This window comes from Pelobates fuscus, chromosome 1, assembly GCF_036172605.1.
Source record: "Pelobates fuscus isolate aPelFus1 chromosome 1, aPelFus1.pri, whole genome shotgun sequence".
Taxonomy (NCBI): Eukaryota; Metazoa; Chordata; class Amphibia; order Anura; family Pelobatidae; genus Pelobates; species Pelobates fuscus.
This window is the reverse complement of record NC_086317.1, coordinates 489,274,830-489,419,008: the sequence shown is the minus strand read 5'-3', so window position 1 is coordinate 489,419,008 and position 144,179 is coordinate 489,274,830. Positions and strand designations below refer to the sequence as shown.

The 144,179-nt window shown below is 44.7% G+C and overlaps 1 protein-coding gene across 1 annotated transcript; it reads left to right on the top strand.

Moving 5' to 3' along the window:
• The first annotated feature begins 29,738 nt into the window (after positions 1-29,738).
• CHRNA10 (cholinergic receptor nicotinic alpha 10 subunit) lies at positions 29,739-113,773 on the top strand. The gene is made up of 5 exons (XM_063433050.1): positions 29,739-29,905; positions 89,254-89,399; positions 91,024-91,178; positions 110,927-111,459; positions 112,978-113,773. Exons 1-5 carry the CDS (start codon positions 29,860-29,862, stop codon positions 113,607-113,609), a joined length of 1,512 nt encoding a protein of 503 aa, XP_063289120.1. The 5' UTR covers positions 29,739-29,859; the 3' UTR covers positions 113,610-113,773.
• The last annotated feature ends 30,406 nt before the right edge of the window (positions 113,774-144,179 follow it).

Here is a 144,179-nt window from a genome sequence, read left to right as displayed (position 1 = left end):
ATTAGGGAGCAATCTACCAAAAGGCTGAAAGACCTAAATTGGTCTTTCAGACACATTTACTAATACAAAGTAAAGATTACTTGGTATTAGTAAATTCAGCCCCATCTCGCTATACCGCTAGTAGGGGTGTGTCTAGTAAACAGTAAGCAGCCAGTGGCTGTTATCTGTAGAAAAAAAAAAATCGCCCCCACCCCTGTGCGACGGGTGGGGGACCTAAATAAGAATGTGGAGGGGGGGGGGACCTACTGACCTCTCCAGCCCCCACCCCTGCCATAAATAAAAATGGGGGTGGGGGCCATAAATAAAAATGGGGGTGGAGGGGACCTAATGTCCTCCACCCGGCCATCACCCCTGTGCGGCGGTTGGGGGCCCTAAATAACAATGGGGGGGGGGGATCTAATGTCCTCCCTCCCCGGCCCCCACCCCTGCGCGGTGGGGGGACCTACTGTCCTCCCACCCCTGCGCGGCGGTTGGGGGCCCTAAATAACAATGGGGGGGGGGATCTAATGTCCTCCCTCCCCGGCCCCCACCCCTGCGCGGTGGGGGGACCTACTGTCCTCCCACCCCTGAACGGTGAGGGGGGACCTAATGTCCTCCCCATCGGCCCTCACCCCTGCGCGGCGGTTGGGGGCCCTAAATAACAATAAGGAGGGGGGACCTACTGTCCTCCCTCCCCGGCCCCCACCCCTGAGCGGCGAGTGGGGGCCCTAAATAAAAATACCCCCCAGGTGACTAGGGGTCTCCAAACCCCTAGTCACCACCCTCCCCCCAAAAAAATTACCCCTACCTACCTCCCCTCATCCTAAAAATAATGATGGGGGGGACCCTTGTCTAAATACCTGTTAAAAAAAAAATAGACTTACCATTTGATGTCTTCTTTCTTCTAAAATCTTATTTTTTTCAGCCCCAAAAAAGGCCAAAGAAAAATCCAGACTGAGCTCTGCAGGGCGGGGGACGACTTATAAAGCCTTGCCTTGCCCTGCAATTAGGCTCAGAGCACTCTGGTGGGTTTAAGCCATCCAATCAGAGTGCTCTGACAGGTAAATGAAGAGACTGACAGGTAAGTCTTTACATTTACCTGTGACAGCACTCTTATTGGTTGGCTTGAAATCCACCAGAGTGCTCTGTGTCATTTTACACAGCGTGGGAAAGTTCTTTAGAATTTTTAAAATGACACAGAGCACTCTGATTGTTGGATTAAGTAACCAATCAGAGGGATATGAGTCAAATTACACAGCCTGGGAAAATTTCCTACGCTGTGTAAAATGACACAGAGCACTCTGATTGGTTAGCTTGAAATCCAGCCAATCAGAGTGCTCTGTGTCATTTTACAAAGCGTGGGAAAGTTCTTTGGAATTTTCCCACGCTGTGTAATTTGACTCATAACACTCTGATTGGTGCATTAAGTAACCAATCAGAGTGCTGTCACAGGTAAATGTAAAGACTTACCTGTCAGTCTCTTCATTTACCTGTCAGAGCACTCTGATTGGATGGCTTAAACCCACCAATCAGAGTGCTCTGAGTCTAATTGCAGGGCGGGGCAAGGCTTCATAAGCCTTCACCCGCCCTGCAGAGCTCAGTCTGCGCGGAGCCCTCCATGGGTGAAGAAGGATTATTTTTTTTGGGCTTTTTTTTTTTTTTTTTTTTTTTTTTTTTAAAGTGTGTCGGTTATTCTGGATTTTTATTTGGCCTTTTTTGGGGCTGAAAAAATAAGATTTTAGAAGAAAGAAGACATCAAATGATAAGTCTATTTTTTTTTAACAGGTATTTAGACAAGGGTCCTTCCTCATTAGTTTTAGGATGAGGGGGGTAGGTAAGGGTACTTTTTTTGGGGGGAGGGGGTTGACTAGGGGTTTGGGGACCCCTAGTCACCTGGGGGGGGGAAATGTTTATTTATGGCCCCCATCCACCGCTCAGGGGTGGGGGCAGGGGGGAGGACAGTAGGTCCCCCCCTCCCTAGTTTTTATTTATGGCCCCCACCCACCGCTCAGGCGTGGGGAGGACAATAGGTCCCCCCTTATTATTTAGTGGCCCAACCCGCCGGGGTGGGGGAGTTTAAAAGCTCCCACTCGTGCGTTGTGGGTAGGGGCTCAGGAGGGGGGAATTATTTTTTTTTTTTTAATAGTGAGCAGCCACAGGCTACTCACTGTTTAATAGACATGCCCCTACTAGCTGGGTCACATGCTGCACTGGCCAATCACAGTGCCCCTACTAGCCTGGTCACATGCTGCACTGGCCAAATGCTTGTTGATTGGCTGCCCTGCAGCCTTTCAAAACGCGTCATTAAATCGCCGAACACCGAACTTCAACCCTAACATACAGTGATATGTCCGTGTCCGAGTCCGGGGTCCAAAAAACGTAATGCTCGGTACGAACCCAAACTTTTCAGTTCGGGTTAGCTCAACTCTAGTAGGCAACCTTTTAAGCAGCACTGTGTCTTAATAGGATTGTAATGTCCTGTAGTGTGCCGTATTGAGGTGTGTGTTGCCGTATTCTGCTCGTGTTATTTCTACTGCAGTTGCTTTGTATCATTGTATTTGTGCGTATATGAGCTATGAGACGGACCGTCCGCCAATCGATGCTCCTAGTGCTTACCAAGAACCATCAGCACCGCACCGGACACCATAGCCACCGCAGACTCCACGAACCGCCGTAGCTTGGTTGGGTCTCGCCGTCTCCTCCAGGAGAGTATAGCTGTGGGAAGGACCTGTTCTCCAGGAGAGTATAGCTGTGGGAAGGACCACTCCTCCATAAGAGTATAGCTGAAGAGAGCTCTTGCAAGAGCTAGCAGTGATATAGCAGTTATAGCTGTTCTCTACAACACTAGACGAGGCTGCGAGTTGAGGGTAAGAAAGTCTGGTTTATTGAGCACAAAGGCATTTCTTTTATACACATTTTCAGGCCAGAGGCACAACCCTTGGACCTGATGGAACACAGGGACAAAAGGGACACAAACCAATAGGATCAATAATTATCACAGTAACACTCCCACATACAGTCAGCAAGCCCTCCCCTCTGCCTGTGATACAATTAACAAAGACAATGGACTAACTCAATTAAATTTAGCAGAAAAAAACATAAATTTTTACAAAAAACCCTAAAAAGTACCCCAAAATACAACATATCCCCACAAAAGTTCCATACACTTGACGACAAAACACTGCTGAACAATTTAAGATGGCCACCGCCACATGTTTGAATCTGTTCCAGTTAAAAGTCCAAGGGGCAGAAACTTTTGAACATGGGTTATCACAGGGTCTATAGTCCCACGGTAGGAGGCTGGCAAGCAGGCCCTTCCAAAAACTCATGGCAAAGTCCCTTAACCCCCTAAGGACCAAACATGTCATGTGTCCTTAAGGGGTTAAAAAGGAGAGTTTGTAACAAGCTATTATATTGTATAAGTTCATGATAGTTTGTGGTATTGTGTATAAAACCTATGAAAGTGGGCTGTGTATGGAGGCTGCTTGTGGAATTGTGTGTGTGAATGGATATGTCACTGTTACGGTTACCCTTAGTCTTGCTGAGAGCTGGACCGTTTAGTAGTCTGGATTCCTGTTGCTGAAGAGGGGAGAAGCTGCTTTCCTTAGTATTCCATACGAGTCCTGAACATGTAGAATAATCCCACTAACTATAGCACAGCTAGGATACCCTTCTGCCCACAAAACGAGTCAAGGCTGCGATTTGAGGGTCAAACAAGAACTGAGGACTGGGATGCCCAGCCTGCTTTTTATTGTGGTTACATGCAAACAGGACACTCCCAGGGGGAGGCATAAAATCACCAATCACACATTTGGTGCAACCCACACATCCCCTCCCCTCAGATAAACAGTTAAACCAATTATACTGTACATATTTTCTACCAAGTTCTGGATGTACCCCAAAACCAGGGGGTACCCCTTTAAATCCTACACCGCTGGATAGATCTCGTTCAGGGGAGCAACATATCCGAAAACCAGCCCGTTCGGATGAACGGTTCGGGAGTTATGGGTTTCCAAAGTTTTGACCGACCACACAGACTTTCTAGCCGAAAATAGTTTCACACGTTTTGGCCTTGCGGTCGGTCTCTGTTCGTACGTAAAAACTCCACGAACCCGTTGCCATCCATGGTTATCCCGGGGGTCGCTGTACTCCCCATGCGAAGGGTAATCATCCTACTGAACGGTGGGCCGTTCGGTAGGTCCAGCACGAAGTTGCGTTATCCTGGAGGTCTCAGCGGTGTTCGCCTGTTTGCGTCTCCGTTTTCAGTTCCAGACGATTGCTGGCAAACAACGTAAGATGGCCGCGAACACGTGCAAAGTCCCGAAATGGCGGCCACCTATACGTTTACACAAAGGATTCGTGCTGAACCATACGAACGGCTGCAAATAGGTCTGAAAGGTGAAAATAGTACTTAAAGGTGCACAATAAAAAATAATGCTTCTGTAACAGTCACATTGTGTATTTGGTAGTGGCTGTATGTATGTGGCTGTTTGGGATCTTGCATGTGGGGTTGTGTGCATGTATGTGGATTGTCAGTGGTGAGTTTGTGTGGATTGTGTGTATGTTTGTGTGTGGGCTGTTCGTATTATTTGTATGAGGGGAGGGTTATTCTGCAGTTTTGTGTATATCTAGCAGTGTGGGTGGCTTCCCTGGGTTCCAGTGGGGACCAGGCTGGCCAGGTACCGGTCAAGGACAGGAGCTGCATCCACTACTGTGTGGATTCCCATTCACAAGTGCTGGGAAGATGTGATCTAAGTTCATTACCTCATGTGCTGCAATGCATAAATTGAGGATTGTCCTTCACCACCTTTTCGTATTAGCAGATATCTGAAGTTTCACTGTGACTCCTGATAGGCATGAGCCTGTTTCGCTCTGTTTGAGTGCCGTGCATGGCACACGTGCTATATTTTGCCTACCCCTGGTCTACACGCTGAAGCTGGTCTTGGTTTGACTCCCATTGCACCTTAAGCATTAAGGGACTACAGGTTCAATATATATATCGTAATGTTGCTTTAATCTATGTGATGTGCATTATACCAATAATTGATCTTCTCATTTTAGGTGGTTTATAGTTTTATCGTGAACATATCCTCAGTAGTGATGTCCCGAATGGTTCGCCGGGAACTGTTCGCCAGCGAACATAGCTTGTTCGTTGCGAACGCGGCAGGCGAACATATGCGCTGTTCGGTCCGCCCCCTATTCGTCATGGAGGTGGGAGGGTCTGGGAGGGAGGGTCTGCTGCTGATTGGCTGGAATGTGTCTGCTGACTGTGAGGTACAGGGTCAAAGTTTACTCAATGATGACGAATAGGGGGCGGACCGAACATCGCATATGTTCGCCCGCCGCGTTCGCCACGAACAAGCTATGTTCGCCAGCGAACAGTTCCTGGCGAACTGTTCGGGACATCTCTAATCCTCAGTAATTCATATTATCATCATCGGATATCTTCCATAGTAACCTGTACAATGATAGACAATACATCTGTCACTGTGCAAGAGCAATTTCAGGGTAGTCTGTCAGTGCTTTGAACATAAGAGATTTCTGTGTGATATCTATTGTGTGAAAACCGTGCACTTCAACAGTGCAGTAAACCAACACCAAAACCACTCAAAGTGGTTAGAACCCCTCTTATAACAGAGCTAACAGAGCTAAAAGAGCCGGAGTGTGGGCATTGTTATAGGTAGTGAAAAGATCTGAGGTTTCAAATGGCTAAACATTATGGCTCCTTCCTCAGATTGTTATATTCAAAAAATCAACAAAAAATTAAAGGATGTACACAAATAATTAATTAATATCCAAAATAATGTTTGAATTAAAGAGTAAATCCATGTACAATAATCAGACATAATATGTAGACTAAAAAGTGACACAACGCTGAAATACGAAAGTAAAAGCCCACCTGGGTGTTTATGCTATCCCTTGAGAGACACGTTCTCTGGTACAGAAGTGTTGGGGGGGTTTAGTTGGTCGTGTCTCCAGCTCTAGTGGGCTTTTTGTAACTTATAGGCAGTTGCTTTTCTTTTCAAGCTTTGTGTCACTTTTTAGACTACAAATTGTGGATTTATTATTTGTGCATTTACTCTAAGTAATAAAGATTATTTTGGATATGAACCAGCAATTATTGGTGTACATCCTTTAGTTTATTGTTATTGTGAGTTGTGAGTATATTTATGGGGTGACAAATATTTAGGATAACATTTTCATAAATATTAAATTAATTTAATAAGTTTTATTATATCAAAATTAATATCTTGGCACTGTGTAGTGGAGAGCTGATATTCCACAGCTATTCTCCACTTAAGATCCCAGTGAAGCTCAGGAACAAGTATTATAGATCCATAGAGTAGTAATTCCAGCAGGCAAAATAATCCAACAATATCCCAACAGCACTCCCAATAACTGGACGACACACAGCATCAGGAGCAGAACTGACGTTTATTCCCACAGCTTCCTTTTAAGACATTCTCCCATGCAAGGGAGGGATTTGAAATCATTAAGACATTAGCCAATACAGTAACAGTTAACTCCCACACATCTCCTCCCCTCAGAGTGACTCATAATCCCCTTAACTATACTGTACATTTACCCCAAACCTGGATGTACCCCTAAACCAGTGGATAGCATAAATCTTAGGGTACCGCCAGGTAGCCCTGATCTGGGTGAAGAATATATCCAAAATTCACCCAGATCGTACCAGGGGATCGGGAGTTAGATGGAGGGTGAAGTTTGACCGACCGCACACGAGGTAGTATCCGAAAAGGGTTCCATGTGTTTGGGCCCTGCAGTCGGTCTCCGTTCGGCAGTAAAAACACATAGCAATCCTTGCCATCCATACTTAAATTGACATGTATTAGAGTTCCCTTGTTCGGTACTCTGTTTCTACAGAACGGGAGGTCGTGTGGTCCCTCCGTTCGGTATTTACGGAACTCTGGAGGTCTCAGCGGTGTTCGGTTGTTTGAGTGTCCGATTTTAGTTCCAGACACTCGACGACCAAACACCGCTGGGATTTTTATGCGTAAGATGGCTGCCGCGCGTGGTTCGTCTACCGAACAGCGGCCACCCAGGCATGAACAGTTATACAATTAAGCTGCGGTTTGTGAGAAGTGTGAACGCTTAACGAGGCGCACACTTCTCACTGGGGTGGTCGGATGGTTCGGTAGTTTCATTCCCACTAGACTACCGAACCCACATACGAAATTGCACATTTATTACAGATATACACGAATACAATAAAACGAATGCAGTCTTATGTGAAGATTACAGGACAGGCTTAATACAATCCGCTACACTGCTCCCCCTTGCCCACAAGCCGGCATACACAGTCTGATCCAACATGGATCGGCTTGGGGATGTCCGGGGTGCTCACGGATCATTTCTCCAAATCAGTTTGTCTCGACAACCCGTCAGCGTTTCCATTTTGCTTACCCGGGCGGTACTGAATGTTAAAGTCAAAAGGCTGCAGCGCCAAACTCCAGCGCAACAGCCTGGCATTGTCCCCAGCCACCCGGTTCAGCCAGACCAACGGGTTGTGATCCGTGAGCAGGGAAAAAGCCTGTCCATATGAATACGGCTGCAACTTCTTCAAGGCCCACACCACAGCCAGGCATTCCTTCTCGATGGCGGCGTAGCTTACTTCCCTGGGTAACAACTTGCGACTGATGTAAGCCACGGGATGTTCTCCGCCATCGGCCCCGACTTGGCTCAGTACTGCCCCCAATCCAACCATATTAGCGTCTGTGTGTACAAGAAAACGTTTAGTTGGATCGGGAGCTGCCAAGACAGGGGCATTAACAAGTGCATTTTTCAGGTGTTGGAATGCCTGCTCACACTCCGGGATCCAGGTTACTTGGCAGGGAAGGTTTTTACGGGTCAGGTCAGTGAGGGGTTTGGCCAGGGTGCTATAGTTGGGGACAAACTTCCTATAGTACCCCGCTGTCCCTAGAAAAGCTAACACCTGGGTCTTAGTCTTAGGGGTAGGCCACTGGGCTACAGCCTCTATTTTGGCTGGTTCTGGTTTCTGTTTGCCACAGCCCACTCGATGGCCCAGTTGTTCCTGCCCCCCAGCAGCAGAGTGATATGCCGGGAAGGCAGTGTGAAGTGCAGGGAGAGGACAGCAGCGTCCTCCCTCCCCAGCGGCAGGCTGAGTTACAGGGGGCAGAGGTAGTTGTTCCTAGCTCCCAGCAGCAGAGTGATATGCTGGGAAGGCAGTGTGAAGTCCTCCCTCCCCAGCGGCAGGCTGAGTTACAGGGGGCAGAGGTAGTTGTTCCTGCCCCCCAGCAGCAGAGTGATATGCCGGGAAGGCAGTGTGAAGTGCAGGGAGAGGAGAGCAGCGCCCTCCCTCCCCAGCGGCAGGCTGAGTTACAGGGGGCAGAGGTAGTTGTTCCTGCCCCCCAGCAGCAGCGTGATTTTTTGGGAATTGGGAGCCCAGTCTCCATTCCCCAGCGGCTGAGTGATGTACAGGGCATAGAGAGCCCAGTCTCCATTCCTCAGCGGCAGAGTGTTCTATCGGGAGAGGAGCTTGTTACCCCCTCTCCCCAGCGACAGCTTAATGTACCAGGGGGAGACTGTAAGCCCCACACCTGTGCAGATGGGACCGTGGTCTCTGCACTTACCACACAGGGGGTAGGGACAGTCGGTCCTACCCCCCCACGACAGGGCTGTTTAGCCAAAGGGGAGACAGTCGGTCTCCCCCTCCGGCAGCAGAGCCGTGCACCTAAAGGGGAGACAGTCGGTCTCCCGCAACCAGGCTCCAACCAGACTACTCCCGTGGTAGTGCTGGCACCAGGACAGAGTGATATGCCAGCAGCAGAGTGATATGCTGGGAAGGCAGTGTGAAGTCCTCCCTCCCCAGCGGCAGGCTGAGTTACAGGGGGCAGAGGTAGTTGTTCCTGCCCCCCAGCAGCAGAGTGATATGCCGGGAAGGCAGTGTGAAGTGCAGGGAGAGGAGAGCAGCGCCCTCCCTCCCCAGCGGCAGGCTGAGTTACAGGGGGCAGAGGTAGTTGTTCCTGCCCCCCAGCAGCAGCGTGATTTTTTGGGAATTGGGAGCCCAGTCTCCATTCCCCAGTGGCTGAGTGATGTACAGGGCATAGAGAGCCCAGTCTCCATTCCCCAGCGGCAGAGTGTTCTATCGGGAGAGGAGCTTGTTACCCCCTCTCCCCAGCGACAGCTTAATGTACCAGGGGGAGACTGTAAGCCCCACACCTGTGCAGATGGGACCGTGGTCTCTGCACTTACCACACAGGGGGTAGGGACGGTCGGTTCTACCCCCCCACGACAGGGCTGTTTAGCCAAAGGGGAGACAGTCGGTCTCCCCCTCCGGCAGCAGAGCCGTGCACCTAAAGGGGAGACAGTCGGTCTCCCGCAACCAGGCTCCAACCAGACTACTCCCGTGGTAGTGCTGGCACCAGGACAGAGTACCACTGGTCTCTGCCCACTCAGCAACCCACCAAGGCAGCCTACCAGTCCCCCACACAGCCGTGGTGAGGCACCTGGACATGGACAAGATTCTCCCTTACCCAGGTGTAGTAACCATTTATTGTGGGTGGGCTGTACTGTTTTTTCTGTTTTGTGGGTGGGCTGCTGGACCAACAAGGGCACTGACCGGCAGGAGGTCAGGTACCCTGTTAGTCTGTTTGGAAAAGGGGAGAGATGTGACGAGAGCAATCTCGCCACATTGCATTGGAGAAGCCTGGTTGCCCGCCTACTGCCTTTGGACTATGGCCCTGGGAGATTGGGCCCTTTAAAAAACGTATTCGGCCCTAACAGAGTGCATGTCACTCATTCTGGCCCTTTAAATACAGTGGGGTCATTCGGTACTTGCCCTGTGTGAGCGGTGATACCCCAGATAGCTATGCCATGGAGCCCATTCATATAATGAAAGACTATGGGAAAGACTTTAGCTCCATGGCAATTGAACTGTATGTGTGTGGTCTGAGCGCCATTCAATAATATGCGCTCAGACCTAAGCTATCTGGGGATATGTTGCATGTCTTTATTTTATGTAGTAAATGTAACCTTGTGTATTTTATTGTATTTTATGTCTTTTTGCAACCATGTGCTCAATGGAGTCTGCCTCTATCCCTGGATATAATTGGATTATTTTCCCATTGTCTCCAGGAAAGAGGCCTCTGTAAAACCGGTCTGAGCCAGATAGCCATGTGCCAGCCAGGGCCCAAAAGATATTTTACTAACTTTTGAACCCCTGGTCTGATTCATGCCATTTTTTAATATGTTGTTCCCCTGAATGGATTGATTGTGAATATGATGTAGGGTTTTAGAGTTATGAAAGTTGGGTAAAAAGTATGTTTTAACTGTATGTATAATTGAGTTTCCTCTCAGGATAAGGGGAGGGAATATGTGGGATGTAACTGATGTGTGAGTGGTTGTTTTATACCTCCCTGTGGGCGGACCTGTATTTGTAACAACTGCAATAAAAACCAGGCTGGGTGTGTCAGCACCTCAGACCACTGCTTGACCCTCAACACGGAGCCTTGTCTCGTTATTGGGGGAATTCACTGTATGCTGTTGGAGACTGATTGCCAGGAGTGTAAGCTGATGTATGCTTTTCCTGTTCGTCTGCTAGCAGCTATTCGTGAGGTTCCAGTTTGGAGTGCTATTTTGTATCCAGTTCGGGAGTTTGGTGTTCTGCAGTAGCTGTGCCTGTCTCTCAGAAAGGGGCATATCGCCTAAACGGATTTTAACCCCTTGTCTGCTGAAACGGTCCGTAACAATGGGTTCCACTTTCACAAACTGACCTTCTTAGGCATTCATCTTGGCACTAATACAGAAGATGTCCACCTACAGAGAAGGTACAGCGCATCGGAGTCCTGGGAACCTTTCCTTCTGAAGAACAGGCGGGAGGGGGGGGAGAATGGATCTACAGTCCTACTGGGCACATTGAAGTTCGCCATGAGAATTATTCTGCACATTTATTTCCCGACTGCTGAGTTTTCTTCCCTCTCTTGAAACCCCCCCCCCCCCCCAAAAAAAAAACACTTTCCATTCCTTGTCAACATTTCTTTGGAATCTACCCCATAGTGGCCGCCTACAAAGCCTGGGGAGGTATGAGTGGATAGGGGAACATGTCAAGTGCTTCTCTGATAATAAAGCAACTGGCTATACCCACATTCCATGGCTTAATCCTGCACTAACTCGCCTCATGGCATTTGGCAGATTTCTGGATTGAACTGCCTCTCTGATTATACATCACAAGCATACAATAGAGATTTCACCTTTACAACAAGTTTACCACCGATTACCATAATACCGATATTCGTTCACTAGTCGCCATTGCGACACTCCTCTCCTTTTTGCCCACACAATTTAAAAAATCTCTCTTAACCCTACAAAACTTACCTGGCTGGAATACAACACCATATCTTTTTTTTTTTAAATTCTTTATTTTGTTCAGTCTGCACGTATATCATAGTTACAAGAAATAGGTATTGACATGTCAAGAAGTACAATGCAGATCACATTCAGATTGCGTCAGAGTAAAAGGCAGCAGACTGAGGTTTTTTTTTTTTGGTAGTTATGCAAACTTAAAAGAACAAACATTATATTGGTACGGGGCCTTCCAGGGCCAGAGCAAGGCAAATATGTGAGGGAGTTAATGCCCGTTGGAAGGCAAGTCCCCTGCAGTACAACAACATAGTATACAGACGTGTTAGTTAAGGGGTTAAGAATAACAAAAAAATAATCGAATAAGAGAAAATAAAATAAAATAAAAAATAAGTCATAACATAGGGATGGCGTTGCATATCAGCATATATTCAAAGCATGGTTTAGAGTGCGGTTACATATGTAGACCTAGGAAGTATAGGAACCTGCTAAGGTATACATTCTTGGGGGTGCATGCATGTAAAGGAATGGCTACATCAGGTGAATACTGGGAGACATTAAAGGTAAAGACCGCGAGAGGTTGTAGCACTGTCCCTTGCGTTAACTTTTTCACTATCTCATGGGGTGTTTCTGTGGTGTCTTGCATAATATTATCCATTCCTGGGGGGGGGGGGGGAGAATGGTGTTAACATGAGCCCGGCCATGTGAATCAAGGCTAGCCCTGAACCTTTAGTGCCTCAGCGGTTGTGAATACCCTGTCGGTCAGTTGAGAGAGGCACTTCCCTGTTAATAGGGAGATGGTGTCAGGAACTATCAATTGAGATGAACAGTATGAGAAAAGGTAACAAAACATAAAAAAATTAAATAAAATAACAATTAGCTAAACAAAATCAATAAGTCATTAGTTACGGTCGTTTGGTAGTGTTATACTACCCAGCTGTGGCCAGTCCCTTGCTAGGAAAGAAGGAATTTCCGTAGGCATTTAGGTAAGTCCACAACCTCCTCTGATTCTCAAGTTGGGTCCTGTGCAGCATTCGACCGTTGAGATTGGCGTGGGACGAATTCCGTTATCCTGGCAGGGTTTAGGTGGGAAAGTCCCGTGGTCGTGGTTGCAGCACAGTCGATGATGCCCAGTTTGAGCAGGAGGGCCTCCAGTTCCGGATAGCTGTGCGCCCTGCAGGCTGTCCCCTGATGGGTGAGTAAGACCGCCCTCGGTGTACCCCAGCGGTACTGAATGTTCTTGAGGCGTAGCTGTTGTAGGAGCGGCTGTAGGGATTTTCTCCAGGTGATGGTTGCGCGTGTGAGGTCTGGAAACAGTGACAGAGTCGACCCCTCAAAGATTATGGGGGTTTTCCCTCGAGCAGCGTTCTGTAGAAGGGTCTTTTCTTGCATAGCTTGAAATCTAATAATCACGTCTGCGGTAGCCGCTGGGGGTGCCGACTTCGGTTTCGGGAGGCGGAACATCCCGTCCAGCCGTAATGATTTCACCTGCTTAGGCGGCAGGAGGACTGCGGTCAGACGCCTGATATAGTGTGGGAGATCAGTAATGGTGACTGAATCTGGGATGCCACGAATTTTCATATTGTATTTTCTCCGCTGGTCCTCCATGTTGTCCAGCCTATCGGATGTGACCAATTGTTGCCTCTGCATGTCTTCGATCCGCTGTTCAACAGCGGTTAACCTGGCATCATGGGTGCTTGTTGAGGCTTCTAGGAGGGTGATCTTAGCTGTGGCACCTTCCATCGCATTCTTGAAAAACGCCATGTCCGCAGCGATGTCTTTACGCAGGTCTGCCAACATGCTCTTGAGCAGATCCGCTGTCACTGGTGCTCCCGCCGGTGCTGGAACGGGTAGGCGATCGGGTGGCAAGCCCGGTGCTGGGCCTTTGAGTGGTCCCTCACCGATGTCTGAAGGGGTGCCATCAGAGGAGTAGAAGGAGCTGTCCTCTCCCAGCGCCATCTTTTGCCATGCGGCTTGCTGTGCGGCCTGCTGTGTGGTGCGCAGCATTTCCCCAATATCTCGGGCGGTAGGGCTTTTCCCCGGTTTGGGCTTTTTGTTTTTCCTGCCCATAGTTCTCACCTACAAGGGTTGTATAAATTTGTCCGGTCTCTGGTGTAATTTTCGCCAAAAAGCAGCGTTTTTCGATCCGGTCAGTGAGGAGCTCCATAAAGTGCGACCGTTCAGCTTTGTGGCTAGCTCCGCCCCCCAACACCATATCTTAAGTGCCTATCCAAGTACCAAACAGTTCACATCCTCTTACCATATGTAATACGTAGGGACATAAGGATTATCCTACGGACAATAAGGTGCCGGTCAAAATGTCGGACCTTTACAGGTTATCACTCACTGGACCAAATCTCAATATGCCCCTATTTAACTGCAGGGCAAACCACTCACAACAGCTAAATTCATAATGTACCTCAGAACCCTCTTAACTAGGCGGGGACTCAACCCCAATGCCTTTTCGGGACATTCCTCCAGAATCAGGGCAGCATCAGCTGCTTCCAGACAAATGTCCCTGCTGACACCATAAACATTAGGATGCTGGAAATCCACAGTATATTACTAGATACATACCACAACCAGAGCTAGAGTTGAGTAGGACAAGCCTTTACGAATCTTGCAACGTAAAGATGTGTAATAAGGTATCTTATTCAACTTGTTGCCCTCTTTTATTACAGGCCTACCCGAAAGGTCGGTTTCGGCACACCACAACCAACTTGCTCATATATCTAACTTATCATGTATACGGCTTTTGTCCCCGACTACAAATTATTCTTATTCTTATTATAGCCAAATTTACCACCCTAACTCCTCCCACAGTTTTTACACTACATAGACAGTAAAATACCGAAATGTGCGGATTGTTCCCGATTGGATTGCTATTACTTTGTGGAACGTTTCGCCGAATGGTTCACGGAATATCGGAGCTGGCAAAAGCTGAAAAATTAGGACATGATTTCTAAACTGCCACCACTCCCTCATTTTCAGGCCCACCTACACAATCTTATATCAAAACGTTCAGCTATCCCTGCTGCCACTAAAAATGTCCTCGGCTAAGCCATAGTCCTGATAGTTTTCACAATATGACCATTTGTTTGCAACCCACGACGTCTATTGACATTCATTGAAACTCCATTCTAGCCAGCTCAAATTTGAAGGGACCTACTATGCATCAAAATGTAGGTCTGGGTCTTGTGATTCTCACAATGTAAAGCTCTTCGCTGTAGGATTTAAAGTTTTTAAAATACGACCGTTTGAAGATGGCAACCGCCAAAATACTCTGACCTGTGCCAGGCTGGAGCAGCACGTGATGTCATAGACAGGGCCTTTTGTACACCTGCTAATGTTTTTATAAATGTATGGTTTAATGTAACTGTGAAGCACTTTGGGCAACAACGTTGCAATTAAATGTGCTATATAAATAAATAATAACAGTTACTCCGCCCACTCCAGTTGTAGACTACTGGTGGAGGCAAGAACACTTCACACAATTTCCCAAGATATTGTAACTTTTCTAGTTTGTTATACTTATGTGAGTTTGGCATATTTAAGGATATCAAATTAGGGAGCTATCTAATAAACACATACACATGCGTGCATCCTCTTCCTTGTGGCCAGTGGTTGCTGCTTTTGCTGGAGCCTGGGACTCTTCATGCACAGGTCCCTCGTGCGCCCAGTAGTGATGCCGGGCATAGGCGTGCGCAGCCTATTGTATAAGGGTGTGCACCCTAAAGCACAAACACACGCCGTGTATATATATATATTGCTGTGTGTGTGTGTGTGTAGGCGCTGTGTGTGTGTGAAGGCGCTGTGTGTGTGGGGGCGATGTGTGTAAGGGTGCTGTGTGTGTAAGGGCGCTGTATGTGTGTGTAAGGGTGCTGTTAGTGTGTATATGTGAGGGTGATGTGTGTGTGTGTGTGTGAGGGCGCTGTGTATGTGAGGGCGCTGTATGTGTGTGTAAGGGTTCTGTATGTGTGTGTAAGGGTGCTGTTAGTGTGTATATGTGAGGGTGATGTGTGTGTGAGGGCGCTGTGTGTGTGAGGGCGCTGTGTGTGTAAGGGCGCTGTGATGTGTGTGTGAGAGGGTGCTGTTAGTGTGTATGTGTAAGGGTGCTGTATGTGTAGATGCTGTGTGTGGGGGGGGGGTGCTGTTTGTGTGCTGTATGTGGGTGCTGTGTGTGTGTGTGTGCTGTATGTTTGGGGGATTGTGTGGGGGCCGTTTAGTAAATATCCCCCCTCCCTTCTTACATTATGCCTGGGAGGGGGGGATCATTTCTGCTGCCATACTTCCCTGGTGGTCCAGTGGAGAGTGAACTCTAGCCTGCTGGTTGAGCTCCCCAGGTCCTCTCCTGCCTCCCTCACGGCCTGTGGGTCGGTGGGGAGGGAGGCTTAGAACGCCGGCTCTGCATGAGCCGACAGGGGAGATCCTGAGATCTCCCCTGCCGGTCTCACTCCATAGCGCGTGCCGCGGGGATTAGGATGTGCCCAGGCACACCCGGCACACCCCGTGCACACGCCTATGATGCCGGGATGACATCATAACCCGTTGGATGGCTCACTGCTGGGCAGCGAGGAAGCTGTGCAGGAGGAGCACAGAATGTAATGGGCTCAGGGGAGTACATAGGGTTTGGGCATCCGGAGCGGAGTTGGCACTCCCCCACGCCCCAATTTAAACAATAAAAAAACACCTGGTAATTTTTTTTTATGTTTTCTAATTTTTCTTAATTTTTAAAAACACTGCACCCCCCCTCTACAAAAAACCCTGCCCTTTCTACAAAACCCCTGCCCCCGACTTGGCCATCTCTTCATACGTTTTCCAAACATTATCGGTTGGACATACGGGCCTCTAAGGAAAAACGTCAGCAAGGCTTCCAGTTTGAAACACAAACTGAGGCTCTGCCTTCTCTACAAGTTAACCTTTTGAGGCATACCTCCCAAGTGACCCTATTTAGGAGGGGAAGTCCCTATTTTGGGCCCAAAACTCTGTCACTCTTTTCTCTCCCAAAGGCCCTCTTTTCGAGGAGCTCCATGTCGATGTGTCTGAGTGTAGGACAGAGCTACACAGCAATAATACTCCCAGTAATGTGTCTGAGTGTATAACAGCGCTCCCCAGCAATAATGCTCCCAGTAATGTGTCTAAGTGTATAACAGAGCTCCACAGCAATAATGCTACTAGGAATGTGTCTGAGTGTATAACAGAACTCCCCAGCAATAATACTCCCAGCAATGTGTCTGAGTGTATAACAGAGCTCCACAGCATTAATACTCCCAGTAATGTGACTGAGTGTGTAACAGAGCTTCACAACAATAATACTCCCTGTTACGAACGCACCCTACTTCAAGAGTGTGCGTAATGTAGTTGTGGTGGTGAAAGGGTTAAAGTTCACTATTTGTCTTCACTAGACCAGCAATAATGTAAACTCCCACTTAACACCACGTTGATTCTTTACCAGACAAAGGCAGAACTTAATAAATGAATATTTATAATGAGCAAAAAATAGTCACAGTGCATTCTAAAATATAGATGACAATCAAATGAGTTACACCAACAACAGATAAAAGCAAAAGGGATAAAATAACAGAAGTCCTAATCACTTACTCAGATTTTCAAAGTAAAACTTCTGCCCAGGGGATCTCTGGAAAGGAAGATGGAGACTCACTCAAAATCAGATTTTGGCCCCAAGCAAGCACAACACACATTTCAGAATCATTAGATATATACCCTGTGGATTACTAAGTCTTGCCCAGGGGTGGAGATAAGGCGTACCTATAGAAACAATAAGTAACCACTCCATTGTGTTACTTGCCACAGAAATAATAATTGCATCTATGAATTTGTTAGCATTTTCCATTCTATAGATATATTACACTCCTTACTTGTGACCCAATATAGCAGACCTCACAATCCCTTGTCATATGGTTAAGTTACGCAAATCATATTTAGGCTTGATTAGAAGACTGTGCTTGTCCCATTCTAAATATAATAAAAATGAGGGTTAATTATCATTCTGTGGGGAAATATTAAAGTTTATTTTGGATATTGTGACGAAGTGCCCCTCGCCACTTGTGCCTGGAGGGGACTACTGGCTAGCCTCCTGCCTTCCGACTATGGCCCCTGTGCTGATAGCTGTATTTTACCCTGCAATAAGGTTTATTTGGATATTTCTGCCTGGGTGTTCGGGACTTTCAGTATGTGAGTAGTGCTACCCCAGATAGCTATGCCATAGAGCCTATTCGTGTAACGAAAGACTATGGAAAAGACTTTGGCTCCATGGCGATTGAATTGTATGTATGTGATCTGAGCGCCATTCAATAATAATGTGCACTCAGATCCAAGCTATCTGGGGATATGTTGCATGTATATGTTTTATGTAGTAATTGTAACATTGTGTAATTTTATGTCTTTTTGTAACCATGTGGTTAATGGAGTCTTGCCTCTGTCCTGGGAGATAATTTGATTACTTCCCAATTATCTCCAGGATAGAGGAGGCGCAGATGGGACCGCCCGTCCAGTCCTACAGGGATGCTGGACGGGCGGTCCAGATCTCCAACTATCCCTGCAGGGATACCAGGAGGAGGAGGTAAGCAAGCCGTCCCCTCCACGACTACAACTCGACCGGGTCCTGGGGGCAGTGGATGAACCTGCAATACCCACTGACCGCCTCCCAGCAGAAGAGGGCACCTGAGCAGAGCGCCGCTAGCCTCTGCCATACCCTTGTACCTTGCCCAGAGCCTGACACCCTGCAGGCTATCCCAGCAGAAGAATGGCACCTGGGCCGAGCACCACTGGCCTCTGCCCCCCAAGTAGCCCCAGCTGGTTGCTTAGCCACACCAGGGAGACCGAGGATGCTGAACTGTCCCTCTACAACCTGGGACCTACAGGCCAGTACCATTTATTGTGGGGGGTTACTCTGCGTATTTTTCTTTGTGGGTGGGCTGCCCGACTAACCTAGGTACTGACCGGCAGAAGGTCAGGTACCTGTTTAGTCTTCCCCCCAAAGGGAAGATGTGTGACGAAGTGCCCTTCGCCACTTGTGCCTGGAGGAGACTACTGGCTAGCCTCCTGCCTTCCGACTATGGCCCCTGTGCTGATAGCTGTATTTTACCCTGCAATAAGGTTTATTTGGATATTTCTGCCGGGGTGTTCGGGACTTTCAGTATGTGAGTAGTGCTACCCCAGATAGCTATGCCATAGAGCCTATTCGTGTAACGAAAGACTATGGAAAAGACTTTGGCTCCATGGCGATTGAATTGTATGTATATGATCTGAGCGCCATTCAATAATAATGTGCACTCAGATCTAAGCTATCTGGGGATATGTTGCATGTATATGTTTTATGTAGTAATTGTAACATTGTGTAATTTTATGTCTTTTTGTAACCATGTGGTTAATGGAGTCTTGCCTCTGTCCTGTGAGATAATTTGATTACTTCCCAATTATCTCCAGGATAGAGAGGAAGGATTGTGATGTCACTGTGGGAGTGTTTTGTTTGTGTTGTCTTTGATTGATTGTACTGTGTCCCACCCTGTGGGATGTCCCCTTGCATGGGGACTTGCATAAAAGCCAGTATGTGGTCATTAAAATCAGTCTTGTTCCAGCATTAAGCTTTGGCTCATGTGTGGATTATTTGGCGATACCAGCGATTTATTACTCTGTGGATTACTTGGTGATTTTATTTTATGGGAAGAAGGGAATGCTTGACGGAGTAAAGGATTGTACCGTCACAGATATTATACTGGAACTCAGGGTTTTCTTGAAGGCTAATGATCATTAACATATGAAAGAAATGAACTCATCAATTAAGAGGTACAGGCCATATGGTTGAAGTCAGTTAGTTTATAATTGGAAGTAGACATCCAGGCATCACAAGTGTAGAATTTCACACCTTGCAGAGCCTTTGATTAATCAAAGGATCAATCTATGTTGTAAACCATCTGCCCCCTTTCACATTCCTATACAATTTACATTACCCCTTCTGTCATCTGACACAAATTACATTAAATATTCTATTGTGCAACAATGAATTATGCACCCTTGGCGTGACACTCTCAGTAATGTGTCTGAGTGTATAAAGGAGCTCCACAGCAATAATACTCCCAGTAATGTGTCTGAGTGTATAACAGAGCTCCACAGCAATAATACTCCCAGTAATGTGTCTGAGTGTATAACAGAGCTCCGCAGTAATAATACTCCCAGTAAACTACAATAAACTTGTTTAGAAATCAGTGTGTGTAAATAGGATACATTGTCTTGTTATAAATTACATTTTAGTTTATAAATTGTTATTGGTAAGTCACACCCCCACTCAAAACAGCCTTGCCTGTGGTCACACCTCCAATCTCTCTCAGAATAGCCCTGCCCCTAGTCACACCCCACTCATAGCATCCCCACCTGTACCCACACCCCCAATCACTCTCAGAACAGTTTAATCCATGGCCATTCCCCCATCTGTGGCCACATCCCTAATCACGCTCAGAACAGCCCCAGTCACACTGACTGAATAACTCTCAAAACAGCCCCACCCATGGCCACACCCCAATCACTCTCATAGCAGCCTCACTTATGGCCACACCCCAATCACTCTCAGAACAGCCACTGCCCCACTCACACCCCAAAAAATAAAATGTCTTTATTAGTCTGTTTGAAATGTTGGGGTTATAATAAGGCAATTGTCTAACTCTATATGTTAATACACACTTGTTAAACTGTTTGGCATTAAATGCATCACTATGGACAAATTTGGTTATAGCAGACTTCATTCCCTTGTGTTCGATTGTCCATACCCCATTTTTTGTCTCCTGAATGGATAGTGTGTGGTCCCCCTTTTATACCTCCCTGAACACTGAGTACCCCTGGCTTTTAACCACAAATTAAGTGATTAACTCAAGTGCTTTCCCTGGGTGACCGCCATTCGTATTACCGAACGTACGTGTTCCAGTGAATGGCGGCCATTTTGTCTCCAAGCGGTACATAGTCTTCGAACGCCTGGAATTATTTTCGGTCACGCAGTCTCCCCTAGACGAACGAAGTTCGGGAGATAGGAACTACCAACTGAGGGGATCATTCGCTCCCTAAATCCAGGGGGAGCGTTTGTTGGTGTTCGCGCATGAATATCCGAATGGAGACCGGCCATTGTCGTCATTTCTCTGGAACTGCCTCGTGGCCTGTTGGTTGGTCAAAACATTTGCCGGAATGGCCTCATTTACAAACAACAGGGTGCATAGAATACTATAGTACAAGGAAGGGTGGGGTCAGACAATAGCAAGGGCTGATGGGAGAGGGACAAAGCAGCTAGTTTAAATTGGTCTGGCAGGGTCCCTGGGACAAAGCCCTGCCGGGAAAACAACTGGACAGGAAATGGAGGGAAGGAGATTGGCACAGACAAGCAATACATTAAACATACCCTGCACTAATACTAGGCACAGGATGACAAAAACACAAGAGGAATCTGGGGACCTACATATAGTATCTATCTTTCATTCCCAGTGATGGTGACTACCGTCACATATCTTCCCCCCCAAAGGTAGACTAACCAGGTACCAGACTTCCAATCGGTCTGTGCCTGAGTTAGTCGAGTAACAAATGACAAAGAGTCAATCCATGCTAGCAGCCTCCTCGACAAAGTTCTACTTCCGGTTGGGAGCATTAAGCTCTCATAGCCAATCAGTCTGTGGAAGTCTGGTTTGGGCAGGCCAGACTAGGTTTCCCAGTCACCCTGTGCCCCTAGTAAGCACAGGGTGACTAAGACATAAGATGGAACTTGTAAGTGGAGAAAGGGATTTCCCAGTAAATCTTCCATGGCCCCCCTCCCCAACTCAAACCTATCCCTCTCAGGGGGCCACCGTGACACCCACACCCCCCGACAGCATAGAAACATAGAAACATAGAAACATAGAATGTGACGGCAGATAAGAACCATTCGGCCCATCTAGTCTGCCCAGTTTTCTAAATACTTTCATTAGTCCCTGGCCTTATCTTATAGTTAGGATAACGCATGCTTAAACTCCTTTACTGTGTTAACCTCTACCACTTCAGCTGGAAGGCTATTCCATGCATCCACTACCCTCTCAGTAAAGTAATACTTCCTGATATTATTTTTAAACCTTTGTCCCTCTAATTTAAGACTATGTCCTCTTGTTGTGGTAGTTTTTCTTCTTTTAAATATAGTCTCCTCCTTTACTGTGTTGATTCCCTTTATGTATTTAAATGTTTCTATCATATCCCCCCTGTCTCGTCTTTCCTCCAAGCTATACATGTTAAGATCCTTTAACCTTTCCTGGTAAGTTTTATCCTGCAATCCATGAACCAGTTTAGTAGCCCTTCTTTGAACTCTCTCTAAGGTATCAATATGTGTACAGTACTCCAAGTGAGGTCTCACCAGTGTTCTGTACAATGGCATGAGCACTTCCCTCTTTCTACTGCTAATACCTCTCCCTATACAACCAAGCATTCTGCTAGCATTTCCTGCTGCTCTATTACATTGTCTGCCTACCTTTAAGTCATCAGAAATAATCACCCCTAAATCCCTTTCCTCTGATGTTGAGGTTAGGACTCTATCAAATATTCTGTACTCTGCCCTTGGGTTTTTACGTCCAAGATGCATTATCTTGCACTTATCCACATTAAATGTCAGTTGCCACAACTCTGACCATTTTTCTAGTTTACTTAAATCATTAGCCATTTGGCTTATCCCTCCTGGAACATCAACCCTGTTACATATCTTAGTATCATCCGCAAAAAGACACACCTTACCATCAAGACCTTCTGCAATATCACTAATAAAAATATTAAAGAGAATGGGTCCAAGTACAGATCCCTGAGGTACCCCACTGGTGACAAGCCCAAGCTTCGAATATACTCCATTGACTACAACCCTCTGTTGCCTGTCACTCAGCCACTGCCTTACCCATTCAACAATATTGGAATCCAAACTCAAAGATTGTAGTTTATTGATAAGCCTTCTATGTGCAACAGTGTCAAAAGCCTTACTGAAATCTAGGTAAGCAATGTCTACTGCACCACCCTGATCTATAATTTTAGTTACCCAATCAAAAAAATCAATAAGATTAGTTTGGCATGATCTCCCTGAAGTAAACCCATGTTGTCTCTGATCTTGAAATCCATGTGTTTTTAGATGTTCAACAATCCTATCCTTTAACATAGTTTCCATCACTTTCCCCACTACTGAAGTAAGGCTTACTGGCCTATAGTTGCCCGACTCCTCCCTATTACCTTTCTTGTGAATGGGCACAACATTTGCTAACTTCCAATCTTCTGGGACTACTCCTGTTAGCAATGATTGGTTAAATAAATCTGTTAATGGTTTTGCTAGTACACCACTAAGCTCTTTTAATAGCTTTGGGTGTATTCCATCACGTTCCATTGACTTATTTGTCTTTACTTTTGACAGTTGAAATAGAACCTCTTCCTCTGTAAACTCACGTGTAATAAATGACTCATTTATCCTTTTTCTTAACTGAGGTCCCTCTCCTTCATTTTCATCTGTAAATACCGAACAAAAATATTCATTGAGGCAGTCAGCTAGACCTTTATCCTCATCTATATACCTCCCTTCTTTTGTTTTTAATCTAACTAATCCTTGTTTTACTTTTCTTTTCTCATTTATGTATCTAAAAAAAGTTTTGTCCCCCTTTTTTACTGACTGTGCTATTTTCTCTTCTGTGTGTGATTTGGAAGCTCTTATAACTTGCTTAGCCTCTTTCTGCCTAATCTTATAGGTAATTCTGTCTTCTTCACTCTGGTTTTTTTTATAGTTACTAAATGCTAACTTTTTGTTTTTTACTATTTTGGCTACATCTGTGGAGTACCACAGTGGTTTCTTGAATTTTTTGCTTTTACTGACAAGCCTAATGCAATTTTCTGTTGCCTTCAGTAGTGCAACTTTTAAATAATCCAATTTCTTTTGGACTCCATTTAAATTGCTCCAGTCTGATAATGACTCCTTTACACATATTCTAATTTTAGAAAAGTCTGTTTTTCTAAAGTCTAAAACTTTTGTTTTTGTGTGGTGTGACTCAGTCACTGTTCTTATATTAAACCACACTGACTGATGATCACTGGATCCTAAACTTTCACCTACAGTAATATCTGATACCAAATCTCCATTTGTTAACACTAAATCTAGTATGGGCTCTTTACGAGTTGGCTCCTCAACGACTTGTTTTAGAGACAATCCCAGTAGGGAGTTTAGAATATGTGTGCTCCTGGGACAAGTAGCTATTTTTGTTTTCCAATTCACATCAGGAAGATTAAAGTCACCCATGATGATAACTTCCCCCTTCATTGTCATTTTAGCTATTTATTCAACTAGTAGATTATCTAACTCTTCAATTTGTCCTGGGGGCCTATAAATCACACCTACACGAGTTACTGTGTGATTACCAAATTCTAACGTAACCCAAACGGACTCTATGTTCGCCAATCTGGAATCCTGTGTCCCCAGCCCAGGATAGTTCCCATCACATTTCTCTCCCTTCTGAAGGAGACCAATACAGGAGAAGACCTGAGACAGGCTGACTTGCAAGTACATTCAGCCCACCAAAGCCATCATCAAATCTGTACCCCGAAAAAATTGCCCATGCAAGACCAGCACTCACCCAGCCAACCTCTGTCTCTCCCAAAGCATATATCTTCCGAAAGCAAGTGTCCACTGCCCCTCCTCTCTGGAGTCCTCTCAGTGGCTGAAAAGAAGGCATTGTAGCTGGGGCCCCTCTGACACGTGGTTGGGGATCTGTGATCTAGGTGTGGAGACCATGGTCCCATCTACACCTCCCGGGCCAACATCCTCAGGTGTTTGTGGGCAGAGAACAGCAGTGCTCTGCCCGGATGCCAGCTCTTCCACTGGGGGAGTGGTGTTCTCCTCATGCTCCACCGCCAGTAGAAGGCTGTAGTCTCTGCTCTCAAGCCCCGGTGTTGTTGCAAATTGGGGGCAGAGGCCAGAGGTCCTCTGTCCCAATGACAGTTCTTCTGCTGGGGTTGCACTTTGCCGCTGGGGAGGAAGATAGACTGTCTCCTCTACCTGTAATGCACACTGCTGCTGGGGAGTAAGACCCACTGTCTCCACTCCCAATAACTCACACTGCCGCTGGAGAGTGAGACCAACTGTCTCCACTCCCAATAACCCACATGACCACTGGGGAGTAAGACTGGCTGTCTCCACTCCCTGTAACTCACTCGTCCACGGGTGAGTGAGACTGGCTGTCTCCACTTTCATTGACTCTGGCTGCTGTTGAGAAGGGCGACCGGCTGTTTCAATCCGCATAATTCCAGCTGCCACTGGAATGAGGATCTGGGCCGGCTGCCTAGCATCCCTGTGAATCAGGTGTGGAGAACACGGTTCTCTCCACATCTACCTGGTCAACATCCTCAGATGTAAAGTATATTAAATCCCCCATCTCTGGGACCTGCTGCTGTTGGGAGTCAGAAAATTGCTTGTACTCCAGTTCAAGCTCCCACTCCATGGTGGCCAGGTGGGTCAAATCGTGTTCCAGGTCAGTTGCTTCTGAGAGATCTAGTTGGTGTTCCCTATTTTACCGAACTTCTCAGGACTTCCAAATTCATATTTATCCTCAAAGGACAATAGGTCATCATCTGCTAGAAATAAGTACTGCAGGACTGCATACCACCTTAAAGCCTGGGACGAATCATCCAGACACAATTCTTTCTGGACCAGCTCCTCTAATTTGAACACACATTCCGCCAGGGGCGGCTCTCCCAAGAATTGCATCCACAAATCAACTTGATCCCAAAATCATTGCATTATGGTTGGGTGGGGCACTCTCCGGAGACAACATATCTCCTCAAGGACATTGTTCCAGCGTTCCCGCCTGATCGTGTCCTGCCGGTCAAGTTCACCCTCTGTCAAGAAAAAGCCATCATGCTGGGATAAAGCTGCTTGTAGCCTCTGCTGAAACTCCTCATAGGATAGGGGCGCTGCACTGGTGCTAGCTCTATCCATCTTAGCAAATTCAAGAGGGCATGCAGAGTTCCAGTTGTAGTTTGGAGGTCCCCTAATCGCTAGCCATCCCATCGCTGCCAACCAAATGTGGCAGACCGCCTGGTACCTCATAAATCTCTGTGCCTGGGAGATAATTGCGTTAAAGACCTGTAAGATAATTATCTCACAGGAACAGAGAGGCAAACATAAAAATATAAAACATTAAAATACCCCAAAACATCATAAAAATATATAATAACCCCACAAGCGCGCAGATCCATGCAGTGTAGGGGAAACGCCACCATGTTAAAGTTCTGACTGGTCGCACACGTGGTCCTATGCCCAAAACAGTTCCAGAGAGTTTGGTGCTTTGGCCAGTCAACTTTCAGGAGCTTCTGCATTCAAAATATAGGGTGCTCCGGCAACTTCCCTCCAAAAAGCGCTCTCCTGGTGGGTTGTTCAAAATCCCAGACCAAGTTGTCTGGCAGCTGCACGGTCACCTCATGCCGAAAACAGTTCCATAACATTCGCGGCTAAGTCCCGCTGAGGTGACCGGGAACCCACGAAATCCTCATGCCGAATTTAGTTTCATGATGATCGTGACTAAGTACCACTGAGGACAATTCTTGATTTTCTTCATGCGAAAGGCAGCCAGGGAGCTAGTGTTCGGTTTTGACTCAATTATCTCCCAGACACAGGGATTACTGGTAGGAGCTTTCTATATTTTGAATGGAGACTCCATGTTGGGGAGACTCTGCATAAAAGGCTGTGTTTGAGCTGAATAAATCAGTTGTACTCCCAAAACTATGTGTCGTCCAGTTATTGGGGAGGGATAAAGCTATTCACATTTCAGCGCCTTGTTCCAGAGTTTCTGTCTTCAAAGATCCAGTGGAGGAAGAATCCTTGTCAGGACTCACGCAGTAAGTATAGAGAGAGAGCCACCTCCATCTAAGCTCCCTGTCAATCATTGTTATAAGCTCCGCCCTTTACACCTGGCAGTCAGTATAGAGAGAGACACCTCCATCTTAGCTCCCTGTCAATCATTGTTATAAGCTCCGCCCTTTACACCTGGCAGTCAGTATAGAGAGCCACCTCCATCTTAGCTCCCTGTCAGTCATTGTTATAAACTTCGCCCATTACACCTGGCAGTCAGTATAGAGAGCCACCTCCATCTTAGCTCCCTGTCTGTCATTGTTATAAGCTCCACCCTTTACACCTGGCAGTCAGTATAGAGAGAGCCGCCTCCATCTCAGCTCCCTGTCAATCATTGTTATAAACTCCACCCTTTACACCTGGCAGTCAGTATAGAGAGCCACCTCCATCTTAGCTCCCTGTCAATCATTGTTATAAGCTCCACCCTTTACACCTGGCAGTCAGTATAGAGAGAGCCACCTCCATCTTAGCTCCCTGTCAATCATTGTTATAAGCTCTGCCCTTTACACCTGGCAGTCAGTATAGAGAGAGCCACCTCCATCTTAGCTCCTTGTCAATCATTGTTATAAGCTCCGCCCTTTACACCTGGCAGTCAGTATAGAGAGAGCCACCTCCATCTTAGCTTCCGGTCAGTTATTGTTATAAGCTCCGGCCTTTACACCTGGCCGTCAGTATAGAGAGAGCCACCTCCATCTTAGCTCCCTGTCAATCATTGTTATAAGCTCCGCCCTTTACACCTGGCAGTCAGTATAGAGAGAGCCACCTCCATCTTAGCTTCCGGTCAGTTATTGTTATAAGCTCCGGCCTTTACACCTGGCCGTCAGTATAGAGAGAGCCACCCCCATCTTAGCTCCCTGCCAATCATTGTTATAAGCTCCGCCCTTTACACCTGGCAGTCAGTATAGAGAGAGCCACCTCCATCTTAGCTCCCTGTCAATCATTGTTATAAGCTCCGCCCTTTACACCTGGCAGTCAGTATAGCGAGAGCCACCTCCATCTTAGCTCCCTGTCAATCATTGTTATAAACTCCAACCTTTACACCTGGCAGTCAGTATAGAGAGCCACCTCCATCTTAGCTCCCTGTCAATCATTGTTATAAGCTCCACCCTTTACACCTGGCAGTCAGTATAGAGAGAGCCACCTCCATCTTAGCTCCCTGTCAATCATTGTTATAAGCTCTGCCCTTTACACCTGGCAGTCAGTATAGAGAGAGCCACCTCCATCTTAGCTCCTTGTCAATCATTGTTATAAGCTCCGCCCTTTACACCTGGCAGTCAGTATAGAGAGAGCCACCTCCATCTTAGCTTCCGGTCAGTTATTGTTATAAGCTCCGGCCTTTACACCTGGCCGTCAGTATAGAGAGAGCCACCTCCATCTTAGCTCCCTGTCAATCATTGTTATAAGCTCCGCCCTTTACACCTGGCAGTCAGTATAGAGAGAGCCACCTCCATCTTAGCTTCCGGTCAGTTATTGTTATAAGCTCCGGCCTTTACACCTGGCCGTCAGTATAGAGAGAGCCACCCCCATCTTAGCTCCCTGCCAATCATTGTTATAAGCTCCGCCCTTTACACCTGGCAATCAGTATAGAGAGAGCCACCTCCATCTTAGCTCCCTGTCAATCATTGTTATAAGCTCCGCCCTTTACACCTGGCAGTCAGTATAGCGAGAGCCACCTCCATCTTAGCTCCCTGTCAATCATTGTTATAAACTCCAACCTTTACACCTGGCAGTCAGTATAGCGAGAGCCACCTCCATCTTAGCTCCCTGTCAATCATTGTTATAAACTCCAACCTTTACACCTGTCAGTCAGCATAGAGAGAGCCGTCTCCATCTCAGCTCCATGTCTGTCATTGTTATAAGCTCCGCCCTTTACACCTGGCAGTCAGTATAGAGAGCCACCTCCATCTTAGCTCCCTGTCAATCATTGTTATAAGCTCTGCCCTTTACACCTGGCAGTCAGTATAGAGAGAGCCACCTCCATCTTAGCTCCCTGTCTGTCATTGTGATAAGCTCCGCCCTTTACACCTGGCAGTCAGTATAGAGAGAACCACCTCCATCTTAGCTCCTTGTCAATCATTGTTATAAGCTCCGCCCTTTACACCTGGCAGTCAGTATAGAGAGAACCACCCCATCTTAGCTCCCTGTCAATCATTGTTATAAGCTCCGCCCTTTACACCTGGCAGTCAGTATAGAGAGAGCCACCTCCATCTTAGCTCCCTGTCAATCATTGTTATAAGCTCCTCCCTTTACACCTGGCAGTCAGTATAGAGAGAGCCATCTCCATCTAAGCTCCCTGTCAATCATTGTTATAAGCTCCGGCCTTTACACCTGGCGTCAGTATAGAGAGAGCCACCCCCATCTTAGCTCCCTGTCAGTCATTGTTATAAACTCCGCCTTTTACACCTGGCAGTCAGTATAGAGAGACCGACCTCCATCTTAGCTCCCTGTCAATCATTGTTATAGGCCCCGCCCTTTACACCTGTCAGTCAGTATAGAGAGAGCCACCTCCATCTTTTCTCCCTGTCAATCATTGTTATAAGCTCCACCCATTACACCTGGCAGTCAGTATAGAGAGAGACACCTCCATCTTAGCTCCCTGTCAATCATTGTTATAAGCTCCGCCCCTTACACCTGGCAGTCAGTATAGAGAGTGCGACCTCCATCTTAGCTCCCTGTCAATCATTGTTATAAGCTCCGCCCTTTACACCTGGCAGTCAGTATAGAGAGCCACCTTCATCTTAGCTCCCTGTCAATCATTGTTATAAGCTCCGCCCTTTACACCTGGCAGTCAGTATAGAGAGAGCCACCTCCATCTTAGCTCCCTGTCAATCATTGTTATAAGCTCCGCCCTTTACACCTGGCAGTCAGCATAGAGAGAGCCACCTCCATCTTAGCTCCCTGTCAGTCATTGTTATAAGCTCCGCCCTTTACACCTGGCAGTCAGTATAGAGAGAGCCACCTCCATCTTAGCTCCCTGTCAATCATTGTTATAAGCTCCGCCCTTTACACCTGGCAGTCAGTATAGAGAGCCACCTTCATCTTAGCTCCCTGTCAGTCAATGTTAGAAGCTCCGCCCTTTACACCTGGCACTCAGTACACCTGGGAGATGTATCAAAGTTTTCTGTTCTAAAAAATAAAAGGGTTGCGAAATGTAAGAGAGGGCACAGCAGTGTGTCTGGTCCCACTGGTTGCCATGGTGACTGCAACTTTAGAACATTTTTAGGACAGAACATTAATAATTCCTTTCTGTATCCTGAGTATGTGCCCGGCCCGTGCCAGTAAATAACTTGATTAATCTGTCATATCCGTTTAATAGAAAACGAAGCATCACATTAAATAAGTTAACACAAATGCTAGCAGATTTTCAATGTTTTATTGACGTGACAGATCTATTTAAACTGAAGCCAGCATGGATGACAGCAATGAGAGGAGGGATAGAGATTGGATGTAGAAACGGAGAGACTGGGAGAGGAGGGAGGGGGAGGAATGACAGAGAACAGTAAACGGAGACACAGGCTGAGGACGGGGCAGATGGACAATCTCACCGACTGTGGACAGGATGCTCGTGAGTGGAGTAAGGAGGGCTGGTGAGCTGGAACTCAATGAGTGACACTCGGGAATCTGGGTAATATTACTGCACTGCCAGAATGAAACTTACCCTCCTACTAACCTACTGCCTGTCCCTGCTGCCAGGTAAGTGTCTGCCTTCTCCCTCTGCACAGTAATTACCCCACACCTCCCGTACGCAGTAATTACCCCACACCTCCCGTACGCAGTAATTACCTCACACCTCCCGTACGCAGTAATTACCCCCACCTCCCGTACGCAGTAATTACCCCCACCTCCCGTACGCAGTAATTACCTCACACCTCCCATACGCAGTAATTACCCCCCACCCCCCGTACGCAGTAATTACCCCCCACCTCCCGTACGCAGTAATTACCCCCCACCCCCCGTACGCAGTAATTACCCCCCACCTCCCGTACGCAGTAATTACCCTCCACCTCCCGTACGCAGTAATTACCCCCACCTCCCGTACGCAGTAATTACCTCACACCTCCCGTACGCAGTAATTACCCCCCACCCCCCGTACGCAGTAATTACCCCCCACCTCCCGTACGCAGTAATTACCCCCCACCCCCCGTACGCAGTAATTACCCCCCACCTCCCGTACGCAGTAATTACCCTCCACCTCCCGTACGCAGTAATTACCCCCCACCTCCCGTACGCAGTAATTACCCCCCACCTCCCGTACGCAGTAATTACCCCACACCTCCTGTACGCAGTAATTACCCCATACCTCCTGTACGCAGTAATTACCCCACACCTCCCGTACGCAGTAATTACCCCACACCTCCTGTACGCAGTAATTACCCCATACCTCCTGTATGCAGTAATTACCCCACACCTCCCGTACGCAGTAATTACCCCACACCTCCTGTACGCAGTAATTACCCCATACCTCCTGTACGCAGTAATTATCCCATGCCTCCTGTACGCAGTAATTACCCCATACCTCCCGTATGCAGTAATTACCACATACCTCCTGTACGCAGTAATTACCCCACACCTCCCGTACGCAGTAATTACCCCATACCTCCTGTACGCAGTAATTACCCCATACCTCCTGTACGCAGTAATTACCCCCACCTCCTGTACGCAGTAATTACCCCATACCTCCTGTACGCAGTAATTACCCCATACATCCCGTACGCAGTAATTACCCCACACCTCCCGTACGCAGTAATTACCCCATACCTCCTGTACGCAGTAATTACCCCATACCTCCTGTACGCAGTAATTACCCCATACCTCCTGTACGCAGTAATTACCCCACACCTCCCATACGCAGTAATTACCCCATACCTCCTGTACGCAGTAATTACCCCATACCTCCTGTACGCAGTAATTACCCCATACCTCCTGTACGCAGTAATTACCCCATACCTACTGTTTGCAGTAATTACCCCATACCTCCTGTACGCAGTAATTACCCCATACCTCCTGTACGCAGTAATTACCCCATACCTCCTGTACGCAGTTATTACCCCATAACTCCTGTACGCAGTAATTACCTCACACCTCCTGTACGCAGTAATTACCACATACCTCCTGTACGCAGTAATTACCCCATAACTCCTGTACGCAGTAATTACCCCATACCTCCTGTACGCAGTAATTACCCCATACCTCCTGTACGCAGTAATTACCCCATACCTCCTGTACGCAGTAATTACCCCATAACTCCTGTACGCAGTAATTACCTCACACCTCCTGTACACAGAAATTACCACATACCTTCTGTACGCAGTAATTACCCCATACCTCCTGTACGCAGTAATTACCCCATACCTCCTGTACGCAGTAATTACCCCATAACTCCTGTACGCAGTAATTACCTCACACCTCCCGTACGCAGTAATTACCTCACACCTCCTGTACGCAGTAATTACCTCACACCTCCTGTACGCAGTAATTACCTCACACCTCCCGTACGCAGTAATTACCTCACACCTCCTGTACGCAGTAATTACCTCACACCTTCTGTGCGCAGTAATTACCACATACCTCCTGTATGCAGTAATTACCCCACACCTCCCGTACGCAGTAATTACCTCACACCTCCTGTACGCAGTAATTACCTCACACCTCCTGTACGCAGTAATTACCTCACACCTCCCGTACGCAGTAATTACCTCACACCTCCTGTACGCAGTAATTACCACATACCTCCTGTACGCAGTAATTACCCCATACCACTGTACACATTAATTACCCCTTATAATATGCACACAGCACTAATCCCGTACCCCAAGCCCTCCATACACACCTATTGACCACAAACCCTGCACACATTAATTACCCCATTTCTATCCTCTGCTCAATAATTACCCCATACCCATTACTGCACCTCTTGAACAATTGTAGCATGATGTGATATTGAGGAGCAGAACATTTTAAGTATTTCGTAATATTATATGTCCTGACTGGTATATAATATGGGCAAAGGTAGCAGGTATGTCTTAACTAAGATTTAATAGGAGAGATGGGGTAGGTACATGTGGATTGGTATTCAATAAGGGAGATGGGGCAGGTACATGTGGATTGGTATTTAATAAGGGAGATGGGGCAGGTACATGTGGATTGGTATTTAATAAGAGAGATGGGGTAGGTACATGTGGATTGGTATTTAATAAGGGAGATGGGGCAGGTACATGTGGATTGGTATTTAATAAGGGAGATGGGGCAGGTACATGTGGATTGGTATTTAATAAGGGAGATGGGGCAGGTACATGTTGTGGATTGGTATTTAATAAGAGAGATGGGGTAGGTACATGTTGATTGGTATTTAATAAGGGAGATGGGGCAGGTACATGTGGATTGGTATTTAATAAGAGAGATGGGGTAGGTACATGTGGATTGGTATTTAATAAAGGAGATGGGGCAGGTACATGTGGCTTGGTATTTAATAAGAGAGATGGGGCAGGTACATGTGGATTGGTATTTAATAAGGGAGATGGGGTAGGTACATGTGGATTGGTATTTAATAAGGGAGATGGGGCAGGTACATGTGGATTGGTATTTAATAAGGGAGATGGGGCAGGTACATGTGGATTGGTATTTAATAAGAGAGATGGGGTAGGTACATGTGGATTGGTATTTAATAAAGGAGATGGGGCAGGTACATGTTGTGGATTGGTATTTAATAAGAGAGATGGGGTAGGTACATGTGGATTGGTATTTAATAAAGGAGATGGGGCAGGTACATGTGGCTTGGTATTTAATAAGAGAGATGGGGCAGGTACATGTGGATTGGTATTTAATAAGAGAGATGGGGTAGGTACATGTGGATTGGTATTTAATAAGAGAGATGGGTAGGTACATGTGGATTGGTATTTAATAAGGGAGATGGGGCAGGTACATGTGGATTGGTATTTAATAAGGGAGGTGGGGCAGGTACATGTGGATTGGTATTTAATAAGGGAGATGGGGCAGGTACATGTGGATTGGTATTTAATAAAGGAGATGGGGCAGTTACATGTGGATTGGTATTTAATAAAGGAGATGGGGCAGGTACATGTGGATTGGTATTTAATAAGGGAGATGGGGCAGGTACATGTGGATTGGTATTTAATAAGGGAGATGGGGCAGGTACATGTTGTGGATTGGTATTTAATAAGGGAGATGGGGCAGGTACATGTGGATTGGTATTTAATAAAGGAGATGGGGCAGGTACATGTGGATTGGTATTTAATAAGGGAGGTGGGTCAGGTACATGTGGATTGGTATTTAATAAGGGAGATAGGGCAGGTACATGTGGATTGGTATTTAATAAGGGAGATAGGGCAGGTACATGTGGATTGGTATCTAATAAGGGAGGTGGGTCAGGTACATGTGGATTGGTATTTAATAAGAGAGATGGGGTAGGTACATGTGAATTGGTATTTAATAAGGGAGATGGGGCAGGTACATGTGGATTGGTATTTAATAAGGGAGATGGGGCAGGTACATGTGGATTGGTATTTAATAAGGGAGATGGGGCAGGTACATGTTGTGGATTGGTATTTAATAAGGGAGATGGGGCAGGTACATGTGGATTGGTATTTAATAAGGGAGATGGGGCAGGTACATGTGGATTGGTATTTAATAAGAGAGATGGGGCAGGTACATGTGGATTGGTATTTAATAAGGGAGGTGGGTCAGGTACATGTTGATTGGTATTTAATAAGGGAGATGGGGCAGGTACATGTGGATTGGTATTTAATAAGGGAGGTGGGTCAGGTACATGTGGATTGGTATTTAATAAGAGAGATGGGGTAGGTACATGTGGATTGGTATTTAATAAGGGAGATGGGGCAGGTACATGTGGATTGGTATTTAATAAGGGAGGTGGGTCAGGTACATGTGGATTGGTATTTAATAAGGGAGGTGGGGCAGGTACATGTGGATTGGTATTAAATAAGGGAGATGGGGCAGGTACATGTGGATTGGTATTTAATAAGGGAGGTGGGTCAGGTACATGTGGTTTGGTATTTAATAAGGGAGGTGGGGCAGGTACATGTGGATTGGTATTTAATAAGGGAGATGGGGCAGGTACATGTGGATTGGTATTTAATAAGGGAGATGGGGCAGGTACATGTGGATTGGTATTTAATAAGGGAGATGGGGCAGGTACATGTTGTGGATTGGTATTTAATAAGGGAGATGGGGCAGGTACATGTGGATTAGTATTTAATAAGGGAGATGGGGCAGGTACATGTGGATTGGTATTTAATAAAGGAGATAGGGCAGTAATCGTATTCCTGTTCTGGTTAAAGCCTGTGTTCCGGCATCGGTCCATACTAGATAAATAAGTCGGGATTTTCACAAACTGTAACATTTGGTCCTTAATTGATTAATTGGGTGTGGAGAAAAGATCTTTTTTGATTGGTATTTAATCAGGAATAGGGGGTGTTTTTTTCCGCAGTGATATTTAATTTGGCTGACTGGAGTGGGTATATTCTGATTGGTATTTAACTGGGTGGAGGGAGCAGGTTAAATTTTCCATCAGTTTCTCTCAGGGTGCTCCTTTCCCCGTTCTCCATCGGTCTCTCTCAGGGTGTACCTCTCAATATTCTCAATCGGTATCTCTCATGGTGTACGCCCGTTCTCCATCGCTCTCTCTCATGGTGTTCCTCTCAAAGTTCTCCATTGGTATCTCTCATGATGTACCTCTCCCCGATCTCCATTGATCTCTCTCAGGGTGCACCTCTCAAAGTTCTCAATCGGTCTCTCTCATGGTGCACAATCGGTCTCTCTAATGGTGCACCTCTCAGTGTTCTTCATTGGTTTTTCTCATGATGCGCCTCTCAATGTTCTCCATCGGTCTGTACCTCTCCCCATTCTCTTGTGGTGTACCTCTCCCCATTCTCCATTGGTCTCTCTCAGGGAGTACCTCTTCCCGTTCTCCATCGATCTCTCACAGGGTTTACTTCCAAATGTTCTTCATCAGTCTCTCAGGGTGTTCCTCTCCCCATTCTCGATGGGTCTCTTTTAGTGTGTACCTTTCCCCATTCTCCATGGTTCTCTCTCTGAATGTTCCTCTTCCTGTTCTCCATCGGTGTCTCTGTCTCTGTCACCCCTTTCTCCATATGTCTCTCTCAAGGTGTATCTCTCCCCATTCTCCATCGTCTCTCATGGTGTACATATTCCTCTCCCCATTCTCCATCAGTCTCTCTTATGCAGGGCCGGCCCGTCCATAGGACGGACTGGAGCCCATGCAGCACTTTTACAGGGGCTGCATTTTTCCGCCCCGTACCCGGCTTGCTCTTAGATATAGACTCCCTGGTGGTCTGCTGGTCTGCTGGTGAACTCCCTGGTGGTCCAGTGTGTTGTTAGAGCTGCTGTACCCCCTCGCGGTTTCCGGCGAGGGAGTGCAGCACAGAGCACAGGCACTGGGTTCCAGCCTGCACTCTGACTTCCTCGCAGAGCGCTGGAAACTGCGAGGGAGTGCGGCTGCTCTAACAACAGACTGGTCTCTCTCTGGGTGTAGCTCTCCCCGTTCTCTATTGGTCTATCTCTGGGTGTAGCTCTCCCTGTTCTCCCTCGGTCTCTTTCTGGGTGTACCTCTCCCCTTTCTCCATTGGTCTATCTCAACGTGTACCTCTCCCCGTTCTCTATTGGTCTATCTCTGGGTGTAGCTCTCCCTGTTCTCCCTCGGTCTCTTTCTGGGTGTACCTCTCCCCTTTCTCCATTGGTCTATCTCAACGTGTACCTCTCCCCTTTCTCCATTGGTCTATCTCAACGTGTAGCTCTCCCCGTTCTCTATTGGTCTATCTCTGGGTGTAGCTCTCCCCGTTCTCCCTAGGTCTCTTTCTGGGTGTACCTCTCCCCTTTCTCCATTGGTCTATCTCAACGTGTACCTCTCCCCGTTCTCTATTGGTCTCTCTCTGGGTGTAGCTCTCCCCGTTCTCTATTGGTCTATCTCTGGGTGTAGCTCTCCCTGTTCTCCCTCGGTCTCTTTCTGGGTGTACCTCTCCCCTTTCTCCATTGGTCTATCTCAACGTGTACCTCTCCCCATTCTCTATTGGTCTCTCTCTGGGTGTAGCTCTCCCCGTTCTCTATTGGTCTATCTCTGGGTGTAGCTCTCCCTGTTCTCCCTCGGTCTCTTTCTGGGTGTACCTCTCCCCTTTCTCCATTGGTCTATCTCAACGTGTACCTCTCCCCTTTCTCCATTGGTCTATCTCAACGTGTACCTCTCCCCTTTCTCTATTGGTCTATCTCTGGGTGTAGCTCTCCCTGTTCTCCCTCGGTCTCTTTCTGGGTGTAGCTCTCCCCGTTCTCTATTGGTCTATCTCTGGGTGTAGCTCTCCCTGTTCTCCCTCGGTCTCTTTCTGGGTGTACCTCTCCCTGTTCTCCTTTGGCCTATCTCATTGCTCTCTCAGACGTTTTGTTGCCGCACATTTTCTGAAGTCTTAGGATTTTCCTGTCATTTATTACAGCTTCCCAGATTTCCCACAACAACCTGCTGACAGTTCTCATTGCTTTCTCATGAATTCTTTATTATTTCATTCTATTTACCTTGTTAATGAAAGCGATGGATGTACTTTGATGAACTTTAGTTATATCAGGTATCAGAAACCTTTATTATATTACATACAGCAGGGGGAGCAGGAGAATATGCTCATATTATTATAAACACTGCACGTAGGAAGGAGACATTACGAGTGGGATCACTCTGATATCCAAATGGAATAGGTGCTCTCTGTAATGGCACCAGTGAGCAAAACATATTTAAGACTAACTGGCAAGCTGAGTTTTCTGAGATTTGGCTGTGCCCAGAGTTTTCATATTCTCTGGTTTTGCAAAGGTATAACTACCTGACCACCCCCCTCGACCATCCCCACACTGATAGCCATGTCACCATGTGGGGTCTTTGCAAAAATGCCAACACCTGAAAAGTAGCGGCACGGCTTTAACTCTGTATTAGATTGCAGACAACTGGCATGTGATCCTGCACCTATTAATCTGAACCACGGGAAATGAAGAAGGAAAGAACATTGTGCATCATAGAGCACTTTCCTCCTGCTTCCCCATAGACACCAGGGACAGCTCCCCTCCTACCTCCAGACACCTTCTTATCCCCATGGACCCCTTCTACTAGTCTCTCTTTTTGTGTGTGAAAGTGTGAGACTTTGTGTAAATAAGTATGAGGATCTGTGTAAATTATGTGTGCAATTTAATTTGTGTGTATGTGCAAATTTGTTTGTACATTAGTAAATTAGTGTGTGTATATATTATTGATAGTTTGTGTATTGTGCATGTCATTTAGCACACTAACGATCACCTTGTCGTTCGTATACTCTGATCGTTCGTATACTCCTGAAATGCTTGGGACTTAGTGATTGTAGCCCGTTCACATGCTGGTTCGTACTTTCCCAAAATCCAATCTGTTCGTAATTGTAAATCCAGCGGTTCGTCGGTCACATACCCAAACATCAGTCGAGACTTGATGAAGGGTACAACAGGAATGTTTTATTATTATTATTATTTAATTATTTATATAGCGCTACATCACATTCCATAGCGCTGTAAAATGGCCAGATGGCCCACTTTTATACACAGACCCCCAGTAGGGTGTCTCAAGCAAAAACATAGTAGCACACTCCCTCAACATGCCCCAGAGTCTCTGTGTCTGGGAGATAATATAGTGTACTTTGCTTAAATTAATTATCTCCCAGGCACTAGAGTTAAAAATCATAAAACATTAAATATTAAAATTACACATAATACAAAGAGGAACCCCCACAAATATTTTATCCCCAGATAGCCTAGATCTGAGCTCCCAAGTTGTTCAAATCGCGCTCAGATCCCACGAACACAGCCGAATCGCCACCGGGGTAAAGATTTTACCGACCGCACACATGGCGTCTGCCCAAATTAGTTCCATAGAATCAGTGGTAGCGGTCGTTCAATTTCGGGAGTTCCAAAACAAACAAAAAAGACGAACGGTTCCCCTGGCCCATAGGTAACGATTGGTCACTTTGTTCGTGCGAACAATCCTACCGAATAGCACTCTCCTGGCTTGTCGGGAAAAGAAGAAGGCGTTTGTAAGTTTTTGTCGTTGTTCGCAAGGTTGAGTGTCCGACTTAGGGTTCCAGACACTCAACGAACAAGTCCCGCTGCCAGATTTCGTGCGACAAGATGGCCACTGTTTTCTCCAGTACGTGTTCAGTTATACGAATGGCGGCCACACTGGAAGAGCACTTAAGTCTCTGGTTTGTTTGAAGTTAATGAGCCAAGGGGTGGTCGGTGTTCGGTAGATCCATCTACCGAACGTAGGGCAAGTAACTTGGAGAAAAAAAGTATATAGTTTTGTCGCAACCATGTACTGCATCCCTTACCAATCTATATTTTGGCCCCCGTCTGGGCCTTTGTTATCTCATACAATACAGTGAATTGTGTATTATGAGAAAATAACACCATTGAGTCTCTGGAGATATAATAACAAGGAGGATGGTCGAGCCTTCAGAACCTGAGGTGGCTTCACTGTTATATATCTTTTATATCACCTGCACCTGAAATGTTTAGGTTATGGTTAATGTTAAGGTAGAGGTTAATGGTTAGTGTTAGGGTAATGTGCAAGTTATTGTGTCATAGTGTAGTGTATGGGGTTAATTTATGGTGTAATTTTTATTGATTAATATTTAGTGTTAAAAGGGTTAATGTTTAGTGATCGTCTAGTGTAGGGATTAATTATTAATGACAGATTACTGTAGCGGTTAGTGATAGTGTAGTGTAGTGGGCTTGCAGTGGCAAGTAACTTTTAAGATCTGGCTTGTACCATATGACATGAAATTCTCAGCCCTAGTGTAATGCATACTTTACCTTAAAATGCATCACTCTATATGCGTGATGTAATTGTCAAAGTGTGTGTCCGTGTGCAATATGTAGATCGTATATGTACCACCTGTAAATGTCTGGTGTACGTGTCTGTATTTAATATGAAGACAACCCAGTGGTATACTTTAACTGACAGACCCCGCAATGCACAGTGACGTCTGGGGAAATGTTTTTTACTTTACAATATTGGATTTAAAACATATTTTGTTCCATCTGTCTATCTACCTATTGCGGCTATTCTTCTCGCTCCACGATCTTGACCTAAAATTTGCCATTCTCTTGTAAGTTTTCTTCCTTTCCAAATGTAATGAACGTGTCAGACGTGTTGAAGAATTTCCCAGCTCCGATATCTGACCTATATTTTGCTATTGAATTAGCCCAGTCACACTTTAAGGAATGAAAGTCACTATTTTTACGTCTCTGTTTGGTACGAGGAAGTTAAAGTCCCCCGGCCTCATGAAACAGATGCCTGCCTTGAAGAATCTCCAGTCTCAGATGTCCCTGGGCTCTTACAATCTTACATGGGCATAGTCACTGCATCTCTGAATTACTGGTAATCCAATCAGCTGTGACCTCCCTCCCCATTCACGGGTGCTGTCTCCACAACTGAAAATGTTGTCTTGATCTGTAAGTGAGTCTGAGATGTGAACAGGAATTGGAGTCACTTTATGAAACATTGATGATGGAGGGGGTAGCGATCATAAGGAGCATGGGCTGTATTCATCAGCTGAAAACAAACAAGCTACTACCTCCCCTTACACGAGTAATTAGTAATATGTTAACAGCTTCCCAACTGAATACTCACAGGTGGGTGTGGTAGGGATCTTACTCTACTATATCAGGGTTATTTTTGGTATATGATATCAGTAATTGGCCTTTTACCATTTTCTATTTTTTTTTTAGCAATAGGCTTTACCAGCCCCAGTGTGAGGCACACATTTCCAGATGTTGAGCTTGATCATATGTTCATATGTTCTAATAGACCATCTTTTTCTAATAGACATCTGAAAGGTCCAACTAGGTCATAGGTTCCTGGAGCTGAATATGGAACACAGATCTTTGAAGGTCGAGATGTTGTAGGTTCCAGAAGCTGAATGTGGAACACAACAGTTGCGATACTTTGTAAGTTCCAGGAATTGTGAATTTTATAACAAGACATGGAGGCTCATATTGCATAATCCTTTCTTTACTGTCCACGAATAGCAGCAAAGAATACAAAACAGTAAGAAAAATAGTATACATAGTAATGGGCCACTCCCATACCAAGTCCCTCTGTGCTTGCCCCTCCTTTTCCCTTGGAGGTGTCTCCTCCTTTTTTCATGCCTTCTATTTCTTAATAAATACATTTTCTCTGATTTTCCCTTCGGGGTGTGCAGCGGTCTCCCCAATAGCATGAGGGTTTTTTCACCACCATGAGAGATGTCGTTCCTCCCATGTAGTGAGAGGGAGGCTGTAGAGCAGAGCAGGAACAGCTCTTAGAAGAGCTAGTGATTATAATGCTCCAAAGAGCTATCCCAAGAGCAGGGATTATCGCTGGTATCGCTTTTCCCTAAAAACACGAGACGAGGCTCTGTGTTGAGGGTAAATCAGGAACTGAAGGTTTTACGTGGCACATTGGCCTTTTATACTGTTTCCCCATAAGGTTACCACCCAGGTGGACCTCGTGGGTCACAGGGACACAGGATTAACAAGCCAATAAAAACAGAGTTTTAATGTAACGGAGCTTCCTGTACCCCGGTTGGGTACCTCCGCCGACAGATGCTCCTAATGCTCACCGAGGACTCCAAGCGCTCCACCAGACACCATCAGCACCGCAGTCCCCACGTCCAGCGTTACAGCTTGGCTGGTAACTCACCGTCTCCTACCCACCCTGAACCTACGACAAGGCTCCAGGTTCCAGTGGGCGAACCTCTCTTCCTCCAGAGAGTCAAGCAGGAACAGTTTTTAAAAGAGCTTAGTGATTATAATGCCTGGGGAGTATAGTGATATAGCAATCCCCAGGGTAGATGCAGCCTTTTCCCCCACACATGAAACAAGACTATGTTGAGGGTAAAATGGAAACTCAAGGTTTAATGGTATAGTTCGGATTTTTATACAGTTTTTCAGGCCAGAGGCACACCCACTGGACCTGATGGAGGACAGGGACACAAGGGAAGTAAACCAATGAAAACAGTAATTAACAGTACGACATTCCCACATACAGTAAACAATCCCTCCCCTCTGCCTGTGAAATAATTAGATTTCCGTTTACTGGATCACCTGTGATGAAGGTAGACGTTGAGCACAATGATCCTTTGGCATACCTAAAATTATTTCTCACAGATGACGTCATTGAAAAGATTGTCACGGAGACAAATCGCTACAACGAGCAGCAATCAGCTACTCTGCATAGCAAGTTTTCCAGGAACAGAAAATGGAAACCGGTGACTAAAGAGGACATCTGGAAGTTTCTGGGGCTAATACTTCTTCAGGGGGTGGTGGGGAAACCCCAGCAGAAATGGTACTGGACTACCAATAAATGGCTGGCAACCCCATTTTTTGGCACCATCATGTCCGAGTACCGATTTTCCCTCATAATGAAGAATTTGCACTTCACCAACAACGAGGAATTTGACGAAGCCACACATCCAGCGCCAAAACTCAAGAAGATCTGGGAAGTATACCAAATGATCCTAAAAAATTTCCAGCAGGCCTATGTGCCAGATAGAGACATCAGCATTGATGAAAGTCTGATGGCTTACAAGGGACGCCTCAGCTGGATTCAATACATCGCATCCAAGAGAGCACGGTTTGGAATAAAATCCTATATGCTCTGCGAGTCTGCCACTGGCTATATATGGAATTCCGTCATATACACCGGTAAAGGAACACAATTCAACCCCAGGTACAGCGGCTATGGGATGGCAACGTCATCAGTCCTTACACTGCTTGAGCCATTGCTGAATCAGGGGTATTGTGTGACAACGGACAACTTTTACACATCGCCTGAGCTGTACGAGTTTCTGATAAAACACAAGACTGATGGATATGGAACCGTTAGGGCCAACCGACGTGACCTGCCATCTATGTTTGCCAAGAAAAAACTGAAAACAGGAGAAATGGTTGCCTGGCAGAAAGGAAAGATGATGGCAATGCGTTGGCGTGACAAAAAAGACGTATGCCTAATGAGTACAGTGCATAACACCTCCACTGCCATGGTCCACACAAGAGGTGGGAAAGATGTCATGAAGCCACAACTTGTGATTGACTACAACAACACCATGGGAGGAGTCGATAGAGCTGATCAGGCGATGACATTTTATCCGGCTATGCGGAAACAACAAAAAAAATATTAAAAAAAAATCTTCAGGCATCTACTGGAACAATGCCTCTGGAATGCCTATATACTGCACAGAGGAAAGAGTGACATGCCTCTTGTTCATTCTGACTTTATCTGGAAGGTGGCGGAGCGGATTTTTGTGAACTACCAAACGGCATCAGTGGCCGTGAACAGATCTGGACGTCGTGCTGTTGACGTTGTCAACCCAGAACGCCTGACTGGTCGTCACTTTATGGATTACATCCCGCCAACCGCAAAAAAGGCAGCACCTACAAGGATGTGCGTAGTTTGCTGTTCAAAGCGAGATAGCAATGGAAAAAAAATCCGAAAGGAAACCAGATTCCATTGCCCTGATTGTGATGTCGGTCTATGTGCAGTCCCATGTTTCAAAATGTACCACACCCAGGATGTTTACTGAATTTTCTTTGTTTGACAAATTTCATTATTTATTACATTATTGAATAAAATTATATTATTTATTAGATTATAATTCATGATTTTATGTTTCGAACTTTATCACATCTGAGAGTACTTTTGGTCAGGTTTAAGAAAGTAATTACTGGCCTACAATACATAACACCAAATTTCCATGCAAAAAATGGTACTGCTTTTGGTACAAAATTCCTGACATAATCATACCGCCAGGGAGGTTAATTACTGTATCAACTCAATTATCATCAAACGAAAAATACAAGTATTTTACACATTTTTAGAAATACCCCCAAAGCATAAGAAACCCCCACAAAACATACATTTCCTGATAGTCCCGATCTGGGGGAACAACATACTCAAAAATCACCGAAATTGGTTCAGGGGTTCAAAAGTTAGCTGGAGGTCACATTTCTGCCTGGCCGCCCATGAGGCTATTGCCCAGAATAGTTCCATAAGTTCAGCTGGGTCGGCCGGTCTAGGGAAGGGAAAAACATGAAAATAACGAAATTACTGTTTGTCTATCTGATTCTCCAGTGTCTCTTGTTCGTGTGCTTCAATGTACTGAACGCCGCTGCGTTCGTATGAAAAGGAAACAAATTGCTGGAAGTCCCAGCGGTGTTCGTGCGAGTGAGTGTCCGAAAGCAGTTCCATGCACTCGACGACAAAACACCGCTAGGCGTTCGACAGTTTAAGAAGGTCGCCACCGCGTGTTCGTGCATATGAATGACAACCATTCAGCCGTTCGTCAATTAAGCTGCGGTTAACCACAGCTTCTGGGAGATTAACGAGCAGCACACTCTAATTGCAGGGTGGTCGGTCGTTCTGTAATTAGTTTGGTTATTCGAACAAAATCATACTGTGCATAGGAGAAGTTAAATTCACGAACAAACCAACGAACACATAGTGAGAAATATAAAATCCAGGGACAGAGAGGTCTGTCACATTGTGCTTGGTTCTTTCCATTTTCTGTCTCCCCTACTTGCTATACCGGGTCCCGAGGCCGATTTGGCACCCTTATTGTGTTTTTTTTGCGCTTGTTTAGCACTTTGACTGGTTTTCTAGTGTCTGCCATTCGGACGTACGCATGAGAATTCACGTTCGCCTATTTTTTCATTTCAGTTTGGCCCACGAATGTTTGTTCGTTCCCGGGTTTTTTCGTTTGTTTTGCTGCTGTTTAAAACATAACTTTGACACAATATCTGTAACTTCAAAACCATATATCACATTCACATACAAATAACATATTCAGACTCAGCATACTTTAAACGTAAACACTTCCAAAATTCAGGCAAATCCCTCCAGTGGATCAAAAGTTACACGGAAGTCCTTTTATGACCGACCGCAAGCACATTTTCTTGCCCAAAACAGTTCCATAGATTTGGGCTGTGCAGTCGGTCAATTCCTGGCATAAAAAAGTCCCATTCGAAGTGTGCCTGTACTTCGACTTTGGTCGAAGTGTCGAAGTGGAGTTGATGTTAAGGGTCGGCGGTGTTCGAAGTTAAAATGGCCGCCGCCACGTGGTCCTTTGTCCGATACCGGCCACTTCGACGACTTCAACAACTTCGGTAACTTCGACGGCTACGACAGCTTCGACAGCTTCGACTGTGTCCGAAGTGCCATATACAAAAGTACCAATCTGTCCCCAAAGTATTTAAAGGGCTAGGGACAGTATTATACAATCCACATGCCCAAAAGTAGTTCTTAAAGGGTCAGTACATTATGGTAACAGTCCATAAGCCCCAATTCAGTCCCTTAAAGGGCAATATCTCCCAGGGACCATAATCACTGGGCAGGAGGCTAGCAACCAGGCTTCTCCAGTTCTCAGTGGCGAGGTTGGTTCCGCCACATTTCTCCCCTTTACCAAATAGACTAACAGGGTATCTGACCTCCTGCCGGTCAGTGCCCTGGTTAGTCCAACAACCCACCCACAAAACAGAAACAGCAGTACAGCCCACCCACAATAACTGGTTACTACACCTGAGTAGAGGAGAACTTTGTCCATGCCCTTTGGCTAAACAGCCCTGTCGTGGGGGGGCAGGACCGACCGTCCCTACCCCCTGTGCTGGAAGTGCAGAGACCACTGTCCCATCTGCACAGGTGTGGGGCTTACAGTCTCCCCCTGGTACATTAAGCTGCCGCTGGGGAGAGGTGGTAACCAGCTCCTCTCCCATTAGAACACTCTGCCGCTGGGGAATGGAGACTGGGCTCTCTATTCCCTGTACATTAATGATCCGCTGCTGGGGAGAGGTGGTAACAATCTCCTCTCCCATACATACTTCCCGTCTCTGCGGAGGGAGACCGACTGTCTCATCTCCCAGCACAGAGTCCTGCTGTTGGGGAAAGGGGGCTGGGCTCTCCATTCCCTGCTGGATACTCTGCCGCTGGGGAATGGAGACTGGGCTCCCAATTCCCAACAAATCACACTGCCGCTGGGGAGGGCGGACGGCCCCTTCAGCTCCCTGTAACTTGGGCGCAGAGACCACGGTCCCATCTGCGCTGGTGTGGGGCTTACTGTCTCCCCTTGGTGTGCTAAGCCCACTGGGGAGCAGGGCTGACCCTCTGTACTCCCTGTAGGCAGGGCGCAGAGACCACGGTCCCATCTGCGCTGGTGAGGGGCTTACTGTCTCCCCTTGGTGAGCTGTGCTGCCGCTGGGAAGAGGGAATAACAAACTCCTCTCCCTTACACACCTTCAGCCGCTGGGGAGAGGGAATAACAGGCTCCTCTCCCTGCACCGTAGACTGCCGCTGGGGAGCAAGAACGGTACCTTCAGCTCCCTGTAACGCACACTGCCGCTGGGGATCTGGGCCGACTGCCCAGCATCCCTGTAGGGCCGGTAGAGAGACCGCAGTCCCATCTCCACCTGCCATCTGTGGGTCTTCCCAGGACCAATCCGTGAGGCCCCTCAACATTTGTGAGTAAGGGCCACCTGCTTCCCCACCTGGCAACTCTGGCTGCTGCTGGGGATCTGGGCCGGCTGGCCAGCATCCCGGTGGGCCCGGTGGAGAGACCTTGGTCCCATCTCTACCTGCCTGTTGTGGTTCCTCACAGGACCAGTCTATGAGGACCCCCACTTCGGGTTCCTCCCGCCGCCTCAGGGAAAGACGGCTAACCTCCTCGGATGCAGCCTCTACTCGGCTGCTGTAACGCTCCTGCTGCTGAGCATACTTCCTCTCTTTCGCCAGCCGGAATTCTCAGTCCAGCCTTGTGTTTCGCTCGGCCATGACCTGGTTCCAGATCACCCGGCGTGTCTCCATGGGTATATCATCCCCATATTCGGCCACTCGCTGCCTCACCTCGGCCAGCCAATCATCTCCAGAGCCAGAACCTTCCATACTTGTCTGCTCCCAGGGGCGCTGCACGACTGCTAGCGTTGCCCTCAATTTGTAAATCCAAACAGTGTCTCTGAGCTGCTTTACCTCGCACTAGGACGCCATCCCACCGCTTGCCACCAATGTAACGGATCACCTGGCACCCCGACTTGGTACCTCCGTTAAAGGATGCTCCTAGCGCTTCCTGAGGCCTCCAAGCACTCTGGCCGACACCACAATCACCGAATCTGAGAAGCATATAAATCCTCTCAAGCCTCTGAATGCTATAGACAGTTGAATAGGAACCATACGAATAGGTTTTCAATCCTAGCAGTCAAACTGGAACAGCATACAATAAATCCTCCCCCAATAATGAGACGACACTTCACTTTGAGGGTTAAAACAGGAACTCTGGACTGGCTCATCCAGCCTGGCTTTTATTTCCATCTCACACATACAGGCCACACCCAGGGGGAGGCATAAAATAACCAATCCAAGATATGGTACAACCCACACATCCCCTCCCCTTAGCCTGAGAGATAATCCACTTATTATACAGTTTAAAACATAACTTTGACACAATATCTGTAACTTCAAAACCATACATCACATTCACATACAAATAACATATTCAGACTCAGCATACTTTAAACGTAAACACTTCCAAAATTCAGGCAAATCCCTCCAGTGGATCAAAAGTTACACGGAAGTCCTTTTATGACCGACCGCAAGCACATTTTCTTGCCCAAAACAGTTCCATAGATTTGGGCTGTGCGGTCGGTCAATTCCTGGCATAAAAACGGCTAAGTCCCATTCGAAGTGTGCCTGTACTTCGACTTTGGTCGAAGTGTCGAAGTGGAGTTGATGTTAAGGGTCGGCGGTGTTCGAAGTTAAAATGGCCGCCGCCACGTGGTCCTTTGTCCGATACCGGCCACTTCGACGACTTCGACGACTTCAACAACTTCGGTAACTTCGACGGCTTCGACAGCTTCGACAGCTTCGACTGTGTCCGAAGTGCCATATACAAAAGTACCAATCGGTCCCCAAAGTATTTAAAGGGCTAGGGACAGTATTATACAATCCACATGCCCAAAAGTAGTTCTTAAAGGGTCAGTACATTATGGTAGCAGTCCATAAGCCCCAATTCAGTCCCTTAAAGGGCAATATCTCCCAGGGACCATAATCACTAGCAACCAGGCTAGCAACCAGGCTTCTCCAGTTCTCAGTGGCGAGGTTGGTTCCGCCACACTGCCGTTTTCGCAACTTGTCTCTTAGACGCATTCGGCAAGTGAATGCACTTTGGTCTCGATACAAAATTCTCAGATTTTCAGTGTTTTTCCTTCTGGTTTCTGCATGTACACTCCTCCTTTTGCCTCGTGTCTTTAGCTGCTGGTCTGTGCCCTGGTGAGCTCCCTTCTGTCCCTTATGGTGTACTAGTTTGGGTGACTAACCCTCATTTTCCCCTGACAGCATTCCTATTAAGAAATCTATTTCTCTGTCAGTATTTTGTGGGTCTTAGCTAGTTTTGCCACGCCTAAGCCTATGGTGCCTGTATGCCCATCTACCCCTCGAGAGTTGGATACCCCACTAGTGTTGGGTGAGACCCCAGCTACGGTTGGCTCCCCTCCGCCCCCGTCAGGGGATCCCGACTGTATAAAGTCCATGCATAAAATACAAAGGACACTCACATATTCAAGAGCCCATCAAGTCGGCTCTGAACTCAGTAGTTATGATATTGCCACTCAGAATGGTGTTATGTAGAAGGTCCCAGCGTGGTAACTCTCCAGGATTAGAATTCAGGAACCAATAAGTAAATAAATATAATATTTTATTACATATAAAAACACAACAAACTTAGGGATAAAACTGGAAGCACAACACATTTCGACAGCTGACGGTCTGCCTCAGGTGCATGTCTTTACTGAGTTCAAAACATTCTCTTATATACCAAACATAATCAAACCTTCCAAACAGGTGATATAATTATGATGCCTAAATAAGATGTTTCCGGGGGATGATATCATCAAAAGAGGGTCAGGTGCTACTTCTTAACCAATCCCACCTCCCAAAATGAAGAGAGACCCACCAACAATACAACCATTCTTGCCCAACTTTCTCCATTCAGTTCTTCTCTTGCTCTGTATTCTTCAAAATGGCGCATGGACTGTTTCCGGTTACTCAGATGTCATCACGTTCACCTTTACCATTTGTGCGCTGTCATCTTACTTTTTGCCAATATCTCTCCATCTGCCTCCAGAAACAAAATGACTGGCATATCTCAAGACGCCCCTGAAAGTGTGTGAAATCCACGGAAAAGAGCCTTTCCGCGCCAGGCAGAACGGGTGCGACGCTGGAAATGTGCAAGAGCATAGAATGAGAGCGACTCTGACTCAGAAATCGGGTCTAGTGAGGAGGCTGGAATGGAGTTTTAGAGTGACTTGGAGAATGACAATGGGGACTTGGGTCTTGAACTCCTTACCTCCGCCGCATCGGGGATGACAGGAGGCGACCGTGGGGGTGATCCTCCCGCGGCTGTGGGGACTGCCCTTGTGGACCCGCTGGGCGAACCCTTGATCGATCCGGATGACCTTTATCACGTGGCCTGCTGAGTGGCTCCCAGCGGACCCTGTGGCCTGCTACCTAGAAACTTGGGTGCGGTGCCCCCTTAGCAAGGTGGCACCTAATAAGCTCAGAGCTGAGTGCCCTAGAACGGTCTGCGAGACTCTGGAAGTTGACCCCAAGATGACACAATTCCTGTCAAAGTTGGGCTGGAACCCAGCACTTAGGTCGTGCCAGGATAAACACCTGGATATTTGTGGGCCCCTGGCCAAGCTGTTTGATCTCTCTGAGGACGACAGGGCTGATAACAGGCAAGTTGACCAGGACAAAATCCGCACCATCTGTATTGCAGGCAGCCGCAATGCTTCAATATATATCTATCCTGTTTAAGATTGAGCCCAAACTGGCTAATCGTGCCCTCACTGAGGCAGGCAAAGATGCCCAAGGTCTCCTATTTGGTGACTCCTTTATTAAGGACCTTGGCTGTTTTCTTGGAGTTTATGGCCCTAGATAAGGCCCAGTCCTCCATGAGGATGGTGTTCCAGGGGCGGTCTCTACCAGGGCAGGCAGATCCAGGGGCCGTCTGGCCGGCCGCAGCTATTTTTCTTCCTGCAGGCTCGGGAAGAAGCCCCTTCAATCAGCGCCCCAACTACCAGGAGTCGAAGACCCGATCCCCATTCTTCCCATCCCATGGTCGACCATGGCGGTCAAGGGAATTCAGAGGAAGTTCCGGTGGCATGATTCTATCACATGTTTCTTCTCCTATTTGTGTAGGGGGCACTCTCCGTCTTTTTTCCCCAGCTTTGGCGTCTATCACATCAGACACATGGGTTCTAGACACAGTGAACGGGTTTCACATAGAGCTAGTTGGGACTACTCGTGGCATCCTTAACCTTCGACTGATCTGTTTCTCCCTTCGGGATCACCGGTTGATCGACGAGGAACTGTCTGCCTTACGTACCAAGGAGGCTATAGTGTGAAGAAACCAACCTCGCCACTGTGCACTGGAGAAGCCTGGTTGCTAGCCTCCTGCCCTGTGACTATGGCCCTGGGGTGCATTAACCCTTTAAGAACTGTATTTGGGCACAATGGATTTGTATAATGCTGTTCCTGGCCCTTTAATTACTTTGGAGCAGTGTTACAACTTTTAAACTGGCACTTCGGATGCAGTCGAAGTGCCGACGTCGTCGAAGTGCCGAAGTCGTCGAAGTGGCCGCCATTCGACAAACGAACACGTGGCAGCCATTTTTACTTATTCGAACGCGGTCAGCGGTGTGTGCAGCCAAATCTATGGAACTGTTTGCGGCTACCCAATTGCACGAACACCGCTGACCGGTACCTTCTTCGACACCGCGGCTGGAGACTAAGTCCCGTTCGAGATTAAAATGCTCGATCGAATGGGACTTCTCAGTGTAAAATAGCCTGACCGCACAGCCCAAATCCATGGAACTGTTTTGGGCATGAAAATGTGCTTGCGGTCGGTCAAAAGTGACTTATATCTATCTCCCGAATGGCTGAACAGATTCGAATGATTTTTGGGTATGTTTGTATTTGGAATGTGCTGATTAATAATATGTAATATTATATGTAATATATAATATGTAATATAATATGTAATATGTTATTAATATTGGATGTATGGTTTTAGAGTTATGAAAGTTGGGTAAAAAGTATGTTTTAACTGTACGGATAATTGGGTTACCTCTCAGGCTAAGGGGAGGGAATCTGTGGGATGTACCCATTGTGTGATTAAGTAATGGATAACTGTATGTGGGCGTCTCCCTTGCAGGGGAGAATTGCATAAAAGCAGAGTGTGTGTCATTAAACCTGAGTTCTACTTCACCCTCAATTTGGAGTGCCGTCTCTTATTGGGGGAATCTGCTACAAGGGATTGCTATGCTTGTCATACTCCCTTGCTAAATCACTGCTAAGCTCTTGTAAGAGCTTGTTCCTGTTTTGCTCTCTGGAGGAGTCTACGGTGGTTATGGTGTCTGCTGCAGTGCTTGGAGTCCTCAGGAAGCGCTAGGAGCATCCTTCAACGGAGGTACCCAGTCGGGGTGCCCGTCGATCCGTTACATATAGAGTTGGCTCCTTTAAGTCCATCAGGGGTTGTCAGCAATATCTTCCTGGTAGAGAAAAAAGGGTGGCCAAATGAGCCCAGTTATAAACCTGCACCCGATCAATTCCAGGGTACGCTACTGGCGTTTCATGATGGAGGGCATCCATCTTCTCAGGGACTTACTCCTACACGGGGATTGGCTGGTAAAGCTAGACCTGAAAGACGCATACCTGACACGTGGCTTCCAGGAACCTTCTACGCTCCCGCTGGAGGGAACACATGTGGCGCTTCACCTGTCTTCCATTTGGTCTCTCTTCAGCATCTTGGTGCTTCACCAAGCTGCTACGTCCAGCAATCGCCTGGCTCCGCAGGGTTTTCTCATCAACTGGGAGAAATCTTGTCTGATACCATCCAGATCCATGGAATTCTTGGACTCCTTGAGCCTGTCCGCGTCAAAAATTTGAATCTCACCCTACGTCACCTGGCGAGACTCTGCTGACTGTTAGCATCGTCAATCCAAGTGGTGTTTCCGGCTCCTCTTCACTATCGAGCACTCCAGCGGATTGCACATCTATGCAGACCTGATATCACTGGATGAGGAAACGAAGGACCAATTGCGCTGGTGGATTCGCAATCTCTGTGCATGGAATGGCAGGGCCATATTTGGATCTCACCCGGATATCACAATAGATTCTGACGCGAGCCTCCATGGATGGGGAACCCACTGCGAAGGGGTGTCCACAGGAGAGTGCTGGCTGGAGAGCGAATCCAGGATGCACAGAAGCTCTGGAGCTTCTGACGGGATCATTTGCGATTCGGAGTTTCGTGAAGGGGTCTGTCAATGCCTGCATTTGCCTATGGATGGACAACGTGGTGGTCCAGGCGGAGTACCTACTGGGCCTGCACAATGTTCAGGCAGATTGGAATTCTCGTTATCTCTCGGACAGCAGTGATTGGAGATTGGATGTAAAGGGGTTTTGCACTATCTTGTCCCTTTTCTATCTACCTATTTTCCACACGGCTCAATGCCCAGCTACCCCGTTTCTTCAGCTGGCATCCAGATCCGGCTGCAGAGGCAGTTGATGTTTTCCTGCAGGATTGGCACGGTCCTCTCCTCTATGCTTTCCCTCCATTTGCCATGCTTCCCAGGGTGCTGCTTTAAGTTCGCCGCCAATTGGTGGAGCTGGTTCTCTTAACCTCGTTCTGGGGGACTCAATCGTGGTTCTCTCAACTTCTGGAGATGGCAATAGTTGTTCCCAGGTTGTTGCCGATACGTCCGGACCTCCTTCTGGACTTCCTCCTGGAAGTCTCCATCCTGTTGATGGCTTGTCGGATTTCAGGGTACCCTGGCATCATATGGGTCATCTTGGAGATCTTGGGCTGGCTGATGCCTGGCTAGGGACATGGATAGTGTTTCTGCACCCGTAACGGCAATTCTCTTATTCCTCACGTCCCTGTTTGAAATTGGGCAAGCCTGACGGACGATAAATGTATATAGGTCTGCCATTTCTTCGGCCCATCAGGGTTTCGAGGGTTGTCCGGTGGGACAACCTCCTTTAGTATGCCAGCTTCTATGTGGCTCCCGCCTCTCCCACCTAGGCCACGTTACTCCGCTACGTGGGATGTCTTCTGGCCTTTTAATGCGGATCTTTCCTTACGCCAATTGGTCACGCTGTTTGCCTCTTATCCTGTAAGAGGGTTTCGGATGTTTGTGCCTTGGATCTTGACGCTCGTTCCTTCACTCCCGACGGGTTGACTTTGAATATATCCAGGCATACGAAGGCTTTGATTAGATCGGTTTCTAATCTGGCTTTCCCTTCGGTTCGCACTGGACCTCATCTTTTCCTGTCCTTGCGACCTCCTTTCTCCCGGTGACGAGTACTACAATTGCTCGTTGGTTGAAATGGGTATTGCATCAGGCGGGTGTTGACAATTCGGTGTTTGGAGCCCATTCTATCCGGGGTGCTTCGGCCTTGTCGATGATGACTTCGGGGCGTGGTTGGAGGACCTGATGAGGACAACGGACTGGTCTCGGGAATCTACTTTCCGAGACTCATGTTTTTTCTGCGGTTGTCAGTCAGCTTTAAACTTGCAATATGAGCCTCCGTGTCTTCTTAGAAAATGACCTGATTTTTTTTTATTACATGATGAAAAGTCATGATTTTATTAAAGACATGGAGGCGAGTATTGTCCCACCCTAGATACAATTCTGAATTGGTCTACATCTTCCCTCCCTGGTATGTTTATGCCTGGATAAGGTTGGTTTTAAGGTAAGTGGGGATGGGATTACACTAGGCTTGATGACCAGTATATATTTGAATTCTGTGATGTTCCTGGGTTTTCAAATTGTCTGATAAGATGGGTCTGTATATACCTTATACTCGCATTCAGTTGCAAGGACCGAAATAACCATGTGGCTCCTGTTTTTACAGCCTAATTTGGACTCATTTGATGAACTCTGATTGATTATCGTCGAATGGAATCCCCTAATATGACGGTTCTTGTTTCCTGTGTTGGAACTGTCCCAGTTCGTTGGATTGTTACCTGATTGGACTCTAACTGATTTTGCACGCAGTTGTTCTTGTGCGGTTGGACTGATTCCTTGGTTCCTGTTTAATGTTTGTTTTTTGTGGTCACATCTCCAAAGAAAGAGGAAGTATGAAGGGAGGTGCTGACTATAATACTGTGACTTGGTATGGGAGTGGCCTATTACTATGAATACCATTTTGTGTTACTGTTTTGCATTCTTTGCTGCTATTGGTGGACACTAAAGATAAGGATATGCAATACTATCCTCCGTGTCTTTAATAAAATCCTGAATTTTCATCATGTAATGGCAAAATCATGTCATTATCCAGGTTGAAGGTTCTAGGACAGGCGTGTGCTATCTTCGGCACTCCAGATGTTGTTGACATCTCCCATAAGGAGATGTAGTTGACAACAAATGGAGCTCCAAAGGTTTCCTACCTCTGCTCTAGGAGCCATATTTTCATTGGGTTCTTGAAATATACTTCACAGGAGCATTACAGAAGAATATTTTGGAAATCCATTGACCAATAGAGTACCACAATGATCCAATGCATTGTGTTAGAGATTTGATTTGCACATGATCTGCAATTTTAATTAAAAAAAATCTAGAATAATATTGTGATTATGGCTACCTCTGAGCCATGAACCTTAGCAGGATTAGCACTTTATAGTTATCTTTATATTTTGCATATATAGTGTGACGAACGCCCCTTTGCCAGGACATTCGCCACTGGCTCCTGGAGGACTGTGGAAGCTGGCCTCCTGCCCACAGACTATGGGCCAGGTCAGCGACTGTAAAGACCCATATTTTATTTCCCCTGGTTCGGCATTTTCCATTTGTGTGCACAGAACCGAATGCTAGCTCCCTGGCGGCCATTCGCATGGCCCAAAACCGTGAATAGACTTCAGGGGGACTTAGCTGCGATTGCCCTGGAACTATTTTCGGCATGAAGATTTTGCGGGTCCTGGTCGGTCCACAGCGGTACTTAGCCACGATTCTATGGAACTATTTTCAGCTAGGGGACCGTGCAATTACTGGTCGACTTGGTCCTGCGTTTTGGACCACCTTGAAAATGGCCAGAAGAGCGCTTTTTGGAGGGAAGTTACCTGAGACTACGGGAAACAAACACAGGAGTTCCTCCACTGGTGCCCCGGAAAGTTGACTGGCAAAAGAAACAAATGCTCTGGAACCGTTTTGGGCATAGGACTACATGTGCGGCCGGTCAGAACTTGAACACGGTGGCGATTCTCTTGTACTGCATGGATCTGAGTGTAATTTGCACAATTTGGGCGCTCAGGTCACGGGTGTTTGGGGATGTATAATGTGTGTGGTTATTATGTATTTTTATTATGCTTTTGGGGTGTTTTATGATTTTGTGTATATTTTCCTGTAACTGAGAGATAATCGAATTAAGGTCCTTTAGAGTCAATTATCTCCCAGCTACAGGAATTAAGGGAAGGAGTTTACGTATGAACCTGAAGGGAGACTGTGTATTGTGGGTGTGTTCTACATAATGGAATTATTGCTGTGCATTGTGTATAAAAAGAGGCCACTTGGATTAAACACATTCGTTTTACCCCTTCATAAAGTCTAGGCTCAGGTTTGGGAGATTGGAGAGCTCTAATCACTACTCTGCTGGAAACAGGAGAGCTCTAATCACTACTCTGCTGGAAACAGGAGAGCTCTAATCACTACTCTGCTGGAAGCAGGAGAGCTCTAATCACTACTCTGCTGGAAACAGGAGAGCTCTAATCACTACCCTGCTGGAAGCAGGAGAGCTCTAATCACTACTCTGCTGGAAACAGGAGAGCTCTAATCTGCTGGAAGCAGGAGAGCTCTAATCACTACTCTGCCGGAAACAGGAGAGCTCTAATCACTGCTCTGCTGGAAACAGGAGAGATCTAATCAATACTCTGCTAGAAACAGGAGAGCTCTGATCACTACTCTGCTGGAAACAGGAGAGATCTAATCACTACTCTGCTGGAAACAGGAGAGCTCTAATCACTACTCTGCTGGAAACAGGAGAGCTCTAATCACTGCTCTGCTGGAAACAAGAGAGATCTAATCACTACTCTGCTGGAAGCAGGAGAGCTCTAATCACTACTCTGCTGGAAGCAGGAGAGCTCTAATCACTGCTCTGCTGGAAACAAGAGAGATCTAATCACTACTCTGCTGGAAGCAGGAGAGCTCTAATCACTGCTCTGCTGGAAACACGAGAGATCGAATCACTACTCTGCTGGAAACAGGAGAGCTCTAATCACTACTCTTCTGGAAACAGGAGAGCTCTAATCACTACTCTGCTGGAAACAGGAGAGCTCTAATCACTACTCTTATGGAAACAGGAGAGCTCTAATCACTACTCTGCTGGAAACAGGAGAGCTCTAATCACTACTCTGCTGGAAACAGGAGAGATCTAATCACTACTCTGCTGGAAACAGGAGAGCTCTAATCCCTACTCTGCTGGAAACAGGAGAGCTCTAATCACTACTCTGCTGGAAACAGGAGAGCTCTAATCACTACTCTGCTGGAAACAGGAGAGCTCTAATCACTACTCTGCTGGAAACAGGAGAGCTCTAATCACTACTCTGCTGGAAACAGGAGAGCTCTAATCACTACTCTGCTGGAAACAGGAGAGCTCTAATCACTACTCTGCTGGAAACAGGAGAGCTCTAATCACTACTCTGCTGGAAACAGGAGAGCTCTAATCACTACTCTGCTGGAAACAGGAGAGCTCTAATCACTACTCTGCTGGAAACAAGAGAAATCTAATCACTACTCTGCTGGAAACAGGAGAGATCTAATCACTACTCTGCTGGAAACAGGAGAGCTCTAATCACTACTCTGCTGGAAACAGGAGAGCTCTAATCACTACTCTGCTGGAAACAGGAGAGCTCTAATCACAACTCTGCTGGAAACAGGAGAGCTCTAATCACTACTCTGCTGGAAACAGGAGAGCTCTAATCACTGCTCTGCTGGAAACAGGAGCGCTCTAATCACTACTCTGCTGGAAACAGGAGAGCTCTAATCACTGCTCTGCTGGAAACAGGAGAGCTCTAATCACTACTCTGCTGGAAATGGGAGAGCTCTAATCACTACTCTGCTGGAAACGGGAGAGCTCTAATCACTACTCTGCTGGAAACAGGAGAGCTCTAATCACTACTCTGCTGGAAACAGGAGAGCTCTAATCACTGCTCTGCTGGAAACAGGAGAGCTCTAATCACTACTCTGCTGGAAACAGGAGAGCTCTAATCACTGCTCTGCTGGAAACAGGAGAGCTCTAATCCCTACTCTGCTGGAAACAAGAGAAATCTAATCACTACTCTGCTGGAAACAGGAGAGCTCTAATCACTACTCTGCTGGAAACAGGAGAGCTCTAATCACTACTCTGCTGGAAACAGGAGAGCTCTAATCACTGCTCTGCTGGAAACAGGAGAGCTCTAATCACTACTCTGCTGGAAACAGGAGAGCTCTAATCACTACTCTGCTGGAAACAGGAGAGCTCTAATCACTACTCTGCTGGAAATGGGAGAGCTCTAATCACTACTCTGCTGGAAACGGGAGAGCTCTAATTACTACTCTGCTGGAAACAGGAGAGCTCTAATCACTACTCTGCTGGAAACAGGAGAGCTCTAATCACTGCTCTGCTGGAAACAGGAGAGCTCTAATCACTACTCTGCTGGAAACAGGAGAGCTCTAATCACTGCTCTGCTGGAAACAGGAGAGCTCTAATCCCTACTCTGCTGGAAACAAGAGAAATCTAATCACTACTCTGCTGGAAACAGGAGAGCTCTAATCACTGCTCTGCTGGAAACAGGAGAGCTCTAATCACTACTCTGCTGGAAACAGGAGAGCTCTAATCACTACTCTGCTGGAAACAAGAGAGATCTAATCACTACTCTGCTGGAAACAGGAGTGCTCTAATCACTACTCTGCTGGAAACAGGAGAGCTCTAATCACTACTCTGCTGGAAACAGGAGAGCTCTAATCACTACTCTGCTGGAAACAAGAGAAATCTAATCACTACTCTGCTGGAAACAGGAGAGCTCTAATCACTACTCTGCTGGAAACAGGAGAGCTCTAATCACTACTCTGCTGGAAACAGGAGAGCTCTAATCACTACTCTGCTGGAAACAGGAGAGCTCTAATCACTACTCTGCTGGAAACAAGATAAATCTAATCACTACTCTGCTGGAAACAGGAGAGATCTAATCACTACTCTGCTGGAAACAGGAGAGCTCTAATCACTACTCTGCTGGAAACAGGAGAGCTGTAATCACTACTCTGCTGGAAACAGGAGAGCTCTAATCACAACTCTGCTGGAAACAGGAGAGCTCTAATCACTACTCTGCTGGAAACAGGAGAGCTCTAATAACTGCTCTGCTGGAAACAGGAGCGCTCTAATCACTACTCTGCTGGAAACAGGAGAGCTCTAATCACTGCTCTGCTGGAAACAGGAGAGCTCTAATCACTACTCTGCTGGAAACAGGAGAGCTCTAATCACTACTCTGCTGGAAACAGGAGAGCTCTAATCACTACTCTGCTGGAAATGGGAGAGCTCTAATCACTACTCTGCTGGAAACGGGAGAGCTCTAATCACTACTCTGCTGGAAACAGGAGAGCTCTAATCACTACTCTGCTGGAAACAGGAGAGCTCTAATCACTGCTCTGCTGGAAACAGGAGAGCTCTAATCACTACTCTGCTGGAAACAGGAGAGCTCTAATCACTGCTCTGCTGGAAACAGGAGAGCTCTAATCCCTACTCTGCTGGAAACAAGAGAAATCTAATCACTGCTCTGCTGGAAACAGGAGAGCTCTAATCACTACTCTGCTGGAAACAGGAGAGCTCTAATCACTACTCTGCTGGAAACAGGAGAGCTCTAATCACTACTCTGCTGGAAACAGGAGAGCTCTAATCACTACTCTGCTGGAAACAGGAGAGCTCTAATCACTACTCTGCTGGAAATGGGAGAGCTCTAATCACTACTCTGCTGGAAACGGGAGAGCTCTAATTACTACTCTGCTGGAAACAGGAGAGCTCTAATCACTACTCTGCTGGAAATGGGAGAGCTCTAATCACTGCTCTGCTGGAAACAGGAGAGCTCTAATTACTACTCTGCTGGAAACAGGAGAGCTCTAATCACTGCTCTGCTGGAAACAGGAGAGCTCTAATCACTACTCTGCTGGAAACAGGAGAGCTCTAATCACTGCTCTGCTGGAAACAGGAGAGCTCTAATCACTGCTCTGCTGGAAACAGGAGAGCTCTAATCACTACTCTGCTGGAAACAAGAGAGATCTAATCACTACTCTGCTGGAAACAGGAGTGCTCTAATCACTACTCTGCTGGAAACAGGAGAGCTCTAATCACTACTCTGCTGGAAACAGGAGAGCTCTAATCACTGCTCTGCTGGAAACAGGAGTGCTCTAATCACTACTCTGCTGGAAACAGGAGAGCTCTAATCACTACTCTGCTGGAAACAGGAGAGCTCTAATCACTACTCTGCTGGAAACGGGAGAGCTCTAATTACTACTCTGCTGGAAACAGGAGAGCTCTAATCACTACTCTGCTGGAAACAGGAGAGCTCTAATCACTACTCTGCTGGAAACAGGAGAGCTCTAATCACTACTCTGCTGGAAACAGGAGAGCTCTAATCACTACTCTGCTGGAAACAGGAGAGCTCTAATCCCTACTCTGCTGGAAACAGGAGAGCTCTAATCACTACTCTGCTGGAAACAGGAGAGCTCTAATCACTACTCTGCTGGAAACAGGAGAGCTCTAATCACTACTCTGCTGGAAACAGGAGAGCTCTAATCACTACTCTGCTGGAAACAGGAGAGCTCTAATCCCTACTCTGCTGGAAACAGGAGAGCTCTAATCACTACTCTGCTGGAAACAGGAGAGCTCTAATCACTACTCTGCTGGAAACAGGAGAGCTCTAATTACTACTCTGCTGGAAACAGGAGAGCTCTAATCACTGCTCTGCTGGAAACAGGAGAGCTCTAATCACTACTCTGCTGGAAACAGGAGAGCTCTAATCACTGCTCTGCTGGAAACAGGAGAGCTCTAATCACTGCTCTGCTGGAAACAGGAGAGCTCTAATCACTGCTCTGCTGGAAACAAGAGAGATCTAATCACTACTCTGCTGGAAACAGGAGTGCTCTAATCACTACTCTGCTGGAAACAGGAGAGCTCTAATCACTACTCTGCTGGAAACAGGAGAGCTCTAATCACTGCTCTGCTGGAAACAGGAGTGCTCTAATCACTACTCTGCTGGAAACAGGAGAGCTCTAATCACTACTCTGCTGGAAACAGGAGAGCTCTAATCACTACTCTGCTGGAAACAGGAGAGCTCTAATCACTACTCTGCTGGAAACGGGAGAGCTCTAATTACTACTCTGCTGGAAACAGGAGAGCTCTAATCACTACTCTGCTGGAAACAGGAGAGCTCTAATCACTACTCTGCTGGAAACAGGAGAGCTCTAATCACTACTCTGCTGGAAACAGGAGAGCTCTAATCACTACTCTGCTGGAAACAGGAGAGCTCTAATCCCTACTCTGCTGGAAACAGGAGAGCTCTAATCACTACTCTGCTGGAAACAGGAGAGCTCTAATCACTACTCTGCTGGAAACAGGAGAGCTCTAATCACTACTCTGCTGGAAACAAGAGAAATCTAATCACTACTCTGCTGGAAACAGGAGAGATCTAATCACTACTCTGCTGGAAACAGGAGAGCTCTAATCACTACTCTGCTGGAAACAGGAGAGCTCTAATCACTACTCTGCTGGAAACAGGAGAGCTCTAATCACTACTCTGCTGGAAACAGGAGAGCTCTAATCCCTACTCTGCTGGAAACAGGAGAGCTCTAATCACTACTCTGCTGGAAACAGGAGAGCTCTAATCACTACTCTGCTGGAAACAGGAGAGCTCTAATCACTACTCTGCTGGAAACAGGAGAGCTCTAATCACTACTCTGCTGGAAACAGGAGAGCTCTAATCCCTACTCTGCTGGAAACAGGAGAGCTCTAATCACTACTCTGCTGGAAACAGGAGAGCTCTAATCCCTACTCTGCTGGAAACAGGAGAGCTCTAATTACTACTCTGCTGGAAACAGGAGAGCTCTAATCACTGCTCTGCTGGAAACAGGAGAGCTCTAATCACTACTCTGCTGGAAACAGGAGAGCTCTAATCACTACTCTGCTGGAAGCAGGAGAGCTCTAATCACTGCTCTGCTGGAAACAGGAGAGCTCTAATCACTGCTCTGCTGGAAACAGGAGAGCTCTAATCACTACTCTGCTGGAAACAAGAGAGATCTAATCACTGCTCTGCTGGAAACAGGAGTGCTCTAATCACTACTCTGCTGGAAACAGGAGAGCTCTAATCACTACTCTGCTGGAAACAGGAGAGCTCTAATCACTGCAGCACTTGGGATTCGGGAGACTACTAACAGATACTCTCAGCCGGAGTATAGGGGATCCGTTACATATAGTGTGTATATATCATTTTAAGACTCCCTGAGCTAAATTCCAATCCATTATTGGTATCCAACTGGTAACGTTTACTCCTCCACCATTGAGTCAGTGTTTTCAACAAGGATAAACCTTCCAAAAATGTATGTTTTATTTTATTTTTTGCTGGTAATAACAGCTAGAAATTGTTATTGAGTTAAATTGGCCCTAAATGACTTGAAGTGGTTATGGTACTTGGAGTCCATTTGGAATGGTTTTATAGTGCAGGGTGATGATAATAGCTGATATACTTCTTAATAACTATAAAGATGTTTTCCAATGGTTTATGCGATATGTCCTTCTGGTGTTGAATTTGGAAAATATCCGATGGTTTGGTTATTGTGTCAATTCTACAGAAGGATTGTGATCATCGTTTCTGTTTAATGGAAGGCTAAGGGCCTTATTTTCCCCTAACGATAATGGTAAAATGTTGATGAAAAGCATTGGAACAGTTGGATTGTGATTGCGACGAGGTTAATGCTGAAAGGGTTAATCTACTTCTCTTTAACTCCCTCTGTTCTCGAATCTCCGATCACCACATCAATTGACGGGAGTTCTTGTTTAGCAAATAACGACAGATACGAAAGAGTGCTCTAACAAGTTTGTGTATTTTCAGGGCTAGCATTTATACACAGCTTGTCACGCAAGCAGCGAGATTTATCACTTCCTTATAGTTAATAGTACATACTACCGTGGCAGTAGAAGATAAGCATTTGAATAGTCAGTAATTTGCTAGGAATTAGACAGTGATAGCTTCTAATGTATTCCAGAGACGTTTGTGTAATTCTGAGCAGTAAAGCACATAAAAATTGTCTATTGGTGGAACAGGTTGAACATTATGACCAATTATCAGATGAGAGGGTGCATGTTGGTGCAGTACATCCGGGTGTCAATCTGCAACTCCTGTGAATGCCCTTCACTTGCCCACTAGCTTGATAGCAGCATGCTTGGCTATAACCAGAACCCACCGTATATCCCTCACCAGCCCCTATATGACTACATTCATTTGTCATGCACCCCAATTTACATATTTCAAACCTATCACATACCGCTACCAAGCCATACACTGTCACCCAGTCACACACCCTGTCACAAACTGTTACCAAGCCTCTCACCCTGTCACATGCTGTTACCCAGCTACACACCGTGTCAAATACCATTACCCAGCCATACACAGTTGATACCGGAGAAACTGACGGAAGCCAAGCACAGAGAGATGGACACAGGTTTCTTCAGGAAGGAAGAGATTCTTTATTCGGTTCACTGATCGGGACTCAGAGGGACTAATGTCACCAAAATACAACAAGTTCTGAGCCCCGGACAATAGTGCAGGCTCCTTATATAGGCACATAACTCCTCCCATAATAAGCTCCACCCGCACATTCTCTTAACCAATCAAAACAAACAAGAACTAACTTCCTGCTTGACCGCATGGCTTGTCCAGCACAATGGAGGAGGGGAATACTATATCCGGTATTCTTGCACATGCTCCGTACACTACTGATCGTATCTTTACCACGTGCAACCAACCGACCGATACGCCAGTATATGCACGTACACATGCCACGTGGTAATCTCGGCCTACTAAATTCATTTTTTTACTAAGATTCCACCACATTCCCCCCTTTGATGCCTCTGATATTTCACAATTACTGAGGCATCACTTAACCTTGGTTTGCATATACCTCAGGTTGCTATGAACCAGACCAGACTTTTCGATGATGTGAATCCCTCAACATTCCTCTTCCTGTATTGGTTCTCCCAGATCTAGAGCCTCATATTTATACATGGCCATTATCTGCGCAGCAGCCTTTCTCTCTGCTATATTTTCTAAAACGCTCTGCCCAGACCTAACTACTAAAGGAATAAGACATGGCAGGAGTAGACACAACATTAAAATCAGCATGACTCCGCCTACCAATGCCTTAAGCCCTCCAAACTGCTCATACCAGTTACCAAACCAACTACTTGGATTATACCCTTTCCATACCTGAGTAGGCACATGCGCTAGTTTAACCATATGGCTAGTAAGCTCAGCTATTGCTTGCCCTTCGTCATCTATTTGAAGACAGCAATTGCTCAGGTTAAACTTCCCACATACACCTCCCTCTACTGCCAATAGGTAATCCAAGGCTAATCTATTTTGGTAAACTGCTGTCCTCATCCTGGTGTTATGCTTCGCTAGAAGATTGAGCGCTTGTGAGGTCTCATTAGTAATTATCTCAACCACCGCCTGTAACCTTATAATGCGGTTGAGCATGTATATTGGGGTTCTATATCCGAAAGTACCATCCTCTGCCCATGTGGCTGGCCCATAATAGTCTATAATACGCTGGGGAGGCCATTCATCATCTTCACAGGCACCTATCTCTATGGGTCCTCTTTTCTTCCTATGATTCACATCATACACTTTAACTCCCAAAGTCTCACCTGTTTCAATAGGCAACAAGAAGAAGGATGGTTTGAGCATACCTAACACACATGCCCCTTCCCAGTCCTGTGGTAACTCCGAGTAGGCCTTCTTACCACCGATCCAGTACAAATTTGCTGGGGCTCTCCAACTAGTTGTGATGGATAAGTCAAACCATACGTCCTTTAAATTGGTATATCTTGCAAACGGGTTGGGTGGTTCTGAGACATTTGAAGCCGACCACCAGGTTGTATTCTTTGTATTATCATCATAAGCTTTTTGCCCTAGACAAGTTAATTCTCCTACAGAAGTATTAAACATTATTCCTTTCCTTGCTATACAAACATAACCTATGATGGAGGTTTTTAATCTCCACTCAGATTTACCTCTAACACTCATCTGATAATCGGCTTGTGAAGATATTATTTGTTCAACTGCCTCAGAACCGGACATTACCTCCTTTGCTTCCCAAGGCCATTGGTCTCCCATGTTAGTACCTCCACACACATAGCAGTTGGTTACATTAAGACTACCAGCAATACTCTCAGCTAAATCTATAAACAGGTTTTTAGCATTATGGGGGATCTTATTATCTACGCTCATCTCTTCATAAAAAGAATGGAAAACCTGATGAGTTTGGGATGCTACAGTATCGGTCTCTATCCCTATAAACAATATTGTCCCAGGATCTAAACCCGTCCCATATATCTGAAACCCAAATAAGTTACCGAACCTGTCTAAGAATTGTTCAGGATTATTTATAAGTATATGGACTGGGTTACATTCCATAGACTTACAATATGGTTTGGTAGGCAACTTAGTAACAATCATATCCTTGTCTGCTGTCTGTCCCCAAGTTGCCCACCCCACACAAGACCAATATGGGCAATAATTATATTCCTTATCTGGGCATCTTGGACTTACGTACTTGCTTTTACTACTGGGACAAATATATTTATCGTTAGACCCATACGTTCTCTCCCATTTAAGATCCCCACATACATTCCACGGCTTTCTACCACTTGATATCGCTTTACATGCATCAAATAGCAGAACACCCGAAGAATGTACGGTTTCTAACACAGTTTTATTTATTAGGGTCCCCTGTGGATCTCCATTCCTGAGGGTCAACCAAATTGTATGGGGTTGATACTCCGGATTGAAGCACTTAGGTTCTCCTACTCCTAAATGGCATACACTATATTCTATACCTAGGTATCTACACCTAGACACATATCCCTTACACTCATATTGTGAATGCCAAATTAGGGTCTGGGAAATATGATTACCTGTTATAGTAGTCTTAATGCAAACCTCACAGCTAGGAGTGTCGGTACCTCTACCTTCCTGAATATAAAAAGACACATAAAAATAAACATTATCAATAACACTTCTTTCGTCGGCTGCATCCTCAGTCTTCGTCCGTGCGATGGCACCTCAGCTTCCAGGATGTAAGGGCTGCAGGGAATGGAGTTCTGCTCGTCTTCACAGGGGTCCCTTCGAGACACCCTGGCTTTTAATACGGTCAGGCGTTATTATGGCCGTCAAAACACTCACTTACCAATCTCTGTAAAAACAATAATTGTAATCCAAAATGTTTCCTCGTCACTCCGACTGAGTCGTGCGCTTTAACCGGATCTTGCAGGGATTCTCTGGATCTGGTGTAGCTTGCCAAGAATCTACTGCTGCTGGTTTAACCCTGGAGTGATGAATCCACGGAGTCACTTCAGCCACTTTTATTGCTGTAGGGGTAGACAAAAGAACAACATAAGGACCCCTCCACTTAGGCCCTAACGGTATATTATTCCACTCTTTAATCCACACTTGATCTCCTGGATGGTAACTATGAACAGGGGGATAAATATTCACAGGTAATCTATCTTGTACCCATTTCTGTACCTCCTCCATAGTTTTACCCAACTCTACAACCTGCTGCCGAGTAATTCCTTCTCCCAACTGACTCAAATCCCCCCTTAAGTTACCAAGTACGGGAGGTGGACGCCCATACATGATTTCAAAAAGGTGAGAGACCCATCATTCTGGTAGGTGTACTTCGAATACGTAACAGAGCTATAGGCAAAAGAACATTCCACTTAAGTTGGGTTTCCTGACACATCTTTGCCAACTGGTTCTTAATAGTTCTATTCATTCTTTCTACTTTACCAGAACTCTGAGGTCTATATGCTGTATGAAGCCTCCACTTAATACCAAGCATATGAGTCAGTTGTTGTAGGCACTGGTGAACAAAGGCTGGACCATTATCCGATCCTATAGAGCATGGTAGTCCATATCGGGGTATTATTTCTCGTAGCAGGAATCGCACAACTTCTCCTGCTTTCTCTGTACGAGTAGGACATGCTTCTACCCAGCCTGAATAGGTGCACACAACCACTAGTAGGTAGCGATGTCCACCGGATTTAGGCATAACTGTATAGTCAATTTGTAGATCGGACATAGGGAGACCCCCCATATACTGAACTCCTGGTGGCTTTACTGGTCCTTGCCTTGCATTATTTTTAGCACATATTACACATCTTCGTACAATGGCTTGAGTTAAGTTGGACAATCTTGGTATGTAGAAATGTTTTCTGAGAGATTCTTCCATACTATCTCTTCCAGAATGTGTCCCGTTGTGATAGTTCTGGACAATTTCTACCGCTAGTGATGCTGGAATAACTATTCTCCCATCTTCTAACTGATACCATTTGTTCTCCAGGTACTTTCCAGGTTCAGTCTTTAACCACTCTTCTTCTTGAGCTGTATAAACTGGAGTCCATTGAGACAGTGGAGTCGGTATAAGAGCAGCTATATGTTCCACATATTCCTGTCTTCCTGATTCAGCGGCACGTTTAGCTGCATTATCTGCCATCCGATTTCCTTTGGTTACATCACCATCTCCTCTCAGATGCGCTCGACAATGTATAATCCCAACTTCTTTCGGTTCCCATACTGCTTCCAATAGTTGTAGTATTTCAGCTGCGTACTTGATTTCTTTACCCTCTGAATTCAATAGTCCTCTTTCTTTATACAAAGCTCCGTGGGCATGAGTGGTTAAAAACGCATACTTGGAGTCAGTGTAGATGTTCACTCTTAAACCTTCAGCCAATTGTAATGCTCGTGTTAGTGCTATCAATTCTGCCTTCTGTGCCGATGTTCCTTTTGACAGTGGCCGAGCTTCTATCACCTTGTCTATCGTTGTTACTGCATATCCTGCATAGCGAATCCCTTCTTTCACATAACTACTGCCGTCCGTATAGTATTGGACGTCAGGGTTCTGGATGGGGAAATCACAAAGATCTGGTCTACTTGAAAATACTTCATCCATCACCTCCAAACAATCGTGTTGACTTTCAGTAGGTTGTGGCAAAAGGGTAGCTGGATTTAAGGTATTGACAGTCTCTAAATGCACTCTTGGGTTTTCACACAACATTGCTTGATACTTAGTCATGCGGCTGTTACTGAACCAATGATTGCCTTTGTAATCTAGCAACGTCTGTACTGCGTGCGGGACTCGCACATAAAGTTCTTGACCCAGAGTGAGTTTATCGGCTTCAGCTACCAGCAGGGCGGCTGCAGCTACGGCTCTTAGACAAGGTGGAAGACCACTGGCCACTGCATCCAGTTGTTTAGACATATAGGCAACAGGTCTTTGCCATGATCCCAAGTACTGTGTTAATACTCCCACAGCCATTCTTCTTTGCTCGTGTACATATAAGTAGAATGGTCGTGTGTGATCAGGTAGACCTAATGCTGGGGCACTCATCAAAGCCTTCTTCACATCTTCAAATGCCTTTTGCTGTTCTGGGGTCCATAGGAAGGGATCGTGTTCTGTACCCTTTATAGCTGCATACAGAGGTTTCGCCAATATCGCATAACTGGGAATCCATATCCTACAGAAGCCTGCTGCCCCCAAGAACTCTCGCACTTGTCTTCTATTCTTGGGTATTGGTATTTGGCATACAGCTTCTTTTCTCTCTGGCCCCATTATTCTTTGACCTTCAGAGATATGGAATCCCAGATATTTGACAGTCGGCTGACACAACTGAGCCTTCTTCCTGGACACCTTGTATCCTGCCTTCCAGAGAATGTGTAGTAGATCATGTGTTGCTTGCTGACATATTTCTCTTGTAACTGCGGCTATCAACAAATCATCTACATATTGTAATAATACACACTCTCCTGGGATGGACTTGAAATCCAGTAAGTCTTGACTTAAAGCTGAACCAAATAGGGTAGGTGAATTTTTAAACCCTTGAGGCAGTCTTGTCCAAGTCATCTGGCGTTTTGAGCCCGTTACAGCATTTTCCCATTGGAATGCAAAGATAAACTGGCTTTCTGCAGCAATTCGGAGGCAAAAGAAGGCATCTTTGAGATCTAAGACTGTAAAGTAGGTAGCCCCGCCCGGAATTAAAGCAAGCAGGTTATACGGATTGGGCACAACTGGGTGTATACTTACGACCGCATCATTGACTGCTCTGAAGTCCTGCACAGGGCGATACTCATCTGTACCGGGCTTTTGAACAGGCAGCAATGGGGTGTTCCAGGGGGAAGTACAGAATTTTAGGATACCATACCGTATGAACTTATCCAGATACGATTGGATATTCTTCTTAGCCTTCTGCGGGATATGATATTGCCGTAGGCTCACTGGATAAACCCCAAATTTTAGTTCAATTCAAATGGGTGGAATATTGCGAGCAAGTCCTGGTGGGTTGTTCTCTGCCCAAACTCCTGGTATATTGAATAAGGATTCATCACTCTTAGGGTTTTGGTTAGTCAACGCTGTATAAAGTCGCCACTCTTCTTCCTTTGGTACTGATAGTGTCATAATACCTGAAGGTCCATTAAACTTTAAAGATGTTGTTCCATTTGGTAGGAACGTTATCTGCGCTTGTAGTTTTGACAGCAAATCACGTCCCAGCAATTGGACTGGACATTCAGGCATATAAAGGAATTGATGTTTCACTATGTGGCCTCCCAATGTACAGAGTCGACTTTTAAGAACCGGTTTTGCAGCACTCCTTCCAGTTGCTCCTATTACGGTGATGGTTCTTCCAGATGGAGGAGCAACTAGGTCAGTCACCACCGAATGTTCAGCACCAGTATCAATCATGAATGCACTCCTTTTTCCCCCTATTGATACTTCGACCATAGGCTCCGCTCGGCCAAGGGGGATGGAGCCCGGTCGGTATCAATAGTCCTCCATGACCGTGTCAGCCAATCCTACAAAGTCCCTATCTTCTCTATCGCGGGATCTCTGCGCTGCGGGATAATATCTATCTTCCCTAACACTTCCTCTATTACCAATCCTCCCTCCGGGACCTCCTCTACCTCTCGCTCTGCCTCTATAGTTACCATATCCTGCCCTGGGTTGGTCTCTCTCATACTGTTCCCTTCGCTGTTCCCTTCGCGGACTCGCTTCTCCAATGCCCTTCTTCTCTACAGTATGCGCACTGATTCCTACTCAGGGGTTCCCTATTCCACTTACTATCGCCTCTATCCGGTCCCCATGTGTCTACGCCTGCGATCGCTACCGCTAGCATATCCGCCTTTTTACGCATCTTGCGCTCTTCCTCTTTCTTAGTCTCCGATTCCCTGTTCATATAAACTTTATTAGCTACCTCCATTAGTTGGGTTATGGACATCCCTACAAACCCTTCTAACTTTTGTAGCTTGCGCTTAATATCTCCGTAGGCTTGGCTGACAAAGGCAGAGTTAACCATTCGGGAATTCTCAGGGGCTTCCGGATTAAAGGGGGTATACAAGCGGTATGCCTCCAATAATCGGTCATAAAAGACACTGGGCGATTCATCACTTTTCTGTAACACCTCAGCCGTCTTAGACATATTTATAGCTTTCTTTCCTCCGGCTTTCATGCCAGCAATTATAGCGTCTCTATAGGCTTTTAAATGAATCATATCTGCGCCATTAATATTCCACTCGGGATCAGTGTTCGGATAATGGGCTGCGGCCCATGCTGCTGGATTAGCTTGATTTAATGTACGGGCTTCTTCTTCCAGCGCTTTAATGGCCGCTTGGTTTATCCTAGTCCTCTCCTCGTTATTAAATAATGTCATTAGTAATTGCTGGTAATCAGCCCAAGTAGGATTATGCGTCTGGACTATTGAGGTGAACAGGTCAGTCATGGCTTGAGGTTTGTCGGTGTACGAGGAATTATGGGTTTTCCAATTCAAGAGATCGGTAGTCGTAAAGGGGACGTATACAAAGACTGGGTCAGCATATATTAATTGGCCTTCATCATTAAGGTGTGCTGAGCCGGGAGCCAAACGAAGTGGCATTTGATAATGTCGGGGCTTGAGAGTACCGGTCAGTTGTCGGGTTAGTATGGGGCTTCGTTGAGGTGCGTCGGTTAGGGGTTCCAGTCGAGGGGTAGTAAGGCATGGGGATGGGGAAGCTTTATTATGGGGAAGATCGGTGAATAAAATATTCCGGGCCGCGCTAGGGGAAGCCTGACCGGAAGCTTGATATGGCGCCAAATCAGGATATGTGGGTTTAACGGGGGTTGGTACCGGAAGGGGAGGTTTAGTAATAAGGGGGATGGACTCTGAACTAGAGGAGGAAGTAGATGGGGACAACGGGGAAAGGGGTGTAGTGCTTCCTGTATCACCTCCCCTTCCTCTTCCTGTGGAGGAGGAGTAAGGGGGCGGCATAGGGATCTCGGACTCAGGGGGCGTGTCCAAAATGGGCGTAATCATGGCCCTAGTGGACAAACGAGTCCTGGCCACCATGAGGCGACATTGCTCCTCGTGGCATACTCGGATCCATCTTGGCGAGTCGTTTACGGCCTGCCTCCAACAGTCAATGTATGGAAACTGTCCGTAAAGTTCAGGCCTACCTGATACAGCCACGTGTACACGCTGTACCAGATTAGGATCTAAACTGCCACATGGCGGCCATGCGGCAACCAAAGTAGTCCATTCCCTAGTACATAATGCAATCAGGCGTGCTGGAGACATTTTCACCCCAAAATCACATTTCGTAAATCCCTTTTTAAAATTCTTTAACATACATCCTAAGGGATCCAAAATCGTCGACTCCGACGCACCCATACTTAGCAATGGAGCGTCGTTTCCAACTAATACTATACACACACTCTATCAACGGTCACACCCGTTCCCTCGGCAACAGCACCACGTGGTACAGTTACTAAGTGAAACGCACACGACAAAAACACTCAAGGAATTCCCGTACGCACACAGCTGTTACACCACTCACTAAATAATAGATACTATGCCCTTTGGCAAAACTATACAGTCACCCACGCTATAATTCCCTATATTTGAATTACCCGTCTATAACATACCCCAGTAACATCGTCTTTACAAACAGCAGTTACAGTACGGTTAGCATAGGTCAAAGTACAATTTAAGGTCACAGTACAATTAATAGTGGTTATGGTGTTAGACATGCAATATAGACAACAATTATTAGTACTTATATACAGTGTCAGTAATTATACAGGGTTATGGTACCGTGCGCTATCATACAGTTACACACTATTAACACTCTCGCTAGACGGCAGAGCTCACGCTATCTAACAAGATATACACGCTACTAAACAATCTTTAACACATATACAATTCCCAACTAATCTATTGGCCAGTACCTTGATGGACTACCTAAAACTATCTACATCCGTTTTGGTTAGCCACACTGCCCAAGCACCACATATAGCGAACTAGAGGGCGGAATTTACAACAGCACCCTTTTAGTCTAATTACTCTATCAAAAATCTAGTGGGTTCCAAATTTACACGCCTTCCCACTTAGCCAAGATAGGTTGAGATCTAGCGGACCGAATTTACACAGACGCCGCTTAGTCTCCCGGTCCCTCCGACCTAGCGAACAAAATGTACATCCTAGAACGCTAGTCTAGACAAGACACCGGTGTCCGGCTAGGGCTATTTACACAGAACCCCGCCTGACTCCATACCAAATTAAACGGTCTTACTAAAGAGCGTTCAATTGAGCGGTGCGCCTTCGCTCCTTCCCTCCACTGGAGGGGGCAGATTCCGTACACAAATAACCCCTTATGGGCCTACCGCACAATCGGTATAACCCCTAGTGGGTCCGGCGTCTAAAACAGCGGTCGTCTTACCTCCTCGTTCCTGAACCTGAGTTCACACTCATCGACGGGGACACCCCAGCACTTACTACGTAGAGGCCGATGATCTCCTGGACAACAGACCAGTGTCGCCGAGACGAAGGGAGGTCCACGCAGAAGTTCAGGGGTGCAGCCGTAGAGAACGTGGGCAAAGATAGACCGTCTCACGCCTCTGCTTCTCAGCTACCGTTGAACGATGAGCTTCCCGGCCAATGCACCAAATGATACCGGAGAAACTGACGGAAGCCAAGCACAGAGAGATGGACACAGGTTTCTTCAGGAAGGAAGAGACTCTTTATTCGGTTCACCGATCGGGACTCAGAGGGACTAATGTCACCAAAATACAACAAGTTCTGAGCCCCGGACAATAGTGCAGGCTCCTTATATAGGCACATAACTCCTCCCATAATAAGCTCCACCCGCACATTCTCTTAACCAATCAAAACAAACAAGAACTAACTTCCTGCTTGACCGCATGGCTTGTCCAGCACAATGGAGGAGGGGAATACTATATCCGGTATTCTTGCACATGCTCCGTACACTACTGATCGTATCTTTACCACGTGCAACCAACCGACCGATACGCCAGTATATGCACGTACACATGCCACGTGGTAATCTCGGCCTACTAAATTTATTTTTTTACCGAGATTCCACCACACTGTCACCCAGCCACACACCCTGTCTCATACCATTACCCAGCCACACACCCTGTCAGATACCGTTACCCAGTCACACACCCTGTCACATACCGTTACCCAGCCACACACCGTGTCAAATACCATTACCAAGCCATCCACTGTCACCAAGCCACACACCCTATCACATACCGTTACCCAGTCACACACCCTGTCACATACTGTTACCCAGCCACACACCGTGTCACATTACGGTACCCAGCCACACACCATGGCAAATACCATTACCCAGTCACACACCCTGTCACATACCGTTACCCAGCCACACACCATGTCACATTACGGTACCCAGCCACACACCGTGTCAAATACCATTACCCAGCCATACACTGTCACCCAGTCACACACCCTGTCAAATACCGTTACCCAGCCATACACTGTGTCAAATGCCATTACCCAGCCATACACTGTCACCCAGTCACACACCCTGTCACATAACGTTACCCAGCCACACACCGTGTCAAATACCATTACCCAGCCATACCGTCACCCAGTCACACAGCCTGTCACATAACGTTATCCAGCCACACACCGTGTCAAATACCATTACTCAGAAAAAATGGGAATTAAGGGCACACCCAGAACATGCATTTCAAAGCAGTGGTGCTGCTGTAAAGACCAAAGCATATACAAAACACCGTTACCCAGCCACACAACTTGTCAAATACCGTTACCCAGCCCCACAACCTGTCACATACTCTTACCCAGCCACAAGCTCTGTCACGCACTGTTACCAGCCAAAAACCCTGTCACATACTGTTACCTGTCACACATCATTACCTAGCCCCACACCCTGTCACACATCGTTACCCAGCCCCACACCCTGTCACATACCACAACCCAGCCACACACCTTTTTAAATACCATTACACAGCCACACACCTTGTCACACACCGTTACCCATCCCCACACCCTGTCACATACCGTTAACCAGCCACAAACCCTGTCACGCACTGTTACCAGCCACACGCCCTGTCACATGTTTTATATGTTTCTATCATATAAAGGTCTAAATACACACATTATACACAGTGCACATGCACTGCCAAATAATTTGGTTCTATATAAATAGAATTAAACACATATTAATAGTAATAAAACACATTTTATAGACAACGTACATACAGGTTATGCAAAGTGCGCATACACACATTATATACAGTGTGCATACACACTTTATACACATTGCACATATACACGTTATATACAGTGAGCATACACACATTATACACAGAATGCACACATATACATTATACACAGTGTGCATACACATATTATACACAGTGCGCATACACATATTATACACACTGAGCATACACACATTATACACAGCATGCACACATTATACACATTGCACTTACACACTTTATACACATTGCACATATACACGTTATATACAGTGAGCATACACACATTATACACAGAATGCACACATATACATTATACACAGTGTGCATACACATATTATACACAGTGCGCATACACATATTATACACACTGAGCATACACACATTATACACAGCATGCACACATTATACACATTGCACTTACACACTTTATACACATTGCGCATATATACGTTATATACAGTGAGCATACACACGTTATACACATTGCACTTACACACTTTATACACATTGCGCATATATACGTTATATACAGTGAGCATACACACGTTATACACATTGCACTTACACACTTTATACACATTGCGCATATATACGTTATATACAGTGAGCATACACATATTATACACATTGCACATACACACATTATGCATATTGTGCATACATACATTATACACAGTGCATATATACCTGTTCCATACAGTGAGCATACACACATTATAAACCGCATGCACACGTTATAAACAGCATACACAGCATGCACACATTGAACACAGCATGCACACATTGTACACAGTGCGCATACACACATTATACACAGCATGCACACATTACACACATTGCGCATACACACATTATACACAGTGCATACATACCTGTTATATACAGTGAGCATACACACATTATAAACAGCATGCACACATTATAAACAGCATGCACACATTGTACACAGCATGCACACATTATACACAGCATGCACACATTATACACATTGCGCATACACACATTATACACAGTGCATATATACCTGTTATATACAGTGAGCATACACACATTATAAACAGCATGCACACATTATACACAGCATGCACACATTATACACAACGAGCATACACAAATTAAATTTGTACTCACTCGTATTTGTAAAAATCTGCCCTTTATGTCTGGTTTAGAATTATGGGAGTGACAAATCTGCATTGTTATGGTTAAAAATACACTGATGGGTCAGCGCTTAATAACACAAAAGGTAAACGACAAAGGCAGCAATCCTAAAAGGGGATCTCTCTCAACCCTTTAGGATAATACAATGAAAATAGACAGGACAGGGCTGCGCCACATACAGTAAGGTAAAAATAAACTAATAATAAGAAATACTATGAGTCTTTTTCAGCTGTGCAAGCAGTCACATATGAAAGTGTCTCTTATTAAATGAGTAGGTTCGGCTGTAGTTCCTAGGTTCTTTACCCTTGAAGGCTGTGGGAGGTCTGGGTGCCTTTAGTCTCCGTATGTGGGCAAAGAAGAGACAGAGATAACCAGGGCCGGTGCAAGGATTTTTGACTACACAGGCGAAGATGCATTTTGCCACCCCCTCCCCGTCGAAAAAAAAATGTATCTTCACCTGTGTGTCTTTCACCCCCCTTTTGACTAACTTACCCCCTTTAGTGTTTTATATCCCATTTCTTTATGTCTTGCCCCCCCTTTTATCCTTTGTGTGTCCCCTTTGCTGTATTGTATATCTCCTGTGTCTCTTACAACCCTCCTTATGTATTTTTTTCTTCCCCCAGCCCCTTGCCTTTCTCTTTCTTACCCCCAGCCCCTTTGCCTTTCTTTCTTCCCCCCAGCCCTTTTGTGTGTCTTTCGTCCCCCTGCCCTTTTGTGTGGCTCTTTCTCCCCAACATATTTGTGCGTCTTTTTATCCCAGTACATTTGTGCATCTCTTTCTCCCCCTAGCCCCTTTGTGCTTCGTTCTCCCCCACAGACCCACTGTGCATCTTTCCCCATCCCCTCACCCTTCTGTGCAACTCTTTCTCCCCCCAGCCCCTTTGTGTTTGTCCCCCCTCAACCCTCTGTATGTTACTTTGTGCCCCCCAGCCTTCCTATGTCTTTTAATATTCTCCCGTACCTTTTATTGCCCCCCGTTCCTTTTATTGTCCCTCCTGTACCTTTTATTGTCCCCCCTGTACCTTTTATTGTCTCACCTCCCCCCTCCTGAACCTTTCATAGTTGACCTTTCCCTCCTGTGTCTTTCAATGCCCTCCTGTACCTTTTAATGCCCCCCTCCCATCCCATTTATTGCCCCCTTCCTCTTCTGTACCTTTCATTGCCCCCCCTCCTGTATCTTTCATAATCCCCCTATTGTTCCTTTTACTTTCTCCCCGCCTGAACCTTTCATAGTCCCCCCTCCCTACCTTTTCTTGTCCCCCATCCTGTACCTTTTATTGTACTCCTGTACCCTTTCCCCTCTCCTGTCCTGTATCTTTTATTGTCCCCCTCCCCTCTTATACCTTTTATTGTTGTCCCCTGTATCTTTTATTGTCCCCCACTCCCCTATTCTACCTTTTATTATTGATCCCCCTCCTGTACCTTTTATTGTCTTCCCTCTTGAACCTTTCATAGTCACCCCCCCTTCCTGTACCTTTTATTGTCCCCTTTTTGTCCAGTACCTTTTATTGTACCTTTTATTGTCCCCCCTCCTCTCATGTCTCTTTTATTGCCCCCCCTTCCTATACCTTTTATTGTCTCCTTCCTCTCCCCTCCTGTACCTTTTATTGTCTCCCCCTCCTGTCCTGTAACTTTTACTGTCCCCCTCCCCTCTTGTACCTTTTACTATTGTTCTCTGTGGCGAAACCAACCTCGTCACTGTGCACTGGAGGAGCCTGGTTGCTCGCCTGCTCCCTTTGGACTATCGCCCTGCAGGTTAAAGCTTTTATTTTCCCTGCAGAAAGGCTTGTTCGTGACTTTCTGCCGGGGTGTTCGGTAGATTCCAGCTATCGAACAAACTACCGTACGAGGGACCACCTAGGAGCTGGAGTGTGCCGTCAATTGACCGCCCAGAAGCTGCGGTTAACCGCAGCTTAATTGATGAACGCTGGGTGGCCTTTGTTCGTTTGCCGAACACGTGGCAGCGGCCATTTTAAGTCCCGAACGGCCAGCGGTGTTCAGTGCTCAAACTATGGAACTGAAAACGGACAGTTACTTGCGCGAACACCGCTAAGCCGTCCGCCCCCTGGTTCCTATTCGTGCCCTTGGTGTCGAACACCGGTTCAGTCGGTGCTTTGGGATATGTGAATATGTGAATATGTTAACCCAGATAGCTAAGCCATGGAGCCCATTGTGTAACGAAAGACTATGTGGAAGACTTTGGCTCCATGGCGATTGAACTGTATGTATGTGATCTGAGCGCCATTTGGTAGTAATGTGCGCTCAGATCTAAGCTATCTGGGGATATGTAGAATGTGTATGTTTCATGTACTAAATGCATCAATAGGTAGTTTTGTGTCTTTTACTGTCTTTTTGTCTGCCATGTGGGTAATGGAGTTTTGCCTCTGTCCTTGGAGATAATTAGATTACTTCTCCAATTATCTCCAGGCCAGGGAGGAGGGATTGTGATGCATTGTGGGATTGTTTAAAGGTGTATGTCTGTGATTGGTCAGTGTCCTATATGTTTCCCAGTTTCCCATCTGGTCCCCTAGGGGAGTGTCCACCAGGTGGGAGACCTGCATAAAAGCCGGGCAGGTAGCTCCAGTAAATGAGTTCCTGCTTAACCCTCAAAGTGAAGTGTCGTCTCATTCTTGGGGGGGAGTTGATTGTATGCCTATTGCCAGGAGTGTAAGCTGTTCGTATGGCTTTTCCTGTTCGGCTGCTTCCAGTGTTCGTGTGTCTCTTGTTCGGGAGTTGGTGAATTCGTGTAGTTTGCAGTTCGGGAGATCGGTGATTGCAGTACCTGCTGGTCTATCTGGAAGGGGATTATCGCCTAAACGGTTTTTAACCTCTGGTGAGCAAAACGGTCCGTTACATTCTCCCTTCTGTATCTTTTATTGTCCCCCTCCCCTCTTGTACCTTTTACTTTTATTGTCCCCCCTCCCAACTGTACCTATCCCCTCGTACCTTTCACTGAACCCTCCGCACCTCCATCCATGTATCTGAGCTGGAGGTCCGTGGCGAATGATCCGGTTTCCTGTTCTGGTCTGACAGGAAGCAATTTGTTGCATTTCATGTCAGACCGGGTAAGTAGCATTCCGCCAGCTCAGCCACACACCACGCAGTGACAGACAGGAAGGTAGCGATGCGAATGGTGCTCTCCTCCTTCTGGTCACCGGAGATCGCGCCCCCTAAACCTGTACGCCCAGGGTCGCCTTACGGTAGCGCCGGCCCTGTAGATAACTTAATAGTGCAATATGTCAAGACTTAGTAAGCCATATATAGGTAATAATGATATTGCACTCACATATACAGGAGCTTTGGCCAGCTCTAGTGTGGATTGCCTATTTTGGTATAATCCCCACTATTGGGATATTGTGAAGGTTGGTCTCAGCTGGTGGTGGCCCAGGTGCTCAGAGAAGAAATACAAAATAGCAACAGATAGTGCTCTCAGTAAAACAATAGTAGTTGCTTAAAATGTAAAATGTAAAACAATAGTAGTTGCTTAAAATGTAAAAAGATGGCAGGCTCACTGCTCTATGTTGACAGCGTTGGTGGTATTAGATGAAAAAAAAAAGTTAAATATATTACTACTTGTAATATTAAAAAGCCAGGAAGAAATATTGGAACAAAAGGGTAATGGTACTGTGGCGGAACCAACCTCGCCACTGGGCATTGGAGAAGCCTGTTTGCCCGCCTCTTGCCTGCTGACTTTGGCCCCTGGGAGATTTGACCCTTTAAATACAGGATTTGGGCATGTTGTATTGTATTATGCTGCTACTGGCCCTTTAAGAACCATCTGGGGACATACTGTGGAGTTACTGGGTGGCCACCATTTCATGTATCAGAGGCACATGGTGAGAACAATGGATGAAGCACATGGTGAGAACAATGGATGGTGGCCATTTTAACTCACAGACACTGTTGTGACTTTTCTACACGGTGCCATCTCACCGGTATTTGGTGCACAAAGACATCGTGCAGTAGTTTTAAACTATACAACAGGGGACACATTATACAGTAATTATTTTTTATATAATCTGTATATGTTCTGCAGAATCTGCATTAAGCTGTATCTTCCAAACTACTGAACGGATCTGGGTGAATTTTGGATATGTGGTTCACCCAGATCCTCCGGTTCCGAGGATATACTTATATATGGGGTTATTTCATGTTTTGGGGTCCCTGTGATATGTTTTATAAAACTGTATTTCTCTGTCTGTGATAATTATTTTTCCCATTGTGTTCAGTAATCATATCACAGGCAGAGGGGAGGATTTTGTGTGGGAGTGTCTGTGTGTATTGTACCGATTGATTGGTTGTTCTGTAAAACCCTGTGGGCTGTACTATGTTTGTGGATTGGGAATAAAAGAGACTGTATGTGCCAGTACAGTCAGTTCTGCTTGACCTCAAAACGAAGTGTTGTCTCGTTATTGGTGGAATTGGATTGTATGCTGATTGCCAGGAGTGTAAGCTGATTGTATGCTTTTCCTGTTCAGCTGTTTACAGCATTCATATGCTTGAGAGCATTCGTATGCTTCTCCGGTTCGGTGGTTGTGGTGTCTGCTGCAGTGCTTGGAGTCCTCAGAAAGCGCTAGGAGCATCCTTTAACGGAGGTACCCAGTCGGGGTGCCCGTCGATCCGTTACAGGTACAATAAAACTGTTGTAAAACCCAAAATCCTTTATTATATCAGATTAAAAACAAAGTAATTTCCATAACACGCTTCGTCATAACAGACTTTCTCAAATGGATTAGGGTGTGTATCCTGGCTAATAGGCTTATTACATCATTGTTAATCAAATGCCGTGAGTCACATGACCACCTTCCTCTCAACCAAAAAGCACTCTATTACCCTCGTTTTTCACTCAAGTTATTATTAAACGTATCCCAGACTCATGCTTTTGATTACCACTGATGTATTTATCTATTATTATTAATGTTATTAATGTACAATTGTAATTGGTGCACACATATTTGGTGCCATTTGTAAATGCTTTTACCCCTATTTAAAGCCTATTAGCCAGGATACATACCCTCATCCATTTGAGAAAGTTTATGACGAAACACGTTATGGATATTACTTTTTTTTTATCTGATATAATAAAAGATTTTTGATTTAACAACAGTTTTATTGTACCATTACCCTTTTATTCCAATATTTCTTCCTGGCTTTTTCATATTACAAGTACTGTAGTAATATATTTTACTTTTTTATTTCATCTAATACCACCAACGCTGTCAACATAGAGCAGTGAGCCTGCTCTACACTTGTGAGTACCATCTTTTTACAATTTACGCAACTAGTATTGCTTTACTGAGAGCACTATCTGTGGCTATTTTTTATTTCTTCTCTGAGCACCTAGGCCAGCTGAGACCAACCTTCACAATATCCCAATAGTGGGGATTATACCACTATAGGCGATCCACACTAGAGCTGGCCAAAGCTCCCGTATATGTGAGTGCAATATCATTATTACCTATATATGGCTTACTAAGTCTTGACATACTGCACTATAAGGTTATCTCTGTCTCTTCTTTTCCCACATACGGAGACTAAAGGCACCCAGACCCCCCACACCCTCCAAGCGTAAAGGACCTAGAAACTACGGACGAACCTACTTTTTTAATAGGAGACACTTTCATATGTGACTGTTTGCACAGCTGAAAAAGACTCATAGTATATTTTTTATTCTTATTTTATTTTTACTTCAATTTATTTTATCTCACTGTATGTGGCGCAGCCCTTTCCGGTCTATTTTCATTGTTATGGTTAAGAATCATTACTTGTGACCACATTTCCCGGTATTTACCTGTGTTTCCATGTTGGACTTTACCTCGACCGGGATATGGTACATACAAGTATAAAGGGAGAGGTGTGAGATTTGGAAAGGGATGAATAATATAGCTACTTCCAAACACAGCACCGAAACAAGGGGATCAGTGATCATTGGCTCATTCTTGGTTACCACTGCATGAGCACAGGTGAGGACCTTTCAACCCTGATTCTAGGTCACCTCTTTGCATCCACCAAACACGGTGTACTGTATTATCCCTCAGAGTACAATCCTCTATGTGTTAGTGTATGAGGGAGATGTTTGTGAAAATCCCACCACTATGGACCTTGCAATGGTTCTAAAGGTCAGAGTGGTGCATCCAGGTCCTCTTACGTGATTTTAACTCTTTCATAGCTAGGTTTCCTGGGTCAGCACATGGTGTGTAAATCTGAATCCCAGGGTGCACTGTGTCTACGACTCCTTCTCACGCATCTGCTAGCTGGACCCACATCAAACACTCTGGCCTGGCAGGAGAAATAGGATTTTGCACAGAAACCCTTCCAGTTGAGCGGCTTCTGGCATTACATTTCATCCGGATTAAAGACATTCAGGAAACAGATTATTGGCTTTTGTAAATATTTTGTTTACTGGGGCCAGGTTTAAAAAAACTGCAATATTAAAATGTATAGTATTTTCTATACTGTGTGTAGATCACATGGAGATAGATCTGTGTATACGGTTATATGGAGATAGATCTGTGTATAAGGTTATAGGGAGATAGATCTGTGTATAAGGTTATAGGGAGATAGATCTGTGTATAAGGTTATAGGGAGATAGATCTGTGTATAAGGTTATAGGGAGATGATAGATCTGTGTATAAGGTTATATGGATATAGATCTGTGTATAAGGTTATATGGATATAGATCTGTGTATAAGGTTATAGGGAGATAGATCTGTGTATAAGGTGATTGGGAGATAGATCTGTGTATAAGGTTACATGGAGATAGACCTGTGTATAGGGAGATAGATCTGTGTATAAGGTTATAGTGCAATAGATCTGTGTATAAGGTTATAGAGAAATAGACCTGTGTATAAGGTTATATGGAGATAGATCTGTGTATAAGGTTATAGTGAGATAGATCTGTGTATAAGGTTATAGGGAGATGATAGATATGTGTATAAGGTTATATGGATATAGATCTGTGTATAAGGTTATATGGATATAGATCTGTGTATAAGGTTATAGGGAGATAGATCTGTGTATAAGGTTATAGGGAGATAGATCTGTGTATACGGTTATATGGAGATAGATCTGTGTATAAGGTTATAGGGAGATAGATCTGTGTATAAGGTTATAGGGAGATAGATCTGTGTATAAGGTTATAGGGAGATGATAGATCTGTGTATAAGGTTATAGTGAGATAGATCTGTGTATAAGGTTATAGGGAGATGATAGATATGTGTATAAGGTTATATGGAGATAGATCTGTGTATAAGGTTATAGGGAGATAGATCTGTGTATACGGTTATATGGAGATAGATCTGTGTATAAGGTTATAGGGAGATAGATCTGTGTATAAGGTTATAGGGAGATAGATCTGTGTATAAGGTTATAGGGAGATAGATCTGTGTATAAGGTTATAGGGAGATGATAGATCTGTGTATAAGGTTATAGGGAGATAGACCTGTGTATAGGGAGATAGATCTGTGTATAAGGTGATTGGGAGATAGATCTGTGTATAAGGTTATAGGGAGATAGACCTGTGTATAGGGAGATAGATCTGTGTATAAGGTTATAGTGCAATAGATCTGTGTATAAGGTTATAGAGAAATAGACCTGTGTATAAGGTTATATGGAGATAGATCTGTGTATAAGGTTATAGTGAGATAGATCTGTGTATAAGGTTATATTGAGATAGATCTGTGTATACTGTTATATGGAGATAGATCTGTGTATAAGGTTACATGGAGATAGATCTGTGTATAAGGTTACAGGGAGATAGATATGTGTATAAGGTTATAGTGCAATAGATTTCTGTATAAGGTTATAGGGAGATAGATCTGTGTATACGGTTATATGGAGATAGATCTGTGTATAAGGTTATAGTGAGATAGATCTGTGTATAAGGTTATAGTGAGATAGATCTGTGTATAAGGTTATATTGAGATAGATCTATGTATACTGTTATATGGAGATAGATCTGTAGCGGAATGCAGTAAGCCTGTCCTGTAATTTACCTGTGTAACTATATCCGTGCTGTGTATTCATGTCTTTATGTATAATTTCATATGTGGGTTCGGTAGTTCCATGAGAATGAAACTACCGAACCATTAGACCACCCCAGTGAGAAGTGTGCGCCTCGTTAGGCGTTCACACTTCTCACAGAAACCGCAGCTTAGATCTTTATTGCTGATGCCTGGGTGGCCGCTGTTCGGTATACGAACCACGTGCGGCGGCCATCTTACGCATAAAAATCTCAGCGGTGTTTGGTCGTCGAGTGTCTGGAACTCAAATCGGACACTCAAACAACCGAACACCGCTGAGACCTCCAGAGCTCCGTAACTACCGAACGGAGGGACCTAACAAACCCCCATTCGGCAGAAACCAAGTACCGAACGAGGGAAATGTAATGCAGGGGGATTTAAGTGTGGATGGCCAAGAATATTGTGTATTTCATCTGCCAAACGGAGACAGATAGATCTGTGTATACGGTTATAGTGGGATATATCTGTTTATAAGGTTACATGGAGATAGATCTGTGTATACGGTTATAGTGAGATAGATCTGTGTATAAGGTTATAGTGGGATATATCTGTTTATAAGGTTACATGGAGATGTCTCTGTTTATTATGACTATTTTGTTCTGTTTTCATATCGATATCTTTGTATAGATTTGCTCCCTCCTCTGACGTGGTTATACATTACTGCGATTAAAGGACAGTATGGCTAGGCACCCGGTCCATTCATGATAAACCAGGGATAATTTGTCTTGCTGCTCGCTGAGTCGGCTACACACACTCCCTGAGCTAATCTTTTATTCAAAACGATCTCGTAATGAGACGCAATGACCCCATTACAGGCTCCTCTCTCATTGGATCACAGGAACAGCTTTCCAGAATCAGTATCACATTTCGAACATCCATACCTTGAACCTGCGCCAAACATCAGTGTGCGATCTGCCTCAGCCCCCAGCCACCATCCTCCAGGGCTTTGAGACAGATCACCCAGAATGTGGCATGACAGCTGATTAGATGACTACTGAGCTATTTAACAAATCTCAGATTTCTATGTTCTGGGAGAATCATTTGGAGCAATTCAGGGGTCAAATACACTCATTTACAAATACACAAATTTACTACGATCCGTATTGAGAGACATAAACTGACCCAAAAATAGCCCCCAGAACAAGTCCTTCATCGTGCTCCTGTATTGGGACTAATTGTTCTTATTTATCCCTACGACTAGCCTAGATAGCTGTTAAGTTGCTCAGGAACAATATTCTGACTTATCCTCAATATGAAGACATAAATATGCCCAATAGTGGTGTCGCGAACATGAAATTTTCCGTTGGCAAACGCGAACTTCCGCAAATGTTCGTGAACGGGCGAACCAGGCGAACCGCCATAGACTTCAATAGGCAGGCGAATTTTTTTTTTTTTTTTTTATTCTTTATTTTTATTGTGCAATAGGGGTTACAAACATGCCTGTTATGCCACGACAGCAGTCACAGGATTATAAACGTAAACATTGTCATGACAGGATTAAGCTGCACAGTTTTATAAGTAGACATGAGGACTAATAGGTGAATACATGCGATCAACGTTAAAGGTATGCATGTTGCTCAAAAATTAGGCAAAGAAAAAAAAATAAAATAAATAAAATAATAGATAACATGACATAGAAAAACAATGATGAAAGCTGTGCAATGCCTATGATTGATAATAAAACAAGGTTTGTTATAGCGATTACGTCTTAGGCACTTACATTGAATGCCACTGTTATTAACAAGTTTAGACGAGTATATGTTAGTATACTAAAGTAATGTGTAGTGTAACATGCTAAACTAGATATACGCATAGCCAGACTAGTTTTCAGCGTTAATTTTTACGCGCTCAAGTTGCCCCATTTGTGAGGGCTAACTAATAAAATAATGCATGAGTCTAGTTGTGGTTCTCGCTATCTCTGCGACAGAGTATATCTCAGTATGGCATTAAGACATGTATAGATCACGATTGCTCTAAGCTGTATGTTATAGCCACTATGCTTGCGAAGACATAGCTAGGTTACATACTGTAACATGCGTAATCGTAAATAGTGGGCTACAAGCTTTATGTTGTTAGGTGACATCTATAATATAAGGTTTTATTCACAGCTTGTGTATTGACAATAGGGTATGGACTTCCCTCTCGCACGCCCTAGGTGACTTTGAAGTATGGAGTGAAGGGAATAAGATGTACCATAGCACGCCTATGGGTGGGGGTGCAGTTCACGGCTAGCACACAATTTCTGCAGGGAGTCAAGTTGGCAAATGTACAAATATTAAATCAGGATCTCCAGATCTGTATGTATAAATCCTAATAAAATGTTGCAACCTTAATCTCAGTGGATATAGTGTTTGGATAAGGAGGAACAATGTTAACTACTAAACAAACTGGCAAAATATTTGACCTGGTTCTCCAAAGAACAGACAGAAGGCAATTGTGCAACTGCAACACATAAACAATAAAAAATAACAAGTGGGTAGATGCAGGATAGCGTTCATTCCTGTATAGTTACGTGCCAAGTCCCTTGGATATAGTGGGCGGCCATGGGGTCATCGCAGTGGTGTCAGTTTAACCAATACCCATCTGATGGTGCCCAGAGTTCCGTGGCCATGTAGTATACTGCAGCTTGTGGTGGGTCGGCAGGTGGGAGTTTTCTCTGGGGTTCTCCTTAATACTTTCGATATGTCCTGCAGGCTTAGCTCCTTGGTGAGTGAGTGAGGCTGTGCTGCGTCCGAGCGCCACCTGATGTCTGCTGACAGGTCTGCCTTCTTGTGGGGTTGTGGAGGTCGGAGCCAGAAGTGGTACTTTGTGGTCTTGGCTTGGCCCACTTCTTGGTCTGCGGGCCGGAGCAGGTCCCCTGTGGCTTCTTTGAGCCTGTGAGAGGCGTCGTGATGTGTGACTCTGCTGCCCAGGTGCTTTGGGTAAGTGGGGTCGGACCCTACCGGGTCGTCGTCCGGTGCAGCTGGGGCGGGCCTGTATGTGTTGTTTCTCTGCTTGGATGGTCTGGGGTGCTGGGTGGTGGTGCGTACACCGGGGTGCTTGAGGGGATTTGCTGGGCAGTGGATGCTTCGAGGGAGTAGGGGGCGAGAGTAGGGCAGGTCGGCTCAGCTTGCTCTCCAGCTTCCTCCAGAATTCCTCAAAGTGATTGTTGAGTCGCATGAGGATATCTGGCGTGGTGTCTGTTGAGTCGTCGGCACATGTCTTGTCCGCCATTTTAGGTGGATCTCTGCTTGGTTTTGTGGCCGATTTGCCGCTTCTCAGCCTGTCCGAGGTAGTCCTCCCTGAGTGGACCGGGATCACCCCCGCCGGTCCATGGGGGGGGGTAGCAGGGCTGGCTTATGTAGCTTGTAGCTCCACGGTGCCCCCAGCTCAGGTGAGCGGCCGCCTGCCCCTCCCGGCGGGCACTAGGCCGCAACGCCGTTTTCAGTTCCGTCTGGTCCCGGTCAGGTAACGGAACGTTTCGTTGTGAGCCCCTCGTAGTGGGTGGCCAGTGGGTGTTCGGAACTGACTTCTGTGTTGCTTTTTTGGGCTGTGTTTTGCTTGTTTTGTCGAGATTGTGCTGGAGCTCGAGGAGAGTACGTCTCTCCGCCATGATGGTCAGGCCCCGCCCCCCCAGGCAGGCGAATTTTAAAACCCACAGGGACTCTTTCTGGCCACAATAGTGATGGAAAAGTTGTTTCAAGGGGACTAACACCTGGACTGTGGCATGCCGGAGAGGGATCCATGGCAAAACTCCCATGGAAAATTACATAGTTGATGCAGAATCTGGTTTTAATCCATAAAGGGCATAAATCACCTAACATTCCTAAATTGTTTGGAATAACGTGCTTTAAAACATCAGGTATGATGTTGTATCGATCAGGTAGTGTAAGGGTTACGCCCGCTTTACAGTGACAGACCAAACTCCCCGTTTAACGCACCGCAAACAACCGCAAACAGTCCATTTGCACAACCGCAAACTCCCCATTTGCACAAGGTTGGATACCAAGCTAGCCATGTCCCGTTCCTTGTCCTCACTGATGTCATTGAAGGTCTCTTCCTCCACCCAGCCACGTACAACACCAAGGGTCCCCGAAAGGTGACAACAAGCTCCCTGTATTTTTTTTTTAAATGTACACTACTGTTACACCAGATATGAGTTGCACTGGTGTGACACTGTGCCCTGGCAGGCCCTGAAACGCACACGTGTGAAGGAAACTGACTGCTATTATATTACAGTCAAAAAAGTTTTAGTTTTTTTAAATGCAAGCTATTGTGACACCAGATATGAGTGGTGGCACTGGGACCACCTTAAAAATATTGGATATCGCTAAAAATCATGATCACTATATACTAGACATGTGCAATTCGTTTCGGTCCGAATTTAAATTCGGCCGAATTTCTGATAATTCGGACATTCGGGTGCTTCCGAATGTCCGAATAGTTGAATTGCCGAAGTGCCGAAGTGCCGAAGTTTCGAAGTTGCCGAAGTTCCGAGGTGTCAAAGTGCCGAAGTTCCGAAGCACAGTATTACCTAAGTACGAATATACTTACCCAGTGAAAGAAGAAGAATGTTACACTGTATACAATTTAAGATAAAAAGTATACAAACATAGACAAGATTCAGCTGTAAGCATTTGCAACATTTACAACAATCAAGTAACACACATTCATATAAAATGTAAGTTACTAAGCCAGTCAGTGTAATGACAGGAATTAATAAGTAGATAACTCCCTAATTCCCACGGTATTAGGGAGCTATCTACTAAAAGGCTGAAAGACCTAAATTGGTCTTTCAGCCAAATTTACTAATACTAAGTAAAAATTACTTAGTATTAGTAAATGATGCCCCTACTCGCTATACCGCAAGTAGGGGCATGTCTATTAAACAGTGAGCAGTCTGTGGCTGCTCACTGTTAAAAAAAAAAAAAAAAAAAAAAGGGGTCCCCCCTCCCTGAGCGGGTGGGGGCCCTAAAGTAAAAAAAAGGGGGGAGGACCTATTGTCCTCCCCACCAGCCCCACCCCTGAGCGGCGGGTGGGGGCCCTGGCCCAGGTTACTGGCTATGGAGGATAATGTATAATAAACAAAAAAAAAAAAAAAAAAAAAGAAATCCAGCTTCAGAATTAATCTAAATTGTATGCTGTCTAGGAGGTGGGAGTGTCTGGGAGGGAGGGTCTGCTGCTGATTGGCTGGAATGTGTCTCCTGACTGTGAGGTACAGGGTCAAAGTTTACTCAATGATGACGAATAGGGGCGGACCGAACATCGCATATGTTCGCCATCCGTGGCGAACGCGAACACGCTATGTTCGCCAGGAACTATTCGCCAGCGAACCGTTCGGGACATCACTAATGCCCAATGATTGTGGGAAGTCCATTTATTTAAAATAAATACAAATTCAATTATACCCAGCTGCCCTTAACATTTCTAAATAGCCAGAAGGAACCGCGATTATAATCTGTTCCGTATTCTCTGTTACTTTACGAGGTGACAAGTTATAATAGGAATAGGGACCCTTGTACTCCTTCTAATCAAACCCCAATTCTTGCACCCAATGTGGGGGTTCTGCTTCTTTCTACACCCTGTGCTGTGGGGTCAATAAATATTTACCAAATTCTGGGCCGCCATTCAATGTTTCCATTAACTTCATCTTCTGTCCAATGTAAATCAAACCTTGAAAACATCTCTAAAATAATTAACAAAAATCAAGTACAACAATACCCAACCACGTAAGAGCTTTCATGGACAGGGAAAACCCAGCTGTAAAGTGGAAGATTTACACCCTCTGCTTCATGGCTGAGGACAATGTGATTGGCTAGGAAATGAAGGAGCCATAAATACTCCCTTACCCCAGTCAGTAGGGATCCTGTAGGCAGAGAAGGATTAAGGTCCCAAAGGGCCCTATGCAGGATACTAGTTTGCCCCCCTTTTTTATTCTTCACATAATGTGAGGTTAATGGAGTTTAGCAAATTCACGGTTCTGGGGCCCTAGGGGGTTAGATCCCGTTATTATTTTATTTTTCCCATGTATGTGATAGTGCATCACATCGGGTGGGTGGTTTGAGGAGTATGATGGTGTTTACCATCAGGTGGGGTAGGTGATAATGGGTTGTGAGATAGTGACTGCCTTCAGGTGGGGTATGTGATAATGGGTTGTCAGATAGTGCCTGCCGTCAGGTGGGGTAGGTGACAATGGGTTGTCAAATAGTGCTTGCCATCAGGTGGGGTATGTGATAATGGGTTGTCAGATAATGGCTGCCATCAGGTGGGGTAGGTGACAATGGGTTGTGAGATAGTGCCTTCCGCCAGGTGGGGTAGGTGACAATGGGTTGTGAGATAGTGCCTGCCGCCAGGTGGGTTAGGTGACAATGGGTTGTGAGATAGTTCCTTCTGCCAGGTGGGGTAGGTGACAATGGGTTGTAAGATAGTGCCTGCCGCCAGGTGGGGTAGGTGACAATGTGTTGTGAGATAGTACCTGCCGTCAGGTGGGGTAAGTGACAATGGGTTTTGCGTTGGAGCCTGCCGCCAGGTGGGGTAGGTGACAATGGGTTGTGAGATGGTGCCTGCCGTCAGGTGGAGTAGGTAGTATTTGGTTGTGCGATAGTTCCACGCAACTTTACTGATAAAGGATGGAGCCGCATATTAACAAACAAATTAAGAGAATGCACAGTAATTAAATGGTAAATAGTTTGTTAGGAACATCTTTTTAGCTCAAAAACTGTTCCAATAAGCAGCACAATAAGCTATGGTGACTATGCTGCTCGAAGTGTCCCTCCTGTTACCTCTCACACAATCCTCTCTCTAAGTCTCTCTGTCATCCATTTTGCTTCTTTCTCTGTCCATGTATACATTGCCTCAACTGTCTTAATATCAGAACTTCATAAACAGCTACCCTTCTTCCAATTCATTGTGTTCATTGTGTTTCAGCTGTCCAAGGAGCACAGGGAAAATTTGCCTACAAACTTATGAACGACTTGTTTGCCAATTATTCTAACGCTCTTCGTCCGGTGGAAGATATGGACAAAGCCATGAATGTCACTCTACAGGTCACCCTGTCCCAAATCATTGACATGGTACTGGTATTATTAAGCATTGGTATGAATACACCATGTGGGCATTGGGGGGAGAGTTGAGAGATACATCTACATGTCTGAAGATCATCCGTGACCAGTTGAAACAACATTTGACATACCAAATATTCCACTAAAAGATATTATTATTATTATTATTATTATTATGATATTTATAGAGCGCCATCAAATTCCGCAGCGCTTTACAATAGGTGGACGAACAGACATGTAGTTGTAACCAGACAACAGTTGGACACACAGGAACAGAGGGGTTGAGGGCCCTGCTCAATGAGCTTACATGCTGGAGGGAGTGGGGTAAAATGACACAAAAAGGTAAGGATAGTATTAGACTAGTGACAGTTGCAGAAGAGGAATCAGTCAGGACCTATTAACAGTTTAATTGATACGCTTTTATGAAGAAGTGGGTTTTTAATGAATTTTTGAAGGAGTGGAGACTCGGAACGGTGCAGCCCTTGAGAAATCTTGAAGGCGAGCATCAGAGGTCTAGTCTTCAGCAGATTGTAAGGGCCAAGACAGGACATACTTGTGTATAAGGGAGGATAGATAGGTGGGAGCAGCATTATGTAGAGATTTGAAAGCATCTACTTATAAGTCCCCAGTCTAGCTTGGATGCCTTCAAATTGGTTGTTTTCAAAGGACAAGTCCAAGCACCATAACCACTACAGAATGCTATACTGGTTAAAATGCCAGGAGTACATTGGCGCCACCCCAATGTAAGTGGTCAGACTGTTTTCCAATGGTTCTTAGATTGGTCTGCTGGGCGCAGTCTCACTCTCCTCACAGTTAGAAGCTGCCAGCCGTTAGCTAATTAATAAGAATGATTCGCTGACACTCTCAGCCAATAACCTGGCCTCTAGGAGAGCTATTGGAAGTTCCTAATCGGATTTTCAGGCTCTCACTTCTGGCTGTTAGAAGGTGGGGAGCAGCACCTGGCGTATCCCATGTAAGAAGTCAAACTGTTTGAAAACGGGGCACTTTAGTGGTTACGTTTCTTGTAGAGGTCCTTTAATCTTGTTCCCATGTCTGCACTGAGTTTTATTTATTATTATTAGAGTCATCATAGATAAAACTAATCTTTCAAACTGTGTGTTAAATTCACAGTAAATTGATTTACAATATTAAGTTCACATTGTATGAGCTAAAATAATATGAGTGAGACAAACAAATGCAAATGTCATCCCACTGCTTAGCTTTGTGATGTGAAGAATATATACAGCATATAAACTGTATGTATGGGGTGGTAGAACAGAATGCCCCATCTGAACGTTTACAGACAAATTTCGACCATACTTCCATCTGCCCCCAATGTGCCAGGCAGCCCGAGCCCCCAAGTAAGTTTTTTTTGGGTATCACACATTGAGCACGGGTAGGAAAATGATTAACTCATCTGTGCTGAAAGAGAGGTATGCTGAAAATCTTGAAATCTTTTTGGAGCTCAGGGGCTGGTCCTGCCACCACTTAATGCCCGGTCACTCTACATTCCCGAGGGGTGTAAGCTTTCTCACCATTAAATCTTGCAATAGTTACAGTAAGTGTCATATTGAATATGTAGGATCATTATATGATGGATTGGTAACCAATTTCTCCTCATAATGTACTTTTCTAGGATGAGAGGAACCAGATTCTGATGGCTTATTTGTGGATCCGACAGGTGTGGTTTGACGCCTACCTGCGCTGGAACAAGGACGATTATGATGGGCTTGATACCATCCGTATACCTAGCAGTTATGTATGGAGACCTGATATTGTCCTATATAACAAGTAGGTCGGATGGGTGTTGAGAGCCATCAGTTCGATTCCTATCACTTTTCCAGCCTGGGTTCAGGCAAAGACCTTTACTTCTTCCGTTTCACCTCCATCATAAACTACCATGTCTTGATCACATAACTCCATAGAGAGCTCCTGACCTTGTTAACGGGATCCACATGGTTTACGATAGTGACAGGTTATAGAATTCTTTTTAATCTAAGGAAAGTCACTAAAAGTCCTCGCTATCTGAAACGCCAAGGTTAAACAGGTCTGAGTAGTCCTGCTTCACTAAATACTCTAATCAGGTAAGTAGGTTAAAAACATATTAATCCATTTAAGAAAAGGCGGACTTCAAGTGGATTGTCGATAAATACTCTTCTAGAGATAGACGAATAATAGAATTTGATAATGGGTTGATAACAAGAGGATAGGGAGGGAGGTGTAAATACTTCCCATCACTTCACATGAACAAAGAGAGGAACTTTAGTTTTGGGGGTGTGAGAGGAGGTGTGGACAGGGACGGAGCTGATCTGAGTGTGAGTGGAGGTGTGGACAAGTTCTGAGTGTGAGTGGAGGTGTGAATCGGTGCAGAGCCGATCTGAGATATTTTAGATGACTTAATAATAGCAAATTCGAGGACTTATTTACACAGACTGACTGCCTTTGCCATGGGGGATATAGTGGGTTAGGGGCGGCCCTGAAACACCTAACCTGGACATCTTTTAAACTCTCTGCCATCTCAAGGAGGAGCTCCAGGCCCCTGTCTCAGGCCGGGTGCTAGGTGTCTACCTATGCAGACTTATGGCTAATCCAGCTCTGTGTACCAAAAATTGCATATATTTTTAATGTATATAATTAATTATTGCAAAAAAAAAAATGCATTTACTAAAATTTGCACAAGAACTTCTTAAACACTAAAAATGAACCTTTCATTAGCTACGGAACTGGCAGCTAATGGAACCCCCCTTCCAGTCCAGCACTTACTTTCTTGTTGGTACAAAACATTGTCCAATCAATGCCTGAAGCACGGAGGATAATTCTTCAATCCAAGTTTGTCAAAGAGACGGGTGGTTTTATTGGAATGTGAAAATTTATAGAAAGTAGCTGAAGGAAGGGCTGAATAGCGTGCGGAGATGTCGTCTGCGTAATAACCCCCCACTACCTCCTGTACCACCGGCTGCCTTCAGTTACAGCAGAAGAAGGGAGCAACTGGGAGAGGGTGCAGAGGAGTACAATAAAGGGAGTAAGCAGTGGATGGGATAAATAGGAGAACAATTGTGTGAGGAATAATGAATAGGGTACACGTGAGGGAAGGGGAAACAAGAAGTGGGGATGAGGAAAAGAAGGGGAAAAAGTGAGGAACAGAGGAAAGAATAGGGGAACAGGGGAAAGAATATGGGAATAGGGGAACAGGGAAAAAAATAGAGGAACAAGTGAAAGAAGATGGGAAAAGGGGAAAGAATAGGGGAACAAGTGAAGGAAGATGGGAATGACTAGAGGGGAACAACTGGAGAACGAGAGGGTTAGGGGGATATGGACATTATCTGGGAGAGAGAGAGAGGAACACATGTGATGGAGAAAGATGCAGAGGGGCAGATGGGAATTGGAAACACAGTGCACAAACACACCAACACTTGCACACTAAATACCCCGACATGCACACTAAGTACCCCCACATATACACTAAATACCCCACATACACGAAGTACCCTCACATAAACACTAAATACCTCACATACACTAAGTACCCTCACATTTACACTAAATACCCCACATACACTAAGTACCCTCACATATACACTAAATACCCCACATATACATTAAATACCCCCACATATACACTAAATACCCCCACATATACACTAAATACCCTCACATATACACTAAATACCCTCACGTGCACACTAAATACCCCCACATATACACTAAATACCCCACATACACTAAGTACCCTCACATAAACACTAAATACCTCACATACACTAAGTACCCTCACATATACACTAAATACCCCACATACACTAAGTACCCGCACATATACACTAAATACCTCACATACACTAAGTACCCTCACATATACACTAAATACCCCACATATACATTAAATACCCCCACATATACATTAAATACCCCACATATACATTAAATACCCCCACATATACACTAAATACCCCACATATACATTAAATACCCCCACGTATACATTAAATACCCCCACATATACATTAAATACCCCCGCATATACATTAAATACCCCCACATATACACTAAATACCCTCATGTGCACACTAAATACCCCCACATCTACATTAAATACCCCCACATATACACTAAATACCCCCACATATACACTAAATACCCCCACATCTACACTAAATAACCCCACATCTACACTAAATACCCCACATATACATTAAATACCCCCACATATACACTAAATACCCTACATATACATGACATACCCCCACATCTACACTAAATACCCCACATATACACTAAATACCCCACATATACATGAAATACCCCCACATATACATTAAATACCCTACATATACATTAAATACCCCCACATCTACACTAAATATCCCACATATACATTAAATACCCCCACATATACACTAAATACCCCCACATATACACTAAATACCCTCATGTGCACACTAAATACCCCCACATATACATTAAATACCCCCACATCTACACTAAATACCCTACATATACATTAAATACCCCCACATCTACACTAAATACCCCACATATACACTAAATACCCCCACATATACACTAAATACCCTACATATACATTAAATACCCCCACATATACACTAAATACCCCCACATATACACTAAATACCCCCACATATACACTAAATACCCCACATATACACTAAATACCCTACATATACACTAAATACCCTCACATCTACAATAAATACCCCCACATATACAATAAATACCCCCACATATACAATAAATACCCTACATATACATTAAATACCCCCACATATACAATAAATACCCCCACATATACAATAAATACCCTACATATACATTAAATACCCCCACATATACATTAAATACCCCCACATATACACTAAATACCCCCACATATACACTAAATACCCCCACATATACACTAAATACCCTACATATACACTAAATACCCTACATATACATTAAATACCCCCACATATACAATAAATACCCCCACATATACAATAAATACCCCCACATATACACTAAATACCCCCACATATACAATAAATACCCTACATATACATTAAATACCCCCACATATACATTAAATACCCCCACATATACACTAAATACCCCCACATATACACTAAACACCCCCACATCTACAATAAATACCTCGAGGTGCACACTAAATCACTAAATACCCCCACATCTACAATAAATACCTCGAGGTGCACACTAAATCACTAAATACCCCCACATCTACAATAAATACCTCGAGGTGCACACTAAATCACTAAATACCCCCTACATGCACACTAATTACCCCCATGCAATCTGTGTTGAATATCCATTTACTTCCAGATTGCCGTCGTTATATGGCAGTGCTGTAATCGCTGTCTAGATATTGGCCTTCACTTGATAAAAATAATATTGTTAAATATCAAAGATGTGTTTATGCGGTATCTGTTGGGTAAGCAGAATACATTCTGATGGGTGACCCTCCAAAGAAGAGAGCAATGCCAGTCTTGGGTGAGATTTCCGTACTCTATTGATTCAATCCCACTCTGATTTCTTAGGCCATTTCCCTCATAACCCACGAAGTGGGACACCAGGGAAAAAAACCCGGCAGGACAGGACTGTCCTTCGTGTTCTGTGTCTGTTGGGAGGTATCTAATCCCCTGCTCTGTGTCTGTTCGGAGGTATGTAATCCCCTGTTCTGTGTCTGTTGGGAGGTATGTAATCCCCTGTTCTGTGTCTGTTGGGAGGTATATAATCCCCTGTTCTGTGTCTGTTGGGAGGTATGTAATCCCCTGTTCTGTGTCTGTTGGGAGGTATGTAATCCCCTGTTCTGTGTCTGTTGGGAGGTATGTAATCCCCTGTTCTGTGTCTGTTGGGAGGTATATAATCCCCTGTTCTGTGTCTGTTGGGAGGTATGTAATCCCCTGTTCTGTGTCTGTTGGGAGGTATATAATCCCCTGTTCTGTGTCTGTTGGGAGGTATGTAATCCCCTATTCTGTGTCTGTTGGGAGGTATGTAATCCCCTGTTCTGTGTCTGTTGAGAGGTATGTAATCCCCTGTTCTGTGTCTGTTGGGAGGTATGTAATCCCCTGTTCTGTGTCTGTTGGGAGGTATGTAATCCCCTGTTCTGTGTCTGTTCGGAGGTATGTAATCCCCTGTTCTGTGTCTGTTGGGAGGTATATAATCCCCTGTTCTGTGTCTGTTGGGAGGTATATAATCCCCTGTTCTGTGTCTGTTGGGAGGTATATAATCCCCTATTCTGTGTCTGTTGGGAGGTATATAATCCCCTGTTCTGTGTCTGTTGGGAGGTATATAATCCCTTGTTCTGTGTCTGTTAGTAGGTATATAATCCCCTGTTCTGTGTCTGGTAGGAGGTATATTATCTCCTGTTCTGTGTCTGTTGGGAGGTATATAATCCCCTGTTCTGTGTCTGTTGGGAGGTATATAATCCCTTGTTCTGTGTCTGTTAGTAGATATATAATCCCCTGTTCTGTGTCTGGTAGGAGGTATATTATCTCCTGTTCTGTGTCTGTTGGGAGGTATATAATCCTCTGTTCTGTGTCTGTTAGTAGGTATGTAATCCCCTGTTCTGTGTCTGGTAGGAGGTATATTATCTCCTGTTCTGTGTCTGTTGGGAGGTATATAATCCTCTGTTCTGTGTCTGTTAGTAGGTATGTAATCCCCTGTTCTGTGTCTGTTAGGAGGTATATTATCTCCTGTTCTGTGTCTGTTGGGAGGTATATAATCCCCTGTTCTGTGTCTGTTGGGAGGTATATAATCCCTTGTTCTGTGTCTGTTAGTAGGTATATAATCCCCTGTTCTGTGTCTGGTAGGAGGTATATTATCTCCTGTTCTGTGTCTGTTGGGAGGTATATAATCCTCTGTTCTGTGTCTGTTAGTAGGTATGTAATCCCCTGTTCTGTGTCTGGTAGGAGGTATATTATCTCCTGTTCTGTGTCTGTTGGGAGGTATATAATCCTCTGTTCTGTGTCTGTTAGTAGGTATATAATCCCTTGTTCTGTGTCTGGTAGGAGGTATATTATCTCCTGTTCTGTGTCTGTTGGGAGGTATATAATCCTCTGTTCTGTGTCTGTTAGTAGGTATGTAATCCCCTGTTCTGTGTCTGGTAGGAGGTATATTATCTCCTGTTCTGTGTCTGTTGGGAGGTATATAATCCTCTGTTCTGTGTCTGTTAGTAGGTATATAATCCCTTGTTCTGTGTCTGGTAGGAGGTATATTATCTCCTGTTCTGTGTCTGTTGGGAGGTATATAATCCCCTGTTCTGTGTCTGTTGGGAGGTATATAATCCCCTGTTCTGTGTCTGTTGGGAGGTATATAATCCCTTGTTCTGTGTCTGTTAGTAGGTATATAATCCTCTGTTCTGTGTCTGTTAGTAGGTATGTAATCCCCTGTTCTGTGTCTGGTAGGAGGTATATTATCTCCTGTTCTGTGTCTGTTGGGAGGTATATGATCCCCTGAGTTCTGTTGCATCACTTCGCAACCCACCACCAATAGGTATCATGTGCCATTGAAGGACAGGAGATTCTAGCCGTTTTCTGTGCTGTACTAAGTAAGTCATTTTATAATATCATTTAGTATGCACGGCCAGGCTTTATTAACTGAACTGGCGATTGTGGAAAGCTAACCATCTATTTTACCAGCTTGGCTGTTTTCGTGTAACATTTGGAAAGTCAGTTCCTGAATCAGGGAATAAAATCCCCAGTATGTTTTATGATAATGAAATGGCAGGTGAGATTTATATATTACTGGTATTTATAAAGTGCCAACATATTACGCAGCGTTGTACAAATAGGAGAGAAGGTACAATATACATTAACAAATATAAAAGGTATAAATAAGAAGACAGGCCATGTTACCTGCGCAGGTTTTCACTGACGTTTGGAGCGGATATCTTTTGCTGGATGTTCGAGCCCCAGTCCCTGGCAGAAGGTGTAACCCAATCTGAAGGTGCATCTGCTGGGTGAGGAGGCTCAGGTTCTTCTGGAACCTTCCGACCCCCGTTAGCAAATTACCATTCAGCATTTATTGCAGTCACATTTAATGGGGAATTCCTGGTTTCCAGAGTATTGCATTATTCAGAATAAGCAGGAAATTAGAGATTCTAGAAAAAATTGAATCAACTTTTAACCATTTCAAACCATGCCACCTCTGGCACCCAGAGAGTTCTCTTTATCCAGATTCACAGTAAATAAAGGTGAGATCAGAGATATTTTCAGGTATCTAATGGTGACACAGACAGATGGGATACTGTGACGGATCGCTGGCACTCCGACCGTGTACCTTTATGTAAGTGTCCACCAGGTGGACACTCCCCTAGGGGACCTGATGGAACAATGGGACACATATTGGATATTAGCCAATCACAGACAATACAACCAAAACACTCCCACTGTGACATCACAATCCCTCCTCTCTATCCTGGAGATAATTGGGAAGTAATCAAATTATCTCCGAGGACAGAGGCAAGACTCCATTAACCACATGGTTGCAAAAAGACATAAAATTACACAGTTACAATTACTACATAAAACATATACATGCAACATATCCCCAGATAGCTTAGATCTGAGCGCACATTATTACCAAATGGCGCTCAGATCACCTACATACAGTTCAATCGCCATGGAGCCAAAGTCTTTTCCATAGTCTTTTGTTACACAAATAGGCTCCATGGCATAGCTATCTGGGGTATCACTACTCACATACTGAAAGTCCCGAACGCCCCAGCAGAAATACACAAATAAACATTTCTGCAGGGTAAAATACAGCTATCAGCACAGGGGCCATAGTCGGAAGGCAGGAGGCTAGCCAGTAGTCCCCTCCAGGCACAAATGGCGAAGGGCACTTCGTCACAGATATTATTATTTCCCGGTTAACTTTTTACCATCCAGAGGGTTAAACACGGCATTGTATTGCTTGTTGTCATGGTGTGGTTAGGGTTAAAGGATCAGGAACACAAACATGTAACCCTGGGCCCCTCATGCCTCCATAACTATAGTAACAATCTTACTGTATTCAAGCCAGAATTCTGTATTCTTACTGTATTCAAGCCAGAAGCTGTAGATCAGCATGCTGTTTGCCTCAAAAAAAAAACAAAAAACAAGCAGTCTGCTGACATCATCAGAAGTGGTGGCCTTATCCAATCACAATGCTTGCCAATCAGCATCTCCTCATAGAGATGAATTGAATCAATGAATCTCTATGAGGAAAGTTCAGTGTCTGCATGCAGAGGGAGGAGACACTGAATGTTTGGATGCATTTTAGGCAGCCATGACCCAGGAAGGATCTCGAACAGCCATCTGAGGAGTGGCCAGTGAAGTTATCACTAGGCTGTAATGTAAACACTGCATTTTCTCTGAAAATTCAGTGTTTACAGCAAAAAGCCTGAAGGTAATGATTCTAGTCACCAGAACCAATTCAATAAGCTGTAGTTGTTCTGGTGACTATAGTGTCACTTTAATACATCCTGCTTATAGAGATGCATGCAGCAAGTATCTCTTTGGTTCTGAGCAGCCCTGTAATGTGTATTGTTTAGAATGGATGTTACTGTAATGGTACGTATTTTTTAAATACTGACTGCTACAGTATGTCTATGTTTTATACGTTCTGCTGTGTGAACAGGTACTATATAGCACCATTGACCTGCATTATGTAGAGCATCACTCCATGAATCTCACACATAGAGATACAGACAGGTGATTCCAGTTAAATATGCAGAAAGATAAAAAACTGCACCACAATCTATATTCCGCTTTCATTCTGGACTCTGTATCTTGAGCCACCGTATTGTGCACCATAGCTGGGGCCCTGTGTGAAAGCAGACATGGCCCAGTGTTAGATATCAGTGATGGTCGGACTCCCAGGGAACATACTCTGCTGTCGTCCGCCGAGTAACAGTCAGTGAGATACAACACGCTAGCTATCCATTAAATGAAGGCGATTGTTATGCGGCAGGTCCATGCCTGAGTCATTATTACATGGTTATCACAGATCACTTGGTGGCCTACTGCTTGGGTTACCCAGTGTAACAAATGCTGGTATTTCAGATACCCGTTCGTCCATTTCCTCCTGAACTTCTAGAGGCTGAGTGAGTATAGGTTGCAGTTCGGGTGTTGATTCGAACGTTGTCCAGATGAAATACAGCATCCAAGTAAATTCACCAAGCAAATCAGATGGATACCCAAACATCAGCCTAGACTAGATGAAGGGTACAACAGGAATGAATTTATTCAGGCCAACTGGCCGGATTGTATGCAGTTACAAATGTACAGGGTTTACGTTAACATATTACAGAGGCATTCCCCACTGGACCTGAGAGGGGACAAGGACAAAATACATTCTGCAGTTACATTGGCTATCAGGTCCAGGACACTCCTATATAAAATAATATAATCCGTCCCCTGTGCCTGGGAGATAATTGAGTCAAGCACTATACTAGACTCAATTATCTCCAAACAAAAAACACACATTTTCGCAAAACCCTGAAAGTACCCCAAACCCCATGGAAACCCCTACAAAAGGCATATCCCCTAATAGAGAAGAGGTGTTCCCGCTGGGAACCAAAGTTTTGGAGTGACACTTAAGTATAGAACTGAAGCATACTGAGGTAAAATAAGTCCCAAAATGTAATAATAGTGCAGAAAAAGTGTAAAAATAAATTACAAAATTAGACTATACCTACGCATACCAATGCTTGGATACTGTAGATTACCTTTATTAATGCTTGGGATACAATGCGTGGTATGTATACTAAATACAAAAAAAATTTGGGGGGGTATTTAGTAGACATACCACGCATTGTATCCCAAGCATTCAACATATTTTACCTCAGTATGTTTCAGTTCTATACTTAAGTGTCACTCCAAAACTTTGGTTCCCAGCGGGAACACCTCTTCACTGCTGCATATATAGGGTCAGGCCCTTTATTTTGGAGGACATACCATAAGGGACCTTACCTTATCTATAATCTGTATATCCCCTAATAGCCCTAATCTGGGGGACCAACATATTAAAAAATCACCCAGATCGGTTCAGGGATTCGTGAGTTCCATGGAAGTCTTAATTTGACTGACCGTGCACATGGTCCTATGCCCAAAACCTACCAAATAGCGCTCTCCTGGCTGGTAGGTGAAAAGAAGCAGGCGTTCGCGAAATTGACCGACGTTCGGGAAGTTGAGTGTCTGATTTTAGTTCCAGACACTCTCTACGACCAAGTCCCGCTGCCCCTTTTTGTGCAACAAGATGACAGTAGACAAGTCTACTGTCTTCTTTGTAGTTCATGAGCCAGGGGGTTGTCGGTGTTTGGTAGTTTTATCTACCGAAGGAAGAAAAATCTAAATTATCGAACACAAAGAGTTTCTTTACACCCAGCTATAACTAATGATATCACAGATCACATGGCCTACTGCTGGGGTTACTCAGCTATAACTAATGATAGGCACAGAAAAAACACACGAACCAGAGACCACCCGTGTGCTTGTTAAGTCCAATTGACACCTTATAACGAGTTCCACCGCAGTGTTCTAATTCTTTGCCTGGGTGGCCGCAATTCGTATGAAAGACCAAGAGGTGGTGGCCATTTGGTTCGCATGAATGCAGGCAGAGGTGTTTGGTTTTCGAGTTCATGGAACTGAAATCGGACACTGAAACTCCCAGACACTGCTGGACTTCCATAAGAACCTGCGTTCGGTTCTATACAATTTAGAAGGGCACTGTTCGGTGGATTCATTCCCACGAACAAGGTGAACAAGCTACACATGTTAATTATGGATTCCGTTTGGTATTTTATGCACTTTTATACTCCCAAAAGAGACTGACCGTTAGCACTGATTTCATGAAACTGTTTTGGGCATAGAACCATGTGTGCGGTCGGTCAAATAATTTACTTCCAAGGAAAAAACGAACCACTAAACAGATCTGGGTTATTTTTGGATATGTTGGTCACCCAGATTGGGGCTATCCGAGAATTTAACTTTTGTGGGGTTTCTATGGATTTTGGGGGTACTTTTGGGATGTTTATAAATTGTATGTTTTTTGTGCCTGATGGATAATTTAATTATATGTTTGCTTCTCAAATATTTATCTCTCAGGCACAAAGGATCATGGGAGGGATTCCCCTGCATTCTTGTATTGGAAACCACTTGCAGGGGCTTTTGCATAAAAGGTCATGTGTGGCCTCTAATACACACATGACTCCCAGCATTAAGCCTTGGCTCATGTGTGGGGGAAGCAGCTATACTGCTATATCACTTGCTCTTTTACTGGCTATACAGCGATACTCCCTTGGAGTAGAGGTCTTCCCACTGGGAGCTGGATCCACGTGTTTGGTCCAGGGTGGGAAGGGATGGTGAAACGCCAGCTAAGGCAACTAAGGCAACGGCAACTAAGGGGGCTACAGTGGTTATGGTGTGCGGTGCTTTTGGTACTTGGTGAGCACTAGGAAGCGTGATTGGCGGAGGTACCCAGTGGTTGGCGGTCCGCCACACCCAGCTATAACTAATGATATCACAGATCACGTGGCCTACTGCTGGGGTTACTCAGCTATACCTAATGATATCACAGATCATGTGGCCTGCTGCTGGGATTACCCAGCTGTGGCAGACCGACTGGCACCCCGACTGGGTGCCTCAGTCAATCGATGCTTCCTAGTGCTCACCGAGTACTACAAGCACTCCACCATACACCATAACCACCGTAAATCCCTCAGCCAGCATTACAGCTTGGTTGGAGTCTCACTGTCCTCCACCCACCCTGGACTCAAGATCAGGATCCAGCTTCCAGTGGGTAGACCTCTCCCAATCCAGAGAGTAAAGCAGGAAAGCTCTTACAAGAGCTAGTTATTATAATCCAAGGGAGTATAATGAGTATAGCAATCCCCAGAGTGAATATAGCTGTGCTCTCCACACATGAGACGAGGCTCTATGTTGAGGGTGAAGAGGAACTGTTTAATGGCAGCTGTAACTGGCCTTATATGCAGGTCCCCATGCAAGGGGTTTCCTAATACATATTTCAGGGGCATTCCCCACTGGACCTGAGAGGGGACTATGAAAAAGTACACACTGTAATGACATTGGCTCTCCAATCCCTCCCCTGTGCCTGAGAGATAATTGAGTCAGGAACTGTACTAAACTCAATTATCTACAGGCACAGAAAACATACATTGTACAATATCCCAAAAGTACCCACAAAACACATAGAAACCCCACAAAAGTCACATCCCCTGATAGCCCCGATCTGGGGGACAAACATATCCATAAATCACCCAGATCGGTTCAGGGGTAGTCATAGTTTTGACCAACCGTGCACATGGTCCTATGACAAAAACAGTTTCAGGGAATTAGGGCTAACGGTCGGTCTCTGTTTCTGGAGTACAAAAGTACATAAATCACATATGTTTTTAAAGGGCCCATAGTCTTTTGGCAAGAGGCTTGCCAGCAGGCCGCTCCAAGAGCCCGTGGCGAGTTTACTTTCGCCACACCAGCTATAACTAATGATATCACAGATCCCATGTCCTGCTCCTGGGGTTACTCAGCTATAACTGATGATATCACAGATCACATGGTGGCCTACTGCTGGGGTCATCCTGCTATAAGTAGTGATACCTCTCTGTACCTTGACATTTGCTGTAATTATCCTCCTGCATCTTCCCTTCTCTGAGAGATCGACATGGACTCCGGCTGAACAGAACACTCCCAGTCTATTTATGGCTCAGCACTATTTCACCCGCAGTAAATTGAAATCTGATCTCTTCAAAATATGTATTCACAGTTTATATAGAGTTGGCAAGCTATGGCAAGGAAGGGTATTGTGAGGGTAACCCAGACAGTTAAGATGTTCTACAGTTAGGACAGTTATGGTTAAGGCTTTGGTTAGAATTTGGTTTAGGTTTCGAGAGAGACTAAATGAGTTTCATGACATTCAGGTTGCGTGTTGGGTTAGGCTTAGTGAAACATGTTAGATTAGGGTTAGAATCAGATTTGGGGTTAGTCTAGAATTTTATTCCATGACAGGAGGAGAATATTTTCCAGTTCTCTCTTTACTGAACTCCAATAGCAGCAGAGATCATAACACAAACTACTAACCAATCAAAACCAAGCATGAGGAGGCTATATAAGCTCTGACTAAAACACACACCCTCTTTCTTTGCAGCTACTTGCCAAGTGCTCAGGTCAAAATATTAACATATACATTTTCTTTTGATATTATAAGTTGTCTCCATATTATTTTTATTATTGTCTTGTATTATTGTCTTTTATTAGTTTGTGTCCCTTCCCCTGGGAGGGAAACATGTAAAGCATGTACATTGTAATGCACAATTGTGACAAATGCCCAAGGACTATTGGCCACATACAAAGACCCTGTTCGGGAGTTAAATCTCCCCAGCCTCCATTAGCAGCTTTCCCTAGGTGCCCCTGGTTCGGCACTTTCCCTTCATTCGAATGGAACTGAACACTAGCTCCCTGGCGGGCGTTCGCATGAAGAAACTCACGAATTGTCCTCAGTACTTAGCCGCGATCGTTATGGAACTAAATTCGGCATGAGGACTTTGTGGGTTCCCAGTCACCTCAGCGGGTGCGAATGTTATGTTAGCCACGAATGTTATGGAACTGTTTTTGGCATGAGGTGACGTCTCCTGGTGTCCGGGGTTTTGAATGACTTTGAAATCCGCCAAGAGAGCGCTTTTTGGAGGAAAGGTGCCTGAAACTAAGGGGAACAAATGCTACCTAAGAGCCAGGCAGAGCACCCCATATTGTGGCCACAGGAGCTGACGAAAGTTAACCGGCAAAAGCACCAAATGCCCTGGAACTGTTTTGGGCATAGGATCACGTGTGCTGCCGACCAGAACTTTGACACTTTGGCGTTTACCCTACACTACATGGATCTGAGCGCTATTTGGACAAATTGGGCGCTCAGATTCAAGCTATCTGGGGGTATACCATTTGTGGGGGTCCCTATATGATTATTATGTATTCTTAGTCATGCTGACACTATAAATTGTAGCCATTTTGTGGGAGTGTTCTGGGCGTGTTCTCCAGCCTCCTGATTTTGTATATAAGTGGGCCAGTTAGCCAGATTAAACAGATTCGTTTTACCCTTTATCAAGTCTAGGCTGATGCTTGGGGAACTTGGGCTATAATCACTACTGCGCTTGGGACTCGGGATATTTATAACGGATATACTCAGTCGGAGTATAGGGGATCCGTTACAGCAATTTTCAATGTAATGAGTGCTTTGCTTACCATCCACATGTGTTTTTGGACATGCTGGTCAGTGGAGCCACCAGCTGCTTTTGTACAACCAGTCGCAGGGCAAGCCCTCCATCAGCCTTCTTCTTCCCAGGAACTGCTACATGGACTACCTCCTTCCAGATAAATTTAATAGAGCCAGAGGCTCCCAAGGCAGAGGGCATGTACATTTCTCCACCTCTCATTAATGCATTCTTCTTAGGCATTGATGGTCGGTAGGCTGCCTGTATTCTTTAAGGAATGTGTGGAGATATCCTCAGACGTATGTGTCCTACAAACCGCGCAGGGCTTTATTGTCAAATTTTATGCCAACCCGTACCAAAGCTCCACACCTCTACCACATCGACCATCAGAGAAACACAGGTCCCTCATAGACTAGGAAATCTGGACACTATTTTCCAAAGGAGCCATCCAGTTTGCCAAGGACACGGATGGTTTATTCAGGAAAGTGTTCTTTGTGGACAATAAAGGCAGAGAATTCCGACTGATAATACATCCACCCTTATCTTTGATCTCAGACACTAATTTTCGAGAATCGTTGGGTACCGTGGTCAACAGAGAAAAGTCAGCTTTGACGAACACTCATGTAGTTCAGTTTCTAGGTTTCAAAATTAACTCCAGGAACTGCGTTCTTCATCTACCTCAATCAAAAATCGTCACTGTCCAAAAAGAAATACATTGCCTTCTTCAAATAGATCAGATCCCTCTCTGCCTTCTGACACTCGTAGTGGGTTTTCTTTCAGAATCCATACAGGCTGTCTACCCAGAACCCCTTCACTACAGGGCCATGCAATGGCTGAAAGCCTCAGTACTAGGCATTCATATGATCACATGATACCTCTTAGTCTGGATGTTCCCTTGGAACTTCAATGGTAGCATCTCCACATGCACTCCTGGAATGCAAAGCAATTTTTTTTTCGAGGGCTGGGGTCTCTGGGGCTGGAGAACTCACTGTACCAGGTCTTCCATGGTAGACCTTGGTCAGATAGAGAAGTCTGGCTTCATATCAACTTCCTCAAATTGATTGTGTGTTACATGATCCACAGCCTGGGCAGGGATCTCATTGACTGTTGTATATTACATCAGATGGACAATATCTCCGCTGTCCAGTCCATTAATTGTTTAGGAGGAGCATGATTTAAGACACCATCAGACATGACGAAGGACAGCTATCAAATTTTTCTTTGACCACAACATCACTCTCAAGGCAGAATTCCTTCTGACAGTGGATTGGTTCTCCAAACACTGGTGGGACAGCAGCAATTGAAAGCTGACGGACAACTCCTCTTCCAGATGCCAGGTCCTTTCATGCTGGACCTCTTTGCCTCCATGACCAACACCAGCTACTGACATCCTACAGCTGCCTCATGGATCGGAAGGCGCTGCTGTGGACTCTAGTGGAGGACGTGACGTAAGCTCAGCATAACAGGACTCCACAGAAATACGGCCGCAGGATGAGGCTGAGTAATACATTTCTCATCATACCCCGGAAGAGGTTTGCGACGCGTCATTTCCAGGCAACGTACGTGACCTTGAAAATCAGGAAGTCGAACAGCACACCGGATTCCACTAATGGAGCATAGACTGCCTATATAAACTGGGACATTCTCCAGAGTACCCACACTTCTTAAGAAGCCCAACCTGGGTAAAACACATCAAGTGGAACTGGGGCACTTTGTTTTTTTGTTTTTTAATACTTTACCTTATATTATATATATATATATATATATATATATATATATATATATATATATATATATATATATACAGGGAGTGCAGAATTATTAGGCAAATGAGTATTTTGACCACATCATCCTCTTTATGCATGTTGTCTTACTCCAAGCTGTATAGGCTCAAAAGCCTACTACCAATTAAGCATATTAGGTGATGTGCATCTCTGTAATGAGAAGGGGTGTGGTCTAATGACATCAACACCCTATATCAGGTGTGCATAATTATTAGGCAACTTCCTTTCCTTTGGCAAAATGGGTCAAAAGAAGGACTTGACAGGCTCAGAAAAGTCAAAAATAGTGAGATATCTTGCAGAGGGATGCAGCACTCTTAAAATTGCAAAGCTTCGGAAGCGTGATCATCGAACAATCAAGCGCTTGCAAAGGCTATATTGGTCACTGATTTGTTTTTGTTTCGTTTTTGAATGCCAGAAATGTATATTTGTGAATGTTGAGATGTTATATTGGTTTCACTGGTAAAAATAAATAATTGAAATGGGTATATATTTGTTTTTTGTTAAGTTGCCTAATAATTATGCACAGTAATAGTCACCTGCACACACAGATATCCCCCTAAAATAGCTAAAACTAAAAACAAACTAAAAACTACTTCCAAAAATATTCAGCTTTGATATTGAGTTTTTTGGGTTCATTGAGAAAATGGTTGTTGTTCAATAATAAAATTAATCCTCAAAACTTGCCACAACTTGCCTAATAATTCTGCACTCCCTGTATATATGTATATATATATATATATATATATAAATTTACTTTTAACTTTTTATCTATATGGTCCCTATTTTTTATTTTTACTTTGCTGCTGTTTTACTATCCTGCAAATCCCAGGTGGGAATTATATCACCAGAGCCGCACACTACAAGAGCAAGTTATTGCTCTGGAAACCTCTTCTTTTTCAATTTCTTAACATTTTACACAGATATACTGTGCCATTAGAGTATTTCTCTGCTTTTCTCTACATGCTAAATGAACGTTTGGAAGCCCATTGCATTGCATACCCACACATTCTAGACGGGGATTATACCGTCCAAGCGCTACACAGCAGAGCTCTTAGCAGCTCTAGAAAGTGTGAGTTAGTCTTCTCTTGGTTAAAATCTTTTAAATTGATGACATATTGCACTATTATTTACTTCTTTCTGTTTTCTTCTGAGGTTTTTAAAGACAGAAATTATTGATCTTTAACATTGTATGGATATATTTTACTTAACACGTTGTTGCACATAAGTTTCACATAAACTTCTATTTTTTTGCGTGGTCAACCACATCTTTTTTTACGTATTGAAGCCCAATGTTACACAATGTTTCGACCTGCATGGTCTTTGTCAAGCATGTAGGTCGAAACGTTGTGTTACATTGGGCTTCAATAAATTGCTCTTTCTGAACCTTGGAGTGCCTAAACCTTTTTGTACTTTATGTATACTGTTATTGGGACCTGGTGCTTCATCCTGGTTTGGTTGCTCCCTGGCTCAGAGTGGTGGGACAGAGGGCAGTTCCTTATTGTTTCTTGAAATAGACGTTACATGTTAAGATCTGCCAACAAGATACATGTTATATTCTTCTTCCCAATTTTCAATATTAGATGCCTTTCGCATATCTTCTCTTGTGTTTCAGAGTAACTTCAGCTGGAGCATCTACCCTAAGTTTCTTGACTTTCTTCTCACAGTGGAGTCCTCATCGTACTGTTTCCTTACGCTGAATTGTTTGATTTTGACTGACTTTCTGTATGCTTGTTTATTGTTATTACTATTGTTCACAGCAAAGAAAGAGGAGCTTTTTGCAGTCAGAGTGCATATAGCCTCCTCATACTTGTTTTTGATTGGTTAATAGTTTGTGTTATGCTCTGTGCTGCTATTGGAGTTCAGTAAAGAGAGAATTCCTAAATATTCACCTCCTGTCATTCAAAATTCAGATTATAGGACACTAAAGATAGCATAATCTCTAATTATCACTCACACTAATTCTAACCCATTTGTGATTATTCACTACAGTATGAACTGTCAGGGATTTAAAGTGAATTAAAGGCGATTTCACATCTGAGGCCAAAATAGGGCATTCTCCTAGTTAGCTATGTTCCTAGATTAGCTCTTCTAGCCTTTCATTTGAAATTCACTTCAAATTCATTTGAGAATTCCTGACAATTCTCTCTTTAGTAAATAACCCTATAAATCCTGACTTTCAGTGATGTAACACAGCCAGTTTAGTTCTAACTTTTGTTTACTAGAGGTGAATATGCAGTCATGAAAAAAAGAAAGTACACCCTCTTTGAATTCTATGGTTTTACATATCTGGACTCAATGACAATCATCAGTTCCTTAGCAGGTCTTAAAATTAGGTAAATTCAATCTCAGATGAACAACAATACATGACATATTATACAGTGTTATGATTTATTTAAAAAAGATATGTATCCAAACGAGGGAGCCATGCGTGAAACACCAAGTACACCCTTAAGGTTTCCATAGGAAGATAAAGACATAAAGTAGCAGACAGGTCCTTGATTAATTGATCATCAGCAAGTGTGACCATCTCTATAAAAGACAATGTTATAGCAGTTTGCTGATCTGGGGCATCCAGGTAAGTGTTAAAATAATGCTAAGGAGGAATTAAATCAGCTGCCCATCAAACTGGGAATTGTTTAAAGGTCATTTCCAAAAGTCCATCATTCTGCAGCGAGAAAGATTATTCCAAAAAGGAAAACATTCAAGACAGTTGCCAATCTTCCAAGGAGTGGACATCCCAGCAAATTCACCACGAGGTCAGACCATGCAATGCTCAGAGAGATGGCAAAGTAAACAAAAGTTATATCTCAGACTCTAAAGGCCTCAGTTAGTATGTTAAATGTTAAAGTTCATGGCAGTACAATTAGAGAAAGAATGAACACGTATGGTTTATTTGGAAGTGTTACTTGTAGAAAGACTCTTCTCTCTAAAAACATGTCGGTATAGCTAAGGTTTGTAAATTTGGTAGCTAAGGTTTGCATCTGAACAAACCACAAGTCTTCTGGAACAATGTCGTTTGGACAGACGAGACCAAAGTGGAGATGTTTTGCCATAATTCACTGCGCCATGTTTGGTGAAAGCACAGTGGTGGAAGGACAGGCCTGGACTGGCCATCAGACAAACTGGACAAATGCTTGGTGTGCCACGATGGCCAGCTGACAGGGGAGATCAGAGGTCCTCTCCTGCTGGCCCATGCAGAACAGGCACTATCCAAGCACAGGCACTGCTGTGTGCCATTACATGGCAGTAGAGAGATCAAAGATCTCCCACACCGACCCACAGGCACTTCACTTGCGACAGCCAGGAGAGAAAGAGTGGACCCAGGGGCGCTAGCCAGCAGCTCCACCGGGTTCCTCGTCTCGCTGGGTCAGAGCATTGTCGCGGTTGCTGCTAAATGTGGTTCTACAATCGATTGAGTCCTAAAGTGTATTTAGTTTTTCACACATGTTTTTTCCATTATAGAAGTATTGAAAGGGGTAAGGGCTGCGCTGAAAGCTAAAAAACAGTAGTCTATGACAATAGAAACCAGACCAAATGGTCTAAATGAATAGACAACAACAAGTAGGCCTATATAAATGATAACAAAGTCTAACTTAAAACAACAGAAAAAGGTAAAAGAAAGTCCGTCCAGGTGCTAAAATGTTCACTATGATTAAAAAAAAATCGTCTCACTGGTATAGCTGGATAGAGTATGGGTACAGTCCTCGGGAGTTGATCTGTCCGGGTTGTAAATAATCCGTATGTGAAGACAAGAATAAAAACACAACAAACTGCCGATAGTGAAGTATTGTAAATCCAAGGATGAAATGAATGAAAAGGGAGATAATACACTCACATTTGGAGGAGCTTTGGCCAGCTCGAGGATGAAGGGCATTAAGCGGTATAATCCCTGCTATGGGATATATTGTAGAGGTGTGTCTGTCAGTCCAGCTTTGGTTAAGACATGCTCCACGATATATAAAAAACAGCAATAGTGCTCTCAGTGTGTAAATGATAAATAAAATAAATGTAAATAAAATATACTCACAAGTGTAGAGCAGAGGGTACTGCTCTATTAATAGAGCTCTGGTGGAATGATCCCTACCTGGGATTTCTTGAGTCAGGATACAGTAAAAAATGCCAGGAAAAGTAAAAATAAAGAGTGCATATAAAACACAATACAATGAAGATTGGTCCTGTGGAAGAGGTAACCAAAAAACTTTTATTGTTAAAAAACACAATTTAAAACCATTAATGCGTTTCACCTTTAAGGCGTTATGAAAATGGTAGTATAGCATTATACCTGGCATGAAAGAGTATTTATAAGGATATGTAACAGTTAAAATTTGCGCCAAAAAACAGATCAGCCAATAGAAAACACATATTTAGAAACATTTATAAAACATAATTAAAACAAGTATTATTTATTACTTTTTCCCATGACTGTAAATGAATGTGTAGGCCAATGAACCAACTGTGTTAGTGGATTTCTCCACTCCTGAATGCACATAATGACTGTAACAAGCTTCAGGACTATTTTCTCTTTACAGTGCTGATGACCAGTTCACAGGGTCCATGGAAACCAATGTAGTCATTCGTTTTGATGGTCAAATTATGTGGGATTCTCCAGCCATTACGAAAAGCTCCTGCAAGGTTGATGTCTCCTTCTTCCCATTTGATGGTCAGCAGTGTCGCTTAACATTTGGCTCATGGACATATAATGGAAATCAGATTGACATTCTCAATCATTTAGATACGGGGGACTTGACAGACTTTGTGGAGAACGTGGAGTGGGAGGTGCTCGGCATGCCAGCCAAGAAGAATGTAATCACCTACGGGTGTTGTTCTGAGCCTTACCCAGATGTCACCTACACCCTTCTTTTGAAGAGGAGAGCTTCCTTTTACATCTTTAACCTACTCCTCCCATGTGTAATGATCTCCTTCCTGGCACCCCTGGGGTTCTATCTTCCTGCTGACTCTGGGGAGAAAGTGTCCCTTGGTGTCACTGTCCTACTGGCTCTCACTGTTTTCCAGCTCTTGGTGGCAGAGAGCATGCCACCCTCAGAAAATGTGCCACTAATCGGTGAGTAGTTTAATATAAACTAGTAATCACAAAATCATGTTTCAGTCAAATAGTTGTAGCAAAACATGCATTCATTGAAACACTGTAGAAGGAAGACATACCTTGTGAGGAGGGGGATTGTCGTATCACAAGAGGGTGCATTTTAACCCCTTAAGGACACATGACGGAAATATTCCATCATGATTCCCTTTTATTCCAGAAGTTGTGCCCTTAAGAGGTTAAACGAGGTTGCCTTTGATTAGAAGTTTTAGAGAAGGCCACTAAATCTCTGACGGTGCAGGTTTAGGGTCAGCAATCTTAAGAGTGATACGTTATAGATAAGGTAGCTATATCTCCGACTGGCGCAGGTTTAGGGTCAGCTATCTAGGGAGTGAAACCTTATAGAAAAGGCCACTATTACCGACTGGTGCAGGTTTAGGGTCAGCAATCTTTAGAGTGATACGTTATAGATAAGGTAGCTATATCTCCGACTGGCGCAGGTTTAGGGTCAGCTATCTATGGAGTGAAACCTTATAGAAAAGGCCACTATTACCGACTGGTGCAGGTTTAGGGTCAGCAATCTTTAGAGTGATACGTTATAGATAAGGTAGCTATATCTCCGACTGGCGCAGGTTTAGGGTCAGCTATCTATGGAGTGAAACCTTATAGAAAAGGCCACTATTACCGACTGGTGCAGGTTTAGGGTCAGCAATCTTTAGAGTGATACGTTATAGATAAGGTAGCTATATCTCCGACTGGCGCAGGTTTAGGGCCAGCTATCTATAGAGTGATAGAGAAGATTACCATATCTCCAAACAGTGAAGGTTTATGGGCAGCTATATATAGAGTGATACGTTATAGAGAAGGCTGCATGTTTGTGGAAGAAGCAATTTTAGAGAACTTTGGAAGTGTGGAGAGAAGACAGCAGAAGAGCCTTACAGGGTTTAGGGAGAGTAAGGAGGGAAAAGGCAAGAATTTTACAGTTTGGGAAGGGTACAGAGGGAAAGAGGGCCAAAGGGTGAGGGTTGGCTAGTAGGATATAAGGAACCCCAAGATTTCTGATGTGAGTCCTGCCCATATTTTGGGGTGAGCCATTATAGAGAATGTGTCCATTTCACAGGAGGAAACTATTTCTGTTAAGATTAGTTACTATATATCTATTTTTCAAATATAAAGTTGCTATATATTAGGAGTGAGCAGGTTTAGTGAGTATTAGTCAAACCCTGAATGGAGAAATTCTTATACCGTCATCATTTCTCTGGATTTGAAAGGTGTTTTATAATGTTTAATAGTGATTTGAATTGTTGTAAGAGAAGAGAAGAGAACTGCACAATTATATAAATCTAGCAGGTTTATATTCCGTATCGATATCTCTCCATTAATAGCATTAACTGATCAATACAAAAGTGTTGCTTTGATCACAGATAAATGCTGTAATTATTTGGTTTTAAAAACGTGACATGCTTGAACTAATTCTATAGTCTGTGAATTATAAATGCATGTAAAATATTGTCAATTACTGTCACTGTCTCATTGCAGGAAAGTATTACATTGCAACTATGACAATGATAACAGCCTCAACAGCATTAACTATCTTCATAATGAATATACATCACTGTGGGCCCGAGGCTAAGCCAGTTCCAAAATGGGCAAAGAAGTTTATTCTGCAGTACATGTCTAGGATATTCTTTGTATATGAGGTGGGGGAGAGCTGTAGAAGACCGAAACGTGGACCAGAGCCTGGAAAGGTGCCAAAGGTCCAGGAGATGAATGGACATTCTAAAAGGAAGGAAACCACAGCCATTTCAAACAAATGTGCAGAGAATGACGACTCAAAGAGTCCCCAGAAGATGGAAGATGTTCTGGGACATGAAAATGCTTTTAAAAAGGATGCTTCCAGTGAATGTAAGGAGAATGGGAAATACTCAGAGAAGGGTGGTGGGAATGAGAGTGGACACTCAGAGTGTTCCAAGGCCCATTGTTTGTGCCACAATGAGCGCTTGCTCAAAAACATTGAATATATGGCCAACTGCTTCCGGGAGCAAAAAGCAGCTCAAAAACGGACAGGGGAGTGGAAGAAGGTTGCCAAGGTTATGGACAGGTTCTTCATGTGGGTTTTCTTTATTATGGTATTTTTCATGAGTGTACTGATTATGGGCAAAGCCATCTGACACTACACTCTCACCTTTGGGATCAAAGGCAGCTTCCATTGGGTCCATGCATTCTAAACTTGCTGGTCTTCAATTCCATCCTATGAATAAGAAAGCCATTTTGGAGATCTAGTCTGCATGTTTCCTGGTGATCAAGTCATGTGGCGACTAGTCACTTCATATGTCACAACAATAAAAAACAAGTCATATAGAAATAGGTTTGTCCTTAATTGGGTTCTACTTCGAACATCACTTCATATAATGTGGTCACAAAGTGTGTGAAACATAATGATAGATTATAACAGGGATTGTGAAACATAATGATAGATTATAACAGGGATCGTGAAACATAACGATAGATTATAACAGGGATCGTGAAACATAACGATAGATTATAACAGGGATCGTGAAACATAACGATAGATTATAACAGGGATCGTGAAACATAACGATAGATTATAACAGGGATCATGAAACATAACGATAGATTATAACAGGGATTGTGAAACATAACGATAGATTATAACAGGGATTGTGAAACATAACGATAGATTATAACAGGGATCGTGAAACATAACGATAGATTAATTAACAATCCCTGTTATAATATATTGTTGTGTTTCACAATCCCTATTATAATATATTGCTATGTTTCATGATCATGCTATCGGGATCATAAAACATAACAATATATTATAACAGGGATTGTGAAACACAACAATAGATTTTAATAGTAATATCATCCTGTTAGAGGTATCTTACAGCCCATGATAGAAGCACATTTTGTATAGAAACCACACTAGTCACGGATGAGAGATCAATGGGATCTGTATTACTGAGGGTAATTACAGAGTTTACTGGCGGGTCCTATAAAATCAGCTTACAAGGGATGAGGGTGTAATTCACTTACTTCAAGGGGGTGAATCTTTAGATGGCCAGGTAACACATCCATAGGGCACTAAACGATAATCTATCATATTGCCAAATTGAAAATTATACATTTACGTAAGAAGATAAATCTTTGTGACTTGACCATCCGATATCGTGATATAATAGAACCATCCAGAATGTGACCAGCCGACATCATGATATAATAGAACCATCCAGAATGTGACCAGCCAATATCATGATATAATAGAACCCTTCTGTAAATGACCAGCCGACATCATGATATAATAGTATAACAGTAAGTGACCAGCTGATATCGTGATATAATAGAACCCTTCAGTAAGTTAACAGCCGATATCAAGGTATAACCCTCCAGTAATTTACCAGCCGATATCAAGGTATAACCCTCCAGTAATTTACCAGCTGATATCAAGGTATAACCCTCCAGTAATTTAATGTCACGATTCGGAGAACCAAACACGCTAACACACACACACACACATAGAAAAGGTGCCGTACCGGACCTTAGAGTGGCCAGGCTAAGCACACAAAGAATATTCAGGAGACAAGCCGAGTAAGGGGAACCAGAAGACAGAATAACGAGAAACAAGCCGAGGTCAAAGGGTAGGAGAAAGTCACAAAGTCAGATAACAAGCCAGAGAGTACGTAACCAGAAACACAAGTACAGAAGCAATACTAGCAAGCAAAGACCACAACAGGGCAGGGAGGAACAGGAAAGGTAAGTATTAAAACCCTAAGGTTAATTCTGATTGGATAATTTCCAATCAGAATTAACAATCACACGTGGGAGATATCTAAACCTCCCACTGGGATTGAGGCACTGTGCCTTTAACGCCGGGTCAGGTGACTGACCCCGGCGTGTAATATATTGGGCGGTCTCCCAGCGTGCAGCGTCATGCATGCTGCCGCTGTGGGACGTGGAGGAAGATGCGGGTGGCATCCGAGGCTGGAAGGATGCCTCTCGCCGAACCCACGAGGAGGAGGGGACCGCGGACGGCTGAAGGGTGAGTACTGCGAGCGGAGTGCAGCCTCCCCTCGCAGCCGCCCCCAGGATCCTGACATTTACCAGCTGATATCAAGGTATACCCCTCCACTAATTTACCAGCTGATAACATGATATAATAGAAGCCTCCAAGAAATGACCAGCCAATATGATTTAATAGAATCCTCCAATAAATGACCAGCTGATATCATGATATAATAGAACCCTCCAGTAAGTGACCAGCCAATATCAAGGTATAACAGAACCCTCCAGTAATTTACCAACTGATATCATGATATACAGTATCTCACATAAGTGAGTACAGCCCTCACATTTTTGTGAATATTTTATTATATCTTTTCATGTGACAACACTGAAGAAATGACACTCTACTACAATGTAAAGTAGTAAGTGTACAGCCTGATAATTCAACACACAGCAATTAAGGTCTAACAAAAGTGAGTACACCCCTAAGTGGTAATGTCCGAATTGGGCCCGATTAGCCATTTTCCCTCCCGCGTTTCATGTGACTCGTTAGTGTTACAAGGTCTCAGGTGTGAATGTTGAGGAGGTGTGTTAAATATGGTGTTATAGCTCTCACACTCTCTCATACTGGTCACTGAAAGTTCAACACGGCACCTCATGGCAAAATACTCTCTGAAAAAAAAAGAAGTGTTGCTCTACATAAAGATGGCTTAGGCTATAAGAAGATTGCCAAGACCCTGAAACTGAGCTGCAGCACGGTGGGCAAGACCATACAGCAGTTTCACAGGACAGGTTTCAATCAGAACAGGCCTCACCATGGTCGACCAAAGAAGTTGAGGGCACGTGCTCAGCGTCATATCCAGAGGTTGTCTTCGGGAAATATACGTACGAGTGCTGCCAGCATTGCTGCAGAGGTTGAAGGGGTGGGGACTCAGAACATACGCCGCACACTGCATCAAATTGGTCTGCATGGTTGGAAGCCTCTTCTAAAGATGATGCACAAGAAAGCCCACGAACAATTTGCTGAAGACAAGCACACTAAGGACATGGATTACTGGAACCATGCACTGTGGTCTGTTAAGACCAAGATAAACTTATTTGGTTCAGATGGTGTCAAGCATGTGTAGCGGCAACCAGGTTAGGAGTACAAAGACAAGTGTGCCTTGCCTACAATCAAGCATGGTAGTGGGAGTTTCATGATCTGGGCCTGCATGAGTGCTGCCGGCACTGGGGAGCTACAGTTCATTGAGGGAACCATGAATGCCAACATGTACTGTGACATACTGAAGCAGAGCATGATCCCCTCCCTTCGGAGACTGGGCCACAGGGCAGTATTCCAACATGATAACGACCCCAAACATACCTCCAAGATGACAACTGCCTTTCTAAAGAAGCTGAAGGTAAAGGTGATGGACTGGCCAAGCATGTATCCAGATCTAATATATTGAGCATCTGTGGGGCATCCTCAAATGGAAGGTGGGGAAGTGCAAGCATCCACCAGCTCTGTGATGTCTTAATGGAGAAGTGGAAGAGGACTCCAGAGGTAACCTGTGAAGCTCTGGTGAACTCCATGCCCAGCCCATGAGGGTTAAGGCAGTGCTGGAAAATAATGGTGGCCACACAAAATATTGACACTTTGGGCCCAATTTGGACATTTCCACTTAGAGGTGTACTCACTTTTGTTGCCAACGGTTTAGACATTTATGGCTGTGTTGAGTTATTTTGAGGGGACAGCAAATTTACACTGTTATACAGGCTGTACACTTGCTACTTTACATTGTAGCAGAGTGTAATTTCTTCAGTGTCGTCACATGAAAAGATATAATAAAATATTTACAGAAATGTGAGGGGTGCACTCATTTTTGTGAGATACTGTAATAATAGAACCCTCCAGTATCTGACTAGATAAGTTCATGATATAATAGAACCCTCCAGTAATATACCAGACGATATCATGATATAATGGAACCCTCCAGTAAGTGACCAGCTAATATCATGATATGAACCACAGGGGTATTAGGCGCTCACTATAGCTTTATAAATGAATAGCTAGTGTAGGCTGCAGTACACAGTACAAGGATTCCCAGACCTTGTGAGTGAACAAATAGCAAATAAAATAGCGTATACCGCGCCCAGAATTAAATGTACAATAAATATACTCCCTGTACCCCGGCTGGGTACCTCCGCCAAGGACCGCTTCCTAGTTAGAACAGGGGACAAACCTCAGCACTCCTGCCCCCAGTCGCCATGACTTGACTGGTGTCCTGGAACCACTACGTCCTGGAGAAGAATGAGGAACTCGCTCTATCCACTCCCAGGCACTGGACAACACTGGACAAGTCCTGCGAGCTCTAGTCCTTACAAGGACTTTCCCCGTTGAATCCTCCACACTGGAACAAGCTTGAGTAGTGATTAGCCCTTTTCCCTCCCAGTAACCAGACGACACATAGTTCTGGGAGGACATGCTGGAATGCTTTAATCTGGACAGCTGGTCTGCTTTTATACATTTCAGAGTTACAGAAAACACGCCAAGGACACTCCAACATAAAACAGGGTAATCCCTCCCCTGTGCCTGAGAGTTAATTGTTTCAGGAACTGTACAAACTCAATTATCTCCAGGCACAGAAAACACACAATTTATAAAAACACCCCAAAATACACATAAAATACACGGAAACTCCACAAAAGTTACATCTCCTGATAGCCCCGATTTGGGTGACCAACATATGCAAAAATCACCCAGATCGGTTCAGGGGTTCGAGATTTTCATGGAAGTCAATTATTTGACCGACCGCGCACATTGTCCTATGCCCAAAACAGTTCCATGAAATCAGTGCTAGCGGTCGGTCAACTTCGGTAACATAAAAACAAATAAAATACCGAACATAGTCTCTATTTGAACCATGGAGCTTGTTCCCCTCATCCAGACGAACGATTCCACCCAACAGTGTTCTCTTAGGATTAATAGAAACGAACGCAGGCGATTATGGAAGTCCAGCGGTGTTCGGGAGTTTCTGTGTCCGATTTTAGTTCCATGAACTCGATGACCAAACACTGCTGCCTGCGTTCATGCGATCAAGATGGCCACCACCTCATGGTCGTTCATACAAATTGTGGCCACCCAGACGAACAATTAGAACACTTAGGTGAAATCCATTCCAAGGTGTTAACAGGAGTTAACAAGCTCCTGAGTGGTCGCTGGTTCGTGCGGTTGTTCGGTTCCCAAATGGAATTGGGAGATTACACAAACCAGTCTTTTACAGGTTTCCCTACAGGGCCCATAGTCAGGGCCGGACTGGGAATTAAAAGCAGCCCTGGAAAAAAATTATTTACCAGCCCCATAATGCGTCGTGCCAGCATAGTGTGCAGATACAGAGTTAGAAACGATAACTTAAAATTAAAATTATTACTCCAACGTGAAAAAAAGCACATATAAGCTTAAAAAAAAACCAAGAGTGCAGATTTATTTTAAGCAGACGTGCCTTTGCATGTAACCAATGTTTCAGTCCAACTACCTTGACATATTAAGAAAAGCTTGGTAATGGGACTGAAATGGTGAATGTATGTAGGGCACAACTGTAAAAAATGACGATATCTTGTTTAGTTTGAAGTCCTGTGGGTGCGCTCTTCACTTTAAATATTGTTTTGTGCTGGAGTATGCACCTAGCAACAAGACTGGGCCAATATCTGCTTATTACATTTTGTACATATCAATGACATTTCTTAGTGTATTATGCATATATAAATGTACATTAATATATGTGTAAATATAATAGGCATAATTATATATATATATATATATATATATATATATATAAGGAGGGGCACCTATAGATTATTTAAAGAAATAATCCATGCACAATAACCACTACTGCTCTGTGTAGTGGGTATGGTGCCAGGAGTGCCGGGACCCGCTCCCAGAGTAAGTAGTCAAACCGTTTAAGTACAGTTTGACAACTTACCTGGGGTCTGCTGGGATATGGGGCTGTAGTAGGGTATAGGAGCAGTGGTGCAATGTGTGAGGGGTGCAATGTGTGTGAAAGGTTCAGTGTGTAGGGTGCGTGGGGCAATGTGTGTATGGGTGGCTGTGTGTGTAGGGGAATGTGTGTATGGGGGTCTGTGTGTGTGTATGGGGGGACAGTGTGTGATTGTGTATGGTGTGTGTGGGCAGTGTTTGTATGGGGCTAGAGTTCACTCTCACCACTTGGACCACCAGGAATCCCTGGTGGTCGCAGTGGTGAGAGTGAACTCTAGCCCGTAGCTCCAGGGCTAGAGTTTCCCTGTGGCACTCTCCCTCCCCCTCTGTCTCTCTCTATTCACCCCTCTTTCTCCCCTTGTGTCTCACTCTCTCCCCTCTGTCTCTTTCTCCCTCCTTTCCCTGTGGCACTCTCCCAACCCCATTGTCTCTCTCTATTCACCCCTCTTTCTCCCCTTGTGTCTCACTCTCCCCCCTCTGTCTCGTTCTCCCCCCTTTCCCTGTGGCTCTCTCCCTCCCCCTCTGTCTCTCTCTATTCGCCCCTCTTTCTCCCCTTGTGTCTCACTCTCCCCCTCTGTCTCTTTATCCCTCCTTTCCCTGTGGCACTCTCCCTCCCCCTCTGTCTCTCTCTATTCGCCCCTCTCTCCCCCCTTGTGTCTCACTCTCCCCCCTCTCCCTGTGGCACTCTCCCCCCTCTGTCTCTCTCTCTATTCACCCCCCGTCTCTCTCTCTATTCACCCCCCCTCTGTCTCTCTCTCTCTATTCACCCCCCCTGTCTCTCTCTCTCTTTTCACCCCCCCTCTGTCTCTCTCTCTCTATTCAACCCCCCTCTGTCTCTCTCTCTCTATTCAACCCCCTCTGTCTCTCTCTCTATTCAACCCCCCTCTGTCTCTCTCTCTCTATTCAACCCCCCTCTGTCTCTCTCTCTCTATTCAACCCCCCTCTGTCTCTCTCTCTCTATTCCCCCCTCTGTCTCTCTCTCTCTTCAACCCCCTCTGTCTCTCTCTCTCTTCACCCCCCCTCTGGCTCTCTTCACCCCCCCTCTGTCTCTCTTCACCCCCCCTCTGTCTCTCTCTTCACCCCCCTCTGTCTCTCTCTTCACCCCCCCTCTCTCTCTCTCTCTCTCTTCACCCCCCTCTGTCTCTCTCTCTTCACCCCCCTCTGTCTCTCTCTCTTCACCCCCCTCTGTCTCTCTCTCTCTTCACACCCCCCCTCTGTCTCTCTCTCTTCACCCCCCTTCTGTCTCTCTCTCTCTTCACACCCCCTGTCTCTCTCTCTCTTCACACACACCCCCTCTGTCTCTCTCTCTCTTCACACCCCCTGTCTCTCTCTCTCTTCACACCCCCACTCTGTCTCTCTCTCTTTTAACCCCCCCTCTGTCTCTCTCTCTCTTTTCCCCCTCCCCCCTCTGTCGTTCTCTCCAATAACCCCCCCACTTCCATCCCCCCCACCCACCTGAGAGGAGTCAGGGGGCCGGCCGCATTGCACGCTGCAGCCTCGCCGGTCCGGCAGCACTGTTAATGCTGAGGGCTGAAGGGGGAGGGAGCATATCTCTACCATGCTCCCTCGCGGTTCCCACAATCCCCAGCAGCATCCGTGGCACATATATTACCAGAGCAGCCCCCAGGTGCCGCGGCCCACCGGGAAATTTCCCGGTATCCCGGTGGGCCAGTCCGGCCCTGCCCATAGTCTGTGGGCAGGAGGCTGGCAAGCAGGCTCTTCCAGGAGCTTGTGGCAAACTCACAAGGGAAGGGGAGTTTGTCACATATACATACATAAATCTTCAGATGGTATAATACTGTAGACCTCAGTACAACAAAAAGAATACGATAATAGTGCAATACAGTATAATATAGATAATAGTCGAGATAATGGCTCTGTGTTAGATCCACTCACATGTGTTTGAGCTATCTTAGAGCTCTGCTGTGTTGCGCATAGACAGTATAATCCCCGTCTAAGGATATATGGTGATGTAGTCGATACTGGTGCTACAAATGCAATGCAACATGCGTGGTATGTATGGAGATAAATACCAAAAGGAAACACTCCAATGGTGAAGTAAATACCAGTGAATAAGAAAGGAAATAAAGTAATTGTTACGGCTCCCCCGGTAGGAAAGGGGTTACTGCCGTACAGGACGTTCCCTTACTGAATACAAAGGTAGCCACTGAGTGCTCCAAACTGCCGAACAGCGATCATACGGTTTCCTTATTCTCATAAACAGCCGAACAGCAAACATACGAATCCGTTAATCTCCCAAGACAGATAAACAAGCATACTCCATATGAATAATCCCCCCAATGACGAGACAAAGCTCTGTGTTGAGGGTCAGCAGGAATCTGGCTTAATGAGGGCTACATGCCCGGCTTTTATGCAGGTCTCCCACCTGGTGGACACTCCCCTAGCGGACCAGATGGGAGACTGTGACAAGGACATTGCAGTAGCCAATCACAGGCTTTTGTTACCCAGCACCCTCTGCTTTGCCCAGGGAGATAATTGTGAAGTAATTCAATTATCTCCCAGGACAGAGCCTAAACGCCATTTTACATGCATATAACAAAAAGGCATAAAAATACATAACTGTAACATTTTTCAACATAATACCGTCATTCCACAAGTCCCCAGATAGCTAGGATCTGAGCGCACAAAAGTACCGAATAGCGCTCAGATCCTATGCGCACAGTCCAATCGCCGTGGAGCCAAAGAGGTCACAAAGTCAGTTTCCATACGAATGAGCTCCACAGGATGTCTATCTGGGGTATGGTATATTCATGACCAAAATACCGATCTCAGGGCTTTTCGTGACTTTCTACGGAACAAGAAGGGAGGTCGGCGACTGCAGCGATGTTCGTGCCAAAAAGTATCCGTTTTGAGTTCCATGAATTAGGCGTCGAACACTGCTGTGTGTTCGTGGATTTAAAATGGCCGCGACCTCGTGGTCGGTATACAAATGGCGACCACCCAACTACTGTATCAATTAAGAGGTGTCTGCGGCTAACCTCAACGTTCTAATGGGGCCAAGAGGTTAACCAGCAGCACATTTCTCTACTGGGTGGTCGGCCGTTCGGTAGTTTTATTCGGTACATAAAAAGAGAACGGCATAGAGTCCACATGAACGGAGAAACACGAATAAACTAACGAATGAGGAAAAAAGGGTTACTTCAGTCCAAGACAGAGGGATCTGTCACAGTAATGTACTTACATTTCCCAGAGCAGAACTTGCTCTGGTTTGAACAGCATGGGTGATATAAGCCGCACCTATGGATGTGATGGTACCAGGAAGCAGAGGATGAATAAAAGATAAATAACTATAAAAAGTTAACTATTATTTAACCAAAACAATAATAAAAAACATAAAAAGGTATAAAATTAATATAAGGAGCCCCACTTGACGCGTTTCGCCTCTCCAAGGCTTTCTCAAAAGTGTGGTTTAGTTCTTACAATGTTCCGTTTTTATATGAGAAACTTAATTGTAGATGGCTTCCTGGTGGTTCTAATTTCCGGTTTTCTTGAAACGCATGGGTCACGTCGGAAGTGACTCAGCGGTGATCTATCATTGGTGATGTTAATGGGCTTATTTCCGGGTTCCCATTCTCCAATTGGAACGCACGTTTTTAACACTTATTAGTACCCAGTATCCAATCTACATTACAACACTTCTCCCACTAGTTCTAGTCATGTGTATGCAACACTATGATTCTTTATGTACTTCATTCTCTAGCCTAAAAAGCCTAAATACTACTCTAATTTATGTTGCAAATAGAATGATGCTACACTATGGCTACTGGTATCCAAAGAAAATGCTTTTATTGCAAAGATCACTATAGTTGCATTTTATTCTCTATGTATTATATTAAAAAAAAATATGTAATATTAATATTTATAGTCATTTATATTTATACCTAATGGAATATCCACATCATGTATATTTAATAGTATGTTTTTACCGAAGAGCACTCATATTAGCTTTTTTGCCCCTTTCTTATATGGCCGCCTGTGTTTTTCCTTATATTCAATGCTAGTTGTATACATGTCTGGTGGTTATATCTGAGCTTTCCACTTTAATTATAATACCATAATACCTCCCTGAGAACTAGTAATCCACATACCATCTACAACCAAAAGAGTTATGTTATCTTTCTGATAGAAGATAAGAATTTATATATTCTTAATGTATATTTAACTTTTGTCTTTTATAAACATGGCCACTGAGCCATTACTGCCTTACAGATATATGGGACGAGCATGAGTTCTAAATACCACTATATTATACCTCCACCGTATTATTCTGCAGGAGGTGGGGCTTTCATATGACAGCAATGACTCACATCCAGTTTGTTGCCAAATCCTGTAGATTCCATCTTAAAAACATAGCCCGCATCTGCCCCTTTTTTACGCAAGATACTACCAAGGTAATAATAAGGAGCAAGTTGGATCCCGCATGGATTATTGTAACCCTCTCCTAATTGGTCTTCCCAAAAGCCATATGCCTGGCTACAGTCTGTTATGAATACTGCCGCCAGACTGATTTTCCTCTCTAGTCGGTCCTCTCACACCTCACCTGTTCTGTCAGTCCTTACATTGGCTTCCTGTATACTATAGGAGTCAATTCAAAGTGCTAACCCATACATATAAAGCACTGAACAATTCTAGCCCCTCTTATATCTCTTCACAGATCCATAGGTATGCCCCTCCTTGATCCCTCCGCTCTGCCCGTGACCTTCTCCTGTCCGCTGCTCCCACACGTACGGCCAACTCACGTTTGCCGGACTTGTCGCGGACAGCTCCCTTCCTATGGAATAGCCACCCCCATCAGACTCTCCCTTAGTCTTCAATCCTTAAAATCCATCTCTTTAGGAACTCTTATGGCCTCCCAGAGTAACCTCTACCTCACATACCTGTATCTTTCTCTCTCCTAAAGAGCAGCACTTTACTCTCTCCTTCAGCTCTGCTTCACTCCCACCTTATTTGACTGATATTTCCTGTCCTAATGTGTTTTACACCCCAACTTCTATAGACTGTAAGCTCATTTGAGCATGGTCCTCTTCAACCTATCGTTCCTGTAAGTTTTCTTGTAATTGTCCTATTTATAGTTAAATCCCCCATCTCATAATATTGTAAAGTGCTACGGAATGTGTTGGCGCTATGTAAATAGCAATAATAATAATAATAATTAGCGTTTGCAATGCAACGTACGCCACTGTTGCATTACGTGCATTCCAACTAGACGCGCAATAAGCCTATAAAAAGTAGCAGCGATGGAACACGCCGCATCACTTCGGGTGTGACGCGTGCATTCCAATTGGAGAACAGGAACCCGGAAATAATCCCATTAACATCAGCAATGATAGATCACCGCTGAGTCACTTCAGACGTGACACGTGCGTTTCAAGGAAACCGGAAATTAGAACTACCAGGCAGCCATCTACAAATAAGATCCTCATATAAAAACTGAACATTGTTGTAATGGCACCCCAGGCATAAAGGGGTTAAACCGCCGTTTAGGAGATCTTCCCCTTCCAGGCACAGCTACTGTAAAACACCGAACTCCCGAACTGGATACAAAATAGCACTCCAACTCCCGAACTGGAACCTCACGAATAGCTGCTAGCAGACGAACAGGAAAAGCATACAATCAGCTTACACTCCTGGCAATCAGTCTCTAACAGCATACAGTAAATCCTCCCCCCAAAGACGAGACAGAGCTCCGTGTTGATGGTCAAGCAGTGGTCTGTTTATTGGCACCAAAAGAACCTTCTTTTATGATGGTTTTCCTTAGATAGCACCACCCACAGGGTGTTACAAAACAACCAATCACACACGTACATTACCGACAACACTCCCAGCAATTACACACAAATTCCTTCCCTCTGCCTGTGATATAATTATGTTACACAATGGTTTAACATAATTATCACAGACAGTAAAAATACATTTTTTACACATACCCTGTAACTTTGAAACTATACATCCAATCTCCATAAATTACATATTTGAACTCAGCATATTTTAAACATAAACACTCTAAAACATCATACCAATCCCTCCAGTGGATAAAAAGATAGACGGAAGTCCTTTATGACCGACCGACCGACCGCAAGCACATTTTCCTGCCCAAAACAGTTCCATAGATTTGGGCTGTGCGGTCGGTCAATTTCCTGCAGAAAAAGGGCTAAGTCCCCTTCGAATGCACGAACGGGTCAGTTCGTGCAAATAGCACATTGTAACAGGATGTTCGAATTGTCGAACGTACTTCGACTTTAAACGAAGTGTCGAAGTGGAGGCGATGGTAAGGGTCAGCGGTGTTCATGTATTTGCGTAGCCGATCTTAGTTCCATAGATTCTTTAGCATACACCGCTGACCGTGTTCGACTAAATTAAAATGGCCGCCGCCACGTGTTCCTTTGTCGAATGGCGGCCACTTTGACGACTTCGGCACTTCAGCTGCATCCGAAGTGCCATATAAAAAGTACCAATCCTTCCCCACAGTATTTAAATTGCCAGAATGAGTGACATACACTCTGGTATGGCCGAATACTGTTTTTAAAGGGCCCAATCTCCCAGGGCCATAGTCCAGAGGCAACAGGCGGGCAACCAGGCTCCTCCAATGCAATGTGGCGAGATTGGTCTCGTCACAATTGTAAAGACTAAACCACACTTTTGAAAGAGCCTTGCAGAGGCGAAACGCGTCAAGTGGGACTCTTTATGTTAATTTTATACCTTTTTAAGGTTTTTATTATTGTTTTGGTTGAATAAAAGTGAACTTTTTATAGTTATTTATCTTTTATTCATCCTCTGCTTCCTGGTACCATCACATCCATAGGTGCGGATTATACCACCCATGCTGTTCAAACCAGAGCTGTGCTCTGTGAAATGTAAGTACAGTAATTTATTTCCTTTCTTATTCACTAGAACTTACTTCACCATTGGAGTTTTTTCTTTTTGTATTTATCTCCATACATACCACGCATGTTGCATCGCATTTGGAGCCCCAGTATCGACTACATCACCATATATCCTTAGACGGGGATTATACCATCCATGCGCAACACAGCAAAGCTCTAAGATAGCTAAAAAAATATGAGTGGATCCTACACAGAGCCATTATCTCGATTATTATTTATATTATACTGTATTGCACTATTATTGTATTCTTTTTGTTGTTCCCTCCAGTAATTTACCAACTGATATCGTGATATAATAGAACCAATCAGTAAGTGACCAGCTAATATCATGAAATAATAATAGAACCCTCCAGTAACGGACCAGATTCCTAGATAATAGAATCCTCCAGTAAGTGAACAGCCGATATCATGATATAATAGAACCCTCCTGTAATTGAACAGCCGATATCATGATATCATAGAACCTCCACTAAATGACCAGCCGATATCATGGTATAATAGAAACCTCCAGTAAGCGACCAGCCAATATCATGATATAATAGAACCCTCTAGTAAGTGACCAGCTGAAATCATGGTATAATAGAAACCTAAAGTAAGTGACCAGCCGATATCATGGTATCATAGAAACCTATAGTAAGTGACCAGCTGATATCATGATATAATAGAAACTTCCAGTAAGTGAACTGCTAATATCATTGTAACGGATCGACGGGAACCCCGACTGGGTACCTCCGTTGAAGGATGCTCCTAGCGCTTCCTGAGGGCTCCAAGCACTCCAGCCGACACCATAACCACCGCAGACTCCTCCAGAGAGCAAGTCAGGAACAAGCTCTTACAAGAGCTTAGTAGTGATTAAGCAAGGGAGTATGACAAGCATAGCAATCCCTTGTAGCAGATTCCCACAATAAGAGACGGCACTCCAAATTGAGGGTGAAGTAGAACTCAAGCTTTTAATCAAACACTCTGTGTGACAAGACCAATCTCGCCACATTGCATTGGAGGAGCCTGGTTGCCCGCCTGTTGCCTCTGGACTATGGGCCCATGTTAAAAAGCCTTCTTTTCCCCTGCAGAAAAGGTTTGTTCGTGCCTTTCTGCCCGACGAACGCACGGATGACTGGACCACCTGGGAGCTGGAGTGTGCCATCAATTGACCCCCCAGAAGCTGCGGTTAACCGCAGCTTAATTGACAAATACTGGGTGGCCTTTGTTCGTTTGCCGAACACGTGGCGGCGGCCATTTTAAAGTCCCGAACGGCCAGCGGTGTTCAGTGCCCAAACTATGGAACTGGAAACGGAAACTTATTCCCGCGAACACCGCTGAGCCGTCAGCCTCCTTGCTTCCACAGTCGGTCATTTAACCGGATGCCTGTTCATTCGGTAGTTTAAACTGTATGAAGAGCATTTCCCCAGATAGCCATTTTCCAATTCTAAAAGAATGTGTCCCAAACTGCATGGGGTCCAGGCTCAACTTCAATTACCCCGCGCAAAACATCCTAACGAACGGAAAACGGGATAACACAGTACCATCAGCATGAATGAAGAAATAGCCTTCTATCTTGGGGCAAACTTCCTGCTATCTGCTTCCCCCCGTTCCACCTGCGGGGGCGCTAGCGCCGAACTGTCCGCTTGTGTCAAGTCCCCCTGCCCCTCAGTATCGCCACCAGGGGCGGACTCACCGGGGCGCTGTCTGTCGGCTCCCTCACTGCCGTGCTGCCTGGCTGCCTCCACTGCCGGGCCGGATCCAGCCTCTCAATGTGGCCTCCCGCCCGTGGACATGCTTTGCGGCGCGCACTCACCCCTGCGGCCCGTCCACCCGCCTGGGCCGCAACTCCCGCTCCACGCGACGACGGACTCAAGCCCCTCCTCACTGCCGGTGCTGCACCTGGGCTGAGCCGTTAGGGCGGTCGTGCCCTTCTCCTCGGCTTCTTCTCCAACATTGCAGGGGGGTGAACAGACGTGCTCGGGACCCCCAATTGTTCCTGTAGCCATGCCATCCTCTTCTCCTTCACCATTGCTCGGACACCTGCCAGGATTTCTTCAGCAGCAGCCATACCTGCAAGAGAAAAAACAAACCACACAGACCTGCCACAAGTAACAAGTAAGTGAGGTTTTGATTAAGATGGCCACTTCACCAAAATGGCTGTTATTTAAACCCCTACTCTCCTCCCCCCAAACCCAGTATTAATTTTCCACACCCCCTGACCTTAACTTCACCTGCCCACTCTCTGGCCCTATCAAGGCCCAATCCCCCACTACGTTGCTCCATGGGCTTCGTACTTTGTACATGACATTATTTTAAACATTTCATATTAATGGTATTGTAATTGCCCTAGGAATAAACACTTAAAGAATCAATGGATTTTATATTAAATACCTAGTACATACAGTGAGGAAAAATGTATTTGATCACCTGCAGATTTTGAACGTTTGCCCTCTGACAAAGAAATGATTAGTCTATAATTTTAATGGTGGGTGTATTTTAACAGTGAGAGACAGAATAACAAAAAAGAAAAATGCTGAAAAACGCATGTCAAAAAAGTTATAAATTGATTTGCATGTCAATGAGTGAACTAAGTATTTGATCCCTTCGACTTAGTACTTGGGGGCAAAACCCTTTTTGGCAATCACAGAGGTCAGATGTTTCTTGTAGTTGGTCACCAGGTTTGCACACATTTTAGGAGAGATTTTGTCCCACTCCTCTTTGAAGATCCTCTCTAAGCCATTAAGGTTTTGAGGCTGACGTGTGGCAACTTGAACCTTCGGCTCCCTCCCCAGATTTTCTATGGGATCAAGGTCTGGAGACTGGCTAGGCCACTCCAGGACCTTAATGTGCTTCTTCTTGAGCCACACCTTTGTTGCCTTGGCTGTGTGTTTTGGGTCATTGTCATGCTGGAATACCCATCCACAACCAATTTTCAGTGCCCTGGCTGAGGGAAGGAGGTTCTCACGCAAGATTTGACGGTACATGGCCCTGTCCATCGTCGCTTTGATGTGGTGCAGTTGTCCTGTCCCCTTAGCAGAAAAACACCCCCAAAGCATAATGTTTCCACCTCCATGTTTGAAGGTGGGGATGGTGTTCTTGGGGTCATAGGCAGCATTCCTCCTCCTCCAAACACGGTGAGTTGAGTTGGTGGCAAAGAGCTTGATTTTGGTCTCATCTGACTACAACACTTTCACCCAGTTCTCCTCTGAATCATTCAGATGTTCATTGGCAAACTTCAGACGGGCCTATACATGAGCTTTCTTAAGCAGTGGGACCTTGCAGGCGCTGCAGGATTTCCATGCTTCAAGGATCTTGTTAATGATCTCAAGGCAGCTGAGACCATAGTCACCAAGAAAACAATTGGAAAACAATCCTCCCGTGTAGTTCTGGGATGATTCCTCACCGTTCTCATGATCATTGAAACTCCACGAGGTGAGATCTTGCATGGAGCACCATGCCGAGGGAGACTGACAGTTTTTTTGTGTTTCTGCCATTTGCGAATAATCCCATCAACTGTTTTCACCTTCTCACCAAGCTGCTTGGCGATGGTCTTGTAGCCCATTCCAGCCTTGTGTAGGTCTACAATCTTTTCCCTGCCATCCATGGACAGCTCTTTGGTCTTGGCCATGGTAGAGAGTTCGGAATCTGATTGATTGCTTCTGTGGAGAGGTGTTTTTTTTAAACACCCCCGAGATTCTCCCCTGCCGGCTAATGCAGGGCTTATTTCTTTAAATAAGCTACAAGTGCCCCTCCCGAGATCAGGCTCTGTATCCGCCACTGCAGGTTACGAGCTGAGATTAGGAGCATTCCCTTTAAGAGAGTGCTCCTAATCTCAGCTCGATACCTGTATAAAAGTCACCTGGGAGCCAGAAATCTTGCTGATTGATAGGAAGTCAAATACTTATTTCACTCATTGACATGCAGATCAATGTATAACTTTTCTGGCATGCATTTTTATGGAATATTTTGTTATTCTGTCTCTCACTGTTAAAATACACCTACCATTAAAATTATAGACAGTAGACAAATGTTCAAAATCAGAAGGGGATCACAAAATACTTTTTTCCCTCACTGTATTGGATTTATATATATATTAAATGCCCCAAAGACCTCTAGTTTAATAATAATTGGACCCAGGGGTCTAAAATAACAGTGGGATCAGAGGCGCCAGATCCCCTCCAATCTGCTGTTTCCCTTTTACTCTAATATTGCTGAGCAGTTATGGAAACATTCCCACAAACTTCATAATGGGGCGAACCATGACCGTGACCCTAAAATAATCCTTTATTCCCACACCCGTTTTTAACCCATTATGTGCCAGATTAAGCTAGCTCTGCCGCCACGGAGAATGCTTTGTACAAAGTGCAGTCACATCTCTTGGGAGCATCCCTGGCTGGAGTAAAGCACTCTCCATCACCACGTGTGATCCCTCTATGTATATTTCATGAGTGACCTTGCTGAGGCTGCATGGGGTCGCATGCACACTGTGTACACGTGGACCAGAGAGGTGGCATTTCCCCGCTAAATAATTCACCAGGCAGACTAAATGATTTACATTATGATGGAGGTGCAGGGATGCATGATAATCTGACCTAAATATTCAGTAAATGAGGACTGACAGGTATCTAAAGCCATAAAATGCAAACATTAACCTTATAAACTGCACCATGACACTGGCTACAAGGAAAAGAAGGGAACAGCAAAGTGTAGCAACTGCATTGGGGCAAAAATACCAGTATTTGTATTATACACAGTTAAGCATCTTCATTTTTTGTTGTTGTTTTCTCAATGAGTTGGCTATGGGTATACTAAAGGTATACTCCAAGCACCATAACCACCTGTGTTCATGTCATTGGTTCTGGTCCAAACAGACCTCTTATCTCCATATTCCATCTCCCCGTAATGGTGCTCTGTACCTGTCTGTCCTCCGTATTTGGCTCCCCTGTCTCTGGCTCTCTCTTCCCCTCTTTATAAGTTCTTCCCTGGTTATCTGTTGCCTATATTCCCAATTATCTGGGCCCTAAACAAAACCCTTCAGTGCTGCCCCAATAATGCTACCCAGAGTAAAGGATAACATAATAATTGTGTAAGGTTAGCTGAAAAGGACCTCTACACATTCCAATGAGGGTCCCCCAATTTACTGACAAATGACTACAGGATCTAAAACCATTAACCCCAACTCAACTCAGGACCAGGGGTTCTCAGTCTCCTAGTCCCAGGGTCCCTCAAGTTACATATCCTCTACCCCCATTACCTCCCGTGTCAGAGATATTATTTACCCTCTTCTCCACCTACCCTAATATGTAAAGGGAGGGGGTGACACTAACAATTTTTTATTAAAAAATACTAAACTGTAAAAAAAAAAAAATGTAAACTTTCGTTGCGATTCATGGTTATGGAAGCTCCTGGAAACACATGAACTGTGATGAAACTATTAGAAAATAAAAGTAAAAAACACACTACAAAAAAAAAACTACCTGCATTAAAAGTGAATAATCTTGACTGATTTATGAGAATGGAAAAGTTTTAGGCTGGCCCGGAGGATTTACGCCCAACCACTTGCAGTCTGCTCTTGTCACACCGCTATTCACGTAGCTCCCGTGAAACTTGCCTGGTGATGTATCTAATAACACAGAGTGGCGTGTTCTAAGGGACATTCTTCAATAGTTCAATGAATATCAAAGGATTGCAGAATAGTGAGGAGAGCACTCTACAATGATCACTATTATTAATAGCATTTATGTATCACCAATATATTCTGCAGATGTTTCATGTGACTAACTATAAGAAAGGTAACTGGAGCCGAGAGTTTCTTGTGGACTCTGCTCAAACCAGCTTACACTCTACATGTACAGCAGGAAATATCTGACTAGGAAATTAATCAATTTACCAGGGTGTATAGCTGCAATGTTTTAGCCATCTTTTAAAAAGTTTGCTTTGGGCAGAAACGTATAATTCCTGTGTGCTTCATCGTTCTTTACATTTTTTTGTCCCATAAAATGTGAATCATGTACATGATGAGCGTGCCATGTCAACGGAACCAGGTAATGGCCATCACCACCGCTTGAAGAATCCTTTGCTCACGATGTTCTGTTCTCTTTTCAAGTCTACCGACTTTTCACCCAGTTCCTGTAAGTCAGGACAAGGCAACTTATTGTGCAGAGCAAGGGGATCATGGGAAATATATAATGGGAAATACAAGTGTATCTGCATTCTATCGTTTGGACATAAACACTTTCAGAATGCAGTTTGTCAGAGTGAAATCTTCTTCATCTCAATATATTGAAATATAAAAAAATAATTATAACGGCATCTCCAACTGGACCTTCAATGTGGCTACATGTGAAAAACTGTTATTAATATTTCAATGTACAAATCATCCATTATGAGTGATTTTCATACAACATTAAACTGTATTCATCGAGAGCCAAAACAGAACGGAAAAACCTTCCTCACTGCAATAGTTTTATTCCTTTAATTATCCATCTAACTCCCTCCTAATTAACCTCAATAACCCTCCAATCAGTCCGCGGACCTCGTTAATTAGTTTCCCTCTAAATCTCTTGGTCCCGTCTATCTCACCTCCACCACGTTGGATTTAATTCTAGCAGAAAAAATAATTTAATTTATTTATGCACGGGATAACTGAGCACAAATAAAATAGCTTTTAATGCCTTTGACTGAGAGGATACCCAAAGGATAAAGAATCCTACGTTTGACTTTGTAATGCACTTTATGTTTTCTTCTTTAGCAGAACCTGTTTTAGTTCCAAACGATGGAACTTTAAAATATGGCGTATTGAGATCTTTGAAGCCTATCACCCTGTGTTTCGATACTCGGTCAAGGCCCAGGGGAGTAGCGCAGCTAAGCGGACAAGGGCACATGTATAAGTGTGGGGATGGATCCTTGTGATTTGTTGTAACTGTGTATGGGAGCGGTTATGTGTTTGGGAGTGGTGAATCTTACCTCAGTGCCTCTTGGGAGACGGGCCAGCAAACAACTTACCTCCCTCTTTTATGTTTGTATTCGTTCATGTCACAGCTAGCGGGAGGGGAGTGGGGGGGGGGGGGCGGAGGGGGGAGGTGGGGGATGTGTCCTTGCCAATAGGTTTTGGGGGGCTATTACACTGTCAGGAAATGGACAAGGTCAGGTCTCAACCTCCCCTGCTCTGTAGGGTAAACTTTTAAGTTACCAACTTGGACGTGCCCACCAAGCTAGAAGCCGGCTGGTGGGAAGCATTGAAAGGAAAAGGGAATTTGGTTTGGACGAAAGGGGATGCGAGAACCCTGTGGGCAAGTTGGTGCACAGGCACGTGGTCTCTTTCATTGGCAAGGACGTTTATGTAAGCTCAAGTCTGTAGGGCAATACATGTTAATGATTATATGTTAAGTTATGGATTATGTATGTATTTATCTCTGGTTATAATTGAATGATAACGTTTAATAAATGTTGGATGAGTCCTACAGTCTTATATTTTTAATAAATGCTGTGGCCTGTTTAATTAAAATTAAAATTCTGTGTCGTTATTGGGGGGTTATTTGGAGTTATTCCTTTTCGCATCACATTCCCCGCTACGTCCATACATGGGTGGAGTGCGGGCAAGGTAGTCCAGAGCAGATAGCCTGTATCTTTTGCTCGGCTCCTTCGCCCCTCTTTTAAGACTTGGATTTCAGATGTCCTCATCAGATAAGACTCCTGATCCCACTGGGAAAAACTAATTAAAAATGTGAAAGGCTGTATAATTTCTCATTCTCAGTCTGTAGACTGGTTTTGGAATGCTTAGATCTTGCAGTTTAATGTTATGAAAGAGCTTGAACACAGATAGAAATATTCTGCACATTTAAGGGGTTACTCTAACTGGTTTTCTTGTATCTTGGATTTTAATTTATAATGCCTTACTGGGCATTATGTGCTTCTTCCCCCTCCCCCTATAAAAATAAAGAGTTAAAATGTCATGTATTTCAGTGCCTGATAAAGCTTACCATATGACGTCAGCGGTGACCGGTCTGGGTCCAATCAAATGCATCTCATAGAGATGGTCAGGAACCATGTAATGGACAAATAGACAAATTTCCCCCAATTTTAGAAGTACAACAACACTTTATTGGCCACACACGGCTTTTAATCATAACCCCACATTACATAGTCACATAGCTGAAAAGAGACTTGCGTCCATCAAGTTCAGCCTTACTCACATTTTTTTTTTGCTGTTGACCCAAAAGAAGGCAAAAAAAAACAGTTTGAAGCATTTCCAATTTTGCAACAAACTAGGAAAATAAATTCCTTCTTGACCCCAGAATGGCAGTCAGATTTATCCTTGGATTAAGAAGCTGATTGAAAAATTATATACTTGAATATTCTGTTTTAGCAAGTATGCATCTAGTTGCTGTTTGAACATCTGTATGGACTCTGATAAAACCACTTCTTCTTATTGTTCTTACAGTAAAAAAAACTTTTCTTTGCCTTAGAAGAAATCTTCTTTCTTCCAGTCTAAATGCATGACCTCGTGTCCTATGTAAAGTCCGGTTTGTGAAGAGATTTCCACACAATGGTTTATATTGGCCCCAAATATATTTGTATGTTATCATACAATAGGTGACGTTTTTCTAAACTAAAGAGGCTTAAATTTGTTAACCTTTCTTCATAGCTGATATGTTCCATTCCTTTTATTAATTTTGTAGCCCGCCTCTGCACTTTTTCCAGTGCCATAATATCCTTCTTTAGAACAGGTACCCAAAATTGCACAGCATATTCAATATGTGGTCTTACCAGTGATTTATAAGGAGGTACAATTATATTCTCTTCTCGAGAATGAATGCCCTTTTTCATGCATGACAATACCTTACTGGCCTTGGCCACTGCTGATTGACATTATTATTATTATTATTATTTTATTATTTATATAGCGCCAACAAATTCCGTAGCGCTGTACACTGGGTGGACTAACAGACACATAATTGAGATCAGACGACTGGACGTACAGGAACAGAGGGGGTTGAGGGCCCTGCTCAATGAGCTTACATGCTAGAGGGAGTGGGTTATAGTGACACAAACGGGTTAAAGTAGGGGAATTAAATAGTTTGTTAGAGAAGGGTTTATTGAGTGCTTGGTATGTCATTTTTGACAGTTGCAGGAAAGGAGTCATGGGGTGGGGGATGAGAAGCCTGCTGACAGTTTAATTGATACGCTTTAACGAAGAAGTGAGTTTTCAAAGATTTTTTGAAAGAGTGGAGGCTGGGTGAAAGTCTGATTGAGGAGGGAAGGGAGTTCCACAGAATAGGTGCAGCCCTAGATAAGTCTTGAAGGCGAGCGTCAGAGGTGGGGATCCGGGCAGAGGATAGGGATGAGCTACGTCTTGGGATGAGCGCAGGGGTCTCGACGGGACATACTTGTGTATGAGGGAGGATAGGTATGTTGGAGCAGCATTATGTAGGGATTTGTAAGCAAGTGCCAGAATTTTGAATTGGGCCCTATATCTAACTGGAAGCCAATGCAGGGACTGACAGAGCGTGGAGGCGTGGGAGGTGCGACCGGACAGGAAAATAAGCCTCGCAGCCGCGTTCATTACAGATTGCAGTGGTGCAAGCTGGGAACATGTAAGACCGGTCAGAAGGGGATTGCAGTAGTCGAGGCGAGAGAGAACAACAGCATGAACCAATATCTTAGCCGCGTCCGGCGTTAGATATGGGCGGATGCGCGTTATGTTCTTGAGTTGAAAGCGACAGGATTTGACTATCGATTGGACATGGGGAGTAAAAGAGAGGTTAGAATTGAAAAGAACCCCTAGGCAGCGAGCCTGCGAGGTAGAGGTTATAGTAGCGCCGTTGACTTGGATGGAGACAACAGGAGTAGCAGCACTTGAGGGAGGAAAAACTAGAAGTTCTGTTTTGGACAGGTTGAGTTTAAGGAAGTGAGCAGCCATCCAGTTGGAAATAGCAGAGAGGCAGTCAGAAACACGAGTCAAGGTGGGCAGAGAGAGATCAGGGGAGGATCAGGTAGATTTGCGTGTCATCTGCATATAAATGATATTGGAAACCAAAGGAGCTGATGAGTTTACCAAGGGAGGCAGTATAGATAGAGAACAATTGCACATTGTTGCATAGTTTGTTGTCTATAACAATTCCCAAGTCCTTTTCGTGTGTTGTTATCCCTAATTCGCTTCCATTAAGGGTATACGTTGCTTGTGTATTCTTTACGCCGAAGTGCATAACTTTGCATTTTTCAACATTAAATTTCATCTGCCATTTGAGTGCCCAGTCCTCCAGTCTATCTAAATCCCTCTGCAGCAAAGTAATATCTTGCTCACATTGTATTATTTTATAAAGTTTTGTGTCATCTGCAAACACTGAAACATGACTTTCAATGCAGTCTTCAAGATCATTTACAAACATGTTAAATAGAAGGGGTCCCAGAACAGACCCCTGAGGGACACCACTTGCCACCTCTGTCCATCTTTAAAATGTACCATTAATGACAACTCTTTGTACTCTGTTTTTAAGCCAATATTCTACCCAAGAACAAGCATTTTCATCGAGACCGATTTCCTTGAGTTTGAACACTAATCTTTTGTGTGGAACTGTATCAAATGCCTTGGCAAAATCAAAATAGATCACATCCACTGCAACACCCTGATCTATACTTCTACTTACTTCTTCATAGAACGCAATCAAGTTAGTTTGACATGACCTGTGCTTCATAAAACCGTGCTGATTTTTGCTGATAACCATGTTCTTCTCAATGAATTCTTGAATATTATCCCTTAATCACCTTTCAAATACTATTCCAGCCACAGACGTTAAGCTCACTGGTCTATAATTTCCAGGCAAGGATTTTGAACCCTTTTTGAATTTAGGAACCACATCTGCCTTCCTCCAATCCTCTGGAACACTTCCTGAAAGAAAAGAATCTTTAAAGGGAATCTCCAGTGCCAGGAAAACAATCCGTTTTCCTGGCACTGGAGGGTCCCTCTCCCTCCCACTCCCCAATACCCGGTTACTGAAGGGGTAAAAACCCCTTCAGTGACTTACCTGAGGCAGCGGCGATGTCCCTCGCCGCTGTCTCCGCCTCCGCGACGCTCCTCCTATCCATTGCGTCGGCCGGTGGGCGAGACTGATCTCGCCCACCGGCCGAGGGGACCTAATGCCCATGCACGGCAATGCCGCGCATGCGCATTACGTCTCCCCATAGGAAAGCATTGAAAAATCATTTCAATGCTTTCCTATGGGGTTTTGAGCGACGCTGGAGGTAGTTCCCTCTAGAGGCTGTCTAATAGACAGCCACTAGAGGTGGAGTTAACCCTGCAAGGTATTTATTGCAGTTTATAAAAAAACTGCAATAATTACACTTGCAGGGTTAAGAGTAGTGGGAGTTGGCACCCAGACCACTCCAATGAGCAGAAGTGGTCTGGGTGCCTAGTGTGTCCCTTTAAAGATTAAAAACAGAGGTTCACTTATTTCTACACTTAGTTCCTTTAGTACTCGTGGATGGATTCCGTCAGGCCCTGGAGCTTTGTTTATATTAACTTTCTTTAGTTGCTGCAGTACCTTGTCTTGAGTTAACCAATCACAATTTTTCTGCACGTTTTTAGCAGCAATAATTTGCACATCTATTGCCATGGGTTCTTCCTTAATATATACGGAGGAGAAATAGTTATTTACATTTTTTTGCCTTTGCCTGGTCTTCATTAACTAACACCCCCATTCATTTTTTGTTTCTTTAGAATTTATGTACTTAAAGGACCACTCTAGTGCCAGGAAAACATACTCGTTTTCCTGGCACTAGAGTACCCTGAGGGTGCCCCCACCCTCAGGGACCCCCTCCCGCCGGGCTCTGGAGAAAGGAAGGGGTTAAACTTACCTCTTTTTCCAGCGCCGGGCGGGGAGCTTTCCTCCTCCTCTCCATCTTGATCGCGACGTCATCGGCTGAATGCGCATGCGCGGCAGGAGCCGCGCTCGCATTCAGCCGGTCGCATAGGAAAGCATTTACAATGCTTTCCTATGGACGCTTGCGTGCTCTCACTGTGATTTTCACAGTGAGAAGCACGCAAGCGCCTCTAGCGGCTGTCAATGAGACAGCCACTAGAGGATTTGGAGGCTGGATTAACCCTCATTATAAACATAGCAGTTTCTCTGAAACTGCTATGTTTATAAAAAAAAGGGTTAATCCTAGAGGTACCTGGCACCCAGACCACTTCATTAAGCTGAAGTCGTCTGGGTGCCTAGAGTGGTCCTTTAACCCCTTAAGGACCAAACTTCTGGAATAAAAGGGAATCATGACATGTCACACACGTCATGTGTCCTTAAGGGGTTAAAGACTGCTTTGGGATTGGTTTTGCTCTCTTTAGCTATAATTTTTTCATTTTGAAGTTTAGCTCATCTAATCACCTTTTTGCACACATTATTGGTTTCCTTATATCTTTTATAAGATGCATCGGATTTGTCCGATTTAAATGCTTTAAATGCCTGTTTCTTTTTTGTAATCTCATTTTACTTCTCTACTAAGCCACATTGGTTTTAATTCAGACTCTGCTCGCAGGGTCTCTGTGTGAAACCCGGCAAGGGAAGCGTCTCCTTTCGAGAAGCAAAAGCTCCCCCCGGACAGCATTCGTCTGTACGAAATGGCGGCCACCCAGGGGAGCATTCATTAATTACTTCTCTTGCAGTTTCACACTGATGTTGCAAGTGCGAACGTTCTGATTAATTGGGGTGAACGTTCTAATGGGGCACTGGGGAGGTCCTCCTTTGGGAAATGAAAGAGTCGGGAGACAATCCATGAACGCTCCCCCTTGCCGACGTTCGTCTGCACAAATGGCGGCCAGTTGGAGGAGTGCTCATTAATTGTTTCCCTTGCGGTTTGACATTATGTTGTGAGGTGCGAAGGTTCCAAGCCAATATTATAAATGGGGTATCGGTGTTTTCCCCGTTCGGGAGGAGAATTAATTCCCTTTGTGGAAGCACTCCCGAACGGGGAGCAGGCAGAAGACACGAAAAGATGGGGAAACACGCATAATATTGGACAGGCAGGGGTACCGCCACTGGTAGTGCGTCCTGAGCTTGGAAGTGCATTCTAAACTGGGTAGCACGTTCTGAGTTGGGTAGCATGTTCTGAGCTGAGTAGCGCACCCTGAGCTTGGTAGAGAGTTCTAAATTGGGTAGCACGTCCTGAGCTGGATAGCATGTCCTTAGCTGGGTAGAACATTCTGAGCGGGGTAGCGCGTTCTGAGCTGGGTAGCATGTTCTGAGCTGAGTAGCGCACCCTGAGCTTGGTAGAGAGTTCTAAATTGGGTAGCACGTCCTGAGCTGGATAGCACGTCCTGAGCTGGGTAGCACATTCTGAGCGGGGTAGCGCGTTCTGAGCTGGGTAGCATGTTCTGAGTAGCATAGCATGATCTGAGCTGGGTAATGCTTTCTGGGCTTGGTAGCGCATTGTGAGCTGGGTAACACGTTCTTTGCAGAGTAGCACATTCTGAGCTGGGTTACGCTTTTTTAAGCTGGGTAGCGCATTGTGACCTGGGTAGCACTCCGGAGCTGGGTAGCCTGTACTGAGCTGAGTAGCACATTGTGAGCTGGGTAGCATGTTCAGAGCTTGGTAGTGCAATGTGAACTGGGTAACATGCTCTGAGAAGGGTAGCACGTTCTGAGCCGGGTAGCATGGAGCTGGGTAGCGTGTTCTGAGTTGGGTAGCGCATTGTGAGCTGGGTAGCACGTTCTGAGCTGAGTAGTGCTTTATGAGCTGGGTAGCACGTTCTGAGCTGGGTAGCACGTTCGGAGATAGGTAGCACGTTTGGAGCTGGGTAGCGCATTCTGAGCTGGGTAGCGCATTCTGAGCTGGGTAGTGCATTGTGAGCTGGGTAGCACGTTCTGAGAAGGGTAGCATGTGTAGCGCATTGTGAGCTGTGTAGCGAAAAGTGAAATTATCTCAGTGTTTGAAGCCCAATCGTTGAACAAACAAAACTCCTACCACCATGACCACTTCTAAAAGGAGAAGTGGTTATGGTGGTTTGAGTAACTCTTTAATATTTCTCATTCAGCAAATGCTGCAAAAACCCTGGTGGTGGATATATTAATTGGATGGCATGAAATGCTGAAAATATCGATGCCAAATTCGTTTTCGTTTTGCTATCTTGGATTTTGATTTTTTTTTTGTGGAAATATAAAATGAAATGAAATGTTTATTATTGTAGCTTCATTGAGTTTTGGTGGTTATATCTTCAGTATATAACCAGAGATTGGTGGAGAAGGTCTTTCAGACAGTTATCCTGAGAGTTGGTGCAGTGTGTAGGCTGAGGGTGGCTGAGGTTTAGTGACCCCCATTTTCTAGCTATATATTAGGATTAGGTCAGGGGCAGGGATCACAGACTGGGGATTTTAGAGTGACGCAGTTTCGGGGCCAAATAAAAACACAATTTAATCCATTGCTTGCGTTTTATGCACGTCCTGCTCTCTTTATAAGAAAAGTCTGGCGTCGCCTGAGATTGGGGGCTATTCCTGTTCCAGAACAAACTCACAATTTAATTCTGACTGAGGCTGATAATTAGATGATAAAGAGGATTTTATTCTAACACAGAATTGGAACCGAGAGATAACAGAGCCAGACAGAGTGTGATTTCCTCACAGAGCGAGAGATACATTCTATAATAACACAATATTCTGCTACACATTAACCTCTTCACTGCTTTAACTAGCACAGATAGAGAGCGCAAACAATGGCATACGAGGGAATAATCTAAAACGTAATCACATTAACCTCTTCATGGCTGGTATTGGATGAGATAGAGAGCGCACACAATGGCATACGAGGGAATAATCTAAAACGTAATCACATTAACCTCTTCATGGCTGGTATTGGATGAGATAGGGAGCGCACACAATGGTGTATAAGGGAAAAAACTATAACTTAATCACATTAACCTCTTCATGCCTGGTATTGGATGAGATAGGGAGCGCTCACAATGGTGTATAAGGGAAAAAACTATTACTATATTGTGGCGAACAGAACCTCGCCACGGGCTCCTATAACGGAATCAACTAAAACTTAATCCCATTGTGGGGAGATCACAGAATGGTGTATGAGTGAAGTATGAGGGAATCAACTTGTAGTGGGACCTGGGTAACCCGGCTGGTTATCCCATGCTATTAATAATTACCCAGACCAATTTCCCCCAGTAACTGGACAACACACAGTTCCAGGGTACAACCTTTTTCAATCTTTATTGAGAACAGGCTCATTTTATGCACAGACCCCCTCTCCATCCAACACAACGCCAGGCAGGAGGGGGGGCTGGGTTACAGATGACCATCTCCCGCTCTGGGAGATACTAACAGGGCGCAGGGACACACATGAGAACACATTACATACAGGGGGGTGGAATCTGGGTTCCGTGCAAAATGCAGGGCGATCGGATGTACAGAGCCCCAGATAACAGCATCCAAAGTCTGGGGCTCAAATCTCTATACATCCCCGAAATTAGTTCCAGGGTGTCCTTGGTTTAGTCCGGTGAATTCAAACTTCGGGCCCAAACCAAGCAACAACCAGCTCAAATGACGCGAACCAATAACCAATGAGTGCCAATGAGCGCTCGGGGGAGGAAGGAGTTTCGCTGCCCAATCCGAAGAAAGGACGTAAAACTCAGTTGCACCAATCGGCGTTCAGGGAGGAGTGGAGTTTCGCCACCCAATCAGTAGAAAGCGCTCACTCGTGCCGACCAACCAGGAGAATATAACGTAAAATATAACTTACTTACATTAACCTCTTCACTGCTGAAATTAGAGGAGATAGGGAGATGAGGGGTATCAAAACTAACTTAATCACAATAACTTCTTCACTGCTGGAGTTAAAGGAGACGTGAGCGCACATGACATTAACCTCTTCACTGCTGGAATTAAAGGAGATGTGAGCGCACATGACATTAACCTTTTCACTGCTGGAATTAAAGGAGATGTGAGCGCACATGACATTAACCTTTTCACTGCTGGAGTTAAAGGAGATGTGAGCGCACATGACATTAACTTCTTCACTGCTGGAGTTAAAGGAGCGGTGAGCGCACATGACATTAACCTTTTCACTGCTGGAGTTAAAGGAGATGTGAGCGCACATGACATTAACCTCTTCACTGCTGGAATTAAAGGAGATGTGAGCGCACATGACATTAACCTCTTCACTGCTGGAATTAAAGGAGATGTGAGCGCACATGACATTAACCTTTTCACTGCTGGAGTTAAAGGAGATGTGAGCGCACATGACATTAACCTCTTCACTGCTGGAATTAAAGGAGATGTGAGCGCACATGACATTAACCTCTTCACTGCTGGAGATAAAGGAGATGTGAGCGCACATGCCATTAACTTCTTCACTGCTTGAGTTAAAGGAGACGTAAGCGCACATTACATTAACCTCTTCACTGCTTGAGTTAAAGGAGACGTAAGCGTACATTACATTAACCTCTTCACTGCTGGAGCTAAAGGAGTTGTGAGCGCACATGACATTAACCTCTTCACTGCTGGAGTTAAAGGAGACGTGAGCGCACATGACATTAACCTCTTCACTGCTGGAGTAAAAGGAGACGTGAGAACACATGACATTAACCTCTTCACTGCTGCAATTAAAGGGAATGTAAGCACACATAGCATTAACCTCTTCACTGCTGTAATTAAAGGGAATGTAAGCACACATGACATTAACCTCTTCACTGCTGGAATTAAAGGAGACGTGAGAGCACGTTTCCTTTAATTCACTACTGGAATTAAAGGAAATGTGAGTGAGTTAAAGGAGAAGTGAGTGCACATGACATTAACCTCTTCAGTGCTGGAATTAAAGGAAATGTGAGCGCATATGACATTAACCTCTTCACTGCTGGAATTAAAGGAGACGTGAGTGAATTAAAGGAGAAGTGAGTGCACATGACATTAACCTCTTCACTACTGGAATTAAAGCAAATGTGAGCGCACGTGACATTAACCTTTTAATTGCTGGACTTAGACAGAGAGCATTAGAGAGAGAGCACACATGGGTCATCCTTCACTGATTTACTAAGTACAAACACTTATTACATAAAAAAGCAGAATTAATTCTTTCATTATAAACCAACACTGTTAACATGGAGGGAGCTTGTAAGTGACATTTAATATTTTATCTTTATTTCAGGGGAACAGAGTTGTGGGGAGTTGGGGACCACTGGTTACTGAAGGATGGAGAGGGACTACTCATGAGATTCTTTTTCTTGGGGGATCTGGGACATAATATCGTCTTTTCTTGTCCTCCAGGTTGATTGGCTCATGGTATCTTCAAACCCTGATGCCCCAGGACCGGGAGGAAGTAGAGGAGCATTTTGTGGAACCTCTCATGTCATTGTACGCAGGGGCTGGCTATCTGTTGGGCCTTTTGGACCTCTGCAAGGTTTTTTGGCTACACAGATTTATATGGACATTGCTGACGCCCTTTTCACCAATACATATATCTTGACCTTCATTGTGAGTCTCTCCTATCACCTCTTCTTATCCACTTGCATGTCTTCTACCACTTTTTGCTTATTTACTTCATCCATTTGCGCTTTTTGTGTGTCTTTTTTTACCCTTTTGTGTATCATAGCCCCTTGTTGTTCCTCTTATGCCCTCTTTCGCTTAACTTAACCACTTAACTTACCTTAACCACTTCATTTGTCTCTTACCTCCTTTTCAATGTTTTACCCCCTTTTTGTGTATCTTACTCCTTGTCTATTGCCCTACTTTTGTATCATGTACCCCTTTTTATGCCTTGGCCTCTTTGTGTATCTTACACCTCTTTTGTGTCTCTTCTCCAACCCTCTTTCCCCCATTTTATGTATCTTTCAATTCCCCACCCCATCCAGGCACTAC

Bases quoted from the DNA above. Each gene is read 5' to 3' on its own strand.
- CHRNA10 (XM_063433050.1), top strand. From the start codon at position 29,860: ATGAAACTTACCCTCCTACTAACCTACTGCCTGTCCCTGCTGCCAG. The intron at 29,906-89,253 runs GTAAGTGTCTGC...ATTGTGTTTCAG, and splicing joins CTGCCTGTCCCTGCTGCCAG to CTGTCCAAGGAGCACAGGGA. The intron at 89,400-91,023 runs GTACTGGTATTA...GTACTTTTCTAG, and splicing joins TGTCCCAAATCATTGACATG to GATGAGAGGAACCAGATTCT.